Source organism: Pongo pygmaeus, chromosome 21 (genome assembly GCF_028885625.2).
Source record: "Pongo pygmaeus isolate AG05252 chromosome 21, NHGRI_mPonPyg2-v2.0_pri, whole genome shotgun sequence".
Taxonomy (NCBI): Eukaryota; Metazoa; Chordata; class Mammalia; order Primates; family Hominidae; genus Pongo; species Pongo pygmaeus.
Window position 1 is genome coordinate 39,422,084 of NC_072394.2, and position 102,475 is coordinate 39,524,558.

The window sequence follows — 102,475 nt, forward strand, 5'->3', positions numbered from 1 at the left end:
AAAGAGTTGATCTACAACTGGAACTTACATTTAAAAGGCAAGCAGAGCATGAGTGTGGAAAATTTGCAGCCTGGCCATGTGGTAGAAGAGAAAAACCCTTGGGAGGCCGAGGCGGGTGGATCACCTGAGGTCAGGAGTTAGAGACCAGCCTGGACAATGTGGTGAAACTAAAAATACAAAAATTAGCCGGACGTGTTGGCACATGCCTATAGTCCCACCTACTTGGGAGGGTGAGGCAGGAAAATCGCTTTAACCTGGAGGGCAGAGGTTGCAGTGAGCCAAGATCACGCCATTGCACTCCAGCCTGGGCAACAAGAGGGAAACTCCGTCTCGAAAGAAAAAACAAAAAAGAAAAAACAAAAAACAAAACCCATTTTCAGGACAGGAATTCAAGCTAGCTATAGAAAGTTGCAGAAGTAAAGAGGAGCCAAGTGCTAATAGCTAAGACAATGAGGAAAAGGTCTCAAAGGCATTTCAGAGAACTTTGCAGCAGCCCCGCCCAGAAAAGTGGGGGCAGAGGCCAAGGAGGGAAGAATGGTTTTGCAAGCCAGGCCCAGGGTCCTGCTGCCCTGCGCCTTGCCTCCCCAGCCATGCTTCCAGTACAATCTGTGGAACGATGAGCCAATGAAACCTTTCTGTTTTGTTGTTGTTGTTGTTGTTTTTTGAGACGGCGTCTCACTGTTGCCCAGGCTGGAGTGCAATGGCGTGATCTTGGCTCACTGCAACCTCCGCCTCCCAAGTTCAAGCAATTCTCCTGCCTCAGCCTCCCTCCCAAATAGCCTGGATAACAGGCTGTCAGGCCTCTGAGCTGAAGCTCAGCCATTATAACCCCTGTGACCTGCACATACACATCCAGGTGGCCTGCAGGAGCCAAGAAGTCTGGAGCAGCAAAAGAAAAAAACTACAAAGAAGTAAAACAGCCAGTTCCTGCCTTAACTGATTAACTAACATTACAATATTTTACTATTGTGACTTGTCCCTGCCCTACCTTAGCTGGTCAATCAACTTTGTGACATTCTTCTTCTGGACAGTGAGTCTTATGATCTCTCCACCATGCACCTTGTAACCCCCTCCTCTGCTAACAATAACCACCTTTTGCTATAATTTTCCATTACCTACCCAACTCCTATAAAGCAACCCCTTCCCCATCTCCCTTCGCTGACTCTCTTTTCAGACTCAGCCCACTTGCACCCAAGTGAATAAACAGCTTTATTGCTCACACAAAGCCTGTTTGGTGGTCTCTTCACATGGACGCACTTGACACAGGCATCCGCCACCACGACCAGCTACTTTTTGTATTTTTAGTAGAGACAGGGTTTCACCATGTTGGCCAGACTGGTCTCGAACTCCTGACCTCAAGTGATCCACCTGCCTCGGCCTCCCAAAGTGTTGGAATTATAGGCGTGAGCCACCGTGCCTGTCTGAAACCTCCTTTCTGGTAAATTACCCAGTTTCACGGTTTTTTTTTTTTTTTTTTTTTTTTTGAGACGGAGTCTCAGCCTTATCACCCAGGCTGGAGTGCAGTGGCTCAATCTCGGGTCACTGCAACCTCCGCCTTCTGGGTTCAAGCTATTCTCCTGCCTCAGTCTCCTGAATAGGTAGCACACGCCTGTAGTCCCAGCTACTTGGGAGGCTGAGGCTGGTGGATTGCTTGAACCCAGGAGGTGGAGGTTGCAGATCACACCACTGCACTCCAGCCTGAGTAACAGTGAGAGTCCATCTTAAAAAAAAAAAAAAAGAAAATTTCCCCAGGTGCAGCCAATGTTGAGAACCACCAGAAATAATCAAGCCTGAGCTGTTTAACCTGGTGTTGAAAGCCCAACCATGGAAGCCTCCTGCCTGCCGAAATAGCCCTATTTTCTATGACACTGGTGCATATGCACGCTACAGTCCAGCCTTGCCAGATTATCTTCAAATAGGGTCATGTAAGGATTTAAAACATTAAATTACCTGTAATTCCCAAACCTATGGTACTTTCACACATCTAGGTCTTTCCACAGTTTATTCTCACTTTGTCTTGAATACTTTTACTGTCCTGGCAAACAGTTATTCTCCCACAAGGATGAAATTACTGGCTGGGCACAGTGGCTCATGTCTATAATCCCAGCACTTTGGGAGGCAGAGGCAGGCGGATCACTTGAGGTCAGGAGTTCAAGACCAGCCTGACCAACGTGGTGAAACCCCGTCTCTACTTAAAAATAAAAAAGTTAGCTGGGCATGGTGGCAGGTGCCTGTAATCCCAGCTACTCAGGAGGCTGAGGTAGGACAATTGCTTGAACCCGGGAGGTGGAGGTTGTAGTCAGCCAAGATTGTGCTACTGCACTCCAGCCTGAGCAATAGAGCAAGACTCTCCTTTTAGAGGCTCCTCTGGCACATGTGCTCAGGTAGAGTAAAACACTTCCTTCTTTGTGCTAAACTACCCCTCTTGGCACAGAGCTGTATTAGTGTACTTATCATATGAGGGGCTAGCAATATTATATCTTGAGTACAGGTACTATGTCTGGTTCATCTTTATATCCCTTGCACCTAGCAGAGGGTAGGAACAGAGTAGGCAGCCAATAAATGCTTTTTGACTTAGTGAAAGCACTCACAAGGAACAAAATTAAAACAAGCAGGAACATTACCCTTTCTATAAAAATCTGAATATAATGTAATCATCTAACCACATTTTTTTTTTTTCTGTTTTTTTTTTGGTAGAGCCAGGTGTCTCACTATGTTTCTTAGGCTAGTCTTCAACTCTTGGCCTCAAGTGATCCTTCTGCCTTGGCCTCCCGAAAAGCTGGGATTAGAGGCATGAGTCACCACACTTGGCCCACATTAAGATCTTAATTAGGAAAGAATTTTTAAGGCCAGGTTTGTGGCTCATGCCTGTAATCCCAGCACTTTGGGAGGCCAAGGCAGGTGGATCACCTGAGGTCAGGAGTTTGAGAACAGCTTGGCCAACATGTTGAAACCCTGTCTCTACTAATAAAAATACAAAAAATTAGCTGGGCCTGGTGGTGGGAGCCTGTAATCCCAGCTACTCAGGAGGCTGAGGCAGAATTGCTTGAACCCAGGAGGCAGAGGTTGCAGTGAGCCGAGATCACACCATTGCACTCTAGCCTGGGAAACAAGCGTGAGACACCCTCTCAAGAAAAAAAAAAAAAAAAAAAAAGAATTTTTAAGCTGTAGGTCTCATGTGGAGAAATACACCTTGAAAGCACTCCAAAGAGAGTAATGAGCCATCTCCTTAATTAACTATAATGTAGTTCACATGTTCATTCCAAGGTCTTGAAATAATCCTGTTCCTTCATATGTATCTGATATGGCTTGGCTGTGTCCCCATTCAAAACTCATTTTGAATTGTAACTCCCACGATTCCCATGTGTTGTGGGAGGTACCCAGTGGCAGGTGATTGAATTATGAGGCCAGGTCTTTCCTGGGCTGTTCTCATGGTAGTGAATACATCTCAAGAAATCTGATGGTTTTAAAAATGGGAGTGTCCCTGCACAAACTCTTTCTTTGCCTGCTGCCACCCATGTAAGATGTGACTTGCTCCTTGCCTTTCGCCATGATTGTGAGGCCTCCCCAGCCATGTGAAACTGTAAGTCCGTTAAACCTCTTTTACTTTAGTCTTGGGTATGTCTTTATCAGCAGCATGAAAATGGACTAATACGGTAATTTGGTACCAGAAGTGGGGTGCTGCTGAAAAGATACCTGAGTATGTGGAAGTGACTTTGGAACTGGGAAATAGGCAGAGGTTGGAACAATTTGGAGGGTCAGAAGAAGACAGGAAAACGTGGGACAGTTTTGAATTTCCTAGAAACTTGCTGAATGGCTTTGACCAAAATGCTGATAATAATATAGACAATGAAATCCAGGATGAAGGGCTCTTAGATGGAGATAAGAAACTTGTTGCGAACTGGAGCAAAGGTGACTCTTGTTATGTTTTAGCAAATCTACTGGTGGCATTTTGCCCCTGCCCTAGAGATTTGTGGAACTTTGAACTTCAGAGAGATGATTTATGGTATCTGGTGGAAGAAATTTCTAAGCAGCAAAGCATTCAAGAGGTGACTTGGGTGCTGTTAATGGCATTCTTTTTTTTTTTTTTTTTTTTTTTTTTTGAGATAGAGTCTTGCTCTGTTGCTAGCTGGAGTGCAGTGGCACGATCTCGGCTCGTTACAACCTCTGCCTGCCGGGTTCAAGCATTTCTCCTGCCTCAGCCTCCTGAGTAGCTGGGATTACATGAGTGCACCACCACACCCAGCTAATTTTTGTATTTTTTAGTGGAGACAGGGTTTCACCATGTTGGCCAGGATGGTCTCGATCTCCTGATCTTGTGATCTGCCCACCTTGGCCTCCCAAAGTGCTGGGATTACAGGTGTGATCCACTGTGCCCAGCTGGCATTCAGTTTTATAAGGGAAGCAGAGCATAAAAGTTTGGAAAATTTGCAGACTGACAATGTGATAGAAAAGAAAATCCTGGCCAGGCATGGTGGTTCATGCCTGTAATCCCAGCACTTTGGGAGGCCAAGGCAGGTGGATTACCTGAGGTTGGGAGTTCAAGACCAGCCTGACTAAAATGGAGAAACCCCATCTCTACTAAAAACAGAAAATTAGCCGGGCTTGGTGGTGCATGCCTCTAGTCCCAGCCACTTGGGAGGCTGAGGCAGGAGAATCACTTGAACCTGGGAGGTGGAGGTTGCGGTGAGCTGAGTTTGTGCCACTGTACTCCAGCCTGGGCAACAAGAGCAAAACTCCATCTCAAAACAAAACACAAACAAAAAAAGAAAATCCCATTTTCTGAGGAGAAATTCAAGCTGGCTGCAGAAATTTGCATAAGCAATGAGGAGCTGAATGTTAATCACCAAGACAATGGGGAAAATGTCTTCAGGGCATGTCAGAGGTCTTCATCATATCCCCCCCACATTCACAGGCCTGGAGGCTTAAGAGGAAAAAGTGGTTTTGTGGGCTGGGCCCAGAGTCCCCATGTTGGTTGCAGCCTAGGGACTTGGTGCCCTACGTCCCAGCCGCTCCAGCCATGACTGAAGGGGGTCAATTTAGAGCTTGGGCCATGGCTTCAGAGCATGTATGCCTCAAGCCTTGGCAGCTTTCACATGGTGTGCACAGAAGTCAAAATTGAGGTTTGGGAACCTCTGCCTAGACTTCAGAGGATGCATGAAAATGCCTGGATGTCCAGGCAGAAGTTTGTTGCAGGGACGGGGCTCTCATGGAGAACCTCTGCTAGGGCAGTGTGGAAAAGAAATGTGGGGTTGGAGTCCCCACAAAGAGTCCCTACTGGGGCACTGCCTAGTGGAGCTGAGAGAAGAGGGCCACTGTCCTCCAGACCCCAGAATGGTAGATCCACTGACAGCTTGCACCATGTGCCTGGAAAAATTGCACTCAACACCATCCTGTGAAAGCAGCCGGGAGGGAGGCTGGGAGGTAAAGCCACAGGGGTGGAGCTGCCCAAGACCATGGGAACCCACCTCTTGCATCAGCGTGACCTGGATGTGAAACATGGAGTCAAAAGAGGTCATTTTGGAGCTTTAAGATTTGACTGCCCCACTCAATTTCAGACTTGCATGGGGCCTGTAGCCCCTTTGTTTTGGCCAATTTTTTTCATTTGAAATGGCTGTATTTACCCAGTGCCCATGCCCCTATTGTAGCTAGGAAGTAACTTACTTGCTTTTGATTTTACAGACTCATAGATGGAAGTGACTTGCCTTATCTCAGATGAGATGTTGAACTGTGGAGGTTTGAGTTAATGCCAAAATAAGACTTTGGGGGACTGTTAGGAAGGCATGATTGGTTTTGAAATCTGAGGACATGAGATTTGGGAGGGGCCAGGGGCAGAATGATATGTTTTGGCTGTGTCCCCACCCAAATCTCATTGTGAATTGTAACTCCCACAATTCCCACATGTTGTGAGAGAAACCCAGTGGGAGGTGATTGAATTATGGGGTCAGGTCTTTCCTGGGCTCTTCTCATGATAGTGAATGTGTCTCACGAGATCTGATTCTTTTAAAAACGGGAGTTTCCACTGGGCATGGTGGCTCACGCCTGTAATCCCAGCACTTTGGGAAGCTGAGGCAGGCAGATCATGAGGTCAAGAGATCAAGACCATCCTGGCCAACATGGTGAAACGCCATCTCTACAAAAATACAAAAATTAGCTGGGCGTGGTGGCACGTGCCTGAGTCCCAGCTACCTGGGAGGCTGAGGCAGGAGAATCACTTGAACCCGGGAGGCAGAGGTTGCAGTGAGCCAAGATCCCACCACTGCACTCCAGCCTGGTGACAGTGCGAGACTCTGTCTCAAAAACAAACAAGCAAACAAAAAACAAGAGTTTCCCTGCACAAGCTCTCTTTGCCTGCCACCATCCACGTAAGATGTGACTTGCTCCTCCTTGCCTTTCGCCATGATTGTGAGGCCTCCCCAGCCATGTGGAACTGTAAGTCCATTAAACCTCTTTTTCTTCCCAGTCTCGGTCGGGCATTTCTTTATCAGCAGTGTGAAAATGGACTAATACAGTATCTAAGACTTAAAAAAAAATTTAAGGTGAAATCTACATAACACAAAATTAACCATTTTAAAATGTACAATACAGTGGCATTTAGTAAATTCACAATGTTATGCAACTACACCACCTCTATCAAGTTCCAAAATAGTTTCATCACTCCCCCCAAAAAAACTCTGTATCCATTAAGCAGTTATTTTTCATTTTTCCCCTAGACCCTGGAAACCACAGGAACATTAACTTTTAAGTTTTAGGAATTTTAAAGACACAAAGTAGATATTAAAACAGACAGATTTTAGATGGCTGTGCAACTGCTTCCAGTCATACAGAGAAGAGTTTTTTTTCAATAATCTCAATTCCAATTTTTATTAGCCATTTTATGTACATTGACACCAAGTCCTGAAAACTGATAAAAACATGTCCAGAATTTCCTTTTTTCTCTTTCTGAGAAAGGGTCTTGCCCTCTCACCTAGGATGGAGTGTATTGATACAATCACAGCTCACTGCAGCCTCAGAATCCCCCAGCCTCAAGTGATCCTCTCATGTCGGTCTCCTGAGTAGCTGGGACTACAGGCACATGCCATCACACCCAACTAATTTTTTTATTTTTTGTAGAGATGAGGGCTATGTTGCCCAGGTTAGTCTTGAACTCCTGGACTGAAGCAATCCTCCTGCCTCGGCCTCCCAAAGTGTTGGGATTACAGGCATGAGCCACAGCACCTGGCCCATGGTTTCTTATACAGTCAATATACAAATGCTCATTTATATTTTGTACAATAATGAAGATAAAAATAACAATTATAGCAACATACAAATATGTACAAGGATTCCAGACAGACTTTGTTTTTTGGCTTATAACAATGTGTAGATACTACACAAAGAATGAGGATGTAATTTTCATTTACAAGCAAAATGTAACCAAAATCCCTTTTCTTCTTAAAACTGAAAAATGAAATTCTTGAGAATACTAATTAGTGACAGCCAAATCTTAGACTATTTTAAATTAGCCATGGTTAAACATAGGTGAGTTAAACATTGTGCCTTTCCAAAATTAAGGTTTGCAGTTAGAAACATAAACATTTGATAAAACTTCTCAAAATTAATTATGAGTGGCTTATTCATGTCCTTTGGATTCCAGACACACACTAGAAAAAGCAAATGTTAAAGAGGTGATATTTTGGAAAGCATCCCTAGCACTGAAAAAAGCATCCCTAGTACTGAAAAGCATCCCTAATACTGAAAAACATCTTCAGGAGTACCCAGTGGTCAAACACTAGCAGGAAACTCATGATGCACTAACAATACTGAGAACAAAGTGGGGGAAGTAATAAGCAGCTATTTTACTGATGTATTAAATATATTAGAATTATGAGGCATGAGATGATATTTATGTGGTTTTTAAAAGGTTTAAAATATTCTTAGGGACTCAATTAGAAATTGAGAATGACTGATACTATGATCTCAAAAACAGTATATCACACATAATCATGGTGTTACCTTACTAATAGGAATTTAGTTTTTAATAACTAACTGAATTTTATTTTACTGGCTTGAGAAGCAGCTGCCTATTTTGAGAACTACATGAGTTAATACGATCATATATAATTAAGTTAATGTCACAGAAACCAAAATGATAATAGTTTACAAAAGAAGAAAGTGCCCCATTTATTGGGTTGTGACATCAGGCTGAGATGGCTTAGGGCTGGAAAGCAAGGATGAGTGTAGCACTGAGGCTCAGGTACAAATCTGTTTATAAAGCTCAAGGAGAGAAAAGGCATGAGAAGGGGTGAGACAACTCTGAATGGCGGTGGCACCTGGATGTGGAATTACCACAGTGGGCCAGAGACAGGCTGGTACATAACCCTCTGGCCAGGTACTATGGGAACCAACCCCTTCCTTCAATATTAAATTGAGAATACAAATATCTCAAAGCATGCTTACCAAAAGTAGATTATTTATCCTCATATTACAAAACACATAAGGAGACATTTATTTTTAAAAGAGAGCTAAAAAGTTATGGGGTTTCTCCTTATTTCATCTTGAAAACTAACTCAAGGAGCAAACATTAAAAAAAAAAAAATCCCTATTAATATATATATTTTTTTGAGATGGAGTTTTACTCTTGTTGCCCAGGCTGGAGTGCAGTGGCGCAACCTCGGCTCACCACAACCTCCGCTTCCTGGGTTCAAGCAATTCTGCCTCAGCCTCCCAAGTAGCTGGGATTACAGGCATGCGCCACCACACACGGCTAATTTTGTATTTTTAGTAGAGATGGGGTTTCTCCATGTTGGTCAGGCTGGTCTCGAACTCCTGACCTCCGGTGATCTGCCCACCTTGGCCTCCCAAAGTCCTGGGATTACAGGCATGAGCCACTGCGCCTGGCCGGACTATTACTATTTTTAAAAGGCACTTAAAATATTCCTTTCCAATCCAACTCAAAACACATCTCTGTCAACTACATTTTGGATAAATATTTTAAAAAGCACATAATTTTTGTGCAATTTTTTCTTATAACCCAGTGATATTTATCATCTATAGGTCTAAAAGGTTTGAAGGACAGAGCTCCAACTTTCTGCAGAACAATCTGAAAGTGCTTTTATCATAGAAACAAGAACAACATTAATGATTTGCTCTTTCACTGACAACATCCTGTAGTCGTTTCAGTAAAACATCATCATTTTCTTGACAGATGCGTTTGGCAGGGGATTCTGCATCACTATCGATGGCTATTACTCGCTTCTTGGTTCTCTGCTCACCTTGCCTTATCATGTTGTTGATATCTTTCAAACTCTGTGCAGAAATAGAGAACGTGTGTGAGTAAAAGAGAGAGAGGGGAAATGGCAGCAAACAACCAAGCTAATTGTTTTTTCCTGTGCTCTATCCTCTATCCATATCTTAACACTGGGATAAGGATTCTTTTTAAAACTTAGAACAACCTAATAAGGGATGGCTTGAACTAATCTTTTCAGGTGGTTTAAAAATTAGATTTAAGGCCAGGTGTGGTGGCCTGTAATACCAGCACTTTGGGAGGCCAAGATGGTTCAATCTCTTGAGCCCAGGAGTTTCAGACCAGTCTGGGCAACATGGCAAAACTGGTCTCTACAAAAAATACAAAAATTAGCCAGGTGTGGTGGCTTGTGCCTGTAGGCTCAGCTACTCGGGAGGTTAAGGAGCATCACCTGAGCCTGGGGAGGTTGAGGCTGCAGTGAGCAGTGATCGTGCCTGGGAAACAGAGTGAGACCCTGCCTCAAAAACCAAACCAAACCAAACCAAAACAACTGAATTTACTGTATAACAGTAGCTCTCGATGTGTAGTACCCAGACCAGAAGCAGAAGCATCTAGAATTTTTTATTTTTTGAGACAGGATCTCTCTCTGTTGCCCAGGCTGGAGTACAGGGCATGATCTTGGCTCACTGCCAGCTCTGCCTCCTGGGCTCAAGCTATTCTCCTGCCTCAGCCTCCCTAGCTGGGACTACACGCACTTGCCACCATGCCTGGCTATTTTTTTGTCTTTTTAGTAGAGACAGGGTTTTGCCATGTTGGCCAGGCTGGTCTTGAACCCCTGGCCTCAAGTGATCCCCCCACCTCGGCCTCCCAAAGTGCTAGAATTACAGGTGTGCGCCACCGTGCCTGGCCTTATCTGTTTTCTTGTTTTTTGTTTTTTTTTTTTTTTTTGAGACGAAGTCTTGCTCTTGTCACCTAGGCTGGAGTGCAATGGCACGATCTCGGCTCACTGCAAACTCTGCCTCCTGGGTTCAAGTGATTCTCCTGCCTCAGCCTCCTGAGTAGCTGGGATTACAGGTGCCCACCACCATGCCTGGCTAATTTTTGTATTTTTAGAGATGGGGTTTCGTCATGTTGGCCAGGCTGGTCTTGAAATCCTGATCTCGTGATCTGCCTGCCTCGGCCTCCCAAAGTGCTGGGATTACAGGCGTGAGCCACCGCACCTGGCCCTAATCTGTTTTAACAAGCCCTCCCAATGATTTTAAAGCTCCCTACAGTTTGAGATCCTCTTCCTTAGAGTAATGATTTTCAACATTTTTTTTTTTTTTTTGAGACAGAGTCTCGTTCTGTCGCCCAGGCTGGAATGCAAAGGGGTGATCTTGGCTCACTGCAACCTCTGCCTCCTGGGTTCAAGTGATTCTCCTGCCTCAGCCTTCAGAGCAGAGTAGCTGCGATTACAGGTGCGCACCATCATGCCTGGCTAATTTTTTGTATTTTTAGTAGAGACGGGGTTTCGCCATGTTGCCCAGGCTGGTCTTGAACTCCTGAGCTCAGGCAATCTGCCTGCCTTGGCCTCCCAAAGTGCTAGGATTACAGGCTTGAGCCACTGTGTCCAGTCAGGTATATTATCTTAGCCAACTTTGTCAAGTATAGTAGGAACTCTGTAGTTATCTGTATAACTGAATAGGAAAGTAATAAGAAGGAGCCACTGAATCTGGACTGAGTTATAATCTGCCCCACTACAATTTCTTTCAGTTTGTACTGATTCTGATTTCTGGAGACATACTGAACATATCTGCTTCATAGTCCATGAAGTATCTGAAAACAGCAATCATGTCCATACAATATCTTCACCACTGAACAAGGATAAGGATGGAGATGATCACAGAGTTGTCTATGTACATAAGAGGAGGCTTGTGTTTTCAGACATCTTCCTATCCTGGGTGCCATCTACCAAATGCACTTTCACTTCCAATGCCTTTCTTTCAACTTGACATCCCCCACGTCTGACCACTTGCAGGTGTTGCCTTACTGGTCCCTTCTCAAGATCTTGCTTGAACAGGAAAACATGCTGGACTTTCAAAGTGAACTCCACAAATACCATGTCAATAATAATGGATTAAACTACCTCAAACTGAATATACTGCTCTTGATGAGAGGAGACATGCCATAGTTAACATTTCATATTTTATTAGTATAGTAGTAACTTGGCCAAAGAAAAAAGAGGCATGATTAACAGTTACTGACTGTTAATCTGAAATCCAACTTTTAGCCTATTCACCTTACCTTAGAAGGACTGCCATTGAACTTGTACAGCAGAGCGCTTCTTGGTGTAAGGCCTGACCCATTCTTGTGCGGGGAAATATAAATGGAGTGCTGCTGGGAAATGCGGCGTGGTGAGCCTGGCTGTTGTTTAATATGTGGAAAAGGAGAGAGTGGCGGAGCATCCATCTAAAATAACCCAAAAGTCAAATTTTTTAGATAAAAGTTTTTCTTTGTTTTTGAATCCCATATTTTTATTCTTATGGTATCTTCTAGTTAGAAATCAGTTATACTGTAAAAGCTCATTTATGGTTGAGAAAAGCAAAAAAAAAAATGATCCATTACTTCTTTTTTTTTTTTTAACAACAATAGATAAACTAGAATTTATTTTCCTGGATCTTTTTTTTTTTTTTTGGGATGATCTCTTGCTTTTGTTGCCCAGGCTGGAGTGCGATGGCACGATCTAGGCTCACCGCAACCTCTGCCTCCCAGGTTCAAGCAATTCTCCTCCCTCAGTCTCCCAAGTAGCTGGGATTACAGGCATGTGCCACCATGCCCAACTAATTTTGTATTTTTAATAGAGATGACCATGTTGGCCAGACTGGTCTCGAACTCCTGACCTCAGGTGATCCACCCACCTTGGCCTCCCAAAGTGCTGGGATTACAGGTGTGAGCCACTATGCCTGGCCTATTTTCCTGGATCTTTCAGGAAGTCCTATAATTAGTATTAAGATTTCTGGCCAGGCACAGCGGCTCACACCTGTAATGCCAGCACTTTGGGAGGCTGAGATGGGCGGATCACCTGAGGTCAGGAGTTTGAGACCAGCTTGGCCAACATGATGAAACTCCGTCTCCACTAAAAATGCAAAAATTAGCTGGGCGTGGTGGCACATGCCTGTAATCCGAGCTATTTGGGAGGCTGAGGCACTAGAATTGCTTGAACCCAGGAGGCAGAGGTGTTGCTGTGAGCCCAGATTGTGCCACTGCACTCTATCCTGGGTGACAGAGCAAGACTCTGCCTCAAAAAAAAAAAAAAAAAAAAGAATTCTGGGGCCGGGTACAGTGGCTCACTCCTATAATCCCAGCGCTTTGGGAGGCCAAGGTGCTCGGATCACTCGAGGCCAGGAATTGGAGACCAGCCTGGCCAATGTGGTGAAACCCCACTTCAGCCTCCTGAGTAGCTCCTAAAAATATAAAAATTAGCCAGGTGTGGTGGTGTGCACCTGTAGTCCCAGCCACTCGGGAGGCTGAGCATGACAGTTGTTTGAACCCAGGGGGCAGAGGTTGCAGTGAGCCGAGATTATGTCACTGCACTCCTCCCTGGGTGACAGAGTGAGACTCTGTCTCAAAAGAAAAGAAAAAATTCTGGACAAGACACCAGGAGTTAAGCCACGAGCATAAGAACCTCATATTCATGCTTAAAAAGTAAGGACAGGCCAGGCGCGGTGGCTCACGCCTGTAATCCCAACACTTTGGGAGGCCGAGGCAGGTGGATCATAAGGTCAGGAGTTCAAGACCAGCCTGGCCAAGATGGTGAAACTCCATCTCTACTAAAAATACGAAAATCAGCTGGGCATGGTGGCAGGCACCCGTAATGCCAGCTACTCAGGAGGCTGAGGCACAGAATTACCTGAACCCAGGAGGCAGAGGCTGCAGTGAGCCGAGATTGTGCCACTGCACTCCAGCCTGGGCAACAGAGCGAGACTCCTTCTCAAAAAAAAAAAAAAAAAAAAAAAAAGTAGGGACAATCTTCTAACACTTGCTGTAACCAATCTAACACTTGCTGTAACAATCTCTCTCTACACACATACCTCCTCACAATCAAAGCAGTAGCAGAGAGAATAAAAGAGGCAGAGAATTCTATAAGCCAGCAGGATGATTCCAACATGAAAAAAATCTGTTAACGAAATGGGAAAGACTTCATATGGAAATGGAAAAGATTTAGAAATAAGTTGGATAAGCAAGGATTTCATTTTTCTTTAATATCCTGTATAATGGAAATAAATTAAGATGGTAGAGATATTCAGAGTATAGCACATGACAGAGGGGAAGTGAAACTGGAGCAGGATGAACAGTTATGACCTCTGAGGATAGTCATAGACCATATTCCATGAAAAGAGGAAGAACAGAAATCTACAGATGCACACAGATACATAGAAACAGCTATTGGCTGTCTGGCTGCAGCTTCTGCTAGGGCCTTCTTTTCTTTTTCTTTTTTTTTTTTGAGGCAGGGTCTTGCTTTGTTGCCCAGACTGGAGTGTGGTGGTGCGATTGTGGCTCATTGCAACCTTGACCTCCTGGGCCCAAGCGATCCTCCTACCTTAGCTTGCTGAGTAGTTGGGACTAAAGGTGTGTACCAGCCACTACACGGCTAATTTTTAGTTTTTTTTTTTTAAGAGACAGGGTCTTCCTGTGTTTCTAGGCTGGTCTTAAATTCCTGGGCTCAAGCAATCCTCCAGGCTTAGCTTCCCAAAGCGCTGGGATTACAGGCTTGGTAGGCGCCTGGCTGGTCTCTCTTAGAGCTAAAGTCTTGTCTTCAGGGAAGCAACCTCAGCTTACACACTGGCAACACTTTCTCAGGCCTGCTGCGACTGCCAAAACTAGGGTCTGCATAAAAATTTCTTAGTGGTGCCTCTATTAATGATCCAGGCCTATCTACTTTCTTTTGTCTTTTTTTTTTTTTTTTTTTTTTTTTGAGATGGAGTCTTGCTCTGTTGTCCAGGCTGGAGTGCAATGGTTCAATCTTGCCTCACTGCAACTCTGCCTCTCAGGTTCAAGCAATTCTCCTGTCTCAGTCTCTCAAGTAGCTGGGATTATGGGTGCCCACCACCATGCCTGGCTAATTTTTGTATTTTTAGTAGAGATGGGGTTTCACCACATTGGCCAGGCTGGTCTCGAACTCCTGACCTCAGGTGATCCACCTGCCTCAGCCTCCCAAAGTGCTGGGATTACAGGCATGAGCCGCAGCGCCTGACCTCTTTTGTCTTTTTTTTTGAGACAGAGTTTCCCTCTTGTCGCCCAGGCTGGAGTGCAGTGGCGCGATCTCTGCTCACTGCAACCTCCGCTTTCTGGGTTCAAGTGATTCTCCTGCCTCAGCCTCCTGAGTAGCTGGGATTACAGGCACCTGCCACCATGCCCAGCTAATTTTTGGTAGAGATGGGATTTCACCATGTTGGCCAGGCTGGTCTCAAACGCCTGACCTCTGGTGATCCACCTGCCTTGGCCTCCCAAAGTGCTGAGATTACAGGCATGAGCCACCACACCTGGCCCCTTTTGTCTTTAACTTGAGAAAAACATTAATCTCACAATATAACAACAGAAAAATTTACCAAATTTGCTGGGTGCAGTGGCTCATGCCTGTAATCCCAGCACTCTGGGAGGCTGAGGTGGGCGGATCACAAGGTCAGGAGTTCGAGACCAGCCTGGCCAACATGGTGAAACCCTGTCTCTACTAAAGATACAAAAAATCAGCCAGGTGTGGTGACACGCTCCTGTAATCCTAGCTACTAGGGAGGCTGAGGCAGGAGAATCACTTGAACCTGGGAGGCAGAGGTTGCAGTTGAGCTGAGATCGCACCATTGCACTCCAGCCTGGGTGACAGGGTGAGACTCTGTCTCAAAAAAAAAAAGAAAAAACCCCACAAATTAGTTGTTTTAATATTCATGTTCCCATCAAGTTCTTATCCATATGTATACGGAATTTCTAGCAACATAATCATGGTATAGATAAAATTCATGCCAGGTGTGATGGTTCACACCTGCAATCCCATCACTTTAGGAGGCTGAGGTGGGTAGATTGCTTGAGTACAGGAGTTCAAGACCAGCCTGGCCAACATGGTGAAACCCCATATCTACTAAAAATACAAAAAAATTAGCCAGGCGTGGTGGCACGCGGCTGTCGTACCAGCTATTCGGGAGGCTGGGGTGGGAGGATCACTTGAGGCCTGGAAGCAAAGGTTGCAGTGAGCCAAGATCTCGCCACTGCACTCTAGCCTGGGCAACAGATCCCATGATTTCCTCTGGTCTCTGTTGTACCATAGCCTTAATCACTGATTAAGTTACTAGTCATGCTCTGATTGCTAGTAATTTTACTTTGACACATTTATCTAGCAAAATAAACTTATAGTAATCCAACTATGACAGCAAATAATAATAAAGTAGTAAAACATAAAACATACCATATGGTCCTGATTCGACAAGTCATATTTCAGTGCAAATGACTTCACTCTTCCTACATATATTGTATTGTAAAATTTTATAAGATCACCTCTTTCCTCTTTCACTGGTCCACTGGAACAGTCAGGTGTTTTTGTAGCATCTTCCAAGTCTGTTAAAAAGAATGCAATGTTGTGATACAAAGCATACTTTTTATTTTTTATTTTTTGAGACAGGGTCTCACTTTGTCACCCAGGGTAGAGTGCAGTAGTGCAATCTTGGCTCACTGCAGCCCTGACCTCCTGGATTCAAGTGATCCTCCCACCTCAGCCTCCTGAGTAGCTGGGACTACAGGCACGTGCCACCATGCTTGGCCATTTTTTATTTTTAGTAGAGACGGGGTTTTGCCATGTTGCCCAGGATGGTTTCCAACTCCTGGGCTCAAGTGATCCGCCAGCCTCAGCCTCTCAAAGTGCTGGGATTACAGGCGTAAGCCACCATGCCCAGCCACAAAGCATACTTTAATATACAAGTTGGTGATTTAAATTACCTTTCTACAATATTAAAAAAAACCCACAAATCTTTATGCAGAGAAATTAATATTTTCAGAGAAGGTTCAGAAACCCATCTGTATTACTTGTAAGTCAAATTGAAATCTAGAGAAATGCAAACATATGAACTGAAGGTGGTGCTCTTTTCTCTAGATTCCACTTAAGAATGTTTTCACAACCATAGCTGTTGAGCTCACTGTCACTAGTGGCTCTTAGAGGGGCAACAGCCCTGGGCTGGTGTTTAGCTAAGTTCTACAGTATGGGAGGCAGTGGCAAACCTCAGCTTCAGATAACTAAAAGGCCTGCAGATATTCTTCTTGTGTCTTTGAGAAAGGTGGAAAGATTCTAAAAGGTAAAGCATATCCTAAGAGGTTAAGGAAGAAGCAAAATGAATTACATTTATTTCTCTGCAAATACATGGCAGGTGACAGGTGTTCTAAGCGCCTTATTGTACCACATATAACAGGAACCCTGATCAGGAACCAGTGTTCAGGTTCTACTGAGCACCCTCAATTGTAAAATAACAGCTTACCCCAACATAGTTTCCTACTTAATGGTGCAACTCTGTGATAGCTTGTGAAACCAGGCAGAACTTTGTCCTACTATTTTTTTGGGAAGGAAGAGTATTACAAACTATCATTTACTTGTACACACAAGAACCATGTGTTTAGAAGAGCTAAGAAAACCACTACCAATTAAAAAGAATTTAGCATATATATGAAAAAAGCTCTCATTCTCAATACACTGGCCTACAAACATTGAGAACATGGGTAGAATCAATGCCTTCACCTTAGGAAAACCAGAAAACACAAACATGGTTCAAAGACCAAACAGCCCCAGGGGATCTCAGTCTTAATTTGGATGTCTTTTTCACTTCTGCTATTTCTAAAGGATCTTGACTAGGGTGGGAGGGGAGGGGAGCTATGCGGTTAAATAAAGTTGAGGAAATGCTGTATATTATATTGGAAATTCAGAAATGCATGTTAGTATAAGGCTCTGAGAAGTACTGCAGTTGGGGAAAAAAAATAACTCTCATGTTCACTTTAATTCCATACTTCCCTAATTTTTTATGTATAGTGTCTCTTCCCCCAAAACACTTTTTTTTTTTTTTTTGAGATGGAGTCTTGCTCTGTCACCCAGCCTGGAGTGCAGTGGCGCAATCTTGGCTCACTGCAGTCTCTGCCCGCTGGGATCCAGCGATTCTTCTGCCTCAGCCTCCTGGGTAGCTGGGATTACAGGAGCATGCCACCACTTCTGGCTAATTTTTGTATTTTCAGTAGAGATGGGGTTTCGCCATGCTGGACAGGCTGGTCTCGAACTCCTGACCTCAGGTGATCCACCCGCCTTGGCCTCCCAAAGTGCTGGCATTACAGGCGTGAGCCACTGCACCTGGACCCCCCAAAACACTTATACTACCACTCTGGGAAACACTGTTTCAAAGGATACTGGCTGGTTAACAGCTCTTCTAGGTTATTCTCATTATATGGATCAATTAAAATTATTTCTTTTTGTTTTGTTTTTATGAAAGGTTCTTGATACTCTTGCCTCAGCCTCCTGAGCAGCTGGGACTACAGGTGCATGCTGCCACACCGAGCTAATTTTTTTTTTACTTTTTGTAGAGACAGGGTCTCCCTATGTTTTCTAGGCTGGCCTCTAACTCTTGGGCTCAAGTGATCCTCCCACCTTGGCCTCCCAAAGTGCTGGGATTACAGACATGAGCGACCACGCCTGGCCTAAAATTATTTAATGTCCTCCTTGGATTAGAAATTTCTTGAGACAGAGACTATAATGTCTCTATATTTCTGCATCATTCCAGTTCCAGCTGTTAATATTTACATAAGGTAAGGAGCTATACTTTACTTGAATGAACCAAACATTTAAAATTTTGGGAGGCTGGGTGTGGTGAAACCCTGTCTTTATAAAAAATTTTTTTAAAAATTAAAGAAATTTAAAAACTAGGTGTGGTGGCATGCACCTTTAGCCCTAGCTACTTGGGAGGCTGAGATGAGAGGATTGCTTGAACCCAGGAAATCAAGGTTGCAGTGAGCTATGATTGCCCCATTACATTCCAGCCTGGGCAACAGAGCAAGATCTCATCTCTAAAATTAAAAAAAAACTAAAGAAAAAAAAGACATTTAAAAAAACATACTCGGCCGGGTGTGGCGGCTCACACCTGTGAGCTTTGGGAGGCTGAGGTGGGAGGATCACTTGAGCCCAAGAGTTCGAGACCAGTCTGCGCAACACAGTGAGACCCCATCTTGGTCTCCCAAAGTGCTGTGATTACAGGTGTGAGCCACCATGTCCGGCCAGAAATGGGTTTTTACTGATGAAAATAGTGAACGTTTATTAAGTGTGACTAATGCTAAAGCCATACTCATTAATACAATAAATTTGATACTGCTTATAAATAATAGCTATTACTAAGGTCTTACTATGAACAAGCCTTGTATTAAATATTATATATATGCGTATATGTATACATAGTTGTGTATTGCATAATGATGGGTTATCTTCTCAGAAATGCATTGTTGAAATGATTTTGTCATGAGAATACTATAGAATATACTTACACAAACCTAGATTGTATGGCCAACTAAACATCTAGGCTGGATGGTATAGTATATTGCTCCTAAGTTACAAACCTGTACAGCATGTTACTGTACTGAATACCACAGGCGATTGTATCACAATGGCAAGTATTTGTGCATCTAAATATATCTAAACATAGAAAAGGTATAGTAAAAATACAGCACTATAATCTTATAGGACCACTGTTGTATGTGTGGGCCATCACTGACTCAAACATCATTATATGGCATATGACTGTGTGTGTGTGTATATGCCCACACATACATACATATACATATAATTATCTTTTTTATTTTTAGAGACAAGATCTTGCTCTATCACCCAGGCTGAAGTGCAGTGCTGCAATCACAGTGCACTACAATCTCAAATTCCTGGATTCAAGTGATCTTCCTGCCTCAGCCTCCCAAGTAGTTGGGACTACAGGTGTGAGCCACCATGCCCAGCTAATTTTTTATTTTCATTTTTTGCAGACGGGGGTCTTGCTGTGTTGCTCATGCTGGTCTTTTAATTCCTGGGCTCAAGGGATCCTCCTGCCTCAGCCTTCCAAAGTGCTGGGATTACAGGCATGAGCCACAACACCCAGCCTAAATATAATTCTTTTTAATCCTTAAAACAAGTTTCTAAGGAAGTAATGTAAAGTTTTCAATTAACTACAATACACTTGAGTACAAGTGTATTGTAGTTAATACATACTTGTAGTTAATACATACTCAATGTATACATACTCAATACATACTTGTATTGAGTACAAGTATGTTTGTGTTACTTAGGTTAAGCTATAACCTGGGTCTCACTAGTATTCTAATCAAGACTGCCACTCTGGAGTGGTCTGCTAACATGACATTGAAGAATTCATAGCCCATGAGGAGTGAGCTGGTGTTTTAATCAGGAAATTCATTCTCCACTCCAGCAGTTTCTGTTAGGCATATCTCAATCAATGACTAATGCTTTGCTCATTAACATACTCAAGGTCAGAATTTTTTTTTTTTTTTGAGAAAGAGTCTTGCTCTGTTGCCTAGGCTGGAGTGCATTGGCACAATCTCAGCTCACTGCAACCTCAGCTCCTAGGGTTCAAGCAATTCTCCTGCCTCAGCCTCCGAAGTGGCAGGGATTACAAGTGCTCACCACCATGTCTGGCTAATTTTTGTATTTTTAGTAAAGATGGGGTTTCACCATGTCGGCAAGACTGGTCTCAAACTACTGACCTCAAGTGATCTGCCTGCCTTGGTCTCCCAAAGTGCTGGGATTACAGGTGTGAGCCACCATGTACAGCCAGAAATGGGTTTTTACTGATGAAAATAGTGGATGTTTATTAAGTGTTACTAATGCTAAAAATGAGCTCATGTTCAGGAAATAGAAAGTATTTAAGATAAGCAGATTGGTTAAAATATTTGAGACACTACCCTCAATAGCCATGAAAGGGATGAAAGATCCAGTGAAGTCTCTCGACTTTACTCCAAGGGATAATAACGTTAAAGCTAAAAGCTCTGAGAAGTCCTGTGTCCAGCCCTGAATTCTGATCCACGGTATTTGCTTGATGCTAGCCTTCAGGTTGACTGAATCCTGCATCTGAAATCTTGGCACCTGTTCTTGAGCAAATCTTTTCTACGGGTGGTAGTCAGACATAGAACTGAGATATATGAACTTACTGCATAGGATATATAAATTGTGTGTGTGCTTTTTAAACAGTAATTATTTTACAACCCATAGTGAATTTGTTTATAGAACCAGAACTGTTCTTCCCAAGTCGGTGTTCTTTGGTGTGTCCAAATCTGGGTCATAGCATCTAGCCATAGCTCTAAGAACTGGAAGGTGACTTATCTGAATATAGACTTGTCTGATTGCATATCCTCCTACATAATTTTCTCTCTCTCTCTCTCTCTCTTTTTTTTTTTGAGACAGGGTCTTGCTCTATCTGGAGTACAATGGCAAGATCATGGCTCATTGCAGCCTTGACATCCTGGGCTCAAGCCAACCTCCCAATTCAGCCTCCTAAGTAGCTTGGACTACAGAAGCCCACCACCATGTGTGGCTATTTTTAAAAATCTCTTGTAGCAATAGGCTCTCACTATGTTACCCACAATGGTCTTGAACTCCTGGGTTCAAGCCACCCTCCTGGCTTGGCCTCCTAAAATGCTGGGATTATAGACGTAAGCCACTGTACTCTCTCTTTTTGAGTGCCAGAATTCCTGAGTTCATTATCACTGGATATTCTCCCTGCCCTGTGCCACCAACACTGTACAGGATCTGTAACAATGGTTGTTTGCTTACTTGCTAATAAACATATCTAGTTAATAACCATATGTAAGGCAGAGTGCGGTGACTCATGCCTGTAATCCCAGCACTTTGGGAGGCCAAGGCAGATGGATCACTTGAACCCAGGAGTTCAAGACTGGCCTTGGCAACATGGTGAAACCCCATCTCTACAAAAAAATATAAAAATTAGCCAGGCCGTGGCTGAGCCGAGAATTACTTGGGCCTGGGAGGTCAAGCCTGCAGAGCTGTGACTGTGCCACTGTACTCCAGCCTGGGTGACAGAGCAAGACATGGTCTCAAAACAAACAAACAAACAAAAGGTCAGGTGCAGTGGCTGACACCTGTAATCTCAGCACTTTGGGAGGCCAAGGCGGGCGGAACACCCTGAGATCAGGAGTTCAAGACCAGCCTGGCCAACATGGCAAAACCCCGTCTCTACTAAAAATACAAACATTAGCTGGGCGTGGTGGCAGGTGCCTGTAATCCCAGCTACTTGGGAGGCTGAGGCAGGAGAATCACTTGAACCTGGGAGGCGGAGGTTGCAGTGAGCCGAGATCGCACCATTGCACTCCAGCCTGGGTGACAAGAGTGAGACTGTATCTCAAAAAAAAAAAAAAAAAAAAAGAAGGAAAGATATTGTGTAGCAGAATTTGATCTGAAACCGATATATACAGGAAGTGGCGAACTCTCAGTCACCTCAAGTTTCTTTGGCAGATACTTATCAAAAAGAAAACAAAACAGAAAACGATATCATCTATTATCTTTTGCTTACTTCTACTCTCTAGAACTTCACTGCTCTTGTAGCTCAGATACTTGCTAACAGTTTCTCATAGAAAAAACACAAAACAGGCAAGGGATCCACAGCTTTCTAGCTAACCTCTGATGTCTGGTTTTGTAGGAACAGAAAAACCACCCTGGATAGGTAAACAACATGTACAACAAATATAGAAAATGGCTTTTTTTGTTGTTGTTGTTTTTTTTCAGACGGAGTCTTGCTCTGTTGCCCAGGCTGGAGTGCAGCGGCGTGATCTCCGCTCACTGCAAGCTCCACCCACCGGGCTCACGCCATTCTCCTGCCTCAGCCTCCGGAGTAGCTGGGACTACAGGCGCCCACCACCACGCCCGGAGAATTTTTTGTATTTTTAGTGGAGACGGGGTTTCACCGTGTTAGCCAGGATGGTCTCGATCTCCTGACTCCATGATCCACCCGCCTCGGCCTCCCAAAGCGCTGGGATTACAGGCGTGAGCCACCGCGCCCGGCCTTGTTTCTTTTTTTGAGATAGAGTCTCGCTCTGTTGCCCAGACTGGAGTGCAGTGGCGGGGTCTTGGCTCACTGCAACCTCTGCTGCCTGAGTTCCAGCGATTCTCCTGCCTCAGCCTCCTGAGTAGCTGGGATTACAGGTGTCTGCCACTGCGCCTGGCTAATTTTTGTAGTTTTAGTAGAGACGGGTTTCACCATCTTGGCCAGGCTGGTCTTGAACTCCTGACCTTGTGATCCACCTGCCTCGGCCTCCCAAAGTACTGGGATTACAGGCGTGAGCCACTGTGCCTGGCGTTTTTTTTTTTTTTTTTTTTTTTTTTCTTGAGATGGAGTCTCACCCTGTCACCCAGGCTGGAGTGCAGTGGTGTGATCTTGGCTCACTGCAACCTCCGCCTCCTGGGTTCAAACAATTCTTGTGCCTCAGCCTCCTAAGCAGCTGGGATTACAGGTGCTCACCACCATGCCCAGCTAATTTTTGTATTTTTAGTAGAGACAAGTTTTTGCCATGTTGGCCAGGCTGGTCTCGAACTCCTGACCTCAGATGATCCATCCACCTTGGCCTCCCAAAGTGCTGGGATTACAGGTGTGAGCCACCGCACCCGGCCAGGGTTACTGTCTTATATACTCCTCATTGCCTTGAAAAGGCTCCAGAATAATACACTTATGTAAAAAGAATTGAGTTTGGCCTATTATCCTCAAATGGAGTCAGATTCTAGGACATTATTAAAAGATCTTTTTGGTGAATGAAATCTTAAAAGTTTATATTCCAGTGGACACCATAATGATTATGGATATTTTTATAATTTAAAAATTTGTTTTAATTCATCAGATTTTCTCTTAAGAATTTATCCTAAGGATGCGGCCTGAAGATTAAGCTACAAATGATGCTCATCACAGAGCTGTGCATAATTAGAAGCAATCTGGCCAGGCATGGTGGCTTACACCTGTCATCCCAGCACTTTGGGAGGCCATGGTAGGGAGACTGCTTGAGCCCAGGAGTTGGAGACCAGCCTGGGCAACATGGCAAAATCCCACCTCTACAAAAAATTAGTTGAGTGTGGCAGCAAGACTGAGAAGGAAGGAACACCGGAGGTCAGGGCTGCAGTGAGCCATGATTGTGCCACTGCATTCCTGTCTGGGTAACAGAGTAAGATCCTGTGTCAGAAAAGAAAAGAAAAGAAAAAATAAAAGAGAAAGCAGGGCAGGGGAGGGGAGGGAGGGGGATGGGGATGGGAAGAAGAGAGGAGAGGAGAGGGGAGAGGAGAGGAAAGGAGAGGAGAAGACGAGACGAGACAAGACAAGACAAGACAAGAAAAGGAGAAATGACCTAAATGTCTCACACTGTGGCATTAAAGAAATCACAGTACCTAGGCTTAGCACAGTGGCTCATGCCTGTAATCCTAGTACTTTGGGAGGCCAAGGTGGGCGGATCACTTGAGCTCACGATTTCAAGACCAGCCTGAGCAAACATGGCAAAATCCCGTCTCTACAAAAAATATAAAAATTAGCCAGGGTGATGGTGCATGCCTGTAGTTCCAGCTACTCGGGAGGCTGAGGTGGAAGGATTGCTTGAGCCTGGAATGTCCATGCTGCAGTGAGTCATGATCATACCACTGCACTTCAGTGTAGATGACAGAACAAAACCCTATGTCAAAAAAAAAAAAAATCATAGTATATACACATGTATATATTACATACACCTTAAATACATGGAAAGATGAGACAAGGGAAAGGAGGTAGGCAGAAGAGGTGTATGAATACTAACCATTTGATTTTCCTTTCTTTGAAAAAAAAAAGATTACTAGTGCCTGAAGTCTTAGCATGATGGTGGCAAGAGGGTGCAGTCTTGCCTGTGGTAGCAGAATTACCTATAAATAATACTTATATGAACAGGACATGTTCGTGTGTGTGTGTGTGTGTGTGTCTGTCAGAGTCTCACTTTGCCACCAGGCTGGAGTGCAGTGGTGTGATCTCAGCTCACTGCAACCTCCGCCTCCCGGGTTCAAATGATTCTCCTGCCTCAGGCTCCTGAGTGGCTGGGACTACAGGCGCATACCACCACGCCTAGCTAATTTTTGTATTTTTTTTTAAGTAGAGATGGGGTTTCACCATGTTGGCCAGGATGGCTTCTATCTCTTGACCTCGTGATCCACCCACCTTGGCCTCCCAAAGTACTGGAATTACAGGCGTGAGCCACCGTGCCCAGCCAGGACATTTTCTTAACAGACTCCTTGGGAAGATTACTGTCAGCTACCTTGTTTTTCCCTGTCATTCAGATTTTAGAATTTTATTAAGTCTCTTTTACGTGTTTAACATGTATAAGTAGACTAGAAAACTTCTTCCAAAACACAATTAACAGGGGACAAATTAATGGTTTCAATAAACTATACCAGCACATTCTAATCTCAAACTTATTTGTTTTCAAAACGTGTGCATTGTCCACCTCACCTCCTTATGATTCACATTTCCACGTTGTCTGACACCCACTGTATTATGTACAGTGTGATCCAAGGTGTTTTACATATAGTATGTTAAATAGGATAACTTACCACAATCTATCATTTCAAAGTCATCATTTATATTTTTATTATATGCCACAACTTCTCTTGGAATACTTTTCAGCAGAACACTTCTATATACCTACACGCCAGAGGGGAAAAAAAGGACTGCTCAGTCACAGAGGTACAGGTTAAACAAAATCAAAGTGAGAAGAGCAAAATATCAAACCAATTAAAAACTATTTGTCTGTATAAGTGATACTCAAGGGTAAAATGTTATTAGCTCTACTAAGTATAGATTATAACACACACCATAAAAGAGGGGATACTGGAGAAGAGCCTACCATCTAAGATGGGCTTAGTTTATAAAATAGAAGAAATAGCAACTAAAGACTGATGATCAGGTTTTACTAAAAAAAAAGCAACTTTAAAGACCTGAATTTAGTCAGGTGCGGTGGCTCACACCTGTAATCCTAGCACTTTGGGAGGCTGAGGCGGGCGGATCACTTGAGGCCAGGCGTTCAAGACCAGCCTGGCCAACATGGTGAAAGCCTGTTGCTACTAAAAATACAAAAATTATCTGGGCGTGATAGCGCACACTTGTAATTCCAGCTACTAGGGAGGCTGAGGCAGGAGAACTGCTTGAACTCAGTGGGTGGAGGTTGCATTGAGCTGAGATCGCACCACTGCACTCCAGCCTGGACAACAGAGCAAGACTCTGTCTCAAATACAAAACAAAATAAAACAAACAAACAAACAAAAAACAAAAGACCTGAATTAATTCCTCCTCCTTTTTAATTCCTTACACAACAATCAATTGGTCTCTTTTTTCTTTTCTTTTTTTTTTAGAGACAGGGTCTCACTCCATGGCTCAGACTGGAGTGCAGTGGCACAATCATGGCTCACTGTAGCCTTGACCTCCTGGGCTCAGGCGATCTGCCTGCCTTGGCCTCCTTAACTGGTGGGATTACAGGCGTGAGCCACTGTGCCTGGACAAGAGTCATTTGTTCTTAATGCAGCTTGTTTTTCTGCCCCCAGCCCATTCCCATCTCCTTTCAGATGGCCACATGAAAATCTTTTCCCTTCCCTGCCCCTAAACTATTTCTCACCTCTGAGATTGCTGGAAAGGCATGATCCATTCCCCCTTGTACTGTATTATAGGTTACTGGTATTAAGAGGATATTCAGGGAGCCATGGCTTGGCCCATTCTTGACTCACACTAACCTCACCTTAATGATCTTCAACGACAATCTAGAGCTTTCTAGGCTCTGTTCCTGAGGGATTTTCCTGAAGAAGCCCAGAAACTCTTAGCTTCTCACAGGATATAAAAAATACCTGTACTTGGTTCTTCAAGTGTCTCTATATTGCTTGCTATAATGTATTTTAGGGCTTAAACAAAGCTCTCTTAGAAGAGGATATAACTACTAATACTGAGGCCACATCTCTATTTTGGTCTGCAGTCTAGGCCACTACCTCTCTCTTTCTGTCTACAATTTCCAGGGCCAGAGAAGAGGCCATTATGCTTCCTAAGAGCAGAGCAACTAGGTTCTTGAATGATCAAACCCTTAAGATAATTTACTTGTGTTCTTCAGGTACAATAATAACAACAATATGACATTAACATTCATTAAATGCTTATTGTGTGCCAGTCCACTCTGCTACCATGACTGAAAGGTTTCATGGAATTTTCACCACAGCCAGAACAATATAATCAGAAATGTTTAACATCTATTCAAAGATGCAAATGTTAGGATGCTTAGCAGATGGCAAAAGAAGCTGTAGTTAGGTTAATGAATCCTCAAATTTCACTGGGTTTAAATATCATTAAAAAAATAAAGTCTCATATAATTAAAGAATATTATTATTATACATATCTTTTTTTTTTTTGAGACAGAGTCTCGCTCTGTCGGCCAGGCTGGAGTGCAGTGGAACGATCTTGGCTCACCGCAACCTCCGCCTCCTGGGCTCAAGCAATTCTCCTGCCTCAGCCTCCCGAGTAGCAGGGATTACAGGCGTGTGACACCACGCCTGGCTAATTTTTGTATTTTTAATAGAGACAGGGTTTTACCATGTTGGCCAGGCTGGTCTCGAACTCCTGACCTCAGGTAATCCACCTGCCTCCACCTCCCAAAGTGCTGGGATTACAGGTGTGAGACACCACACCCAGCCATTATACATATCTTTCATTAAATGAACAAATGGAATGGCAGAACTTATGAGAACTATATGAAAGTATATGGATGAGTCGGAAACAGTCAGACTTCCTGGCTTCTATTGAAACTGTCCTTCAATGAAATTATCTCTTGAGTTTAATGTTATCCATTAAAACAGAAAATCTGAAGTATATTAAAACTATAAAATAAGTTTACCTTTTATATAACTTGTCAGTGGAAAAGAGTAAATCTATTTTTGGACAGCAGGAAAAATATGTAACTCACGTGACTATTAGCTTGGGGCTGATTCCTGTAACTTTTCATAATTTCTTGAAAAGTTCTTTCTTCTTTTGTTACCTAAGGAAAATAAAAACTGCATTTATCAACTGCTTTTTGAAAGAAAAATGGCTCTGAACAAAACTTCAATTATAAGTTGGCACTGAGAGCAACCTTGCAGAAAACCATTAACCCCAGGCCAGTCCATGACTAAAAACCACTAACATTTATGATTTTTTCTACCTTTAAAGTTCAGGCTTTGTGGCCTGTGGGGACTCACTTAATAGTTTCATTAATCAAAAAGCAGTGAAACTGCTATGGTGTGACTCTACTGAAAATCCATTTCTTTATATAAAAAAAGATATAAGAAAACTCAGATCTGTTTAATTCCCTGCAGTCTCCAGTTTTATTAATTTTTAAGTACTTACTTAAAAGTAAATTAACCACATACAAAGGATTAAAAATATCTTACAGTGATGATTCTCAATCAACCTGAGTGGCTATTACAGGATTAGGTTTTAACATTTCAGGACAGACTGTAGGGTTTCTAATGCTTAGACGGAAGTCACAGTGGTGGCCAAAAGGAAGAAAATGGATTAGCGATCCAAAAAGGAATTCCTTCTGGGATCTCTGTGATCATAAACTTCACTTAAGTCACTCTTTTCCCCTGCTTCACTGTCTATTAGTGCTAAACCTGTCCTCTATAATGATGAGCTAGAAATGGCAAAGCCTGAACTCTTAAGTCTTCTGGGAAACACACGATTACTTAGTAACATTTATCTTTTAATTTTTTAATTCTTTTTTTTTTTTTTTTTTTTTTTTTTTGAGATAGAGTCTCGCTCTGTCATCCAGGCTGGAGTGCAGTGGCATGATCTTGGCTCACTGCAACCTCTGCCTCCCGGGTTCAAGTGATTCTCCTGCCTCAGCCTCCCGAGTAGCTAGGACTACAGGCGCGTGCCACCATGCCCAGCTAATTTTTGTATTTTTAGTAGAGGTGGGGTTTCACTGTGTTAGCCAGGATGGTCTCAATCTCCTGACCTCATGATCTGCCTGCCTTGGCCTCCCAAAGTGCTGGGATTACAGGTGTGAGCCCGCGCCCGGCCCTTCAGATTGAGTTTTCTAACTGCAACTTCATCATTCTGCAAATCAGCAAGATTCACTTTAAACACATACTCTTGAGGCTATCAGATGCAATTTGGTTCCTTGAGTCCTGGTAACTACTGTCCTTCCAGTATTTCTTGTATTGAACATAGTTGGTGCTTTTTTACATCAAACCAATCTTTCTTAAAAAATGAATCAACTATTTTCTTCTTGGCTCCCTTTCTGTTGCGTTTTGTATGGTGCATGTTCTCGTCAACCACCGTAGTGCTGCGGTAACAATTATTAAGATCTATTTTTTACAGAGATTTCAAAGAGGCATTGTGGGAGGAGAGGTCACAAAGGAGTTTAAAAACATATGCTGTCTCAAAAAGCTGAAAAATCAAGTCTTAACTGTATACATCTGCTAGGACTGCCAGTGTGGCCAGTACGGTCAAGACAAATGATTGTATCAGATATATGAGAATTTTAAACAACAAGCAAGATATGTTATTCTATGACTTAAAACACGTTGTAGCAACTAGAAAGTAAAATGCTCTTCTGAGGCAGCACAATAAATCACGAGAAAGCAATACGCAATATGATACAGAAACTTTTATTTTCCTTGAGACAGGGTCTTGCTCTATTGCCCAGGCTGAGGTGCAGTGTCATGATCTCGGCTCACTGCAGCCTTGGCCTCCTGGGCTCAAGAGATCCTCCCACCTCAGTCTCCCAAGTAGCTGGGCCTATACATGCAAGCCACAATGCCCAGCTGATTTTTATATTTTTTATAGAGACGAGGTTTCACCATGTTGCCCAAGCTGGTCTCGAAATCCTGGGCTCAAGCGATCTGCTCGCCTTGACCTCCCAAAGTGCTAGGATTATACATGTGAGCCACCATGCCCAGCCTCTTCTCCCGATTTATACATTACCTTTGCCATGATATAAAAGGCACAAAGGAGGAGCTGATCCAAATGCCTGTCTTTCATTAGATCAGGGCAGTGAACTAAAGTGAATTCAAAACACGTCCATATCTTCCTTCGTAACTCATTTGAAACATCCAGTTTTAGACATAGATCACGTAAGCGTACACTTGCCAAATGATAGACCTAAAATAGAAGGTAACACATTGACGCAAAACACCAAGTAAATCATTTCTCAAATTTTTATGTCTTACCAAGACCAAGATTAAAAAACATAGGCTGTTGATATACTAAACTAAATACAATTTCTGTTCTATCGCACTAGTTCACTGATATGGCAGGAGGATATAGATTAAAGCAAAACTACTTGAAAATTTTTTTAAAGATGTCATCTATTACTCTATGCTGCCAACTATGTAAAGTAAGAAAAACTGAAATATAGGATTTACCTGCATCATGACAATTATGAACACAAAATTTTTCCTTTCTTTTTTTTTTCTTAGGTGGATTCTCGCTCTGTCACCTAGGCTGGAGTGCAGTGGCACAATCTTGGCTCACTGCAACCTCTGCCTTCTGCATTCAAGCAATTCTCCTGCCTCAGCCTCCCGAGTAACTGGGCTTACAGGTGCATGCCACCACACCTAGCTAATTTTTGTATTTTTAGTAGAGATGGGGTTTCATCATGTTGGCCAGGCTGGTCTTTAACTCTTGACCTCAAGTAATCCATGCACTGCAGCCTCCCAAAGTACTGGGATTACAGGTGTGAGCCCCTGTGCCTGGCCCGAACGCATAATTTTTCAAAGCTCAGAAGTCTCTGTCTATTCTCTTTGGGTTCAGGTAAAATTGCTAGGGGGCCTAACATGCCAAATAATAAATGTTTGACTCCAAAAATGAGTCAGAAAGCAAAACCATTTAAAAAATTGCTCCTATATTCTACACTTTTTATGAGCACAATGGGAACAAAACAGGAATGTTAAAATAAATAAGATACAAAGTTTTTTTTTTTTAAAGCATGTGAAAATAAATTCAGTTCAATTCCCTGGCCCTAGATCCTGCAAGACTGTTTTTTTATTTCAAGACTTGATAACCCTGATGTGGTATTCCTAAACCAGACTATTCTATTCAAACTATTTTTTTTTTTTTTTGAGACGGAGTCCCACTCTGTAGCCTAAGTTGGAGTGCAGTGGCACGATCTTGGCTCACTGCAACCTCCAACTCCTGGCTCAAGTGATTCTTGTGTCTCAGCCTCCGGAGTAGCTGGGACTACAGACAAGCGCCACCACGCCTGGCTAATTTTTTTTTTTTTTTTTTGTATTTGAGTAGAGATGGGGTTTCACCATGTTGCCCAGGGTGGTCTCGAACTCTTGAGCTCAGGTGATCTGCTGGCCTCAGCCTCCCAAAGTGCTGGGATTACAGGCGTGAGTCACCGCGCCTGGCCCAAACTATGTCTTCAAATTTCCAGATGGAAAAAAAAAGTAAGTTACCCCTTACAGAAAATTATCTTTGGCAGAAAAATACCTACAAACTGAGCTTAAAAACTAATTTAAGCTACTCAGTAATCTAATATAAAGAAAGACAAACAGTTGACTCCAAAGCCACCAGTGATTTATTTTACAGCAAACAAATTTTCTGCATCCTCTCCCCTTGTTTCTGGTCCAGCCATGCTGAGGAAACAGTAGGGTCAGAGCAGAGAGAAAGATGCTAGAACTTTATATTCATGAAAGGAGAAGATAAGAGATATAGTCCTAGCTAGAATAATTAAAAATAATATGTAAGTAATACTTGGTAAAGTATCTTTTACAGAGCTGATCCAATGCTTACAGGATACACATACGCTGGAAGGCTTTTGATTCTAACATTTACAGTAAATTCTATTTAGGCATAGAACACCAGCATCACACTGAGTTCAGCATAGATAATTGTTATAATTTACTCAATGAATGGTTATTTTGAATTTATTATAGATTCAGACATTTCAGTTCCTTTTATATTTTCTAGCTTCTAATCTATATTGAGTAGGTTATAATTAAATGAAAGGAAAAGGATGTTAGATTCTAAAACAACATTCAAAATAAAGAATCCAAAAAAAGTCTTATTTCTGTCCAACTTTGGTTAATTATCAAAGGAAATAATTTGCCATTTTGAAAATTAAAAATGGTAAGTAAATGGGGAAACCGCTATATTTTCAAGCTCTGTTGTTAAAACAGTCCTTAGGCATAGGTGGGGGTGAAGGGACAGAGGAGAGAAGCCAGTAAAGGTGGTGAAAAGAGCAAGACTCTCCCTCAACCATCCTAACTGCCAACCAAAGCAGCCCTGCTTTCATATATTTTGTTTATACTTCTGAAGACTATTTCATTCAAAGAAGGGGCTTCCCTAAAAGATGAAATTCCTTGGAGAATCAGTTGCTCCAAAACCCACAATGTAATGAAAATAAATGAGCTATAATTGAAAGGAACAGAAGACAAAGAATGGTTGTAGAAGCTATAAATGAGTTGTTTTCCAGTGTCTGTCTCCTCTTCTGCAATAACAGAACCCTTAACATTTACACCCACCTTCCTATAATAAAGACTATATTTGCCCCTTTGAAAATTCTGCCTGGGCACGGTGGCTCACATCTGTAATCCCAGCACACTTGGGAGGGTGAGGTGGACAGACTGGTTGAGTCCAGGAGTTTGAAACCATCCTAAGCAACATAGCGAAACCCCCTCTCTACAAAAAATTAAAAAATAAGCTGAGTGTGGTAGCCTGTGCCTATAGTCCCAGCTACTCAGGAGGCTGAGGTGACAGGATCACTTGAGCCCGGGAGGTTGAGGCTGCAGTGAGCCATGATCTTGCCACTGCACCCCAGCATGGGTGACTGAGCAAGACCTTGTCTCCAAAAAGAAAAAAAAAATTCTACAAATGGCTACATGACTTAAGTGGGAAATAAACAGCACTGGTGTATGTAAGTTCTAGGACAGGTTCTGAAGGTGAGGAGGCATGCTCTTTTTCTTCCTGCTGGCTAGAATGCAGATAAGATATCTGGAAGGGAAGCAGTCATCATGGACTGAGTTAGAAACCTGTGTTGAGAATGGCCAAAAAAACCTTGAAGGGACCTGGGGTTTTTTTTTTTTTTTTTTGAGATGGAGTCTTGCTCTGTCGCCCAGGCTGGAGTGCAGTGGCGTGATCTCGGCTCACTGCAACCTCCACCTCCCAGGTTCACGCCATTCTCCTGCTTCAGCCTCCCGAGTAGCTGGGACTACAGGTGCCTGCTACCATGCCCGGGTAATTTTTTTGTATTTTTAGTAGAGATGGGGTTTCACCATGTTAGCCAGGATGGTCTCGAACCCCTGACCTCATGATCCGCCCGTCTCGGCCTCCCAAAGTGCTAGGATTACAGGCGTGAGCCACAGACCTGGCCAGGACCTGGGTTCTTAATGGTCGTGGTAACCACAGCAGTCCCATACTACTTACACAGACTTTACGTGAAAGATAAATTCTTCTCTTGTTTAAGCTACTATTATTTTCAAACAGCTAAACCGAAATCTAAGAAATAAATAGATAATCACTATGCCCGAGGTCAGAAAACACATTAGAGGTACTGTGAAAGAAATAGGATTTGATATAAAAACGTAAAAAATAATCCTCATGTTTTATCTTAATATAAAACTATCTAATTCAGAGTGTGGGCTGAGACCTTCCATGACAGCAAGTGACAAAAGAATGGAGAAAAACATGATTGAGGAAGAGTATAAATTAAGGAAGATTTATTTAGCATAGAGAAAAAAGGACATATAAAAAAATTATTGCCGGGCGCAGTGGCTCACGCCTGTAATCCCAGCACTTTGAGAGGCCGAGACGGGTAGATCACGAGGTCAGAAGTTCAAGATCAGCCTGGCCAAGATGCTGAAATCCCGTCTCTACTAAAAATACAAAAATTAGCCGGGCGTGGTGGCACACACATGTAATCCCAGCTACTCAGGAAGGTGAGGCAGGAGAATCGCTTGAACCCGGGTGGCAGAGGTTGCAGTGAGCCAAGATCGTGCTGCTGCACTCCAGCCTGGGTGATAGAGCAAGACTCCGTCTCAAAAAAATAAAAAAATAAAAAATAATTATTAGGCCGGGCGCAGTGGCTCACACCTGTAATACTAGTACTTTGGGAGGCTGAGGTGGTGGATCACGAGGTCAGGAGATTGAGACCGTCCTGGCCAACGTGGTGAAACCCTGTCTCTACTAAAAATAAAAAAATTATGTGGGCATGGTGGTGCGTCCCTGTAATCCCAGCTACTCGGGAGGCTGAGACAGAGAATCGCTTGAACTAGGGAGTCGGAGGTTGCAGTCAGCTGAGATCGCACCACTGCACTCCAGCCTGGTGACAGAGCGAGACTCCATCTTTAAAAAAAAAAAAAAATTATTACAAGAACAATTGGTTGGGCATGGTGGCTCACACCTGTTGTAATCCCAGCACTTTGGGAGGCTGAGGTGGGAGGATCGCTTGAGCCCAGGGGTTTGAGACGAGCCTGGGAAACACAGCGAGACTCCATTTCTACAAAAAAAAAAAAAAAAAATTTAGCTGGGTGGGGTGGTGCATGCCTGTGGTCCTACTAGTCAGGAGGCAGGAGGATCTCTTGACCCTGAGAGGTAGACTGCAGTGAGACATGATCGTGCCTCTGCACTCTAGTCTGGGCAACAGAGCAAGACCCTGTCTCAAAATAATAATAAAAAAAGGACGATTAGTAGAGAAATACATTTAAATTTGCCTGTAGACCCAGGTACTTGGAGGGTAATGAAGGAGGGTCACTTGAGCCTAGGAGTCTGGGCTCTAGCGTGCTATAACTGTGCTTGTGAATAGTCACTGTACTCCAACCTGGGCAATAGAATGCGCTAGCCAACCAAATAGTTGTGGGATGCACTGCAGTCATGTTTGGTTATAAATATCTGATTAACATGTCTATCTTATCAGAAGCTGATGATTCAAAATGTGCTTGTAAGAGATAGGACAAATTCGAGTTATGTCTAAGGTCAACAGTTTTTAGTCCTTTTCCATTAATATTAAAATAATTTAGGCATTATAATAAGAACTGGTCATATGCTAATTTAAAAGGTAACACACTAGATTTATTTTATTTATTTTTGAGTTTTGGAGACGGGGTCTTACTCTGTTGCTTGGGCTGGAGTGTAGTAGCACCTTCTTAGCTCACTGCAGCCTCGAAATCATGGGCTCATGTTATCCTCCCACTTCAGCCTCCTGAGTAGCTGGGACTACAGGCATGTGTCACTATGCTGGCTAATTTTTTAATTTTTTGGTAGAGACTGGGTCTCGCTATGTTGCCCAGGCTGGTCTTGAACTGCAAGACTCAAGTAACCCTCCTGCCTCGGCCTCTGAAAATACTGAGATTACAGGCATGAGCCACCATGCCTGGCCTAGATTTATAATAAAAATTATGAGTAACAACTGGGCATGGTGGTGCATGCCTGTAATCCTAGCACTTTGGGAGGCTGTGGTGGGCAGATCACCTGAGGTCAGGAGTTTGAGACCAGGCTGGCCAATATGGTGAAACCCCGTCTCTACTAAAAATACAAAAATTAGCCAGGTGTGGTGGTGGACACCTGTAGCCCCAGCTACTTGGGAGGGTGAGGCAGGTGAATCGCTTGAACCTGGGAGACAGAAGCTGTAGTGAGCCGAGATCACGCTACTGCATTCCAGCTTGGGAGACAGAGTAAGACTCTGTCTCAAAAATAAATAAATAAATAATGGCTTGGGTGGTGACTCACACAGTAATCCCAATGCTTTGGGAGGTCAAAGAGGGAGGATCACTTGAGCCCAGGAGTTCAAGGCTACAGTGAGCCATGATCATGCCACTGCACTGTAGCTTGAGTAACAGAGCAAGACCTTGTCTCTAAAAAAAAAAATAAATAAATAAAAATATAGCCTTCTCACAGTATCCCATCAATCTTTAGAATGATTCTTCGCTAATTAAAATTCACCCATGAGATCCAACATGTATTTGTCCCACAGTGAACTCCATTCTACAGCAACATAACACAACGGAGTTTCAGCAAACTCCAGAGGCTGGCCAACTACTTACTCAAAGTTACAAAAGAATACAAGGTGGCAAAAAACTTAAGTTAGATCTGAAAACAGAATCAAACCCTGTGAGCCTGAGTCTAAACTTACAGCTCACCAGGATCATAATGTTCTCTTGAAAGGTCAAATGTATTTTTTAAGTGGCTAAAGGTACATTACTTGATAGCAAAGCCAGACAAAGAAAGCATAAGAAAAAATACAGACCACTATCTCTTATGAATATTGGTGCAAAAATCCTCAACTAAATACTAGTAAAACAAATTCAACAGCATATGAAGAGAGTTATTATACACCATGACCAAACAGAACTTATTCTTAGAAGGTAAGGATAATTTAAAATAAGGAAATCATTCTGTATAACACACCATATTAAAAGGACAAAGGGAAAATGGCCATATAATCATTTCAAGCGATACAGGAAAGCATTTGACAAAATTTAACACCCTTTCATGATAAAAATACTCAAAAAGCTAGGAAGAGAAGGAAACTACCTAAACATTATAAAGGATATACAGTAATCCCTTCGTATACACAGGAGATTTCTTCCAGGAGCCCCTGCATATACCTGAATCTATGCATACTCAAGTCCTGCATTTGGCCCTGTAGAATCCCCATGTACACAAAGATGGCCCTCTATATACACAGGTTTCACATCCCTCAAATACTGTATTTTCATTCTGTGTTGGCTGAAAAACATCTGTATATAAGTGGACTTGTACAGTGCAAAAACATGTTGTTCAAGGGTCAACTGTATATAAAAAACCCACAGCTGACATCATACTCAAATTGAAAACCTGAAAGGTGTTCCTCTAAGATCAGGAGTAAGACAAGGATGTTTGCTTTCACCACTTTTATTCAACATAGAACTGGAATTCCTAGCCAGAGCAATAAGGCAGGAAAAAGAAATCTAAATTGCAAAGAAAGAAGTAAAATTATCTTTGTTCACAGATGACATAATCTTATGTATGGAAAACTCAAAAAACCTAAAGAATCCATAAAAACTGACAGAATTAATAAATAAATCAGCAAAGCTGCAAGAAAATCAATACAACATTTCTTGTGTTCCTTTACATTAATGAACAATCTAAAAAATGAAATTAAGACAACAATTCCACTTACTTATTACTTACAATAGCAGCAAAAAGAATACAATACTTAGGAATGATCTTAAGCAAGGACTTGTCTTGCAAAAGACATATACAGAAAACTGCAAAGTGTTGCTGAAAGAAATTAAAGAAGACGCAAATGAAAAGACATCCTATGATCATGGGCTGGAAGACTTGATATTCTTAAGATGTCAACACTAGCCAATGCGATCTCCATATTCAATGCAATCTCTGTCAAAATTCCAACAATGTTTTTGCAGAAAGAGAAAAATCCATCCTAAAACTCATATAGACGCTCAAGAAATCTTAAATAGCCAAAACAATCTTAAGAAAGAAAAACAAAGTTGGAGGTCTCACAACTCCTGATTTTAAAACTTATGACACAAAGCTATGGTTATCAAAACAGTGTGGTACTGAATACAGATAGACATATAATCCAATGAATAGAATAGAGAGCCCAGAATTAAACCCCCATATCTATGCTCAAGTGACTTTTCAACAAGGATTCTAAGCTCATTCAATGGAAAAGGACAGTCTTTCAACAAATCATGCTGGGAAAAATGGATATCCATGTGCAAAAGAATGACTTTAGACCCTTATCTAACACCATATACAAAAATTAAAATGGGCTTGGCGTGGTGGCTCATGGCTGTAATCCCAGCACTTTGGGAGGCTGAGGCGGGCAGATCACTTAAGCTCACGAGTTCGAGACCAGCCTGGGCAACGTGGTGAAACCCTGTCTCTATAAAGAAAATTCAAAAACAGGCCCGGCGCGGTGGCTCATGCCTGTAATCTCAGCACTTTGGGAGGCCATGGTGGGTGGATCACCTGAGGTCAGTAGTTTGAAACCAGCCTAACCAGTATGATAAAACCCCGTCTCTACTAAAAATACAAAAATTAGCCAGGCATGGTGGCATATTCCTGTAGTCCCAGCTACTCAGGAGGCTGAGACAGGAGAATTGCTTGAACCTGGGAGGCAGAGGTTGCAGTGAGCCGAGATTATGCCACTGCACTCCAGCCTGGGCAACAGAGTGAGACTCTGTCTCAAAAAAAACAAAAAAACCCCACAAAAAACAAAAATTAGCTGGGCGGGGTGGCACATGCCTGTAGTCCTAGCTGCTCGGGGGGTCGAGGTGGGAGGATCATTTGAACCCAGGAGGCGGAGGCTGCAGTGAGCTGTGACTACACGACTGCACTCCAGCCTGGGTGATAAAGTCAGACTCTGTCTCAAAAAAAATAGACATAATAAATATAAGAGCTAAAAACTATTAAACTCTTAGACGAAAACATAGGGGAAAAGTTTTATAATACTGGATTTGGCAATGATTTCTTGTGTATGACACCAAAAGCACAGACAAAAAAATGAAAAGAATAAATTGACTTTATAAAGATTAAAAACTTTCATGTGTCAAGAACACTATCAACGGAATGAAAAGGCAACCCACAGAATGGGAGAAAATACTTGTAAATAGTATATTTTATAGGGGATTAATATCTAGAATAAATAAAGAACTCCTACAATTTAACAAAAACAAAACCCAAAACCCATAATTAAAAAAATGGGCAAAAGACTTGAATAGACATTTCTACAATGAAGATATACAGATGGGCAAAAGCACATGAAAAGATACTCAATATTACTAATCATTAGGGAAATGAAAATTGAAACTATAATAAGATGTCCCTTTACACCCATTGGATGGCCATTATCAAAAAAACAAACAAACCAGAAAACACGAAACATTGGCAAGGATGTGAAGAACTTGGAACACTTGTGCCTTGCTGGTGGGAATGTAAAATGGTCCAGCCACTGTGGAAAATGGTACGGTGGTTCCTCAGAAAATGAAATACTAAATTACTCTCCCATTTCTGGGAATATACCCAAAGGAATTGAAAGCAGAGACTTGAATAGATACTTGTTGTTATTTTTTTTTCTTCTTAAGACAGGGCCTCGTTCTGTTGCCCAGGCTGGAGTACAGTGGTGTGATCTCGACTGACTCACTGTAGCCTCAACCTCCTGGGCTCAAGTGATCCTCCCACCTCAGCCTCCAAAATAGCCAGGACTATAGGCATCTGTCACCACACCTGGATTTTTTTTTTTTTTTTTTTTAAATAGAGATAGGGTCTCACTGTGTTGCCCAGGGTGGTCTCAAACCCCTGGGTTCAAGTGATCCTCCTGCCTCAGCCTCACAAAGCGCTGGGTTTACAGGCATGAGCAACCACACCTGGTTTGAACAGACATCTGTACACAAATGTTCATAGCAGCATAACTCACAACAGCCAAAAGGTAGAAGCAACCCAAATGCCCATCAACAGATGAATGAATAAACAAAATGTGGTATTAAAAAAAAAGTATATTCATACGATGGAATATTTTTTGTTCTTTTTTTCTCTTCTTCATACAATGGAATATTATTCAGCCTTGAAAACGAAGGAAATTCTGGCACAAGCTATAATATGAATGAACCTAGAAGACATTATGCTAAGCCAGTCACAAAAACAACAAATATCATATGATTTCACTCATACGAAGAACCTAGAGTAGTCAAATTCACAGAAACAGAAAGTAGAATAGTAGTTGCCAGAAGCTGGGGAAAGGGAGAAATGGATACATAATTTCAGAATGGGAAGATGAAAAAGTTCTGGAGATAGACTGTAGTAATAAAGCTGCACAACAACGTGAATGTATTTAATACCATTGAACTGTACACTTAAAAATGTTTAAAATGGTAAATTTTGTTATGTATATTAGAAAAAAAAAAAGACCAAAGTCTGTCTCTGTTACTCAATCTTTCTTCCATTGATTACATAAATTCTTTTTAAGTGCTATAAAAACACATACCTTTCTGTAAAATAGTGCTAAGGACCCAGTTCTCTTTGGCCTGTTTATTCCAGTTGAATGTACCTCTTGTGCTTTAGTCAGATTGGTCTGTTTTGGAGAAGCACCAATTAATGAATGAGCAGTAAGTGATACAGGACTCTTGACTTTGGACTCTTGATTTGTATTCATGGAAATAGGTATCAGCGTGATCTCTCCAGCATCATTTGCAACACCTGAATGTATAAGCATTATTAGAAATAATCTGCATATGTTCTAGGAAAGTTGTCAACTATATATATTTTGACAATTATATATACATATATCTGTGTGTATAAGAAGGCTAGAAAATAGTAATTCTAGGTTATGACTAAATTTTATTTTTTTTTTTGAGACAGGGTCTCACTTGGTCACTCAGGTTGGAGTGCAGTGGCACCATCTCAGCTCACTGTGGCCTCAAACTCCTGGGCTCAAGTGATCCTCCCACCTCAAGCCCTGCAAATAGCTGAGACTACAGGTGCAAGCCACCATGCCTGGTAAATTTTTTTTTTTTTTTTTGAGAGGGAGTCTTGCTCTGTCGCCCAGGCTGGAGTGCAGTGGCATGATCTGGGCTCACTGAAACCTCTGCCTCCCGGGTTCAATTATCCTGCCTTAGCCTCCTGAGTAGCTGGAACTACAGGCGCATGCTACCACACCCGGCTAATTTTAAAAATATTTTTAGTAGAGACGGGGTTTCACCATGTTAGCCAGGATGGTCTTGATCTCCTGACCTCATGATCTGCCCTCCTTGGCCTCCCAAAGTGCTGGGATTACAGGCATGAGCTACTGTGCCCAGCCTGTATTTTTTTTTTTAAGAGATGGGAGTTTTGCCATGTTGCCCAGGTTAGTCTCGAACTTGTCAGCTCAAGTCATCTGCCTGCCTCGGCCTCCCAAAATGCTAGGATTACAAGCATGAGCCACTGCAGCTGGCCTTTTTTTTCTTTTGAGACAGGCTCACTCTGTCACCCAGGTGGGAGTGCAGTGGCCTGATCTTGGCTCACTGAGACCTCTGCCTCCCAGGTTCAAGCAATTCTCCTGCCTCAGCCTCCTGCGTAGCTGGGACTACAGGCATGCGCCACCACACCCGGCTAATGTTTTTTCTGTATTTTTAGTAGAGATGGGGTTTTATCACATTGGCCAGGCTGGTCTCAAACTCCTGAACTCAAGTGATCCACCTGCCTCAGCCTCCCAAAGTGCTGGGATTATAGGTGTGAGCCACTGTGCCCGGCCCCCCCCCGGCCCCCCCTTTTTTTTTCTTTTCTTTTTTTTTTTTTTGACAACGTCTTGCTCTGTTGTCCTGGCTGGAGTACAGTAGCGTGATCACGGCTCACTGTAGCCTCAAATTCCTGGGCTCAAGTGATTTTTCCTGCCTCAGCCTCCTAAGTAGCTGGGACCACAGGCACACATCACCATGCCCAGCTAATTTAATTTTTTGTAGAGATAGGATATTGCTATGTTGCCCAGTCTGGGTCTCAAACTCCTGGGCTAAAGTGATCCTGTTGCCTCGGTCTCCCAAAGTGCTGAGATTACCTGTGAAAGCTACCATGCCCCACATAAATCCTTATTTTCTAGAAACAAGAATATTCGGTTTTGTTTTTATACTTTAAATTTATTGGAAAAAAAGCAAACTTTGTTCTCTATTTTGTGTGTGCCTGGGATGCATTTATAGTTTAAATTTATTGGAAACAAAAGCAATTTTTTTTTTTTAACATTTGGAGCACTTGAGCTGTTAGTCAAAAAACAGAATTTTCGCTCAATACATACATATTGGAAAGCTCAGATAAGAACATTTTAAAAGTAGCTCAGGAATTTGAGACCTGGGCAACATGGTAAAACCCCATCTGTACCACAAATACAAAAAATTAGCTGGGAGTGGTGGCACTTGCCTGTGGTCCCAGCTACTCAGGAGGCTGAGGTGGGACGATCACTTGAGCCTGGAAGCGGAGGTTGCAGTGAGATGAGATCATGCTGCTGTACTCCAGCATGGGTGACAGAGTGAGATCCTGTCTCAAAAAATAAAAAAAGAAGAAAAGAAAAATAAGTCTAAACAAACAAAGAGGATAGTAAATTTATAAAATTTGAAAATTAAAAAAAAAAACCACTATAGGTTCAAAATGAAAAGGTGGGGCACAGAGGATTTATAGGGCAGTGAAACTACTCTGTATGGAGCTATAGTGACAGATACATGTCATTATACATTCTCAAAATCAATAAACTATTCACCAAGAGTGAACCCTAATGTAAACTATGGGCATTGGGTAATGTGTCAATAATGTAGGTTCATCAACTGTAACAAATGTAGCATTCTGGTGTGGAAAGGGGGAATATGAGAAATGTCTGTACCTTCCTCTGAATTTTGCTGTGAATCTACAACTGCTCTAAAAAAATCAAATCTATTTTTTTAAAAAAAGTATAGGTTCAAGAAAAAATAATGAGTTACAAAAACCATGTGATCTAATCCACTAAGACATTTCTTAAATTTTTATCTCAGAAAAAATACAAAACAAATGCACTATAATGTTACCATGTAATGGAATTGTAACTTTATGTCCTGTTGTTCCTGTTACTGGGGCTGTGGCCATTGTTAGAAGAGCTTGACCAGGTAAAACTGATATATTTTCAGCAGTAATGCTTGAAGAAGGAGCGATTTTCAATTTTGTTCCTTCTGTTATGATCTTGTCCATAAGCATTTCCTTTGGGGGTTCCTCTCCAAAGAGTCTTCTCTTAGCACTCCCTGCGGTAGGAGAACTGTAGCGTTCATGGACAGAAATTGGAGACAATGGTTGCATATCTAAAAAAAATAATAATAAATTTAAAACAGAAATGTATTCCAAAATAATAAATTAGGTTTACTCATTCACTCAACAGATAGTGAGTTACTTATGCTGGGCACTAGCTAGATATGAATAACATGGCCTTTGCCCTCATGGATATGTAGTCTACTGGGAGAAAGAGGCATGAAATAAGTCACTACAATAAAACGTGAAAATTATGATCACTCATCTTCCTGGTTTCTTGAACCTCTGCCTACGTTAAAGGGGCAAAACATTAAGGACAAAGTAGAGGTTGAGAGGTAGAATGAAGTGAGCACTAAATTTTAGTAGTAGTCCAATATCTCCCAGTCTTACCTAGTAGAGAGCACCTGAGAAGAAGGGAAGCAAAAGCAAAAATCAGGAATTTGGGTCACGGTTTTGCCTCTTTGTGCATATTTGCACTCCAAGCAGTTTAAGGCAGTAGCTCTGGCTTTCTAATTTAGTAGATATGGAATCATCTTTAGTAAATCTATCAGAAGATATGAATAAAGATGATATAAATCTGCTTACCTTGCCTTAATCTGAGGGTTGGCAGTACCGTGTTGATCAAAAATAAAGTAAGGATTATGGATTTTGCCTCTCTTCCTGTGCTATTCTTTCACAGCATCTGCTTTCCATTCCCTCTCTACCAGCTGCACGGGTTTTTCTAGCCCCTTACAACTCTACATCTTTTCTACATCTTTTTCCACAATTCTTCCCTCAACCAATTATTCCTTACAGGTAGTTCAATAATACGCTTTTAAAACAAAAGTATTTATTTATTTATGAGATGGAGTCTCACTCTGTCACCCAGGCTGGAGTGCAGTGGTGCGATCTTGGCCTACTGTGACCTCTGCCTCTTGGGTTCAAGCGATTCTCCTGCCTCAGCCTCCCAAGTAGCTGGGACTACAGGCATGTGCCACCATGCCTGGCTAATTTTTCTATTTTTAGTAGAGATGGGGTTACACCATGTTGGCCAGGCTGGTCTTGAACTCCTGACCTCAGGTGATCCACCTGCCTCAGTTGGGATTACAAGCTTGAGCCACTGTGCCCAGCCTTCATTATTTATTTTTACATTCACTAGATAATTAGATAGTCATGTAATCTATTTTCTTTTCTTTTTTTTTTTTTTTGAGATAGAGTCTTGCTCTGTTGCCCAGGCTGGAGTGCAATGGTATGATCTCGGCTCACTGCAAGCTCCGCCTCCCGGGTTCACGCCATTCTCCTGCCTCAGCCTCCCAAGTAGCTGGGACTACAGGCAGCCGCCACCATGCCCGGCTAATTTTTTGTATTTTTAGTAGAGATGGGGTTTCACCATGTTAGCCAGGATGGTCTCAATCTCCTGACCTCGTGATCCGCCCACCTTGGCCTCCCAAAGTGCTGGGATTACAGGTGTGAGCCACTGCGCCTGGCCCTGTAATCTATTTTCAAAACATGCTCAAAAGGTATTAAAATGACCCCTGGCAATGATTTAGAAGCTCTCTGTATTAGTGAGGTGACTGAGAAAATAGTTAGAGTTTAATAAAAATCTCCGTAATTCTTGGGCTTATGAAAGTAGCTTTTACTTCCCCTGTCTTCAGTAAACAAGTGCAAATTTCTATAGTTGTTTCCATTACTCCTTTACAAGAGTCCATGTGAATGCCTTATATCTAAGAAATCCACGCAAGCCCTTGAATCTGACTAGGCAAGTTTAAAGGTGACATTTCAAGGCAAGACTCAAGTTGAAGCCATAAAGTTAGCTGCAAATCCATTGAAATGATCTTTTCTTAGCACAGTACTGGAACTATGGTAGATACTCAATAAGAATGTAATGAATATACAAATGTAAAGCGGATCTAAATTTAGAAAGAAACATGACAATCTGTCAAGGTACAGAAAAGATACTCACTTAGTTATAAATTATATGAGAGGAAGGTGGCAAGCACAGTTTAAACTATTCTTGGTAAGTTTTTAAAAAAGAAAATAATTCTCAATATTTCGAAAGTTTTAAATTATAGTATACTAAATATTTTTACTATTTTTTCATTTCTCTAAACATTAATAACTGACAGTAAGAAAAGCCTTTTTTTTTTTTTAACATTTTGACATGATTTGTAAAGGTCAAAAAACAATTATAATAATTATTTCCACTGATTAAAATTACTGAGTATTCACATGTTATGCAATCTTGTTTGCTTTTTTTTTTTTGGAGACGGAGTCTCGCTCTGTTGCCCAGGCTGGAGCATAGTGGCACAATCTCGGCTCACTGCAACCTTCACCTCCCGGGTTCAAGCAATTTCTCTTGCCTCACTCTTGCCTCAGCCTCCCAAGTAGCTGGGACTACAGGCGCACGCTGCCATGCTTGGCTAATTTTTTTTATTTTACTAGGGACCGGTGTTCACTGTGTTGCCTGGGCTGGTCTTGAACTCCTGAGCTCAGGCAATCCGCCTGCCTTGGCCTCCCAAAGTGCTAGGATTACGGGTGTAAGCCACTGCGCCTGGCCTTTTTTTTTTTTTTTTTTTTTTGAGATGGAGTCTTGCTCTGTCCCCAGACTGGAGTACAGTGGTGCGATCTCCACTCACTGCAAATTCCATCCCCTGGGTTCAAGCAATTCTCCTACCTTAGCTGCCTGAGCAGCTGGGATTACAGGTGTGCACCACCATGCTTGGCTAATTTTTGTATTTTTAGTAGAGACAGGGTTTCACCATGTTGGCCAGGCTGGTCTTGAACTCTTGACCTCAGATGATCCACCTGCCTCGGCCTCCCAAAGTGCTGGGATTACAGGCGTGAGCCACTGTGCCTGACCTTATGCAACATGCAATTTTTTTTTTTTTTTTTTTTGGGTCGGAGTCTCGCTCTTTCGCCCAGGCTGGAGGGCAATGGCGCAATCTTGGCTCACTGCAACCTCTGCCTCCCAGGTTCAAGTGATTCCCTGCCTCAGCCTCCTGAGTAGCTGGGATTACAAGCACCCACCACCACGCCTGGCTAATTTTTGTATTTTTAGTAGAGATGGGGTTTCTCCATCTTGGCCAGGCTGGTCTTGAACTCCTGACCTCATGATCAACCTGCCTCAGCCTCCCAAAGTGCTGGGATTACAGGTGTGAGCCACTGCGCCCAGCCTTTTTTTTTTTTTTTGAGACAGAGTCTCGCTCTGTCCCCCAGGCTGGGGTCCAGTGGTGTGATCTTGGCTCACAGCAACCTCTGCCTCCCGGGAGTGATTCTCCTGCCTCAACCTCCTGAGTAGCTGGGATTACAGGCACCTGCCACCACACCTAGCTAATTTTTGTGTTTTTGGTAGAGACGGGGTTTCACCATGTTGGCCAGGCTCGTCTCAAACTCTTGACCTCAGCTGATCCACCTGCCTCGGCCTCCCAAAGTGCTGGGATTACAGGTGTGAGCCACCGCGCCTGGCCTGCAGTCATTTTTATGATCCTGCATTGCATGTAAAGCAAAGATTGCAGACACAAACAGACAGACAAACACACATACACAATCACACAGAGTCCAAAAATGGATGTACCGTACTATATAACCTGAATACTTGTTCATCTAAGATTTGTTAAGGGATACTATGTGGTCAGGAGATTTTAACTGATTTTTTAAAATCCAAGAGCTATATAACCCACAAGATACACACATCAGCTTGCTATGTCACAAGAGAAAATAAGGAAGAATGAACTAAAATCTTTCCATTGGTAAGTCTCAAAATGAACTATTTTTTAAGAGTATAAATAACTAGTTTATTAGATGAACTTAAGCATTCCCAAAAGAATACAAATTTTATTTTGCTTTAAATGTTTTTCTACAGAGACATGCACAGGCAAAGGAAGAATATAAATTTGGGAAATTTGGAAAAGTAGGTATTTAGCTTAGTGGTATGGTTTGGCTGTGTCCCCACCCAAATCTCATCTTGACTGTAGTTCCCATAATTCCCACGTGTCATGGGAGGGACCAGGTGGGAGGTCACTGAATCATGGGGGTGGGTCTTTCCCATGCTGTTCTCCTGATAGTGAGTAAGTCTCATGAGATCTGATGGTTTTATCCAGAGGAGTTCTCCTGCACAAGCTCTCTTGCCTGCTGCCATGTAAGATGTGCCTTTGCTCTTCCTTTGCCTTCCACCATGATTGTGAGGCCTCCCCAGCCATGTGGAACTGTGAGTAAATCAAACCTCTTTCCTTTATAAATTACCCAACTTTGGGTACGTCTTTATTAGCAGTGTGAGAACAGACTAATACACTTATCTTTTTTTTTTCTTTCTTCTTTTTCTTTTTTTTCTGGGACATGAGGGGGGTCTCACTATTTTGCCCAGGCTGGGTTCGAACACAATCCTCAATCCTCCTGCCTCAGCCTCCTGAGTAGCTAGGACTACAGAAAGATGCCATCATGCCTGACTTTAGCTTATTTAAACAGTTCTCCATTAGCATTCAGGAAAGATTACATACATTTATTAAATAAATTACATTTAAAATTCTATTAATATAGAATACACTATAGTATATAATATAGTGTACAATGAGCTACACAGGGGTGCTGGCACAAGCATCAAGCTCCTTTTCGAATCCTGCTGAAAAAATTAGATTTCTTAATAATATACTCACAAGACTTAAAATTTTCTCTGAAAAAAAAAAACCAAATGCCCTTTGTTACTTACCTCTTCGAAGACTCCCACTGTCAGTTCGAACTTCCTTGACTCTTGGGTGCATTAGAGGAGACATTGGCATCATGGGAAGATGTCCCTGTACATTTCCTCCATTTCCTGTTTCAAAGTTATTTGGGAATATAACCTATAGAAAACAAAAACCCTTTGATTTACATATAGATAAACTTTCTGATTAAAACTTACTAAAAATGTTTTTCTTTTTGTTTGAGATAAAGTCTCATTCTGTTGCCCAGGCTGGAGTGCAGTGGCACGATTTCGGCTCACTGCAACCTCCACCGCCCGGGTTCAAGTAATTCTCCTGCCTCAGCCTCCTGAGTAGCTGGGACTACAGGTGTGTGCCATCATGCCTGGCTAATTTTTGTATTTTTAGTAGAGACGAGGTTTCACTATGTTGGCCAGGCTGATCTCGAATTCCTAACCTCAGATGATTCACCCACCTCAGCCTCCCAAAGTGCTGGGATTACAGGCGTGAGCCACTGTGCCTGGCCGAAAATGTGTTTTCTTAACTTTTTTTTTACTATTTTATTTCTCTTTCTCACTTCTTCACAAAATATAACTTGGATAAAGTGCTCAATTCTTAATGTTAACAAACGTATGGAAAGAGTTCATTTCATTTAACCTTATAATTTATATAGGCAAGTTACCAACCACAAGAATTAAACCTATGAGGTAGGCAGTATCATTCTTCATTCAGGGATGAGAAAATTGAAGATCTGAATGTGAAATTTGCCCAAGGTCACACAACTAGTAAGTTACAAGAGCAACGGCTTCAGCGGCTTCAATACTAATCCTTCTTCAAGTTCACAGCTTTTTTGAACTTGAAGGAGTTTGAAGTTCTTCGATGGAAATAAACTGATGAAACTGAAGAGTGGCCCAATAAGTTACTGTCTGCTGCAAAAGACCAAAGAAGTATGGAAGAGAGATTTCAAGAAACCATCTTCTTTTCAATTCCTTCTGGCCTTGGACAGTTCTAGTAGTTTGGGATTAGGGAAAAATTCAAGAAGATTAATGAAGTACATAAGGAGACAAAACAAAGATGAACCAAAAGACAAGAGTTACAAAAGAATAACAGAAGTAGACAAAAAAACCCCACAATTTCTCATGATACTACTATTAAAAATGTAATTTGTGCACAACTCTGGGCACACATTTTTAATTTTTATTTTATTTATTCATTTAATTTTTTTTTGAGACACAGTCTCACTCTGTTGTCCAGGCTGGAGTGCAATGGCACGATCTCAGCTCACTGCAACCTCCGCCTCCTGGGTTCAAGCAATTCTCCTGCCTCAGCCTCCCAAGTAGCTGGGATTATGGGTGTGTGCCACTATGCCCAGCTAATTTTTTGTATTTTTAGTAGAGACAGGGTTTCACCATATTGGCCAGCCTGGTCTTGAACTCTTGACCTCAGGCAATCCACTTGCCTTGGCCTCCCAAAGTGCTGGGATTACAGTCATCAGCCACCGCGCCCAGCCTCTGTTTTTTATTTTTTAATTCTAAATACCACTAATGAAAAATGTTCAATCTTTATACAGACATTTGAAAAACTTTAAATAAGTTTAATGGTTTCCTAGACACGATACCAAAAAGCACAAACAAAAGAAAAAATATCTGAATTGGACACCATCAAAATTAAAAATTTTTGCATTTCAAAGACACCATCAAGAAAGTGAAACAACAGGCCAGGCGCAGTGGCTCATGCCTGTAATCCCAGCACTTTGGAAGACCATCCTGGCTAACATGGTGAAACCCTGTCTGTACTAAAAATACAAAGAAATTAGCTGGGCGTGGTGGTGGGTGCTTGTAGTCCCAGCTACTCAGGAGGCTGAGGCTGGAGAATGGCGTGAACCCAGGAGGTGGAGCTTGCAGTGAGCCGAGATGGCGCCACCACACTCCAGCCTGGGCGATAGAGCAGGACTTTGTCTCAAAAAAAAAGAAAAAAAAAAAAAGAAAGTGAAAAGACAACCTAGAAAATGGGAGAAACATTTTGCAAATCATTTATCTGATAAGGGATTTGTATCTAGAATATATGAAGAACTCCTATAATTCAATAATAAAAAGACAACCCAATTACAAAATGGGCAAAAGATCTGGACATTTCTCCAAAGAAGACATGCAAACAGTTTACAAGCACATAAAAAGGATGTTGATCATCATTAGCCACCAGGGAAATGCAAATCAAAACCACAATGAGATATTACTTCACTCCTACTAGAATGGCAGGATTAAAAAGGCAGATAATAACAAGCATTAGCAAGGATATGAAGAAACTGGAATCTTTCTACATTGATGGTGGGAACAATAAAATGGTGCAGCCATTTTAGAAAGCAGTCTGACAGTTTCCCAAAAGCTTAAACAGAGTTACCATATGAACCTGCAATTCCACTCCAAGAAAAATGAAAACATATGTACATACGTTCACACAAAAACTTGTGCCTGAATGTTCACAGCAGCATCATTCATAATAGCCATAAGGGGTTAGTTGTGGTGGCTCATGCCTGTAATCCCAGCACTTTGGGAAAGCGAGGCGGGAGGATCGCTTGAGCCCAGGAATTCAAGACTAGCCTGGGCAACATAGGGAGATCCCATCTCTACAAAAACCACAAAAATTAGCCAGGTGTGGTGTGTGTGCCTGTAGTCTCAGCTACTCAGGAGGCTGTGGGGAGATCATTTGTGCCTGGGAGGTCGAGGCTGCAGTGAGCCATGATGGCGCCACTGCACTCCAGCCTGGGTGACAGAGTGAGACCTTGTCCCAAAAAAAAAAAAAAAAAAAAGTCAAAAGGTGGAAACAACTCAAATATTTATCAACTGATGAATGGATAAATAAAATGTAGCATCCATACAATGGAATATTACTTGGCAATAAAAGGAAATGAGCCAGATGTGGTGGCTCACACTTGCAATTCTAGCACTTTGGGAGGCTGAGATGGGAGGACTGCTTGAGCTCAGGAGTTTGAGATCAGCCTGTGCAACATGGCAAGATCCTGTCTCTACACACACATGCACGCACGCATACACACACATACACAATTAGCCGGGTGTGGCCAGGCACGGTGGCTCAAGCCTCTAGCCTCTAATCCCAGCACTTTGGGAGGCTGAGGCAGGTGGAGCACGAGGTCAGGAGTTCAAGAACAGTCTGGACAAGATGGTGAAACCCCGTCTCTACTAAAAAAAAGTACAAAAAAAATTCGCCGGGCGTGGTGGTGGGTGCCTATAATCCCAGCTACACGGGAGGCTGAGGCAGAGAATTGCTTGAACTGGGAGGCAGACGTTGCAGTGAGCTGAGATTGCGCCACTGCACTCCAGCCTGGGTGACAGAGCAAGACTCCGTCTCAAAAAAAGAAAAACAGAAAGAAAAAAAAATTAGCCAGGTGTGGGTGTGGTGGTATGTGCCTGTGGTCTCAGCTACTTGAGAGGCAGAAGGACGGTTTGGGCCGAGGAAGTTGAGGGTGCAGTCAGTGCGCCACGTTTGTGCCACTGCACAACAGAGTGAAACCCCGCCTTAAAAAAAGAGGAAATGAAATACTGATACATTCTACAACATGGATGAACCTTAAAAACATTATGCTAAGTGACAGACGCCCAGTCAAAAGGGACTACATTTTTATGATTCCATTTATATGAAATGTCTAGAATAGGCAAATTTATGGAGATAGAAAGTAGATTAGTGGTTACTTACAGCTAGGGAGAAGATTCGGGGGTAGGGAAGTGATAGCTAAAGGATGTAGGTTTCTTTTTGAAGTGATGAATATATTCTAAAATTGTGGTTATGGCTGCACATATCTATTTATATATTAAAACCACTGAATTGTACACTTAAAATGGGTGAACTGTATGGTATAGGAATTATCTCTCAATAAAGCTGTTTTTTTTTTTTTAAATGATAGGATTATCAGCCTTGCCCAGACTCACTTCTTCACAGGTAGGAACTTTGTTTGCAGAAACCTGGAGAGCCTCCCACAGTGCAGAATCGTGACTCCATGCTAAACTCTCCAAAATCTGTTCTTCAATGCTGTTTAGGTGTTTCACCATGTCCCTTGAGAGCCCCTCTTCTGAGCGGATCACCACCTCAATAACCTGCAGAGGAGAAAGGTGAGAAGGCAATGTAGTTTCAAGCAGTTAGTTCTAGTCTGGACTTGCACGTAGTACTAGCTGTGGCTTTCTTCTTCTTCTTCTTTTTTTTGAGACGGAGTTTCCCTCTGTTGCCCAGGCTGGAGTACAGCAGTGTGATCTTGGCTCACTGCAACCTCTGCCTCCCGGGTTCAAGTGATTCTCCTGCCTTAGCCTCCCGAGTAGCTGGGATTACAGGCACCCGCCACCACACTGGCTAATTTCTGTAGTTTTTAGTAGAGCCGAGGTTCACCATGTTGGCCAGGCTGATCTAGAACTCCTGACCTCAGGTGATCTGCCCGCCTAGGCCTCCCAAAGTGTTGGGATTACAGTTGTGAGCCACTGCGCCTGGCCACTGTGGCCTTATTCTGTGGCACAGAACCAAAGTCATCTTTGAACCATAATTCTGTGGCTTACTAACATCTTCTAATTTATAAAGGAGTTTTTAAGTTCTTTAAAATACGTTCACATATATTTCTGTTTTTCACGTTTTATTTTATAAATGACAACTTGAGGCAATGATAGGTGAAAACTGGTCAACAGCCCAACAGTGGGAGAAGTCAGGTCTTGGGTTCCAAGTCTAGTTCTATTTCGAATGTATTGCTCCTTTCCAGACTATTTTTTCCACTAACTCAAAATAACAGAATGAATAAATTATTTAAAGTGACTTTGCTTATATACACTATAATTCCATTTTATAAGGGAAGTATCTAGAATAAAGTTTATATATACAAAATATTAATATCATTAATAATTAGATTATGATGTATGACTTTAATTAATTAATTTTGAGACGGAGTCTCGCTCTGTCACCCAGGCTGGAGTGCAGCGGCACCATCTCGGCTCACTGCAATCTCCGCCTCCTGGGTTCAAGGGATTCTCCTGCCTCAGCCTTCCGGGTAGCTGGGTCTACAGACACGTGCCACCATGCCTGGCTAATTTTTTGTATTTTTAGTAGAGATGGGGTTTTACTATATTAGCCAGGATGGTCTCAATCTCCTGACCTCATGATCCGCCCGCCTTGGCCTCCCAAAGTGCTGGGATTACAGGTGTGAGCCACGATGCCCAGCCCACATTTATGTTTATGATTTTCTTCAATGAGCACATATCATTTATGTCGTTTAAAAAAACAAAAGAGGCCGACACAGTGGCTCATGCCTGTAATCCCAGCACTTTGGGAGGCCACAGTGAGAGGACTGCTTGAGACCAGGAGTTCGAGACCAGCCTGGGCAACATGGTGAAACCGAGTCTCTATAAAAAAACAAAGGCATTTAGCTTCTTGAATAAAATAAGGATGTTATAAATAAAAACAAATTACTATGAGGTTGTTGACAAAACTAAACTTTTTCCTAATGGCAAAAGTTGAATACACACATTAACATTAAAGTAAGTGTATATAGTAGAATCACTTCTCCCTAAGAAACCTAAACATACTTTAATCACACTCAGTAATTCACACAGATAAGCTTTCCAATGATCTGCATTTTCTACAACTTTAATTCAGGCATACTTTAGGTATAAAAATTTAACTCTTCAAACCAATTTTTCTATCACCAGTAGAAAAGTACCTAGATGACTAAATATTAACTAAATCATGCCAAGAAGCATAATTTCAAGCATTAGTCTTAAAGTTCGATACTATGTAACATTAAATGTTATTGACTGTGATGACTAAATGTTATTGAGGGTGATGATGTGGTTCAATAGCTATGACCTCTGTTTTATTTTGAAAAGATTAATAAAAATAGTTCTAGCAAGAAAAATAAAGGTAAGGTAAGTAAGATTCATTCACACTGAATTAGCTCAAACTTGGGGAAGAAACATAATCTATGCTTTATTAGTTAGACCATTACCAAAATCAATTTTAGGTCTTTTTTCCTCTTGGTAGAAAGCATTTTTTGTTCTTCATCACGCATTTGTTTAACAGGATTATAATTTTCATTCATAAATATGGAAAATTTGAAGTTAAGTACTAATTCCAGGTCACATTTTCAAGTCCGTGATAACAAAGGAACCGAAGCTATAAGATTGACTTAATTTACTGATACTCTCACCTTCTCTCGCTCTCTTTTTTTTGTTTGAAACAGGGTCTTGCTTAGGTGCCCAGGCTGGGGTGTGGTGGCATACTCATAGCTCACTGTAACCTCAAACTCCTGGACTCAAGCCATCCTCCAGCCTCAGTTTTCCTAAGTGCTGGGATTATAGGTGTGAGCCACTGTATGCTCAACTCTCTCTTGTGTTCTTGGTTTCACCCAAAAGGAATATATATTATCTTTTTTTTTTTTTTTTGAGACAGAATTTTGCTCTTGTCGTCTAGGCTGGAGTGCAATTGTATGATCTCCGCTCACTGCAAACCTCCACCTCCCAGGTTAAAGCAATTCTCCTGCCTCAGCCTCTCGAGCAGCTGAGATTACAGGTGCTTGACACCATGCCTGGCTAATTTTTTTTTGGTATTTTTAGTAGAGACGGAGTTTCACCATGTTGGTCAGGCTGGTCTTGAACTCCTGACCTCAGATGATCCTCCCACCTTGGCCTTTCAAAGTGCTGGGATTACAGGAGTGAGCCACCATGCCCAGCCAGGAATATATATTTTCAGAACACATCTGGAAACACTTTCCAGATATCACAACAGTGTTTTTCTTCAGCACTAAGATAAATACAATGTTTCTGTGAGAAACACTGTTTTCATCTCATAACAGAATTCTGTTTTCATCTCACCTTATAAAAGTAAAATGGTTGCAAGTTCAGAACTTCAATAATCCAAGGAAAAGTACGAGGTGAGCTATAGGCAAAGAGCACAATTTCCAAACAACAAGCCATCAAGGAACGATGAAATATATCTTGCTCTAAAAGAACCTGGGGGAAGAGAAAGACCACAGTTTAATATTTTTCAGCAATTTCAGTCTTTGCCATTCTATAAAGAAAACTATAGAAACAAGAAAAAATAACGTGCAAATTATATTACACTAGATTACTGGAGATAAAAATTTGAGTTCTCAAATTGGTAGTTTTCCTATAATACCTAATCTTGCTCAGTGGGTAAGGAATAAATTTAAATAAGGTGTACATAACAATCTGCTTTGAAATCTGAACAAATAATAAAAGTCAGTATTCCCATCAACAGAAAAGCATTAGAATTGGTTCTTTTTCTTAATGACAGTTAATTGTTTTGTCAACTTAAGGGTTTATTTATCAAAACACAGAAATGAAAGGAAATATGTCACAGTTTAGACAAAAATGTTCAGAAAAAGAAATATTTCACTGAGAAAGTAAAAGTCCTACTTTACCATTAATTTTAATATAAGTTTTCAGTTTTAAAAATGGTGTTTGTTGCCTTCTTTCTTTCAAATATCACCCTAGATTGGCTAAGCATGGTGGCTCACCCCTGTAATCTCAGCACTTTGGGAGGCCGAGGCAGGTGGATTGCTTGAGGTCCGGAGTTCAAGACCAGCTTGGCCATGATGGTGAAACCCCGTCTCTACTAAAAATACAAAAATTAGCTGGGTGTGGTGGCGCATGCCTGTGATCCCAGTTACTCCAGAGGTTGAGGCAGAGGAATCACTTAAACCTGGGAGGCAGAGGTTGCAGTGAGCTGAGGTCACTCCACCGCACTCCACAGTGGGTGACACAGCGAGACTCAGTCTCAGAAAAAAACAGAAAACTAAAACAAAAAAAACAAATATCACCCCAAATCAAGAGAGGATAAAAAACAGAAACTCCATCATCAGTAAAACTAGCAGTCATTTGTAACTGTAAACCACAATATATGAAGGATGACAAATTACTCAGCAAAGGGACGATGGTCAAGCATAAGGACCTGCAGTGAGACACTTAAAACAAATGAATCTGATCTAAAATACACAGCAACTGAGGACACAGTCAGAATGGGAAGCGGGGGTGAAGCATTGGGTGGGTGATCTGAAAGTCTTAGGATCCTCAGGTCCCCACACAACCCCCACTCTGTGGGATCAGATGACAGACCTCTATTCTTCTCCACAGGAATCTACAGGATTATTCTCTAGAGAAATTGAACTGGAGACTCAGAGGTAAACATTAGGCACAGAAAAGACTAGGGTTTTAGGTGAAACTCTGCAGACTGAACCGTAAGACCAAATTTCCCTTCCTTCTTCTGATCCACAACACCAACAGCCAGGCAAGAGATTTACAGATATGTCTCTGGAGAAACTGAGATATTCTAGAAAAGTCTTACGGGTACCAGCAGATGAGAGTCTCTAATACTATGTGATCACCTGAGGTCAATGGATTTTTTACTTCCACTCTTGAAATAAAAGAGCTTTGAAACAAACTTTTACTGCCTCATTCACAGAGCTTTGAACACGTTTTTAGTGTCTCATTCAAATTTAAGTGGACCACTAAAAATTATCTGACATTTGAGGAAAACCTCTTACCTGGAAAACATAGGTCAAAACAAACAGAAAAGCGAGGTGCAGCAGCATGCACCTGTAGTCCCAGGTACTTGGGAAGCTGGGGCAGGAGTATCACTTGAACCCAGGAGTTTTGACACTAGCCTGAGCAACATAGCGAGACACCATCGTATTAAAAAAAAAAAAAAAAAAAAAAAAAAGCCAGGTGCGGTGGCTCACGCCTGTAATCCCAGCACTTTGGGAGGCCGAGGCGGGCGGATTACCTGAGATCAGGAGTTCGAGACCAGCTTGGCCAACATGGTGAAACCCCATCTCTACCAAAAAATACAAAAATTAGCTGGGAATGGTGGCATATGCCTATAGTCCCAGCTACTCAAGAGGCTGAGGCAGGAGAATTGTTTGAACCTGGGAGATGGAGGTGCAGTGGGCCAAGATCATGCTACTGCACTCCAGCCAGGGTGACAGAGTGAGACTCTGTCCCCCCAAAAAAAAAAAAATTTAAAGATCTGCCATCTGCAAATGCAGATTTTCGTGAAAACCCTTACAGGGAAAACCATCACCCTCGAGGTTGAACCCTCGGATATGACAGAAAATGTGAAGACCAAGATCCAGGATAAGGAAGGAATTCCTCCTGATCAGCAAAGACTAATCTTTGCTGGCAAGCAACTGGAAGATGTCTGACTACGACATTCAAAAGGAGTCTACTCTTCATCTTGTGTTGAGACTTTGTGGTGGTGCTAAGAAAAGGAAGAAGTCTTACACCACTCCCAAGAAGAGTAAGCACAAGAGAAAGAAGGTTAAGCTGGCTATCCTGAAATATTATAAGGTAGATGAGAACGGCAAAATTAGTTGCTTTCGTTGAGAGTGCCCTTCTGATGAATGTGGTGTTGGAGTGTTTATGGCAAGCCACTTTGACAGACGTTATTGTGGCAAATGTCTGACTTACTGCTTCAACAAACCAGAAGATAAGTAACTGTGTATGAGTTAATAAAAGACACAAACTAACATTTTAAAAAATTAAAAATATTTTTTAAAGAGAGAGAAAAAGGGCCAGGCATGGTGGCTCACCCTGTAATCCCAGCACTTTGGGAGGCCGAGGTGGGTGGATCACCTGAGGTCAGGAGTTGGAGACCAGCCTGACTAACATGGAGAAACCCCATCTCTACTGAAAATACAAAATTAGCCAGGTGTGGTGGCGCATCCCTGTAATCCCAGCTACTTGGGAGGCTGAGGCAGAAGAATCGCTGGAACCCGGGAGGCAGAGGTTGTGGTGAGCCAAGATCACACCATTGCACTCCAGCCTGGGCAACAAGAGCGAAACTCTGTCTCAAAAAAAAAAAAAAGAGAGAGAGAGAGAAATGGAGAAAAATTCAGGAGAAACAGAGATGAAGCAGTCAAGAAAATTTCAAATAAATCTAAATTAGTAACTTTAGAGAACATGAAAGAGAAATGAAAATATAGTTGAAATTAAAAGTTCATTGGGACTAGATGAAAAGTTGAGTAAATATCTTTAAAAGTAGAATAAGGCCGGGTGCGGTGGCTCACGCCTGTAATCCCAGCAATTTGGGAGGCTGAGACGGGCAGATCACGAGGTCAGGAAATCGAGACCATCCTGGCTAATGTGGTGAAACCCCATCTCTACGAAAAATACAAAAAAATTAGCTGGGCATGGTGGTGGGTGCCTGTAGTCCCAGCTACTCGGGAGGCTGAGGCAGGAGAATGGCGTGAACCTGGGAGGTGGAACTTGCAGTGACCCGAGATTGCACCACTGCACTCCAGCCTGGGCGGCAGAGCAAGACTCCGTCTCAAAAAAAAAAAAAAAAAAAAAGTACAATAAAAGGTATAAAGAAATTAAGAAGGTCAATTCAGAAGGTCCATCATCTGAAAAATAAAAGTTCCAGAAAGATAAATCAGTGGGCAATATATCATCTAAGAAATAACAAAATAAAATGACCAAGAACTGCAGGGCATGAATTTCTAGACTAAACGGGCAACTCTGTGGGAATGACAAATACATGAACGAAAAAAAACACAATAAGATACATTTTTATAAATTTAAGAACATCAGTGATAAAAGATACTCAAAGATTTCAGAAAAAAAAACAGGTCACATACTACTAAGTGGGAATGAGAATGTCACTGGACTTCTCATTATTAACAGTGGAATCTATATTAGAAAATAATGCAACAGTACCTTCAAACTCATAAAGGGAAATGATTGTCAATCTGGAATTCTTTTTTTAAGTTAATTTTTTGTTTTTAGGGATGGGGTCTTGCTATGTTGCCTAGGTTGGAGGACAGTAGCTATTCACAGTGCAATCATACTACACAGTGTACATACAATACACAGTATATTACAATCTTAAACTCCTGGGCTCAAGCAATCCTCTTGCCTCAGCCTCCCACCAATCTTTTTTTCTTTTTTTTCTGAGATGGAGTTTCGCTCTTGTTGCCCAGGCTGGAGTGCAATGGCGTGATCTCGGCTCACTGCAACCTCTGCCTCCTGGGTTAACACGATCCTGCCTCAGCCTCTCCCAAGTAGCTGGGATTATAGGCATGTGCCACCACGCCTGGATAATTTTGTATTTTTTAGTAGAGACGGGGTTTCATCATGTTGGTCAGGCTGGTCTAGAACTCCTGACCTGAGGTGATCCACCTACCCTGGCCTCCCAAAGTGTTGGGATTACAGGGGTGAGCCACGGCACCTGGCCTCTCCTACCAATCTTGAATTCTGTACATAGACAACTATCAATCAATTATGAGTCTAAAATAAAGTTACTTATGCAAAATCTTTAAAAAGGGACTTTAAGTGAGGTAAGGTTTCTATACTTTACTTACATTGGTTAAATGGCTATACAAAACATCTATACAAAAAAAATCTTTACAAGGCTCTAAAAAATGTTCAAGTAACCCACAGGAAGGGAGGAAAAAGAAAACAAAATTTAAAAAAAGAGTGAGAACAAACAGAAAACAAAAATAAAATGGCAGACTTAAGCGCTAACATAACAATTACTAATTTTAAGTTACCTAAATTTACTAATTAAATGACAGAGATTAGCACAGATTAGGAAAAAAAAAAAATGACCCAACTACATACTGACTATAAGAAATTCACTTCAAAGGTCACTTGAAAAAGGATGGAAAAAGATATGCCATGCAAACATTAATGAAAAGAAGGCAGGAGTGGTTATACATAAACATCAGGTAGATGCAAAGAAAATTACCAGGGACAGAGAGGAACGTTTTATTTATTTATTTTATTTTTAAGTTTTTTTTTGAGATGGAGTCTCGCTCTCTTGCCCAGGCTGGGGTGCAGTGGCGCAATCTTGGCTCACAACAACCTCCGCCTCCCAGGTTCAAGCGATTCTCCTGTCTCAGCCTCCCGAGTAGCTGAGATTACAGGTGCACGCCACTATGCCTGGCCAATTTTTGTATTTTTAGTAGAGACGGGGTTTCACTTTGTTGGCCAGGCTGGTCTCGAACTCCTGACCTTGTGATCTGCCCGGCTTGGCCTCCCAAAGTGCTGGGATTACAGGTGTGAGCCGCCGTGCCCAGCCTTATTTATTTATTTATTTTGAGATGCAGTCTCGCTCTGTCTTCCAGGTGGGAGTGCAGTGGTATGATCTTGGCTCACTGCAACCTCTTCCTCCCAGGCTCAAGTGATTCTCCTGCTTCAGCCTCCCGAGTAGCTGGGATTGCAGGCGCCTGCCACCACACCCGGCTAATTTTTGTATTTTCATTTATTTATTTTTTTGAGATGGAGTCTCACTCTGTTGCACAGGGTGGAGTGCAGTGGTGCGATCTTGGCTCACTGCAACTGCCGCCTCCTGGGTTCAAGCGAGTCTCCTGTCTCAGACTCCTGAGTAGCTGGGACTACGGGCACGCGCCACCACGCCTCGCTAATTTTTGTATTTTTAGTTGAGACGGGATTTTGCCATGTTGGTCAGGCTGGTCTCGAACTCCTGACCTCAGGTGATCCACTTGCCTTGGTCTCCTAAAGTGCTGGGATTAGAGATGTGAGCTACCATGCCCGGCCTTTTATATTTTCAGTAGAGACAGTGTTTCGCCATGTTGGCCAGGCTGGTCTTGAACTCCTGACCTCAGGTGATCCACCTGCCTCAGTCTACCAAAGTGCTGGGATTACAGGCATGAGCCACTGCGCCTGGCCAGGGAGGAACATTTTATAATGATTACAGAGTCAATTCATCAAGAAGGCAGACAGCAATCCTAAATATGTAAGCATCAAACAGCAGAGCTTCAAAATACGTGGAAAAAAGCTGACAGACTTGAAAGAAACAGACAAATCTACAATCATACATGGACACTTCAACATCCTCTGTCAACAACTGATGTAACAACTAGACTGGAAATCAGCATGAATATAAAATAACAACATCAACCAACAAGATAAAATTGACATTTACAGAACATTCCATCCAACAATAGCAGAATACAGCAGATCCTTGAATAACATCATTTCACTCAACATCATTTTGTTATAACAATGAAAAATAATGGATTCCCAGCTGGGGCCACTGTATGAAATTTACACATTCTCCTATGTCTGCATGAGTTCTCTCTGGGTACTCTGGTTTCTTCTTACATTCCAAAGATATGTACATTAGCTTAACTGGCACATCTAAATTGTGACAGTGTAAGTGTGGGTGGGTGTGTGTCCTATGATGAAATGGTGTCCTGACTAGGGTTGGGTCCCACCTTTCATCTTGAGCTGCTGAGGTAGGCTCTAGCCACTCATGACCCTGAACAGGAATAACTGGATAAGTAATAATCTTCCTTATTTTTATTACTTTCTCTTATTTATTTCAATGTTTAACATTATAAGTGTTTTGTCTTTATTTAGAAGTTTGGTGACGTTTTTGTGACTAGACATATGCTAAAGGAACTTAAACTCTTGTTTATATCTGTTAGCCTATGGTAAAATTGGTTTCTTGTATGTTGTTTTTGCTTAAAGTCACTGTTTCCAAGAACCTACTGACAAGGTTAAATGTGAGGATTTACTGTATACATTCTTTTCAAGTGGCCACAGAACATTCACCATGATAAACCATATCCTGGGCTACAAAATAACTAAAACAAATTGAAAAGAACTAAATTCATACAGAGTATGTAGAAGTGGAAAACAGTAATGGCTGAGAGGAGTTAAGTGTAACTAACGATAAAGGGGTAGCAGGAAGGAGATCTTTAACAGTTCAGTATTTTTATTTTGGTTATGGTTACATAATCTATGCATATGATACAATTTTATACACACACACACACACACACACACACACACACACACACACATATATTGTTTTAATGTCAATTCCCCAGTTCTGATACTGCAGTATATAAAATTGTAACCATTAGGGAAACTGGATAAAGGATGTGTGGGACTTCTCTGCACTACTTTTGCAACTTTCTGTGAATCTACAATTATTTCGAAATAAAAAGTTGGCCAGGCGCAGTGGCTCACACCTGTAATCCCAGCACTTTTGGAGGCTAAGGCAGGTGGATCACGAGGTCAGGAGTTCAAGACCAGCCTGGCCACGACGGTGAAACTCCGTCTCTACTAAAAATACGAAAAAATTAGCTGGGTGTGGTGGCGGGCGCCTGTAATCCCAACTAGCCGGGAGGCTGAGGCAGAGAATTGCTTGAACTCGGGAGGCTGAGGTTGCAGTGAGCCAAGATCGTGCCACTGCACTCCAGCCTGGGCGACAGAGCAAGACTACATCTAAAAAAAATAAATAAAATTAAAAAAATTAAAATAAATAAAAAGTTAAAAAATTTACTTCTTTCAGCTAGGTAAGGTGGCTCATGGCTGTAATCTTAGCACTTTGGGAGGCTGAGGTGGGCAGATCACTTGAGGTCAGGAGTTCGAGACCAGCCTGGCTAACATGGTGAAACCCTGTCTTTACTAAAAATACAAAAATTAGCCAGGCATAGTGGCGGGCGCCTGTAACCCCAGCTACTCAGGAGGCCGAGGCATAAGAATTGCTTGAACCCAGGAGATGGAGGTTGCAGTGAGCCGAGATCGTGCCACTGCACTCCAGCCTGGGCGACAGAGCAAGCCTCAGTCTTAAAAAAAAAAAAAATTTACTTCTTTCTCAGGAAGCCATGGGAGTGTATGAACCATCAAGATATTAGCGTAAACTATGAAAAAGAAAGACACAGAATCCAGGAGAAAGAGAAACCAACACAGAAAAGACATGAAAAAAATTTCCAGGTAAACACAAAGAGAAATTCTATTACAATAGTTACGCAGCATCCTTAAGACATCAACCTGTTCCTATTGGGACAGAAAGTTAGAAGACTCCAAGAGTGACTGCAGAGGGAAATAATGAAGGAGGAGGAGACAAAGATCATATGATAGGTTTGAATTTGTAGAAAAATTATTTTACACAGCTTATTGGAGAGAGTGGTCTGACTTGGTCAAATAGTTAAAGAAACAAAACAAAACAAGAAAACCCCCATACCATTTTATAATCCAAAATCCTTGGAAGGTATGGACAAATGTCTTAATTAACAGTTGCTTTAACAGGTGGAGGGATCACTAGCTGGGAATGAAGGACAAAAAAAAAAAAAAAAACTTAAAAAACACTGATGTGTACCAAAGATGAACTTTATGTTATTTCACATTTCTGTCTAGATTGATTAGCCTTGCATGTGCTAAAGTCAACTAAATGTCATCCTGGCCAAGTGTGTCATAGATTGGTGACCCTCACAATGCCTTATAGAGCCTCTCAAAACACTGCTTCCAGGCTATGACTTTTGGACCTTGCCAGTAGCTCAGAGAGTGGATTTACTTACTGACATGTCCATTCCATGAAGTCTTCGTGTTTCCTGAACCATTACAGTCTCTAGTATTTTATAATACAAAATTTCTGCCAGCTTTAGTCTGTTTACAGCAAAGTCTATCAGGGAAATACAGAGAAAACATGTGTTAATGAATTTTAGTTGTTAAGGACTGAAAAGCAAAAATTATATATAAACTTAAATCTGATACATTAAGAATAGCAGGGCAGGCCGGAACGGTGGTTCACGCCTGTAATCCTAGCACTTTGGGAGGCCTAGGCAAACAGATCACCTGAGGTCTGGAGTCTGAGACCAGCCTGACCAACTCGGTGAAACTCCGTCTCTACTAAAAATACAAAATTAGCCGGTGTGGTGGTGGGTCCCTGTAATAGCAGCTACTTGGGAGGCTGAGGCAGGAGAATCGTTTGAACCTGGGAGGAGGAGGTTACAGTGAGTCGAGATCGTGCCATTGCACTCCAGCCTGGGCAACTGGGTCTCAAAAAAAAAAAAAAAAAAAAAAAGAAATAAGAATAATGGGAGAGGAAAAACCGTGAATTTCTAATTTTGGGGGATTACTTATTTTCAATGCTATGCCAACTTTAGTTTTCTTTTCTTACCTATGTGAGATCCTGGCTGTTCATCTGTTGATTGAGTATAGTGTTGACAGAAAGTCTCTCCTATTCCTTTTAGTATTTTCATAATGTTTTCCATAGGATTACGCACACAAGATCTACAAAATACAAGAGGAACCTAATTACCAAACCAAACAAAACAAAAACAAAAACAAACAAACAAAAAAGACTCCACACCAGAATACTAACATGCCTTCTTCTTCCTTTTTTTTTTGAGACAGAGTCTTGCTCTGTCACCCAGGCTGGAGTGCAGTGGTGCGATCTCAGCTCACTGCAACCTCTTCCTCCAGGGTTCAAGCAATTCTCCCGTCTCAACCTCCCAAGCAGCTGGGATTATAGGCGCGCACCACAACACCTGGCTAATTTTTGTAGTTTTAGTAGAGATGGGGTTTTACCATGTTGCCCAAGCTGGTCTAGATCTCTTAACTTTGTGATCCACCCACCTCAGCGTCCCAAAATGCTGGGATTACAGGCATGAGCCACCATGCCCGGCCAACATGCCTTCTTTCAAGAATTGGTTTTTAGTAGCCAAAATTGTATTCTCAGTTGGAAATCTACATATATAAACAAAGCTTTATATGATAAAATATTTTAACACGTAAAATTACATAATAAAAATACAGATTGTATACACATGTAATAAAACTTTGCTGCTGTAAGTTTGACTATACTATGTACCTTATATGAGTGGAATCATGCAGTATTTTGTCTTTTTGTGATTGACTAACTTCACTTAACATAATGTACTAAAGGTTCGTCCATGTTGTAGCAAATAGCAGGATTTCCTTCTTTTATAAGGCTGAATAATATTCCATCTCATATCTATATCTCTGTCTATCTATCTATCTATCTATCTATCTACACACACACACATACACCCACAGCATTTTCTTTCTCTATCAATGGACACTTAAGGTGTTTCCACATCTTGGCTATTGGGAATAATGCTGCAGTTAACATGATGTGCAAATATCCCTTTGAGATGCTGTTTTTAATTCTTTTGGATGTATAACCAGAAGTGGTATTGCTGAGTCATATGGTACTTCTATTTTTAATTTTTTGAGGAACCTCCGTACTGTTTTCCATAGTGGCTGCACCACTTTACAATTCTACCAACAGTGTGTAAGGGTCCCAATTTCTCCACATCCTTACCAACACCTGCTATTTTGGGTTTTTTGGGGTGATGAGTGGGAAGTGGCTATGCTGATATGTGAGGTATTATCTCATTGTGATTTTGATTTGCAACTCCCTGATTAGTGATACCAAATATTTTTTCATATGCTTTTGGTCAGTTGCATATATTCTTTGGAGAAATATCTGCTCAATCCTTTATACATTTTTAAATTGAGTTATTTGTTGTTCTTGAGTTTCAGGAGTTCTTTACATATTCTGAGTATGAACCCCTTATCTAATATATGGTTTACAATTACTTTTCCCATTCTATAGGTTGTTTTTTTACTCTGTTGATTGTTTTCTTTGCTATATTAAAGCTTTTAGGTTTGAGGCCGGGCGTGGTGGCTCACACCTATATTCCCAGCACTTCGGGAGGCCAAGGTGGGTGGATCACTTGAGGCCAGGAGTTGGAGACCGGCCTGGCCAACATGGTGAAACCTTTCTCTACTAAAAATACAAAAATTGGCCAGGCCTGGTGGCTAACGCCTGTTGTAATCCCAGCACTTTGGGAGGCCAAGGTGGGTGGATCACCTGAGGTCAGGAGTTCAAGACCAGCCTGACCAATATGGTAAAACCCCGTCTCTACTAAATACAAAAAATTAGCTGGGCGTGGTGGTGCATGCCTGTCATCCCAGCTACTCGGGAGGCTGAGGCAGGAGAATCGATTGAACCTGGGAGGCGGAGGTTGCAGATCGGGCCATTGTACTCCAGCCTGGGCAACAAGGGCGAAACTCTGTCTCAAAAAAAAAAAAAAAAAAAAAAAAAAGCCTATTCCAGGGTTCACTATTCCTAGTCAGGGACGTCTATTTATATGAGGATCTCTCCCCAAATCATCATGGAATGTTGGAAAATGGCAGCCCTTGGCTCATGCCTGTAATCCCAACACTTTGGGAGGCTGAAGCAGGTGGCTCATGAGGTCAGGAGATCGAGACCATCCTGGCCAACATGGTGAAACCCTATCTCTACTAAAAATACAAAAATTAGCTGGGCATGGTGGCAGGCGCCTGTAGTCCCAGCTACTTGGAGGCTGAGGCAGGAGAACTGCTTGAACCTGGGAGGCGGAGGTTGCAGTGAGCTGAGATCACGTCATTGCAGTCCAGCCTGGTGATAGAGCAAGACTCCGTCTCAAAAAAAAAAAAACAAAAAAAAGAAAGAAAGAAAGAAAGAAACAATGACCAGGTTTCATTTGTTTTGTTTTTTTTGTTTTTTGTAGAGATGAGGTGTCACTATGTTGCCCGGGCTAGTCTCAAACTCCTGAGCTCAAGCAATACACCCACCCTGGCCTCTCAAAGTCCTGGGATTACAGATACGTGCCATTGCACCTGGCCTCTAATATGGATATCTTAACAATATTAAGTCTTCCAGTCCACAAACACAGATGTCTTTCCTTTTTTTTTTTTTTTGAGATAGGGTCTCGCTCTGTTGCCCAGGCTAGAGTACAATGGTGTGATCATGGCTGAGCTCAAGCGATTCTCCCATCTCAGACTCCCAAGTAGCTGGAATGCATATCACCATGACTAATTTTTAAATTTTTTTCTGTAGAGACAGGGTCTCATCATGTTGCTCAGGCTGGTCTTAAACTCCTGGGCTCAACTGAACCTCTCGCCTCAGCCTCCCAAAGTGCTACAATTACAGGCATAGGCCACAACACCCAGCGTTTCCATTTATTTGTGTCTAGATTTTGTTTCTTTTGCATTCAATACTTCCCTCTTTTTCCTTATTGACGTATTTGTATATTTGCTTTGTCACTGCTTTTCAACTTATTCATGTTTGAACAGTAGTTCGATCCAGATCTATTTACTCAAATGATATGGAAGGTAGATCCGTGACAGTCTTCCTACTTTACTGGCAGTATGCTTTTCTTCTGAGCTATTTCTGAGGCTGGAGATTGTTCTGTCTACTTTCTTGTATGCTGAAGGTTTGAGGAATGGGGGAGAGCTCAGCTATGTTCTGCTTTTCTTGGAGGACCAGGGCTTCACTTTGTCTTCTGAGATTTAGTTAAATACGTCTATTCCAGGGTTCACTATTCCTAGTCAGGGACGTCTAGGTATATGAGGATCTCTCCCCAAATCATCATGGAATGTTGGAAAATGGCAGCCCTTGGGAGTTGTTCTGCTGGGATCCTGCTGGTGGTACATACAGACTTTCAATTGGGAAGGTTTATATGACTTTTTATCTGTCTGCCTACTCCCCCATTTGTTTCTCTCCAAATCTGAAGTATTGATGAGAATTCTCAAGATCTATCACTATACCCTCTTTCTCCAACACTGCTTAGGGATGGGAATACCAGAATCATCAATTTTCTTTTTGATCTCTACTTTGGAAATTTATGTCATGAAATCATCTCTCTCTCCTCATTTGGTTGCCACTGACAAATATTTTGCTGGTTTTTACTATTCTCTTATTTTATTAGGTATTAGGAAAGAAGGTTCCTGATCTGGCTTCATTCTACCATCTTTACCAGGAATCATGCTTCCTTAAAAAAGAAAAAAAAAACTGTATAAAATTCCATTTTATGGGCTGGGCGCGGTGGCTCACGCCTGTAATCCCAGCACTTTGGGAGGCCGAGGTGGGCGGATCATCTGAGGTCGGGAGTTTGAGACCAGCCTGACCAACACAGAGAAACCCTGTCTCTACTAAAAATACAAAATTAGCCGGGTGTGATGGCACATGCCTGTAATCCCAGCTACTCGGGAGGCTGAGGCAGGAGAATCACTTGGACCCGGGAGGTGGAGGTTGCAGTGAGCCGAGATCATGCCATTGCACTCCAGCCTGGGCAACAAGAGCGAAATTCTGCCTCAAAATAAATAAATAAATCCATTTTTATGGCTGTACCACCAATATGCAATTAGTCCCCTATCTAATGGACACTTAGAATGGCCCCATTTAAAGTTAATGTATGTCCTTATACAGGTGATCTTTAGAAACAAACGAAAATAAAAATAAATTAAAGTCAATGTAAAATCAAAACATGCATAACTCAGGGGTAGTTACAAGAGTGAAATATCAGTGTTAAATAATCTTTAAGGTACACTTATCTCTAAAAGTCTATACTCCCATGAAATAACATTATATATAATTTTTTTAAGAGACAAGGTTGGCCTGGCATGGTCGCTCATGCCTGTAATCCCAGCATTTTGGGAGGCCAAGGCAGTTGGATCACTTGAGCTCAGAAGTTCAAGACCAGCCTGAGCAACATGGCAAAACCCTGTCTCTACAAAAAATATAAAAAATTAGACATGGTGGCTTGCACCTGTAGTTCCAGCTACTTGGGGGACTGAGGTGGGAGAGTTGCTTGAGCCCAGGAGGTGGAGGCTGCAGTGAGCTGTGATTGCGGCACTGCACTCCAGCCTGGGAGACATAGCGAGACTCTGTCTGAAAAAAAAAAAGAAAAAAGGGAGAGATAAGGTCTCCCTATCTTGGCCAAGCTGGAATTAGTCTCACTATGTTGGCCAAACTAGCTTCCCAAGTAGCTGGGACTACAGGTGTTTGCCACTGTGCCTGACTGTTATACATAATTTTTAATAGGTACTTCAATATGGTTTTAGGTCAATATATTTTGTGATTGAAATGGTATAGTAAAACTTGCCAGATGAACATCCACTATCTTGAGAATTCTGAATATACTAAAAATAGAATGGAATAAGAAATCTAATTTTAAAAAGACATTTGGAAAAATAACAGTATTGTACATACTCAAAAATATTTATAAGTTGGTCACTTGGTGAATTTTTCAGACCAGCCACAATACTCTGTAACCGGCTCACACTTTGGGTGGCTGATGCAACAGGAGTAATGACTGCTTCTTTTTCTCGTAAATATCTCCGTCCGGTCAGTGGGGTAGAAGGTGCAAATGACCTTTTCTGTCAGAAAAGAAAAATCCGTGAGTTTTTAAAAGTTACCATCTTCTTTATTATGTGTTTAATTCAGTGCATATACCATCTTCTCTATTCATGTCTATAATATCCATGAAATTTTTAGCAATACTATGCTAATAACATCCTTATATTTGAATAACACTTTTTTAAAGCACTTTCTACGTATAATTTCATTTAATCTTCACACCATTGATTTGAAAGACAATGTATACATACTTGAATTTTATATATGAGGAAATAGGAACAGAGAAATTAAAAAACTTATTTCAGTTGACAAAGTGAATGGTAAAGCTTGGACTAAAACTTAGGTTTTACTATGTTCTAGACAAGTGAATTTTCCATTAGATCTCTTCCTCCAACCCATTTTACACATAAATACAGAGTTAAGCCTTGGCCATTAACAATCAAGTCCAGAGTTTTACGGCTGAAGTTACAGAAAAACACATAGTTTGTGTCATGGGTAGGAAAGCAAACCAAAATTTAAAGCAACGTAACAGAGGCTAAGTTGAAGCAAAGAAAGAACGGTAAGAAAGCAAAACTTCCTCTTCATGTCAAAAGACATATACTCTACTAATAAACCCAGTCATGCTGGGAAAATGGATATAAAATATGAATAATAAGAAATGAGGTAAAAATACTAAATGCCAGTTTTAAAAATTACCTTTTAAGGCTTTCATGAGAAATATGAATTAGTAGAAGAAGCTCAAGATTTAACTTGAAAGATGCTTCTGCTGTTAGTAGAATCACACACAGAGAGAAAAAGATCATTCAAGATTGAGGCCAGGCTAGGTTATATTACTTTTTCAAAGTGTTGTTGAAGGTTATACTCCACATTAGCCTGTGCTGTCAGTTTCCCTAATGGGGTGTCACGAGTGAACTTTCGAGGTGTTCCAATTTCCTCTTCTGCGTCTGCTCCCAAAAAGATCCTCTCATCAAAATCACCAACAGTTAGAACATACTCTTCATACTCCTTATTCACTGCTTTGCTGCAAAGAGATTATAAGCTGTAATACTAAGTTACACAATGGATTTATTTTGACTTGAAGATAGATTTAGTGTTTACAGCTTAGAAAACTTGACAACTTTCTAATTTTTATTAACTCTGCCCATCTAACAATATCAGAGGGTCCTACCTGATTATGGACATTCTTCACATTCATATACATAACCAATAAATTACTTTGAAAAGTGATTTATATACTTAATCTGAAAACTAGTTGAATCTAATTATGAAAATGGTTTCTGATCACTAAGGAAACAATAGTGGCTTTGAAATATGGCAGGTGCAGGTTGCAGTGAGCCAAGATTACACCACTGCACTCCAGCCTGGCAACAGAGCAAGACTCCGTCTCAAAAAAAAAAAATAAATAAATAAATAAAATAAAGGGCCAGGCGCGGTGGCTCACGCCTGTAATCCCAGCACTTTGGGAGGCCAAAGCGGGCAGATCATGAGGTCAGGAGATCAAGACTATCCTGGCTAACAGGATAACAGATGGATAAACCCCATCTCTACTAAAAATACAAAAAATTAGCCGGGCATGGTGGTGGGCACCTGTAGTCCCAGCTACTTGGGAGGCTGAGGCAGGAGAATGGCGAGAACCCGGGAGGCGGAGCTTGCAGTGAGCTGAGATCGTGCCACTGCACTCCAGCCTGGGCGACAGAGCAAGACTCCGCCTCAAAAAAAAAAATAGGGGCACTGCCAACATGTGATTAATGAAAGAATGTAAAATCAGATACAGAGTCATTGGGTCCGTTTATGAGTTTCTCAAGAGAGTAGCTGTTTTTTGTTTGTTTTTAAGACAGAGTCTCACTCTGTCACCCAGGCTGGAATGCAGTGGTGCAATCTTGGCTCACTACAGCCTCTACCTCCCAGGTTTAAGCAATTCTCCTGCCTTAGCCTCCTGGGTAGCTGGGACTACAGGCTTATGCCACCATGCCCAGATAGTTTTTGTACTTTCAGTAGAGACGGGGTTTCACCATGTTGGCCCGCCTTGGCCTCCCAAAGTACTAGGATTATAGGTGTGAGTCACTGCGAGCCTGGCTGAGTAGCTCTTTTAAATGCCAATTGGCTGCGTGTGGTGGGTCATGCCTGTAATCCTAGCACTTTGGGAGGCTATGGTGAGAGGATTGCTTGAGGCCAGGAATTCGAGACCGGCCTGGGCAACACAGTGAGATCCCATCTCTAAAAAAATAAAAATAAATACGTAAGTGTCAATGATTTTTTTTTTTTTTAATTGAGATGGAATCTCGCTCTGTCGCCTGGGCTGGAGTGCAATGGTGTGATCTGGGCTCACTGCAACCTCCGCCTCCTCGGTTCAAGTGATTCTCCTGCCTCAGTCTTCCAAGCAGCTGGGATTACAGGTGTGCGCCACTACACTCAGATAATTTTTGTATTTTTAGTAGAGATGGGGTTTCACCATGTTGGCCAGGCTGGTCTCAAACTCCTGATCTCAAGTGATCGGCCCTCCTCGGCCTCCCAAAGTGTTGGGATTACAGGCGTGAGCCACTATGCCCGGCCTCTTTTTTTTTTCTTTTTTTTTTTCTGGAAATAGGGTCTCACTCTGTCACCCAGACTGAAGTGCAGTGGTGCAATCATGGCTCACTGCAACCACAACCTTCCAGATTCAAACGATCCTCCCACCTCGGCCTCCCAAGTAGCTGGGACTACAGGCTCACACCACTACGTCCGGCTGATTTTTGTATTTTTTGTAGAGACAGGGTTTCACCATGTTGCCCAGGCTGGTCTCCAACCTTCTGAGCTCAAGCAATCTGCCTGCCTTGGCCTTCCAAAGTGCTGGGTTTGCAGGTGTGGGCCACCGTGCCTGGCCTTGATTTCTTAAAATAAATGTATTTAAAGCCAACAAGTCTTAGTGATAATACCCATTCAATGCCACTAAAGCAGAGAGAACTTGAATTTGGAGGTCTTACTTTGATATACTGTTATGCTTAACAAATTTCAACAAATTAACAAATACGACAGCTTGTGATAAGCCAGGCACCATTAGTACTAGAAATTTACCTATTATCAGTAAAACTTGAAAGGTCCAGGAGGCATTCTCCTTTTAATATCTGTGAAGAAAAAATTATTTTGGGACACCATATAATTAAGCATATTAATACACACACAAACATGAAATTTATCTAAATTTCCATATTGTTATAACACACACACAAAACAGAATTATTAAATATTTCTTTCAGACTAGGATAAACTATTTAGCATGCAAATAACATTTTTTTTTACTTTTTTTTGAAACAGGGTTTTGTTCTGTCACCAGGGCTGGAGTGCAGTGGTACAATCATGGCTCACTGCAGCCTCAGCCTGCCAAGTAGCTGGGAGTACAGGTGTGCGCCACCATGCCCAACTAATTTTTGTATTGTTTGTAGAGACAAGGTTTTGCCATGTTGCCCAGGCTCGTCTGGAACTCTTGGGCTCAAGCAATCCACCTGCCTTGGCCTCCCAAAGTGTTGAGATTATAGGCGTGAGCCACCGCGCCCAGTCCCTGGGATCCTTTAAAAAAAGTTTACTTTGCTAGAGATGTTTAGCATACAGACAATGGGCCATAATATAGATATCTGAGGAACACAAGACTGAATACAAAAGTTTGTATAAAAGAAGAAGAAACCAGTAAGGGAAGAATTTATGCTTAAAGAAAAATGTCATAATATTTGAAAAGTGGGATCCATAATCCAAACCCTTCCTTTTACCAAAGAGAAATCTTGAGGCTTAACTACATTTAATGGCTCGACGTTGGGGAAATAAGAAATTGAAACCCAAAGGAACAAGCCAATTCATAAATGTAGAAATAGCTAAGTTAATTACTAAGGAGAGAATGTCCAGAATGCACACAGATAGCCTACAAGTGGCTACAAAACTATCATGGATTTTCTGCTCGATTTACTTGGAATTAAAACTGTGGTTGTTATACATCATCCTACTTTTAGTCAACAGTTGGCAGTTATTCAAACTGTGGCAGTAAATTAGTCAGTTTATTCTGACCTCCTGTTTTTCCTAATTCTTTGTCAGCCCTACTCTGATGTTCTGTTCTTTACAATTCTTTATCAGTACCTCCTACAGTTGCCTCTGACAGTACGTTTACCCAACAGTACATATAATGGGTCACATTTTTCAACAGCTCTGTTTCTCACATCACACAAGATCATAAGGAAATTCCAAATCACAGTAGAGGCTAAAGCCTGGGAATCCTGACCCTAAGTTCTATAATACTGAGAACTTGCTTAAAACATTTTTTTCTTTTCACATTACTGCTGATCTGTAAACATCTCAGTCATCTAATTATAAGTACAGTACCTTCCTGTCAAAGAGTTTTGAAATATATGGCTTAAAGTAGTGCTCCTTTATTCCTTTTGCTTCTACTAGAAGTCCATCATGCAGTTCACACAGTACAGCAATGATGCAGGGTGGCTCTTCAGAAGCCCTAAAGTCAGCAGTATGAAAATCAGATGGTAAACCTAGTTTGACAGTGTAGGAAGAGCAGAGGGAAAAAAAAAATAGTCAACTTTTAAAAATCTTTTTCCAAAAACTGATAATCAGTTTTCAAAAATAAATAAAAGGTCTTACCTTTAAATGATGGATTTAGCAAGTCTTGTCTATTTGGGCACATAATCGCATTGGCAAAAATCAGATCCAAGCAGCATAGAAGTAAATGATAAGAGTTTACTAAGTCATCCCCAATCATCCGAAAATTACCTTTATAAGGGAAAAAAAAAAAAAGACACAAAAACCAGAAACCTCTCATGTCAAATAGCACCAAGTTCCCACAGTAGAAATGTAAGACCACTGAAAGTGTCATCTTACCCTTAGTATAAACAAAAAGTGTCCAACAGAAATTAAACAGATCCTTAACACTGCAAGGAATCCTCCTAAAAAGGGAAAAAAATTACTTTTTGTCTGACTAGCTTGCTAAATATCATGTAAACTGAAATAGTAAATATAAATATCAAATAGATCAAATTACACATGAAATTCCATTCATGAAGAAAAGTAATCTATTATTTATGAAATGCACTTAAGTAAGCCTTTCCAATCTGCATAAAATAATCAGAACATAGGGCGGGGTGCGGTGGCTCACGTCTGTAATCCCAGCACTTTGGGAGGCCGAGGTGGGTAGATCACCTGAGGTTAGGAGTTCGAGACCACCTTGGCCAACACGGTGAAACCCCGTCTCTACTAAAAATACAAAAAATTAGCCAGATGGGGTGGTGCACACCTGTGATCCCAGCTACTCAGGAGGCTGAGGTAGGAAAATTGCTTGAACCTGGGAGACAGAGGTTGCAGTGAGCCAAGATCACGACACTGCACTCCAGCCTGGGCAACATAATGAGACTCCATCTCAAAAAAGAAAAAAAAGAAAAAAAAAAGAAAAATAAGTAAAAGTATTATCCTGAATTTCCAAATATGGATAATTGTACATGGATTTAAAAAGAAAATAAGTTCTTTGCAGGAATACTTTTCATAAAAAACAGACTTTCAAAAAAGTACATTCTCTTAGTTTGTATCATAATCTTTATGTCAATTATATAAGGATTAAGGGCTCACCTCTGCTTCCGGCTTCGTGGTAACTTTGGTGGTTCTTCGTATGGATTTTGAAATATATCTAAAAAAATTGGCTCATATTTTTTGAATATTACAGTAGACACCTCAAAATTTCTCTCTAGCCTTTCTATACGTTCACGAAATTCTTGTGGTAGATTTGACATGTCCATCCATTTCTTCATTTTACTAAAAAACTGTATTAAACTAAAAAAAAAAAGGAGAAAAAAGTCACCTTTAAAATTCATTTATATAATGGATTGAAAGGAAATATTCTATTCATGACTAAGATTCTTTATTAAAAAGCCAGACCTCCCAGGCAACATAGTAAGACCCCATCTCTACAAAAATTTAAAAAATTAGCTGGGTGTGGTGGCATGTGCCTGTAGCCCCAGGTACTTGGGAGGCTGAGGTGGGAGAATTGCTTGAGCCCAGGATGTCGAGACTGCAGTGAGCCTCAATCATGCACTCCAGCCCGGATGACAAAGCAAGACACTGTCTTACATGAACAAAGAACAAACACCAACCCTCAAGCCTAAATTTAATTAAAAAAAAAAAAAATCCTCACTATGAAATCACTTTCGTTCCCAGGATCACCAGGGGAATACAGGTTATTAATCAGTGGTCATCACATACAGCGTTACTTCTATGGAGGGAGCGAGAGCACCTATCTACTTCCTTTATTCTCTATATTACCTACACAATATTTTGCATAAAATTTACAAAGTTAATGTTAGTTAACAGATTGATAGGTTATAAAATTAGTTTGAGGAAAAACAGAAGTCTCCCAAATGGAAAGACAATTCCATTTTCCAAATGGGAATTTGATTACAAAGTACCAGATTGTTACAGGTTAGGAGTAAAATTCAAGAGTTTGAGTTCCAATGTGTGGTTCCACCACCAAAAGTAAAGAAGGTAGCACATACTCAGAAAAAAATTTAATAGCTCTGCTGCCCAGCCTGGAGTACAGTGGCACCACCTTGGTTCACTGCAACTTCCACCTCCTGTGTTCAAGCAAGCCACCGTGCCCAGCCCAATTCTGGGTACACTTTTTTATGTCCCTATGTTAACATGGTTTTAGATAGAAAACTTGTCATGTCAAAGCTCACTTAAAGGTCTAGCAATATACACAGAATAATACTTGTAATTTTTTTTTTTTTTTTTTTTTTGAGATGGAGTCTCACTCTGTCGCCCAGGCTGGAGTGCAATGGCATGATCTTGGCTCACTGCAACCTCTGCCTCCCAGCTTCAAGCAATTTTCCTGCCTCCACCTCCTGATAGCTGGGACTACAGGTGCACACCACCATGCCTGGCTAATTTTTGTATTTTTCGTAGAGACGAGGTTTCACCATGTTTGCCAGGATGGTCTTGAACTTCTGACCTCAGATGATCCACCTGCCTCGGGCTCCCAAAGTGATGGGATTACAGGCATGAACCACCGCACCCGGCCCTATGTTCTGATTATTTCATGTAGATTGGAAAGGCTTACTTAAGTCCATTTCGCCTGGTCAATACTTATAATTTCTTCTTAAGGTGACAGAAGACATTAACAGCAAATCATCCAAAGCTATTTAATATGGTTTGGATGTTTTGTCTCCTCCAAATCTCATGTTGCAATGTAATTTCCTTGGCTGGGCATGGTAGCTCATGCCTGTAATCCCAACACTTTGTGAGGGTGAGGCTGGAGGATTACCTGAGCCCACCAGTTTGAGACCAGCTTGGGCAACACAGTGATACCTCATCTCTACAAAAATTTAAAAGTTAGCAAAGCATGGTGGTGTGTGCCTGTGGCCCCAGCTACTCAGGAAGCTGAGGCAGGAGGATCACTTGAGCCTGAGGGGTTGAAGCTGCAGTGAGTCATGAACATGCTACTGCCTGGGCAAGAGAGTGAAAGCCCATCTCAAAAAAATAAAAAAGAAATGTGACCTCCAATGTTGGAGGTGGGCCTAGTGGGAGGTGTTTGGGTCATGGGAGCAGATCCCTCATGAATGGCTTGGTGCTGTCTTCATGGTAATGAGTTTAGTTGTCACTCACCTGAGATCTGGCTGTTTAAAAGTGTGGCACTTCCCACCCTCAATTGCTCCTGCTCTCATCATGTGATGTGCGTCCTCCACCTTCACCTACCATGACTGGTAAACATCCTGAGGCCCTCACCAGGAGCAGATGCCAGCCCCATGCTTCCTATACAGCCTGCAGAACCCTGGGCCAATTAAATCTCCTTTTTTAAATAAGTCACCCAAACTCAGGTATTTCTTCATAGCAACATAAAACGTCCTAATACAGCATTCAAACTCTGGACATGCTGATTATAATCTGAGACTCTTAAGGACCTCATTAAAAGATTCTTACCAATAGCAGCAAAAAATTTGTCAGATTACTAAATATTTGTTAGCTTACAAAAAATTATGCTCCCTTACAGAGGACTTTAAAAATTTTGTTTTTTGGCTGGGTGCAGTGGCTCACGCCTCTAATCCCAAGCACCTTGGGAGGCCGAGGCAGGTGGACAACCTGAGGTCAGGAGCTCGAGACCAGCCTGACCAACATGGAGAAACCCTGTCTCTACTAAAAATACAAAATTAGCTGGGCGTGGTGGTGCATGCCTGTAGTCCCAGCTACTTGGGAGGCTGAGGCAGGAGAATTGCTTAAACCCGGGAGGTGGAAGTTGCGGGGAGGTGGAAGTTGTGGTGAGCTGAAATCGCACCATTGCACTCCAGCCTGGGAAACGAGAGCGAAACTCCGTCTTAAAAAAAAAAAAATTGTTTTTATTTTTGGATGATCACATTTTGCATGTGAAACCCTCTGCTTTGAGGACATTTCCACTTTTGAGCCTTGTCTACCACTAAACAGATCAGCTTTACTGGAAGCTAGGATGAAGGTGTATAATCTGATACCCTTTATCAGATACATCTGCTTGAGATTTTGAATCTGAAGCTGCTGGTGCAGAGAAGTGAAGAAGTGGTGAATTCTTACAGCGGGATCAATCTCCTGGGGCAAATAAAGTGGCAATGTCCAGGGACAGCATTGCTAGCCATGCAAACTGTGTCCTTGCTAGATGGATTCTGTGATATGCTCTTTGGCTGTGTGGCCAGCCTCCTTTTGTTCCTGGCCTTTTCTAAGCCTAGTTTTCTTTAGTCATCCTAAAGATTTTATCACCTATCCAATACTTCTTTTAGGTCAGCCAAAGATGGTAAGTGTTATCTCTTATTTTTTTGAGATAGGGTCCCGCTCTGTCACTCAGGCTGGAGTACAGTGGCGTGATTGTGGCTCACTGCAGGTTTGACTTCCTGGGCTCAAGCAATCGATCCAACCGCTCCAGCCTCCCAAGTAGCTGCGACCACAGGTATATGCCTCCACACCCAGCTAATTTTTAAATGCTTTTTAGAGACAGGGGTCTCACTTTTTGTTGCCTAGGCTGATACCTGCTTTTTATAAACAAGAGCCTTGACTACTACATCATCATATAATCCATTGTACATACTGCTCTCCCAAGAATGGCTTTCCTAACCTGGAACAAAATGCATCAGAGTGTTTGAAAACAAAAAAACCTTATAGCACTGTTATAACTTAAACCATGATTACAGTTTTTAAAACTAAAATAAGCAAAGTAAACTTCACAGCTTTCAATTCATTGGGATTCTGTTACAAAGAATATGCTACTGCTGGGTGTGGTGGCTCATACCTGTAATCCCAGCACTTTGGGTGACTGAGGTGGGAGGATTGCTTGAGCCCAGGAGTTTGAGACCAGCCTGAGCAACATAGTGGGACCTCATCTCTACAAAAAACTTAAAAATTAGCTAGACTTCGTAGTGTGCACCTATAGTCCCAGCTACTCAAGAGGCTGAGGTGGGAAGATTGCTTGAGCCCAGGAGGTCAAGGCTGCAGTGAGCTGTGACCATATCACTGAACTCCAGTCTGGGTGACAGAGCGAGATCCTGTCTCAAAAAAAGAAAAAGAAAAAAAAAAAAAAGAATACACTACTCAAGTTGGGTGTGGCAGCATGTACCTGTAGGTCCAGCTACTCAGGAGTCTTAGGCAGGAGGACTGCTTGAGCTGAGGAATTCGAGATGAGTCTGGGCAACATAGTGTGATCTCATCTTATAAAAAAAATTAAAGGGCCGAGGCGGGCGGATCACAAGGTCAGGAGATCGAGACCATCCTGGCTAACACAGTGAAACCCCATCTCTACTAAAAATACAAAAAAAAATTAGCCAGGCGTGGTGGCGGGCACCTGTAGTCCCAGCTACATGGGAGGCTGAGGCAGGAGAATGGTGTGAACCCGCGAGGCAGAGCTTGCAGTGAGCTGAGATCGCGCCGCTGCACTCCAGCCTGGGCGACAGAGTGAGACACTGTCTCAAAATAAATAAATAAACAAACAAACAAACAAACAAATAAATTTTAAGGCTGGCATGGTAGCTTACACCTGTAATGCCAGCACTTTGGGAGGCTGAGGCAGGAAGACAGCTTTGAGTCCAGGAGTTTGAGACCAGCCTGGGCAACATAGAGAGACCCTGTCTCTATATAAAGTTTAAAAATTAACTTGGCATGGTGGCATGCACCTGTGATCTTAGCTACTCGAGGGGCTGAGGTAGGCAGATCGCTTGAGCCTGGGAGGTTGAGAGTGCAGTGAGCCATGATTGCGCCATTGCACTCCAGCCTGGGTGACAGAGCAAGACCCTGTCTCAGAAAAAAAAAAAAAAAAAATTTAAGAGAGAGAGAAGAGAATACACTATCCAAGCAAGTACACGAAAAGGTGCTCAACATCATTAGCCATCAGGGAAATGCAAATCAAAACTGGGATGGCTACAATAAAAAAGATGGATAACAACAAGAATTGGCAAGAATGTGGAGAAACTGGAACCCTTGTAAACTCCTGGTGGGGATGTAAACTGGTACAGTCCCTTGGAAAACAGCCTGACGGTTCCTAAAAAGGTTAAACACAGGGCTGGGAGCGGTGGTTCACGCCTGTAATCCCAGCCACTCAGGAGGCTGAGGCACAAGAATCGTTGAAACCTGGGAGGCGCAGGTTGCAGTGAGCCGAGATCATGCCACTGCACTCCAGCCTGGGTGACAGAGTGAGACTCTGTCTCAAAGAAAAGTTAAACATAGAATCACCATATGACTCAGCAATTCCACTCCTCTCCATATATATCCAAAAGAAAAAATATATGTCCACATAAAAAGTTGTATACAAATGTTCATAGCAACACTAATCAATAGCCAAAAGGTAGAAATAACTCATTAACTGATAAATGGATAAACAAAATGTGGTATATCTATGCAATGGAAAATTATTCAACCATAAAAAGAACTGCTGCTACATGCTACATCATGGATGAACCTTGACACCATTATCCTAAATGAAAGAAGCCAACACAGAAGACCACATATTATACGATTCCATTTATATGAAATGTCCAGAATAGAAAACTCTATAGAGACAGAAGTTAGATCAGTGGCTGCCAAGAGCTGGGTGTGGGGGTTGGAATAGGAAGTGAATGCTAACAGGGGTTTCTTTCTGGGGTGATGAAAATGTCCTAAAATGGATTGTGGTGGTGGTTACACAACTCTGGGAAAATACAAAAAACCATGGAACTGTACAGTTTAAAAGGATGAATTATATGGTATGTGATAATATCTCAATAGGCTATTAAAAAATACCTCCCCACAACACTACTCCAAAAAGGTTAAGTAAATACATGTAAATATGTTAGAAATATTAATTTGTTCACCTTTTTTTTTTTGAGATGGAGTCTCAGTCTGTCTCCCAGGCTGGAGTGCAGTGGCGCGATCTTGGCTCACTGCAACCTCCACCTCCTGGGTTCAAGTGATTCTTCTCCCTCAGCCTCCTGAGTAGCTGGGATTATAGGCACATGCCACCACACCTGGCTAATTTTTGTATTTTTGGTAGAGACGGGGTTTTGCCATGTTGGCCAGGGTGGTCTCAAACTCCTGATCTCAGATGATCCACCCACCTCGGCCTCCCAAAGTGCTGGGATTACAGGTGTGAGCCACCGCACCGGCCTAATTTGTTCACTTTTCTAGAGGCAATTTGGCAACATGAATAAAAAGCCTTAAAAATGCTCAAATCCTTTCATCCAGAAATTACTTTTTAAAGACTCTAACCTAAGGAGAAAGTAAAAAATACAGGCAAAAATACAAAGATGCATATCATGATACTTTGTGTGAAGGTTTTGTTTTTTAATAAGTAATATGCACAAGCACAAAATTCTAAAAGTTACTAAAGGATGTATAATGAAAATTCTCTCTCTCATCACCTGCCTCCCAGTTTTTCTCCACTAAGGCAATCATGGTTGCCTTAGGGACTAATAGACTGTCACCAGTTTTTTGTTTATCTTTGCAGAGGTATTTTGGGAATTTATAAACATATACCAGCATACATTAATTTTTTCCACTCAAATGATGTCATACTACAACAGTAGTCCCCCCATTTATCCTCAGGGAATATATTGCAAGACTCAGAGATGCCTGAAACTGCAGATAGTACAGAACCATATATACAGTAATATTTTCCTATACGCATATACCTATGATAAAGTTTCATTTACAAATTAGGCACAGTAAGAGCTTAACAATAATAAAATAGAACAATTATAACAATTTACTATAATAAAAGTTACGTGAATGTTGTCTCTCTCTCTTTCTCAAAATATCTTATTGTACTGTACTCACCCTTCTTGTGATCTGTCAATCTGATAACCGAGAGGGCCACTAAGTGGCTAACAGGCAGGTAGCATACACAGCATGGATACAGTAAACAAAGAGATGATTCACGTCCCAAGCAGGATGGAGTGGATAGCACAAGATTTCATTATGCTACTCAAAACCATACACAATTTAAAACTTAAAATTGTTTATTTCTCGAATTTTCCATTTAATATTTTCAAACCATGGCTGATGGGCTACTGAAACCATGGAAAGTGAAACCAAGGATAAAGAAGGATTAATGTACCTACAACATTCTGCACCTTGCTTTTTCCTCTAATTTATCTTGGACATGTTTTTAAATCAGTAAAACCCCTTCTATCATTTTAAGAGCTGGAATTTATTCCATTGTATACCATTCCTTTTATCCCTTAAACTTTTTACTTTAAAATACCATCAAACCTACACTTGCAAGGAGAGCATAAGAAGTCCTTTATACCCTTTACCAAATATTAACATTTTGCATACTTGCTTTATCATCTCTTTTTTTTTTTTTTTTTTTTTTGAGGCAGAGTCTTGCTCTGTCATCCAGGCTGGAGTGCAGTGGCACAATCGCAGCTCACTGCAATCTCCGCCTCCTGGGTTCAGGCAATGCTCCTGTCCCAGCCTCCTAAGTAGCTGGGACTACAGGCGCCTGCCACCAAGCCCAGCTAATTTTTTGTATTTTTAGTAGAGACGGGGTTTCACCACATTGGTCAGGCTGGTCTCAAACGCCTGACCTCGATGATCTGCCCACCTCGGCCTCCCAAAGTGCTGGGATTACAGGCGTGAGCCACCATGCCCAGCCATCTATATATACATGTATACTGTATATACATATGCATATATGGTAGTAAATTTTATGTGTCAGCTTGGCTGGGCCATGATGCCCAGATATTTTCTCAAATATTCTGGATCTTTTTGTGAAGGTGTTTATTAGATGAAACCAACATTTAGATTGGTGGACTTTTAGTAAAGCAGATTACTCTTCATAATGTAGGTGGAACTCATCCAATCAGCTGAAGGTCTTAATAGAAAAAAGACTGACCTCCCCTGAATAAGAATAAATTCTGCCACAAGACTGCCTCAAGACTCAAACTGCAGCTCTTCCCTCAAGATGAAGACTCACAGTGCAGTCTCCAACATGGGGCCTACCCATCAGACTTTTGACTCTCCAAGCCTCCACCATCGTGTGAGCCAATTCCTTAAAATAAATTTTTCTCTATATATAGCTTGTTGGCTCTGTTTCTCTGGATAATCCTAGTTACTGCAACATACATATAATTTTTTTCTGAACCATTTGAGAGTCACGTTTAGCTTTCATGCCCTTTACCCAAAAATACTTCAGTTTCTATTTTCTGAAAAAAAGAATATTCTCTTACATAACCAAAGTACAATTATCAAAATCAGAAAATTTTACATTGATAAAATATTAGTCCATATTTCAACTTAAATTTAAAATTTACCAATTGTCCAAATGTTCCTTCGGAGCAATTTTAAACATCCTAATCTAGTAGCACGTAGTGCATTTAGCTGTCATTTAATTTCTGTTTCTTTCAGCCTGGAACCAGTTCCTCAGACTTCTTTGTAACACGAACATTTTAGAAGACAATTGGTCAGTTATTTGTAGTATCTCATGCTTCTCTCATTATTAGATTTAGGCTATGTATTTTTGACAAGAGTACTACCTAAGTGATGTCATATCCTTGTCAGATGATCATATCCATTAGTCCCATTACTGATAGCTTTGTACTTGATTTAGGTGGTATGTGCCATGTTTTCCATTTCAAAGTTTCTATTTTTTCCTTTGTAATTAGTGATTCATAGGAGATACTTTGCAATTATGTGAATATTCTGTTCTTCATCAAACTTTTATTCACTAGTTTTAATATCCATTGATGATCTTTGACTGTATCAATTATTACTATGAGGTTGCAAAATGGTGACTATTTTCTAATTCTACCACTTTTTCTACATTTATTAGCTGGCATTCTAATGTAAGCAGCATTCCTTTCTAATGATGGGAGTCTACTAATGGGAGTCTTTTCAACCTAGCTTCTAAGTTCCTTGACACAGCTCCACCATTTTGTTGAGCACTCCTTACTTTCTGGCATAAGAAGCTGTTCCAGATGCATCAGAGAAAACAAGTCTGCTAAGCACTGGAATCAGCCATTTCCTTGAGGACATTACGCTAAGTGAAATAAGCATGTCACAAAAGAACAAATATTGTAGGATGACACTTCTAAGAGATGCTCAGAGTAATCAAATTCATAGAGGAAGAGAAAGTAGAATGGTGGTTGCTGAGGCTGGGGGTAAGGGTGAAATGGGGAGTTTTTATTTTGGTTTTATTTGAAGTTTAACACTAATATTTTCCTATGTAAGGCTTAATGTATAGTTACAATGATCTGATTAGTCAAGGTGGTCTTTTGTTTGGGGGGGCGGGGCGGAGGTATATTTAACATTTCACACTGAAGATGTAACTGTCATGGGTTCCTAGCACGTTAGGAGGCCGAGGCAGGCAGACCCTTGGAGCTCAGGAGTTCAAGACCAGCCTTGGCAACATGGCAAACCCCATCTCTACAAAACAAAAACTACAAAGATAAGCCTGGCATGATGGTGTGTACCTGTAAGTCCCAGCTACTTGGGCGGGTGAGGTGGGAGGATTAATTGAGCCCAGGAGGTAGAGACTGCAGTGAGCTGAGGTGGCACCACTGCACTCCAGCTGATGCCACAGAGTAAGACCCTGTCTCAGCCAAAAAAAAAGAAAACCAAAAAAACCCTCAAATGCCATAACAGCAGTGTAGACAAAAAATAACAAATGATTATAATTTTTGGAAAAAGAAACTTTTTTTGTTATCAAGTTTCCCAAGATCTAAACCAGCTGTTTAGCCAATCTTTTATTTGGGTCTTTATATCGGCCATTAACTTAGTGATGTCATCTGATTTATCTGGGATATAGATACTTAGTTTTTGAGAATAGGGGGCAGCCAGTTGAGATTTTTAGATGCTGGGCTTAAAGCATTTTTTTTTTTTTTTTTTTTTTGAGAAGGGTCTGGCTCTGTCACGTAGGCTGGAGTGCAGTGGCATGATCATAGCTCACTATAGTCTGGAACTCCTGGGCTCAAGTGATCCTCCTACCTCAGCCTCCCAAGATAGCTGGGACTACAGGTGCATATCACCACACTTCACTAACATTCTTTGTAAAATTTTTTTGTAGAGACTAAAAAGTAGTCTCTTACTATGTTGTCCAGGCTGGTCCTGAACTCCTGTGCTCCCTCCCAAGTGATCCTCCCACCTCAGCTTCCCAAAGTGTTGAGATTACAGGCATGAACCACCACGCCCAGCCCACAAAGGTTTCTATATGTAAGCTACTGTGGTGACTTTTCTGAAGTTTATATAAAATTGTCCAGTTTCAGTTTGCCAGGCTTCAGGAAAAAGTAGTTTCAATTTTAGTGATTTCAAGTCAGAAAAGTGGGAGAAAAATTTCGAAACATCAATTTCAAGACTTGCAGACAGGAAAGAATTCAGGACTTAGTCCAAATTCTATGCAAATAATAAACTAAAAAAAACAGTCAAGGCTGGAATTTAATAATAGGTATGCTATAATTTTGATAAAATGTACTTTTTTTTTCTCTTCAATTCCCCATTTTTACCAAAGATTAATCTTAGTGGGACCAACTTACTTTCTTTTTAAAAATATTTATTTTATTTATTTATTTAATTTTATTTTTTGAGACAGAGTCTTGCTCTGTTGCCCAGGCTGGAGTGCAGTGGCAATCTGGGCTCACTGCCACCTCTGTCCACTGGGTTCAAGCAATTTTCCTGCCTTGGCCTCCCAAGTAGCTGAGATTACAGGCAAGCACCACCATGCTCGGCTATTTTTTATATTTTTAGTAAAGATGGGGCTTTACTGTGCTGGTCTCTAACTCCTGGCCTCAAGTGATCTGCCCATCTTGGCCTCTCAAAATGCTGTCCGTGCCCGGTCCCACCACAATTTACTCTCTCTCTTTTTTTTTTTTTGAGATGGAATCTCACTTTGTGGCCCAGGCTGGAGTGCAGTGGTGCGATCTCAGCTCACTGCAACCTCCACCTCCTGGGTTCAGGCGATTCTCGTTTCTAAGCCTCCCAAGTAGCTGGGATTACAGGCACCCACCACTGCGCCCAGCAAATTTTTATAATTTTAGTAGAGACAGGGTTTCACCACGTTGGCCAGGCCGGTCTCAAACTCCTGACCTCAAGTGATCCACCCGCCTAGGCCTCTCAAAGTGCTGGGATTATAGGTGTGAGCCACCACGCCTGGCTCGCAATTTACTTTCAAAATAAGTTTTAGTAATATATTTGGCCTGATTATTTGCATAGGGGGCAATAAGAATAGTGAGTGGTCACCTAGGCTCTTTTAAGTTGGTTTTGTTGGAACATTCATAAGGAATTTTGGATTAGACTTTTAAAAGCCTTAAGGCTAAGAAGTCAAGCCAAGGATCCATCATCAGACTGTTCCCATAATACCTGTATGCATTGGGTGAAATCCTCTCTTCCTGAAGTCCCCCAAAATATCTTGAGGTTCCTGGGCTTGTCAGAAAGTGACATTTTTTACTTACTGCAAGGTCAGGGACCTTGTTAGGGAACCTTTGAACAATAATGATTGCTCAAGGAATTGCTTTGATCAAAGGGACAGTCATGTAGACTGAAACAGGTTCCAGGACCACTTCTCTCGTTTAAAATTCAGCTTTCGTCCTTTGTAATATTCCCCCCTCCATGGGACTCAACTTCTTAGGAATGAACCTTCCTAATGGTGTGAGATATTGACCTAAACATGACCCAAATACATGATTGTTCTGCAATGGCGAGTCAATCTTCCCAATCTTTTTTATCAGCTCTATAAAGTAAACTTTGGCTGGTGCAGTGGCTCACACCTGTAATCCCAGTGCTTTAGTGCTCTGGGAGGCAAAGGCAGGAGGATCTTCTCAAGCCAGAAGTTCAAGACCAACCTGGGCAACAAAGCCAGACCCAGTCTCTAAGAAAAAACAAAAAACAAAACAAAACAAAAATTTAGCTAGGCATGGTGGAGTGCACCTATAGCCCCAGCTACTTAGGTCACTGAGGCAAGAGGACAGCTTGACCCCCAGAGTTTGAGGCTGCAGTGAGCTATGATCATGCCGTTGCACTCCAGCCTGAGCAACAGAGTAAAAGCCTATCTCCAAAAAAACAAAAACAAAACAAAAACAACCTCAATGTTTTAAAGCAGTCTGATCATATCTGAAAATATGCCATTCCAATCAAAGCCTAGGTAAAATAATCAGTGTCTATGATTGTGTCCTTAAAAGCAGAACTTTAATTCCAGCTCCAACAAGTGTGGAATTGGTTGCTTGAACAAAGTATGAATCTCAAACCAAAATTAGGAAAATTCGAAATCTGAGAGGAGACTCACCAGAGACCCCTGCTGGCTCAGCGAGATTGGGTGAATGGTACCAAGGTTCCAATTATAATATCAGTAAATGGAGGCTCACTTCAGGTCACCTCATGGTTGCCAAAATGTCAACTGGCCAGGAGACATAGGGCAGCAGCAGCCCCTAGAAGACAGCACAGAGCACATGTCTCTATGCCCGGGGAGCCTGCAAGGCTGGGCCAGGATCATAAGGTTTCTGCCTCACTAAGGGACAACGCAGGGGCCCAGGGACAAGAATACAACCAGAAACCCCAGGGACCTGTGTACCTCCTTCTTTTCCTCCTCCTCAGGTTGGGGCCAGCCATCCCCCCTGCTGGTGCTGATACAGTCAGCCCTGCACCTCAGTGGAGCAGAGCACAGCACAGTTCACTGAGGCAGAGCTGGGCTGGACTAACAGCTAAACAGCTGAGTTACCATTTAATGTGTATAGTTTGGGAAGATAAGAAAGTTCGGGAAATGGTGTTGGTGTTGGTTGAACAATGTGAAGGTGAAGGTACATAATGTCACTGAACTTAAAAATTGTCAATTTTATGAATTTTATGTTATATATATTTTACTCCACCACCAACACCATACACTCACAAACACACACACATACACACACTCTCTCTCTCTAGAGTTTACCCTCCATATCTGTGAGTTCCACATCCATGGATTCAACCAACCACACATCAAAAATATTTGGAAAAAAAGGATGGTTGTGTCCGTATTGAACAAGTACCAACTTCATTTCTTGTGATTATTCCCTGAAGTATACACTGTAACAACTACTTACATAGTATTTACATTGTATTAGGTATAAATAATCTAGAGATGGGACCAGGTGTGGTGGCTCACTCCTGTAATCCCCGCATTTTGGCAGGCGAAGACGGGTGGATCACTTGAGCTCAAGACCAGCTTGGGGAACATGGTGAAACCCCATCTCTAAAAGAAAGAGCTACAAAAATTATCTGGGCATAGTGGCACACACCCGTAGTCCCAGCTACTCGGGAGGATGAGGTGGGAGGATTGCTTGAATCTGGGAGGCAGAGGTTGCAGTGAGCTGAGATCATGTTACTGTGCTCTAGCCTGGGCAACAGAGTAAGACCCTGACTCAAATAATAATAATAAAAGTTAAAAAAAATTATATTTAAGTTGAAATTTTGAAAACAGCCCAAATTATTATAAGTCAAAGCAAATAAAATCATTTGAAATTTTTGTTTATTTCTCTGAATGAACACATTGATGCTGGGTAACTGCTCTTTTAGCATTAAAAATTTGACACTTAAAAACGTTTTGCGGGAGGCTGGGCGTGGTGGCTCATGCCTGTAATCTTAGCACTTCGGGAGGCTGAGGCGGGTGGATCACTTGAGGCCAAGAGTTTGAGACCAGCCTGGCCAACATGGTGAAATCCTGTCTCAACTAAAAATACAAAAATTACCTGAGCGTGGTGAAATGTGCCTGTAGTCCCAGCTACTCAGGAGGCTGTGGTGGGAGGATCGCTTGAGCCCAGAAGGCAGAGGTTGCAAGTGAGCCGAGATCGTGACACTGCACTCCAGCCTGGGTGACAAAGTGAGACCCTGTCTCAAAAAACACAAATAAAAAATAAAAAAGATAAAAACAGGCTGGGCGTGGTGGCTCACACCTGTAATCCTAGCACTTTGGGAGGCCGAGGTGGGCGGATCACAAGGTTAGGAGTTCAAGATCAGCCTGGCCAAAATAGTGAAACCCTGTCTCTACTAAAAATACAAAAAAAAAAAAAAAAAAAAAAATACAGGCGGGTGTGGTGGCATGCACCTGTAGCCCCAGCTACTGGGGAGGCTGAGGCAGGAGAATCACTTGAACCCAGGAGGCAGAGGCTGCAGTGAGCAGAGACCGTGCCATAGCACTCCAGCCTGGGCAACAGAGCAAGATTCTAGCTCAAAAAAAATAAATAAAAGATAAAAACATTTTGGGGGAAAGGGACTTTGAGAATATCAACCTACATTTTAAAAAGACTTAGTTTTTTTTTTTTTTTTCATAAGTTTGTAACTATTTTTAATGGAATTTTTTTTTTTTTTTTTGAGAGTGGGTCTTGCTTTACCAGCCTGGCTGGAGTACAGTTGCATCATCATAACTCACTGCAGCCTCCACCTCCCGGGTTCAAGTGATTTTCCCACCTCAGCCTCCCGAGTAGCTGGGATTACAGGCATGCACCACCACGCCTGGCTAATTTTTGTAGAAACAGGGTATCACCCTGTTGCCCAGGCTGGTCTTGAACTCTTGGGTTCAAGAGATCTGCCCGCCTTGGCCTCCCAAAGTGCTGGGATTACAGGTGTGTGCCACTGGGCCTGACCAAAAAAGATATATCTTTTGACCTATTTTTAGGAATCATACATATTTTTGGAATTTATCAGAAATATCATCTTTACAATGATGTTTATTTGTCTGCAACTACAAAGGACTGGATACAATCGAAATGGCCATAAGGCATGGCTAAATAGATGAAAGATCCTTATATCCTAAAATATCCTAGCATTGTTAAAAAAATTAATGAGGTAGAACTACATATGCTGATATGGAAGAATTTCCAAAATATAAAGAAAAATAACTGTAGAGCAACACATATAGTATAATTTATGTTTTAAAAAGAAAAAACACCAGCCTGGGCAACATGGTGAGACCATTGTCTCTACAAAAAATATAAAATTTGCCAAGCATGGTGGTGCACACCTGTGGTCCCAGCTACTCGGGAGATGAAAGTGAGGGATTGCTTGAGCCTGTGAGGTCTAGGCTGTAGTGAGCTGTGATCACACCACTACACTCCATCCTGAGTGATAGAGCAAGACTCTGTCTCAAAAAAATAAAGAGAAAATAAAATAAAAAGAAAAAATACCAAAAAACAAGTTTATATGTTTGTACATAAGAATAATTTTTTTTTTTTTGGGACAGAGTTTTGCTCTTGTTGCCCAAGCTAGAGTGCAATAGCACAATCTCGGCTCACTGCAACCTCCACCTCCTGGGTTCAAGAAATTCTCCTGCCTTAGCCTCCCGAGTAGCTGGGATTACAGGTGTGCCCCACCATGCCCGACTAATTTTTTGTATTTTTATAGAAATGAGGTTTCACCATGTTAGCCAGGCTGATCTTGAACTCCTGACCCCAGGTGATCCGCCCGTCTAAGCCTTCCAAAGTGCTGGGATTCCGGGCATAAGCTACTGTGCCTGGCCAGAAGAAATTATTAATAATAGTTAATTATGGAGAGTGCCAAAAGGAGACGTTTTTCTTTTCTTTTTTTTTTTTTTTTTGAGACGGAGTTTCACTCTTGTCACCCACACTGGAGTACAATGGCACTATCTCTGCTCACTGCAACCTTCACCTCCCTGGGTTCAAGCGATTCTCCTGCCTCAGCCTCCCCAGTAGCTGGGATTACAGGCGCCCGCCACCAAGCCCAGCTAATTTTTTTGTATTTTTAGTAAAGACGGTGTTTCATCATGTTGGCCAGGCTGGTCTCAAACTCCTGACCTCAGATGATCCACCTGCCTCAGCCTCCCAAAGTGCTGGGATTACAGGTGTGAGCCACTGTGCGTGGCCAAGGAGACTCCTTTCTACTTATAAGCCTTCTGTATAATTTAAAATTTTTGAAAATACATTTGTGTGTGTGTGTGTGTGTGTGTGGTAAAACATACACAACAACCTTTACCGTTGTAACCATTGTTAAGTCTATAGTTCAGTAGCATTAAGTACATTCACATTGTGCAACCAACACCACCGTCCATCTCCAGAGTTTGTTTCATTATTTGAAATTTGATTTTTTTTTTTTTTTTTTTTTTGAGACAGAATCTCACTCTGTCACCTAGGCTGGAGTGCAATGGCGCAATCTCGGCTCACTGTAAGCTCCGCCTCCTGGGTTCACGCCATTCTCCTGCCTCAGCCTCCCAAGTAGCTGGGACTACAGGCACCCCCCTGGCTAATTTTGTTTTTGTATTTTTAGTAGAGATGAGGTTTCACTGTGTTAGCCAGGATGGTCTCGATCTCCTGACCTTGTGATCCACCCAGCTCAGTCTCCCAAAGTGCTGGGATTACAGGCGTGAGCCACCGCGCCCAGTCTTTTTTTTTTTATTTGAGATGGAGTCTTGCTCTGTCGCCCAGGCTGGAGTGCAGTGGTGCTATCTCAGATCACTGCAACCTCCGCCTCCAAGGTTCAAGTGATTCTCCTGCCATGTACTGCTCTACATTTGTTATGTTATAATTCTTTTTTGTTCAGTTCCCCCAGAATCTATTACAAAGATTTTTGAAATTATATGAACAATGATGACAAACATTGACAAAAAAAGATCAGATTGTTTTATACTAACAATGATAATGTCTTGCTCAATTAAAAAATTAACCCCATTGATCTTCATTTAATTTTTATCATCTTATTTTATTTTTAGAACCAAAATTGTTTAAAAACATTTTTTTTAGGCTGGACACGGTGGCTTACCTCTATAGTCCCAGCATTTTGGGAGGCCGAGGCGGGTGGATCACCTGAGGTCAGGAGTTTGAAACCATCCTGGCCAACATGGTGAAACCCTGTTTCTATTAAAAATACAAAAAAATTAGCCAGGTGTGGTGGCGGGCGCCTGTAATCCCAGCTACTGGGGAGGCTGAGGCAGGAGAATCACTTGAATCCGGGAGGCAGAGGCTGCGGTGAGCCGAGATCAGGCCATTGCACTCCAGCCGGGGCAACAAGAGTGAAACTCCGTCTCAAAAAAAAAAAAAAATTTAAATTTAGCATCAACTAAAACCTATTTGCCATTTCTGGATAGGGCTTTAAACTTTGCTCCTCTTCTATTCTGGAAACCCAGGAATAGCAAATAGACAATGACCACAAATAGTTTTGTCCCAGAAACAAATAATATTAGCATGAATCCAAACTGGATAGCTAAATTTGTTTTGTTTCCTATCCAGCCAAATAATTCTATATGCTTGATACTAGAGAAAGTAAAAGATGTATCTGAGACCCATAGAGTAGCTGCAAGGTCAAAAAAATTAATATACAGTAGAGAAATAGGACAACATCTTAACCAGATGACAAAAATTAACATCACCAATGCAATGCAGATAGATAACACATGCCATCATCAGCTGTGATATCCTGAGGACACAAAATCACTTATACAGTTTTCCATTAGGGAATGACTAACCTGCATCTAATCAAAAGTTAATAGGAGACAAATCCGAAATTGGGAACCATCTACTAAAAGAGGGGATGAGGGTGGGCACAGTGGCTCACGCCTGTAATCCCAGCACTTTGGGAGGCTGAGGTGGGCGGATCACAAGGTCAGGAGTTTGAGACCAGCCTGGCCAATATGGTGAATCCACGTCTCTACCAAAAATACAAAAATCAGCTGGGCGTGGTGGCACATGCCTGTAGTCCCAGCTACTCAGGAGGCTGAGGCAGGAGAATCGCTTGAATCCGGGAGGCGGAGGCTGCAACGAGCCAAGATTGCACCACTACACTCCAGCCTGGGCAACAGAGTGAGACTCTGTCCCAAAAAAAAATAAATAAATAAAAAAATAAAGAGGCTGAGGCAAGAGGATCACTTAAGGTCAGGACTTTGAGACAAGCTTGAGCAACATAGTGAGACCCTGTCTCTATAAAAAGATTTTAAAATATCAGTCAGGCATGGTGGCACATGATTGTAGTCTCAGCTACTTGGGAGGCTGAAGCAGGAGGATTATTTGAGCTGAGGAGTTTGAGGCTGCAGTGAGCTAAAAAGGTGCCACTGCACTCAAGGCCTGGGCAATAGAGCAAGACCCGGTCTCTAAAAAAATTTTTTTTAATTAAAGAAAGGGACAAAGTGATTGTGGATTATATTCCTCAAAAATGGTAATGTCATAAAAGAAAAAGAAAGGCTATGGAAATGTTCCTAATTAAAGAAGAATAAATAGACATGATAAGCAAATGCAATACCTGATCCTTAATTAGAAATTGTACTTCCAGAGAAAAAAATGCTATAAAGAACATTATTGAATCAAAACTAGAATAGAGATGGCAAGTTAAGTAAAATTATTTTATCAGTGTTAATTTTGCTGAAGTTGGTAGCTGTACTGTAGTTATTTAAAGAAATACACAGTGAAGTATTTTGGGGTAAAAGCCTATAAATGTATGCTACTTAGATTGAAATGGTTGAGGATAAAAAGAGAGAAAGATCTGGCTGGGAGCGCTGGCTAACGCCTGTAATCCCAGCCCTTAGGGAGGCTGAGGCGGGTGGATCACCTGAGGTCGGGAGTTTGAGACCAGCCTGACCAACATGGAGAAACCCCATCTCTACTAAAAATACAAAATTAGCCAGGCGTGGTGGCACATGCCTGTAATCCCAGCTACTCAGGAGGCTGAAGCAGAGGAATCGCTTGAACCCGGGAGGCAGAGGTTGCAGTGAGCCAAGATCGCACCATTGCACTCTGGCCTGGGCAATAAGAGCGAAACTCCATCTCAAAAAAAAAAAAAAGAGAGAGAGAGAGAAAGATCTATATATTGAAGAAAGAAAAATCAAATGAGAAAGCAAATGGGATAAAATGTCAATAACAGGTGACTCTGAGTCAAAGGTATATGGGTATTGTCCTTTTCTTATTTTTGTAACTTTCTGTAAGCCTAAAATTATTTCCAAATTTTAAAAAATTACTTTTAAAAAGTATAGCTACAGATTTAACACAGAGGTTTCTAGTAGAATTTGAGAAAGGCAGAGAAAGAATATGAAAATTGGGAAAGGATTATCTATAACAAACTCAGAATTAAATGAAGTCACACAGTGGCTCACGTCTATAATCCTATAGCACTTTGGGAGGCTGAGGTGGGCAGACCATTTGAGGTCAGGAGTTCGAGAACAGCCTGACCAACATGGTGAAACCCCATCTCTACTAAAAAAAAATACAAAAAATTAGCCGGGCTTGGTGGTGTGTGTCTGTAATCCCAGATACTCGGGAGGCTGAGGCATGAGAATCACTTGAACCCAGGAGGCAGAGATTGCAGTAAGCCAAGACTGTACCACTGCACTCCAGCCTGGCTGGCACAGTGAGACTCCGTCTCAAAAATAAATAAATAAAATAAAAATTAAATGAAGTCAAATGATTTCAAAACAAGAGAAAACTGATTCTAAAATTTAGAGCTTATATAACATTTAAAAACATCAAAGAGGTTTACCTTAATTTAGCTGAACGTAGTATTCTGGTAAGTGAAACACAGTTGCCTTCCATGATACCCTTTCCAACCGTGGGAATAATGCTTTTGCGGCATGCAACATATAATGAACATGCCAACCAGTGTGTAACTTCTCCCTGACAAGCAAAAGACAAACAGCAAAACAGATATAATATTATGTTAAAATGCTTTAATTCTAGAAACAAGAGATATAGAATTATCTGGTCTCAATTTTCCTTATGTAGATAAAGGGCCAGAGAAGTGAAGATATTTGCCCAAGGTCACAAAGCTGTTAGTTGCAGTAATGGGTATAAAACTCCTTACTCTTAGTTCTGTGTTTTTACAACTAAAACATGCTAAATTAATATTAATCTAAAGATAAAAGCGTGGCTTGGTGGCTCATGTTTGTAATCCCAGTAACTCGGGAGGCTGAGGTGCGAGTATCACTTGAGGCCAGGAGTTTAAGACTAGCCAGGCCAACGTAGACTCTAAAAATGAAAATAAAAAAATTAGCCAGGCATGGTGGTGCTTGCCTGCAGTCCCAGCTACTTGGGTGGCTGAGGCAAGAAGATCGCTTAAGTTCAGGAGTTCAAGACTGCAGTGAGCTATGTTTGTGACACTACATTCCAACACAGACAACTGAGCGAGATCCTGTCTCTTAAATCTTGTCTCTTAAAAAAAAAAAAGAAAAAAAAAAGTCTTTCACCTACACTCCAAATCTAATACAGGCATATGCCACATAACAACGTTGGTCAACACTGGACCACATATACAATGGTGGTCACTTAAGATTATAATACTAGCCAGGCGCGGTGGCTCATGCCTGGGAGGCTGGAGTGGGTGAATCACTTGAGGCCAGGAGTTCAAGACCAGCCTGGCCAACATGGCAAAACTCCGTCTCTACTAAAAATGCAAAAAATTAGCTGGGTGTGGTGGCACGCACCTGTAATCCCACCTACTCTGGAGGCTGAGGCAGGAGAATAGCTTAAACCCGGGAGGCAGAGGTTGCAGTGAGCAGAGATCGTGCCACTGCAGTCTAGCCTGGGCAACACAGGGACACTCTGTCACAAAAAAAAAAAAAAAAAAAAAAAAGGATTGTAATACTGTATGTTCTAACTGTTCTATATATTTAAAAAATTATAATTTACTGTACCCCTTTTATGTTTAGATACACACATACTCACCATTATAGTTGCCTATAATATTCAGTACAGAAACATGCTGAACAAGTTTGCAGCCCAGGAGCAACAGGCTATATTAAACAGCCTAGGTGTGTAGTAGACTACACTATCTAGGTTTGCGTAAGTATACTCTGTGAAGTTCACACAACAAAATCACCTAGTGTTGCATTTCTTAGACCATGTCTCTGTCATTGAGTGAAGCATGTCTGAATTACCAGAAGAGTTCTCTTAAAATTTGTCAGCATGAGTTTCTTGATTTTAAGAAATGGCCTTGATGATCCTGAAGTTTCTTTCTACCATTTTTGCTTTATGTTTCTCTTTAACTAGTCTGGCAGGGAAAGGCAAGAACAGAGTAAAAAACTGGCAAGGGAGTCACACATAAAAAATTAATACTAATCTTATGCAACATGAAGGAGACTGTCATTTTTGTGAGGTAAACATTTGGGGAATTATTTACCCCAAAACATGTCATCTTTAAAATACAGTCATATGCACTGCTTAATGACAGGGATATATTCTGAGAAATGCAACATTAGGCAATTTTGTTGTGCAAACATAGCATAGCCTACTAAACCTAGGCTACATGGTATGTTTATTGTTTCTAGGCTACAAACCTGTGGAGCATGTTACTATACTAAATACTGCTGGCAAATGTAACACAATAGTAATTATTTGTGTATCTAAACACAGAAAACATATAGTAAAAATAAAGTATGTGTGGTCCATCACTGACTGAAATGTTCTGCAGCACGTGACTGTAGTAAGCATGGCTCTCCATATTAGCAGATATCTCAATTTACAATGCCACAAAAAGGTGACCTTTGGGAATTCAACAATTTTCTGCATTAGACTTCAGACATCTCCAAGCTAGAATCACTTCATGACTTCATTGCTGAAATACAATAGCTGAAGTTTAAGGATTAAGAATTACGGATAGGCCGGTGCGGTGGCTCACGCCTATAATCCTAGCACTTTGGGAGGCTGAGGAGGGTGGATCACCTGAGGCCAGGAGTTACAGAGCAGCCTGGCCAACGTGGCGAAACCTCGTCTCTACTAAAAAAATACAAAAATTAGCCAGGTGTGGTGGTGCACGCCTGTAATCCCAGCTACTTGGGAGGCTGAGGAAGGAGAATCACTTGAACCTGGGAGGTGGGGGATGCAGTGAGCCAAGATCACGCCACTGCACTCCAGCCTGCGCGATGGGAGTGAGACTCTATCTCAAAAAAAAAAAAAAAAAAAAAAAGAATTACAGATAAAGGCCAGACACAGTGGCTCATGCTCATAATCCCAGCACTTTGGGAGGCTGAGGCAGAGGACTGCTTGAGCTCAGGAGTTCAAGATCAGCCTAGGAAACATAGTGAGACCCCCATCTGTACAAAAAAGGAAAAAATTAGCCGGGCATGTGGCACATGTCTACAGCTACAGCTACTTGGGGAACTGAGATGGGAGGATCATTTGAGCCCAGAAGGTTAAGGCTGCAGTGAGCTGTGACTGACCCATTGGACTCCAGCAAGGGTGAAAGAACAAGACTCTATCTCAAAAAAAAAAAAAAAAAAAAAAAGAATTACAGATGTAAATCTCATAGCACAACACAATAGTGTTCTTATACACTGTTCCACAGACTGTCTTTAAGACCAAACCCTAGAAGGATAAAAAGATTGATAAAAAGATTTCTTGCAATAATCTAAAAGGGGTGGGTAGAAATGGGTGGCCATCAATAAACCCAATGTTCCTACCCTGAAGGAATGAGAAGTCTTTTCTCAAAGCACTAAATGAGGCAGATAAGCTTAAAGATGAATATTTTTACAAGCTTTGATTAATGAATTGCTTGGGAATAGGGTCTGGTCATGGTGGCTTACGCATGTAGTTCCAGCACTTTGGGAAGCTGATGTGGGTGGACTGCTCGAGTTCAGGGGTTCGAGACTAGCTTGGGTAACACGGCAAAACCCTATCTCTACAAAATACAAAAAAATTAGCAGTATGTGGTGGTATGTGCCTGTAGTCCCAGCTACTCTGGAGACTGAGATGGGAGAAGTGCTTGAGGCACTTTTTTTGTCTCAAAAAAGAAAAAGAGAAAGAGTTGTTTGGGATTAGCATCCAAGTATTATAGAGCCTTTGACACAGGCTACTAAATGAAAATTCTAGCAAGATGGTGAAAATATTAAGTCCTAAAACTATTGTTTCAATTTTTTTAAGACATTAAAGAATACACTGATTTTTATTTTACTTTTTAAAACAGGGTCTCACTCTGTTGCCCCAGGCTGGAGTGCAGTGGTGCAATCAGGGCCACTGCAGCCTTGACTTCCAGGAATGAGGGCCACTGCAGCCTCGACCTCCCAGGCTCAAGCAATCCCCCCACCTTAGCCTCTGGAGTAGCTGGGACTAAAGGCACATGCCACCACACCCAGCTAGTTTTTGTAGAGATGGGGTTTCGCCATATTGCCCAAGCTAGTCTCAAACTCCTGGGCTCAAGTGATCCGCCTGCCTCAGCCTCCCAAAATGTCGGGATAACGGTGTGAGCCACCATGCCCAGCCTATTTTATTTTTTGTAGAGATAGGGTTTCACTATGTTGCCCAGGCTGGTCTTGAACTCCTGGGCTCAAGTGATCCTCCTGCCTCAGCCTCCCAAAGTGCTGGGATTATAGGCGTGAGCCACTGTGCCCGGCCTGACTTTCTTTCCTTAAAAAAGTCAACTATTTTCTTCCATGAGAATAAAATAGAATACAATTCTATTTGATAAAATTCTATTTCATAAAAATTCTATGAATTCTATGATATCAGAAACCATTTTTTGCATTTCTAAGGCCTACTTGCCAAGCTTTAGAAATACAAAAAATGGTTTCTGATCTCACAGAACTTCACATCTGGAGCTAAGAAGAGGAACAGATACTATTATTTATAATTGATGAGATATAGAAGCTGTAAGAATTGAAGATAAAGTGTTGTAGGAGAATATAGTGTAGTGAATAACTGATTTTGACTACAGTTTAGGGAAGGCCTCACAAAAGGAGACAAAATTCGTAAATCACTAAAAATGTAAGCAGGAGTTTGTCAGGTAGACTAGAGAGGGGTAGGGATTGGAGAAAGACTTCTTAGGAAGCATGAGATATATGAAAATGACTACTCCAAATGCCTTCAACAAAAATTGATTTTAAAAAAAGAGGAAAATAAAACACTGGATAGAATAAACACAAAATTTCAGTTCATACATTTGTGCTTTCTAAAGCAAGCATTGGGCTGGGCACGGTGGCTCATGCTTGTAATCCCAATGCTCTGGGAGGCTGTGGCAGAAAAATCACTTGAGGCCAGTTCAAGACCTGCTTGGGCAACATAGTCAGATACTATCTCCACAAAAAATTGAAAAATTAGCTGAGCACGGTGGTGCATGCCTATAGTCCCAGCTACTGGGGAGGCTGAAGCAGGAACATCACTTGAGCCCAGAAGTTTGAGTTTACAGTGAGCTATAATTGCACCACTACATTCCAGGCCTGGTCAAAAAAGCAAGACCCTATTTCTTTTCTTTTCTTTTTTTTTTTGAGATGGAGTTTCACTCTTGTTGTGCAGGGTGGAGTGCAATGGCGCGATCTTGGCTCACTGCAACCTCTACCTCCTGGTTTCAAGAGATTCTCCTGCCTCAGCCTCCCGAGTAGCTGGGATTACAAGTGCACGTCACCATGCCCAGCTAATTTTATATTTTTAGTAGAGACGGGGTTTCACCATGCTGGCCAGGCTGGTCTTGGACCCCTGACCTCAGGTGATCTGCCCACCTCGGCCTCCCAAAGTGGTGGGATTACAGGTGTGAGCCACTGTGCACCCGGCCAAGACCCTGTTTCTAAGGAAGAAAAAAAGAAAGAAAAAATAAATAAGTAGAGCAAACATTGAAGATGTCCTATTCAACTCTGCCTAACTAGAGATTTAGCTCTCAACCTTTGCTGGTGTTGGGGGTGAGGGGAAAGATTCCAGGCAGAGGGAATGGCATGGATATACCACAAAACTGGGAACAAATTTGTCATATTCAAGAATCTGAAACAGGTGCACGCCTTGACCATAGTTTGACACAGTAAATGCTTATTCAATGACAGATGGTGTGACCTTGGGCAAGAGAGACCAAATCAGACCTAGGATGTCAGAAATGCTTTCTCAGGCTTTCAAAAATCAACCTATTTTCAATTGAGAGGCCATTCATTCTAATCTCCCTTACTTTCTTATTCTTCCCACAGCTCTCCAGTCATGCCACCCACGGATGTGGACCATTGTCCTTTACCCAGTCTATCCAGTCCTGAAGACACTTTTTTCAGGTACTTTTCCTTCATATATAGACACACATACAATCAACACTTTTCCAACTCTATGCCTTTGAACCCAGCAATTATTTCACTGGGTGGTGAGTCAGTGGTGCACCCTGGGAGTGGGTCCAGCGCCCTTGACACATGAAAGCCTTTGAACATGAGGCCAGTTGGTGCTACATGAAATACACTCCATCACAATTCCGTCTACCCTGGGCTTATGCTCGTCTGGCTTGCTTTCTGTTTTTAGATAGAGTCTTGCTCTGTCACCCAGGCTGGAGTGCAGTGGTGTGATCTCCGCTCACTGCAGCCTATGCCTCCTGGGTTTAAGCAATTCTCCTGCCTCAGCCTCCCGAGTAGCTAGGATTACAGGCAGGCGCCACCACACCGAGCTAGTTTTTGTATTTTTTTAGTAGAGATGGGGTTTCGCCATGCTGCCCAGGTTGGTCTCGAACTCCTGGCCTCAAGTGATCCCCCCGCCTTGGCCTCCCAAAGTGCTGGGATTACAGGCGTGAGCCGCCACGCCCAGCCTGGGTTTCTATATTAGAATAACCCTAGGCAAGACAACCTTCTGAGCCTTGCCATTATCACCTGGAAAGCAGTCTAATACTCATTGCCATTCCATGTTCACAGGGCTGTTGTGAGGATAAAATGCAAGAATGATGGGGAAAAAAATCAAGTAATTATAACTGACATTTGTTTTATTCAGAGCCAGACACTGATGCAAAGCATCAGGACGATGCTCTGACGGAGGAGGAAACGTAGGGCTGAAATCAGCTTCGTGTGCACATTGGCTTTGATCAAACTGCTGCACAACGACCGGCAGCTCCACCCTGGTGAAGCAGAGGGTGGGGGTTAAACGGCTCAGACCCTGGGTCTGGCTCCATCTCTAACCGTGTGACCTTGGGCCTGTAGCTTAACCCGTCTAGGGCTCCGCTTCCTCATGCGTGAAATGGGGATCACAGAAGGGGTTCAGACGGAACTGAGGGTCCATTTAAAGCTCTGGGCAGTGGTGTCTTGGCATGCAGTTCATTTTCACTTTACCATTATATTTGTTCTTACTAATTGAAGGGCAGCACCATGACGTTTGTGGCGCTTGGCGGGGTAGAGGGAAGTGTGGTCAGGAAGTCTGGGGTCTGAGTGGCGCGGGACTTAGGCCGCTCCTTTCCTGGGCTTCAGTTTCCCGCCTCAAAATGATGGGTGGATTGGCTGAGCTACACCCACCCTTCCCGCCCCTCGGCGCCTGGCTGCGCAGCGACCCTCCTAGGTGGGGAACTCCCACCACCCCATAGGCCGGGGAAGGGGCGGGGCAGGGGTGGGGCCTGGCGAGGGTAGGGTCCGGCTGCCCCACCTGCTGCCGCTCACCTCTAGGCTGTAGTTGCCTCGGATGGCAGTAAAGTCCTCCAGTGCTTCGGCCGCGCTCCCCTCGTCCAGGTTCAGCTCCTGGCACAGGGCCTGTAGCGCCTCCCCGGCTGCGGCAACCACCGCCGCCCCCTCAGCGTGGGGCTCGTCCTCGAACATCATTTCAGGCCCCGCGGGCTGCGCGCCACGGCCCCCGACTTCTGTCTCCCTCCCAGGCGCGCTACCCACAACCACCTGCGCCAAAGCGCGCGAAAATCTGCAGTTGCGGGGCGTCTTATCATCCACCGTCTGCCTCCGCTTTTCTCCTCAAAAAAAGTCCGTTTTTCCTCCGGAGCTCCTAGCCGTCCCTCCCCGGAAATGTGATAAGAAGACGGACCTCAGACTCTGAAAGACCTGGCCTTGGCCCTTGGCTGGTCGCGGGGGGCCCAGCTGGCGGGACAGAAAAAGAGCGGAGGGATCCTCAGCCTGCGCGCAGAGCCTGCTGGGAGGTGTAGTCCATCTCTTGGGAGATGAAGCCCGCGGCCTCCTCCTGTCTTCCTGGTTAGGCTCTTGGGTTTTGGGGCAGGGCTGGGCTGCCTACTGCGAGGTGGCCTCGTGCAGCGTAGTGAGATGCCTCCTCTATCCACGGGCCCTGGATTTGTACTGTCCCGGGGCGCCAAACATAATCTGACTGAGCTGTACCCCTTGAGTTAGGAGATGGAGGCTGGAAGAGAAAAAAGTAGCCCCTGGACGAAGAGGGCTCTCTTGGGACTCTCCCCAAAGTCCTAGTGCCCAGTGAGCAGTTCGCTAAATGACAGAGGGGAAGGACTGGTGAGGGATATTAGAAGACGAATCCTCATCTCATGCCAGTCGCTAAAAGAGGCGGGCAGGGAGGACGGCAGTAAATGAGGCAGGAGAATAGGGTCTGCAGGCAGGGAACCTATGGCTGTTTCACGTGACTTCTTAGAACTAAATTGAAAGGAAAACCTCAACTTTCCACGCCTAAGTAACAAAAGAACCAGAGGCTGTTCCCTTGGACCTTTTCTGCATGACAGATGGGAAATTGGCTGTCCGCAACAAATCACACTGAGTGACTTCCAGTCTTCGTTTGCAACTTTGTAACTTCACTCCAGCCTCTGAACGGTTGCTGTCCACAACCAATCACACTGATGGCGGGAGAGTCTTCGTTTGCATAGAAGTATAATTTTGTAACTTCACCCTGGCCTCTGATTGGTTGCTTTCTGCAACCACTCAGACTGATTGTGGGCTACCACTTCAGTTACATCAAGTGAGCATAAAGTGGCCAGTGGGAAACTTCTAGGGGGTATTTGGACCCCAGAAGATTCTGTATCTGGGCCCTTGAGCTGCTGCGTGGGTTCGCTTCCCCACTATGGGGTGTACTTTTGTTTTCAATAAATCCCCGTCTTCGTTCTTTTGTTGTTTCATTATTTGCTTTGCCTGTAATCCCAGTACTTTGGGAGGCCGAGGCAGGTGGATCACTTGAGGCCAGGAGTTTGAGACCAGCCAGGCCAACAAGGCAAAACCCCGTCACTACTAAAAATATAAAAATTAGCTGGGCGTGTGGGTGCACCTGTGTAATCCTAGCAACCTGGGCGACTGAGACATGAGAATCAAGAATCGCTTGAACCGGGAAAGCAGAGGCTGTAGTAAGCCAAGACTGCACCACTGCACTCCAGTCTGGGTAACAGAGTGAGACTCTGTCTCAAAAACAAACAACCAACTGAGGACACATCTGTCAAACCCAGCCTCACCTACATGCATTTAAAAAAACCAAAAATCAATATGTTCTTCCTTATATTGGTTTTATTTTTTCTTATTATCCCAGGGCATGCCCATTTAACCCAAAATTGAGCTTTTCTGAATAGAAAATGAAGTATGGAAGGCCGGTTGCTGTGGCTCACACCTGTAATCCCAGCACTTTGGGAAGCTGAGGCCGACGGGTCACCAGGTCAGGAGATCGAGATCATCCTGGCCAACATGGTGAAACCCCGTCTCTACTAAAAATACAAAAATTAGCTGGGCATGGTGGCGGGCGCTTGTAATCCCAGCTACTTGGCAGGCTGAGGTAGAAGAATCGCTTGAACCCAGGAGGCGGAGGTTGCAGTGAGCCAAGATCGTGCCACTGCACTCCAGCCTAGTGATAGAGCGAGACTCCGTCTCAAAAAAAAAAAAAAGAAAAGAAAATGAAGTATAGGTAGTGAAATAGATTTACTCTGCCCTTCATTTTTGATCCAGATACACATGAAGGTTGTTTCTATTTTGATCCCATTGTGTGACAGCCTCTATGATTAGCCTCCCTGTTGTGGTTTAATATTTCAGAGTTCTCCCAAAGCATGTGGTTGGAGCCTGATTATGACCTTTAGGGATTCCAAGACTAAAAAGATTATAGTGTGCACCTTTCCAAATGTAATTCAAAATATATGCAATTCTAAATCACAAAATAAGTGTAAGAAAGTTCTAATTAATTTTCCCAAGATGTCTCATTTTGAATCATTTTGAAATTCTTAAATTTTTTTCTTTTTTTGTCCTCCAGTTTTGCTATGCCCTAAGCAGAAAATCAGTCGGCACTTGCCCCTCTCAGGACAAACTGCTTGTCTAACCTTCTATTTAAAAAAAAAAAAAAAAAAAAAAGCAGTTGATATTTGTGAGGGAGGGGCAAGACCTGACCTCACCATTCTTTTTTTTTTTTTGAGACACAGTCTCACTCTGTCGCCCAGGCTGGAGTGCAGTGGCAAGATCTCAGCTCACTGCAACCTCTGCCTCCTGGGTTCAAGCAATTCTCCTTCCTCAGCCCCTCGAGTACCTGGGACTACAGGCGCACACCACCACGCCCGGCTAACTTTTTTTTTTTTGCATTTTTAGTACAGACAGGGTTTCACCATGATGGCCAGGCTGGTCTTGAACTCCTGACCTCAGGTGATCCACCTGCCTCAGCCTCCCAAAATGCTGGGATTATAGGCGTGAGCCACCATGCCCAGCTGGACCTCACCATTCTTAATGTTCTTTTTCCTTGGAGGAAAAACTAAAGTGGTGATCTTTAAGCTGGGTCTGCACTGTGGAAGTAGTGCATTACGAAGATTAACAAAGCCTCTCTACCCACAGAAGGGGGAAAGGATTTGCATACAGTCTTAGAAAAGCAAATGTAAAT

General features: G+C 42.1%; 1 protein-coding gene and 1 pseudogene across 2 annotated transcripts; one reads left to right on the forward strand and one right to left on the reverse strand.

The window, feature by feature from the left end:
• Nucleotides 1-6,834: 6,834 nt before the first annotated feature.
• On the reverse strand, nucleotides 6,835-100,731 carry RBL1 (RB transcriptional corepressor like 1). Of its 2 annotated transcripts, XM_054467759.1 has the most exons (22): nucleotides 99,331-100,731; nucleotides 92,502-92,635; nucleotides 73,215-73,415; nucleotides 72,474-72,538; nucleotides 72,237-72,365; nucleotides 71,967-72,127; nucleotides 70,674-70,723; nucleotides 68,454-68,640; nucleotides 67,473-67,639; nucleotides 62,589-62,701; nucleotides 61,987-62,090; nucleotides 53,510-53,647; nucleotides 50,594-50,758; nucleotides 46,676-46,808; nucleotides 41,778-42,044; nucleotides 39,239-39,450; nucleotides 29,233-29,409; nucleotides 27,233-27,304; nucleotides 24,846-24,936; nucleotides 15,663-15,811; nucleotides 11,510-11,674; nucleotides 6,835-9,288 (listed from the first exon to the last, which is right to left on the reverse strand). In XM_054467759.1, exons 1-22 carry the CDS (start codon nucleotides 99,487-99,489, stop codon nucleotides 9,118-9,120), a joined length of 3,210 nt encoding a protein of 1,069 aa, XP_054323734.1. In that variant the 5' UTR covers nucleotides 99,490-100,731; the 3' UTR covers nucleotides 6,835-9,117. The 2 variants fall into 2 exon arrangements, with proteins under 2 accessions (XP_054323734.1, XP_063515516.1); XM_063659446.1 differs by lacking the exons at nucleotides 72,474-72,538; nucleotides 92,502-92,635; nucleotides 99,331-100,731 and having other exon boundaries at nucleotides 73,215-73,334.
• On the forward strand, nucleotides 55,662-56,149 carry LOC129021834 (ubiquitin-ribosomal protein eS31 fusion protein-like; annotated as a pseudogene).
• Nucleotides 100,732-102,475: the final 1,744 nt, after the last annotated feature.

Coding starts and splice junctions, on each gene's coding strand:
- RBL1 (XM_054467759.1), bottom strand. CDS start 99,489: ATGATGTTCGAGGACGAGCCCCACGCTGAGGGGGCGGCGGTGGTTGCC. Junction 67,640..68,453: donor TTCAACAACACTTTGAAAAA/GTAATATAACCT, acceptor CTTTTCTGACAG/AAAAGGTCATTTGCACCTTC. Junction 29,410..39,238: donor TAGCACTATTTTACAGAAAG/GTATGTGTTTTT, acceptor CTTCTATTTTAG/GTCTATCATTTGGCAAGTGT.